This window comes from Nipponia nippon, unplaced genomic scaffold, assembly GCF_047370975.1.
Source record: "Nipponia nippon isolate SJK-2023a ecotype South Korea unplaced genomic scaffold, ASM4737097v1 scaffold_8, whole genome shotgun sequence".
Lineage (NCBI taxonomy): Eukaryota > Metazoa > Chordata > Aves > Pelecaniformes > Threskiornithidae > Nipponia > Nipponia nippon.
Genome location: NW_028262402.1, coordinates 6,958,913 through 7,080,808, shown reverse-complemented (window position 1 = coordinate 7,080,808; position 121,896 = coordinate 6,958,913). Strand labels below are relative to the sequence as shown.

Sequence of the window (121,896 nt, the reverse complement as noted above, 5' to 3'; positions counted from 1 at the left end):
CAGAGATAAGCAGGAGCTTGGGGTTGATACTTTGTGGAAGATTTGTTAAAATAGATTATGGGACAAATCCATGGGGCTTTACGGTGACTCAAAGGTGAGACAGGGGAAAGGAGATTTGGCAGCAACGTTATTAAAACTGTTGACACCGCGAGGTCGGAAGGCAGCTCTCTCGGCTGATGGCAGACTTGGAGCGGCTCTAGGAGGTGGCCCTCACTGGATGTATGGGGCAAACTGACAGGGAGTAAAATAAGACACGGAATTAGCAGGTGCATTGATGCAGATGGCATTTGCGGGGAAGCGGCTTTATGAAGTGCCCACGCTTGCAGCCACAGGGCCCCAGCAGCGCTGGTAGCGGGGCCATCCCCAGCCAGAGGCCAGGGCAGCCGTGACCTGGTCTGGCTGAGCCTTGAGACCCCCTGGCTCCCCCCGTCCCAGGGCCGCACCACCCCTCCCGGGGAAGCAGTTTTTCCAGCTGCAGCCTCAGGCTGCTTCGCAGTGGCCTGGGCGCCCATGCACCGAGCCGCGCACATCTTGCGGGGCTTTCCGAAAGGCGGTTTGCCCAGGCGCCCGGCTCGGCGCCCGGGAGGAGGTTGCCACGGGAGAAAAGGCAAGCTCCAGCGTGCCTGTATCCTTAAAAGCAGGAAAGACCCTTTAGAAGCAAATGCTGCCCTTGCTGCTCCGGGGCTGCCCCCCCTGCAGCCCTGCCGCCCCCGCGGCGCCCACCGCGCCCTGGGGATGGGCGGTGTGAGCTTGCCCTCCCGGCTGCGGGCGGAGGGGAAGGACAGACCAAACCCGGGACCCGGGGCGGGGGCACAGCTGTTCCCGGCCGGGAGGGACGACGGGGCCGCCCCCCGCTGAGTGACGGCCGGGCCGGGGCCGGGGCCGGGGCCGGGGCCGGGGCTGGGACCGGACCCCCGCCCCTCGCAGCGGCGGAGCCGGCGCGGGCAGGACGCGCCGCCCGGGCTCGGCTCGGCTCGGCTCGGCTCACGGTTGCGGTAAGCGGGTGGCGGGCCCGGCCCGGCCCTTATCTGGGCAGAATATTTGGCCGGCACCGGGCGGCACCGGCTCGACATAAATAGCGGCCGCCTCCGCGCTGCCTGCGCCCGGCAGCGCGCAGGGGCGACCGGCGGGGTGCTGGGGCGCCCTGCCTGCATCTCTGCCTGCCTGCCTGCCTACTTGCTTGCTTGCTTGCTTGCTTGCTTGCCTGCTTGCCTGCCTGCCTGCCTGCCGGGAGGCCGTGCCCGGGGGGTCGGAGCGCTGCGGCGGGAGGCGCGGGGCCGCCGGCGGTCGCAGCGGCAGCCGGTGTCCCCGGGCTCGGGCGGCCGTGCCCCGAGGCTCCCCGGGGCAGCGGCGGGGGAGAGGTCCCTGCGGGCCACGGGCGCTGGTGTGGTTCTTTTTTACTGCTGTTGCCGTTGTCATCCGGGGAGGTCTGCTAGGAAATGGTTCTCCAGGGGATGGATCAATCGAAAGCTGCGCTGCTTTTGTACGGGAAAAGTAGAAATTAGAGGGGGGAAAGATTCCTTGAGTCCTTGTCGTGTATTTTCCATGGCCGTCCTTCGTCCGGCTTGAATCAGTCACTGCCTGGCATGAGAGGTGCTGCCCATCTGAAAGAGAACTTTCCTTCACTCAGCTGGACACAGCTTCTGCCCCACTCACGTGCCTTCCTGATGTGCTCATCTGTCTGCTTCTGCCTTTGAAATGGTCCCGGGGGGTTTGTTGGGCAGAACCCGTTGCGCACTGCCCCCCTTCTGGGCCGGCTGCCCTAACCCTAGGCAGAGGCCCTCTCTCCAGTTGCTTTACATCTTTCCTTGGGTATTGGGCCTTGAGCCAGAAAGGTGCTCAGCCACGTGGCTGAGGTTATTTTTAAGTGTGTATAAAATCCCTTCCTCATGTGTGACCCGCCAGCTCACACGGGAGTCGAGAACGAATTCCTCATTTCTCATCAAAGAGACAAGATTCGTGCCAAGAGGTGGCACCTGCTCTCAGACTGGCTGATAGAGCAAACACTGGGCAAGCTTCTCAGCATGCAAGCCCTACTTCAGGTTATGGTAGTGAGCCCTTCATCTTTTGCCTTCTTGGAAGGAGAAGCTGGGCTACAACATTAAAGCCAAGCACTGTCTTGCTGGCACCGCGGTGCCCAGAGCCGAATGCCTTTTGCAGTGGTGTAGAAGAGCTGCACTGTTGTTTCTTGACAGCCTCTGTACCCGTTGCCCTAATGTATGTGCATTTGGGTATTCCAACGAGCACACTGCATCGTATGGTCACTGCTGCTCATTTCAAGGTCTCCGTTTCCCTCCTGTCAGGGCTCTTCCCCCCCCCCTCGGCATTGCTTTGTTTTCCAGCCAGACTTGTCCTGTTCTTTTCTCCACACATTTCTCGGCTGCGATGGTCTGCTGGCTTTTCTCCAGATACTATGTTTTTGCATAATACTGGGAATATGTTGCTGCCTCTCCTCCTGCTTGGTGTATTTGGGAGAGTCAAACAGATGTGGAGACAGCCTGGCCTGTCTCATTACTGATTTCCTTTTCCCATGTTTTACTTTCATTCACCCAAAGGACAGTTTGATTTATCTTTTCAAGAGATCCTGGATGATCCTTTTGTAAGAAGTGTCTGTCCCCTGTTGCTAGATGTGTAACTCCATCCCCCAGGGCGATGTGCTGCTGAATGTAACGTTTGCAGATGAATTGTTCTACTTTTCTGTTTGCTGCTTCACTGTTTTCCAGGCATGTGGAGTTTTTGTGAAAGCCCAGCTCAGTTCAAGGGGACGAGGCTGGGATCTGCTTTCCGAGTTTTGCCTCTGTAGTTGACAGCCATTTGCAAATCATGAGCTAGGAAGACTCTGTCTTCACTTCTCTATTCCAGGCAGGGACTTGTAGACAAAACATGTTTACTTTTTAAAATCACCAGACTCTTGGAAAAAATAGGAGATAAAAATTGTGTTCCATGGCGCTGCGTTGCTGAACAGCCACGTGTTTTTTGTCACAGGACCCCAGCACTGCTGGTGGCTCAGCGGTTCCCTAGTCCACCCCCAGCTCACAGCAGGTCTCTCCTCAGCCAGGGGGGTTGTGGCTTCATATGGCCTATGCCTAGAAACCCACGAAGATGGAGACCCCACCTCCCTGGTGCCCTGTCTCAGAGCTGCATCACCCTCCTGGGAGGCAGTTCTTCCTGCTCATTCATGGGGAATGAGATAAACACGTATCAGAGGCTATCCTGGGCCAGGCCAAAGTCTGTCCAGCCCAGGATACTCTGGCTGGCAGCAACCAGTAGCAGATGCCCTGGGAGAAGCATGGAAACAAGGCTACAGTGATGCTTCTGGAGAGCTCTGCCCCATTCTAGCACTCTCTGGTTCAGTATCTTTCCCAGCTGGAGGTGGTGTCCTTGTTTCTTCAGGCCTTGGAAGATTGTGTGAGGGTCCCACCTCTGTTAAATGTCTCCTTCAGATCTGGTGCACAGCGTAGACCATATGCTCATTGCTGCTGGGGCAGTACTCATTTTGCTTTGGTGTTTATTAAGCATCAACCTATCTAGGGCTTATGAGCTGCACCTTGATGGAGCATTTCACTTTCACTTCCTCTGCTTCAGCCTCACTAGCAGCGGGGTGGGATCAGGAACATGCAGGTGTAGGTGTGTTACTAACAGCTTGCTGTGCTTTGCTCCGGGCAGTCTGGCAGGGCCTCTCTTTTACAGGACATCGCCATCGCCTGTCAAAGGGTCCGAGACGCTGCTCCGTGCATGACAGGAGCCTTTCTGCTCCTGTGTTCACACAGCATCCATCAGGTTCAGCTGCTCCCTGCAACTAGAGTGTGCCAGAGCAGCAAGAGTCCATCCAAGGACTAACAGAACTTCAGGCAAGAAAGCCAGGATCCTGTTTCAGAGAAGATTGTGCTGGCCATGAAGTTTCCAAGTGCAAGGGTTCAAGTTACAGAGCAGGAACTGAGTGCACGGTGTCACTAATGGCTCAAGTGTGCCCACGCGCTTTTCATAGGGATTAGCAATTAAGCGATTAGGTACGTGCCAGGTGCATGAGAGAACCTCACCCCAAATAGGAGAACACATAGCTGTGTTTACAAGTGTATGCCTTAGAAATATGCAAAGGGGAGATACAGCTGGGATGGTTTGTATTTGGGCTTTGGCAGAGTTTGACCCCGTTACGTGTTGCTGGTCACCAAATGTCCAGGCTATTTGCTGGATGGCCCTGGTAAGAAAGACCGTTTGGCAAGAGCCAGTGTTGAGTTGTGTGGGTTGCAGGCTGCAGGGGTGTTGAGGAGAGGAGGGCCAGGAGATAGAGGCAGTTTCTGAGTATCGGGTTAGGAACTGGGTGGGCTGCACCTCCTGGCACGCAAGGAGAGAGGAAGGTCCAGGAGAGCACAACCAGCATAAGACTTCCCTCAGCACCAGTGGATGAAGGGAGAGGTCACTTTGGTCAAGCACAGGGAGCTTTCCCTAATGCATGCATGACCTCGGACAATAAGCCGTTTGCTGTGGAGCTGTCAGGTGCAAGGGTGGGAATGTCAGCTCTGGCGTGAGGGTCCCTATGGGAATGAAACATCATCATCAGTAAGTGTTGTCTACGGCGCATCGAACTTCATTGCTGTAGGGTTCTGGGTAGTGATGATAACTCCAGATAGCATTACATGTTTTACATGGCCGGCATTCATTTAGAAAGGCAGAAGTCACGGTGTGCTTTGGTAGATCCAAATGCCTCCTTCTAGATGTTTCTTTACAAATACAAATTTCAGTGTGTTTTAGGTTAACAGCTGCTGGTTGTGAGGTTTTTATCAAACCAGAGGAAATCCAGATCTTCCTTGGAGAAGTCTGAGTTTCCTGAAGGGACAGCAGATTCCCCGTTGGATTTCATTAGGCATGAGCCTCTTGCAGGGAGGCTGAGAGGGGCTCAGTCTTTCTAGTTGATGGCTGGCTTGCCTTGGAGCATTAAGAGTGTGTGCTGAGCTCTGCTTTTTGCATCTGACATGACAGAGCTTCTCACTGTCTGGATCATCACCTGTCTTTTCTCTGTCCACTTGTCTCATCCAGGGCATGAATGTGCTGGCTCTGCTGTGGAAAGGCTAAGGGATAAACATACGCCTGATGGGCACTGCTTGCTGAGCAGGGGCTGGGGACATCAACTACCCTGTATGCTCTATTTTATTGGGAATCATTCAAGATGATGCTTGGCTACTCTGCAAGCTGCACAAGGGCTTCTCAGCGTGAGAAAGCTGCAAAGCAAGATACTGTGATGGTCTCCTGGAGGCTGAGTGACGTGCTCTCGTGCTGCAGAAGCAAGGGACTTAGCCAAGGTGACCTTCAACCATGTCTGAGCTCATGATGGTTTGAACAGTTGGTTTCAGGGGAAGGCAGCTAAACCCCCTTGTGTTGAACCAGAATCAGAATTCAAACTTGAATCACAGCAATGAGGACTTTGCTTCAGCTGAATGAATTAAGTGAGTGCAGAAAACAAGTTTTTGTGAAATGTAGGGGTTCAGCTTGGAGCCCAGTTCCCATCCTGTGTAACCTCCTGGTGTTCAGAGGAGGAACCTGGACAGCTGGACAGACCTGCGCATTCTTCTGAGACCAAGTCACAGAAAGTTTAGATGGGAAGGGACCTCTGGAAGTTCCCAGTCCAGTGTCCTCCTCTGAGCAGGCCTAGCCCCAGAGCTAGATCAGGTTGCCCAGGGCCTTGTCCAGTTGAGTATTGAATATCCAAGGATAGAGGTCGCACCAGCTCTTTGGTCCCTGTCCGAGGGCTGCACCGCTCTTGCGGCAATCAGTTTTCCCCTGGTGTCCAGTTAGAATTTCTCTTGCCACAACTTGTTCCCATTGCCCCTTGACCTTCCCCTGTGCACCTCTGAGGAAAGCCTGGTTCTGTCTTCTCTAGGAATCCTTTCCCTTTAGGCAGTGGATGACTGATGGCAGTCAGATCCCACTGCAGCCTTCCCCTCTAAAGATTTTTGTCTTCCTTTCATTTCTCCAAGCCAAAGACTTGACGTTTAGCGAGAATGAAGTTTGTTCACTTGAAATGGGGTGAACATCTCACTGCCTGTACTGCAGGTATGGGGCACGTGGTCACCTGCAAGGCCACCGTTGGGCTCTGGTGGTGTCTGCCAGAGAAGGGACCGCTGGCTCCAGGTGTGATGTTTGTACCTGTGCCCTGGCAGGAGAGCATTCCCCTTCCAGCACACTTGGATTTGAGTCTCTCATGACCAGGGTAGCTAGTGTCAGGAGGCAGCTGGCGGTCAAGACTTTGGATGTGTAAGGCTGTGTGATGACACTGGGGATGGATCCAGCTCCTCCTGTGCTCTGCTCTGCTTTGCTACTGGGTTTTGCAAAATTCGCACAGACTCACGTTTTTAGATGTGGTCTCAGAAGGAGCTGATGTGCATCTTTCCCTGTGTTGTTACTGGATGTGGCCCTAATTTGTTGGTCCCTTCTTGAAACTCCTGGGAACTGGTGATGTTGGGGTGCTCAGTGACTCAAACAGCAGGGTGGCTGTGGAGTCAGGCTCTTGCACAGCAGCACCCAGGTATGCTGGGATGCAAGCCCAGGGTTCACAAGCTGTCCCATGAGCTGCAGGACCAGCAGAGACTCACTTTTTGTTGGATAGATGTCCTTCATCCCTATGGCCCCACTGTGTCTGCCCCAGCTCCACCACGTGTAACAGCTCCCCTTCTCCAAGTGCTGCTGGTACCTGCCCTCCCTCTAGACCTCCCTGCAAATGCCCCAGCTCTCTCCTTCATTCCCTGACTGTCAGCCGAAGGAGGTGCCTAGGCTTGCTCCACATTATACCTGCACTGACGGACCCTTTGCAAGCAGCTGCAGCTTGACAAGAAGTTAGAGTCCTCTATGAGATTTCATTAGAGTTAACTAATGGCTTTAAGGTCTATCAGAGGACTGAGAAGCCACATAAAACTACAGTCTTCATCTAGGAAACCAACTGGAGCTGATTTGCTCCTCTCATCTGCACAGCATGCGTCTTGGATTTACACCTGGGTGATTCACTGAGGTCTAAGTGTATGCACAGAAAGTGCTTAACTTTTCTGGAGTTTATAGGAAACGATCACTTGTGATATGTATAGTTTCTCAAAAAAAGCCCTGGCATTTATCTTTAAAGTTATGCTAAAAGTCAAAGAAAAGAAAAAAGAAATTGTGGCAACTACAGAAGGGTTAGTTGACATTGGTTTATTATTTTTATACTGTAAAAATAATAGCTCTGAACTTTTACTCAGGTTTATACTTAAGCTATGAAAAAATCTCATCAATCAAACCCCTGCATGAGTCAAACAGGAACTGATCTCAAGCCAGGCTATCCCTCACAAGGTTAACTCCTGCCTCCGGTGCTGCTTAAAACCAGCTTTAATCCTGAATAGCCTTCTGCCTTCAAACTTGGCAGTTTTTCCAAGAATCATCGATATCTATGCTGATGACGCTTGTTGGCCACCTCCTTACCTCAGAAACCAAGCCCTTGGTCTACTTTCTTATTTCAAAGCACTGAAAAAGTTTCCCGGTAGGTCTGAGGGTTGTTTGGGGGAGGGATGTTCATTTCTTCAGCTGTGGCTGTCGTTGGCCTCTGCCTTTTGCTGTCGATTTGGTGTGGCTGGTGACTTGGGATGCACCAAACGCTCCCTCATGCTGCAGTCCCTGCGGCCATGGAAATGACAGCCGCGTGCCGCAGCCTGCTGCAAAATGCTGAAATTGGGGTCGGATTGGACTGATAACAGAATTTATCACCTAAAAGCCCTGTATCTTCACTGAGATTAGTTGCTCTTTCTCCCCATGTATCTAAGAACACAAAAGGTCTTTCCGTAATGTCCTGCTGTTAGCATGCTAGTGTACATGGGAGGCTGTGCAATTAGAGGCTGGGCTTTGCAGCACGAGTACGTGCAAGACCGTTGTCACGCCGTGTTACACAGCACCCAGGGGAACTCAGTCTCTGTGTTTTCTCTATGACATTTTTGTGTTTTCTTGGAATTTGTCTTGCTCGCTGCTGTTTCTGTCGCTTTACCCAGTTCTGCTTTCTCGTTTGTTGTTTTTCCTGGGGTTGTCAGGGCATTGAGGGATGATCCTGCAGATCCTCTGACTCGGCGGTACCTGTGCTGCTCCGCAGCCTCCCTGAGCAGCCTCTTGCAGCCTGAGCCTATTGCTGCCCCGCTCCTGGCCTCCCTGCTCACCCGCCTGAGGAGCACGACCACGTCCCCGTGCCTGCTCTCCACCATGGACGGGACACAGTGGTCCTGCGTGGGCCACCTTCCCTGGGTCTCCACTGGTTTCCTGCGCGGAGGTCGGTGCTGCTCTCGGGTTTCGGTGCCCCAGAAAGGACACAGTGCTGCAGGGGGGCCGTATCGGTGTAGAGCAGTGAAAGGAGTATTTCCAGAGTCATATGAGATGCTTTTCATTTTCACTTGTTCTACAGCATCCATTTGTTTGTTCAGCAGTTTTCAGAATGAAGCTGTTCCATCCCCTGCATAATCACAAATGTTGCCTTTTTTTTTTGTTTTCCTATATTCATGATAGGAACAGTCTTCCCTGTAGATGACCTATGGTGAATGTTCATCTCCCATCTTATTTCATTTTTCTCCTTGAACCTTTTTATTGGTCTTCATGCATACCAACTTGTGTGCTCTTTTATTGAGTGCAAGTGTTTGGGCTGTCTTCTAATGTGTCTGATGAGTACTTTGGACAATGAGACCTAATATCTTGCTATCTTGGTAGTCAATATGAATTTCAATTTTTTGAGGACTTAAAATTGTAATATTGTTAGTCCTGTGCAGCTTCTGTATATTACATATATATTTTGTTGTGATGCTTCCTTTGTTGATTTAATGAAAAGTGTATTGGTAGGTTTAATGAAAAACAGCAAGAAATCAAAGCTGCCATCCTACGAAGGCACTGAGAATAGATTTGATGAAGGAGATGTGTGGTGAATTAGGGTTAACTCTTTCCTGAATGTCCAGAAGTGTGTGGATTTAAAATTTGAATATAATACTGCAGTTGCGTTGGAGTATCTTATTTTTTTTTTTGAAGTGCAGGTTAAGGGGGGGACCTGTGTTAGACCATGTTTGAACCCTAGCACAGGTCAGGGAGAGCTGTTTGTGGAGGTGGGTGTTTCAGCACATTGTATCAATGAAAACAATTCTGCGTAGGCAGAATTTACCTGCTTTCTTACTTCTGGCAGTACAAAGCCCTCTTGCCATTTACAGCAGACGGGCTATTTGCTTTTTCTCCCAGCACTCAGTTAGCAAGATAGGGTAGAAGAGGCCTGGGATGTGGAGATAAGGAAGAGCCAGTGAATGTATTGGTCCTGGAGGCTGTGCTGGAGGATGGGACACTAAACCCGCGTAGCTCGTTTGGTGGGCCAGGGAGCGGTACAAAACGTCCCGCCACCGCGGGCACGGTTAGCGCTCCCGACGCGCTCCCCGCGGGAGCTGCGTGAGTCGTCAATGCCGTCCGGCTGCACCAGCGAGGCTGTGAGGGCACTGTCCCCTCCCGGCAGCTCTGCTTGGGGTATGTAGCAAACGAAATTCTCCCCGCGGGGATTTCAGCTGTGTTTCAGCAGGCTCTGCACCTGTCCTCAACCCTCAAGGCCTTTGCTATATGCAGCTCCGGCTTCATATCTCTGCAAGATGCTTTGAAACGTGGAGCGCTTTCCAGAAGCGTTGCCCATGCACGCTGACACCCGACGTCTGTCCTGCCTTTCGCCTCTCGGTGCTGACAGTCTCCGTCCTTCTGGCGGGAGGCGACAAGGTCAGCCCTGCAAAGGCTGCGCTCTGGTCCCAGCCGAGCCGCCGCTTGCAGGCTGCCCCTGGCTGCTGGGAAGGGGCTGTGGCTGCCTCTGGGAGCAGTCGTCCCCACGTAGCCAAGACAGAGATTGCCGCGTGCACAGCAAGTGTGGGTATTTTAAGCCGTTACAGGGAATTTAGCACCATGGGGTGGGTTATTCTCTGCCTTCCTGCCTGCTCTTAGGTCCAGCTCCTTCCACAGCACAATAGTCAAAACTAAAAATATAATATAAAATACAGACTAGTCATGGTTCATGCACTTCAAGCTAAGGTCGCAGTGGCACAGCACATCTCCAGATCCAGGTCCAGGATGCTTTTCTAGGATCTCTCACATCAGAGTAATAATAATTGCTGTAATAAGTGTTTGTTTGTGGGTAATTGTGATAAAAACTCTGCTTTTTTCTACACCAACCAGAAGGGCAGCCTTGCTGGGGCTGAGCTGCTGGATGTGACTCTTAGCCTGACCGGTGCATGGTTGCGTGGCTGCTGTACATCAGCCTCGCAGCTCGAGGTGCCTTGCACTGGCTGCCACGGGGGACTGGTAAAGCGCAGGAGTGCTGGGGTCCTCACCACCTCGCTTAGCCAAACCCACTGAGCCCCATAGCCCATCCTTCCTCCTTCCCCCTCCCGCTGCCCTCCGCCCTGGTGCCTGCAGGTTGCCTGTCGCCGCGCGGAGCAAACCAGCCCAACGAAAAGCTGGTTTTCACCCTCTCAGCTCACGGCCGTGGGAGGCTGGGGGGATGTTCCTCCCGTCAAGGAGGCACTGTCTCCTGGTGCTCCACCTCCGACGTGGCGAGTGGCAGGAATGCGAGTGATGCAGGAATTGCCATCACACCAGTGGGAAACCGAACGTCCGACCAGGTGACGGCTCTAAATTTAAGGGCTTGCTGTCGAGCCATGTGTGCGTTAATGTGCCCTTTTGTGACCAAGCTAAAGATAATTTTCCTATCTGGAACAGCAGCTGCATTGTAAGTTGTAGAAAGAGACTTCTCCGCTAATGAAGAGTGATCATAAAAGCATGACCTGCCCTGAGAAGATGAACAAACTGGAGAGATGTGACTCAGGGTAGGGCACTGACGCTCCGCAGAAGCTGAGAAGAAGCCGTTTGTAGCTCAAAAGATGTTTGGCTCCTTGAAAAATGCACAGGCCTTGCTGTTACTTTAATGTAAATGCCACTTGAGAGAATAGCAAAACTTTTTTTAAACCGTAGGAAAAGTCACTTTAAATTATCTATGCTGGTTCAATATTCTCTGCAAAAATTGAGCCAAAAAAATGTAAATATACAGACAGTGCTATGGAACAGAAGGAAACTTTCAGCAAAAAAGCAGAGTTGGGTACAGTTTTGTGTGTTGTAGTGAGTGCATTTTTAACCCACCTGCTTATTTTAAACAAGTTGACCTTCGCAGAAGGTCTACTATAGTCTTTTAGAGCTGGCAGAGGTCCAGTTACGTGTGTGTGATTATGTATGGCATTTCATATTAGGAGACATGGAACAAACCCCTGGGTCAGCAGGGATTATCTGGATAGGTCATTTAGTACGTTACTCCCACTTCTCTTCTTGAAGGGTTGGTTTAGACATGCAGTAACACTCGGGGTCAGGTGCTTAGCTTGCAGCAGTGCAAACACGTGTTGTCTCGGGGAAGGTGGGTCACTAAACAGCATCTTTGACTGGCAGCCTCCTGAACACGAGTGGATAATACTTCCTGATCTCCTTGTGGCTTTAAAGCACGGCAAGGAGTGCCACGCACTGTAGCCTCGTGGAGGTCTGCAGGGCTCAGAGGTGGTCAGTGATGCTACAAATCTGTTTTCCCACCTGGTGCCAACGTTATCTGGAGTGTCATGTGCAGGAAGGTGTCACTGGGGGCTTGTAAGGGCATGAGACCTGCAGACTTCATGATTTGTGGTTTATTGTCCTTCAAGGAAATAAATGCATAGGAGGCTTCCTTAACATCTAGCATTGCTTGGAGAAAGACATCTCTAGCCAGGGTCCTGTACAAAGCACTTCCTCAGTGCTGCCCTGTGAGTCCGTGATGGGGCAATGTGCTGCTGAAGTTGTGCCACTCTCACGACCACAGGCTGTTACTTGCATGGAGAATGTGGACGGGGAGGGCCTGAGCAATCTGACCTGGCTTTGAAGTCAGCCACGCTTTAAGCATAAATCTTCTGCAACAACGTGGTATTCAGCATTCCCTGACCAGCCGGGCTGCAGTGTCACGTTTCATGTATTCAGCGTTACGCTTCTTGTTTTCATTTCAGGTCCTGTTTCGGCATAAAAGTGAGATTCACGAGACTCCTCTAAGATGTCTTACAGAAAGGAGCTAGAAAAATACCGAGACCTGGATGAAGACAAGATCCTTGGAGCTCTGACAGAGGAGGAGCTCAGGAAGTTAGAGAATGAACTGGAAGAGCTGGATCCTGATGTAAGTCATTTTTACATGAGATTTGCTAGGTGGTAAATCTCAGAAATTGTGGGGGAATTGGCTGCATTAATAATCTGTATTTAAGTGGGATCCTTTGCAGAGCCTGTACTCAGTGCAAGGATGGAAGACTGTCTGCAGATGAGCAGAAGCAGTTTTGCCATTGCAAGCACGGGCTATGTGTGGGATTTTGTTTCTGTGATATTCCCATGCCCTTGCCCTGGCGTGCGTGCTCCGGTGTGATGAGCACTGTGATTTGCAGCACCAATGTGAACCAGTGCTGGTGCAGGGCAGTAAAGCTGCAGAAACTGGATCTCTGCAAATGGTCTGTATTTTCCTCCATTTAGGCAGAAATCCCAATCCCAGAGTTTTGCAAAATGGGACAATTGCTTTTTAGCAACCTCCTAACATCAGTCGGAGCTGCGCGTATGCAAACGTTGGGCCTGCTGGTGCCCAGCAATGAAAGCTTTTTGGAGGCAACGTTGTCCTGTGGCCCTAGCAGGGGGTATGCAGAGCCAACTGGCAGGCCTCTGGGTTACGGCAACATTAGATGATGAGGCTGGGCACTGCCAAGTGAGAAATTGTTCCTGCAACATGCAGTTAGTGTTTCTGGGGGAAATGATGGGCAGTGTAGATTGCATCAGCAGTATTTTTAATTGTAACACAGGAAAATAATTAAGACATGGCAGGCTAGCTCCTGCGGATTAAGTGGATGGGCTGGTCACAGCTGCCTCAGAAGACAGAGTCAGGCAGCATTCTGTGAAAGGTGCAAAAAGGTAAAATAGTTGCAAACATCTGTCGGTACAGGTGTAGCCTGAGTACAGGAGTTAAAGCATGAAGATGTCATGGTCACCTCTCACAGCACGAAGCCTGAGGAAGCAAGCTGTTCCCTATGCCTCCCTGCTTGTGCATTAGCACAGTTCTCTGTTGCCCTCCAAGGCTGCCCAAGACTAATTGCTTCCTATTAGTCATTTTTCTTCCCAGGCTTTTCACCCATACAGATTTAAATTGTAATGAATTCTTTTTATTCGTTGGGCATGGAAAAATCAGCATGTTGTTCAAAATCACCTTGGATGTCTTGAAAAGTAAATGTTGACTTCTATCCAGCCAAGCTTTAAAGAACATGCTTAGTGTCAAATCTGGGAATAGTCTGTCTTACTGCATTAAGGCTGTTCTATATTTAAATATAAGCAGGTGCTTACGTGCCGTATGTGTCAGGCACAAAGCAACTTCCCATGGTGGCTAATGTGACTGAATAACAAGGAGGCTGTTTGAAAAAGGGCTGAGGTTCGCAGGGGTTTTGTTCTGCAACGGAGTGACCTTCTCTGCAAGACCTCGCCTGTTGTTTCGTGATGGATCACGAAAGGCAGAAGAGACCACCACGGCTCTCTGATCTGCCCTGTGAAAGACCATGGGATTTCCCTGAATTGATTCTTGTTGGGACATGTGGGGCGTGCGCGCACTCGGACGGACACATACAGGGAGGAGAAGACAGTTGAGTTTAGCAGCTTGGTTCTGGCACTGTGACTGTTGCGAAGAGGCAGCAGAAATGGTGAGGGTGTGGGAAGAGGCTAGGAGGAGCAGGAGGTCATGGCTGAGAGCCCCCAGAGAAAGGGCTGGAGCTGCTGTTGTAGAGAAATACCCCCTTGGCAGCATGGAGATCTTGTAATGGAGCCAGCTTTTGAAATTGGAGGGGGGAAGGAGCATCATGTGTCTTAGATGATGTGGGTATCAGTGGGGTTGGATGGAGACAACCTCTGGCACAAGGAGAAGCAAATTGTCCAGCAGTGTGGAAGAAAGACAGTGCAATGAGGAAAGTGGGGAGGGGAGAGCGTTTGATGGATGGGGACCATGGCCCGCACAAATAACCCATGTTTCTCCTCTCTGTGCCTAGAACGCATTGCTGCCAGCAGGGCTCAGGCAGCGGGATCAGACGCAAAAGCCACCAACCGGCCCGTTCAAAAGGGAGGAACTCATGGCCCACCTAGAAAAGCAGGCGAAGGACGTTAAAGACAGAGAAGACTTGGTTCCTTTCACGGGTGAAAAGAGAGGTATGGTCATCTTTTGCCATGCTGAGTATCTCATGACGAAGGCACAGTGAGAGCACAGCAGAAGGGTTGTGTCTGACCTGCATTACTGAGCATGGCTTCATTTTGACACCATTGAGGTGGTGGATCTGCTCTCTCTTCTGTCTAGCCCCAGCCCAGGCTGGCTGTTAAACTGGGGTGTGCCCGAGAGGTCCATGCGCTTGCTGATTTGTCCCACCCGGTATGTTGTTAAATGATGGACAGAGGCTGTACCACTGTGCAGCCTCATTCCCTCCTCATCCCACAGCAGCTGTATCAGGCTCTGGGGAGGACATCATCTTCTGTACTTTCCTGTTCCTCTTCTGCCATGTCCTCCTCTGAGCTCTGCAGGCTGTGCTCTGTCTTCCACTGTTGCCTTTCATGCTCCATCCCTACACTCTGAACTTCATCTTGGTATAGAGAAGCTCCACAGGTCCCCTCAGCTGTGATGATCCCAACAGTTCTTGTCTAGTCTTCATCCCTTCTTGACAACCCCAGCCTCATTGCGCAGTCTCCTGCAGCTTGCATGTTTCTGTCTTCCTGCACTGTGCCCTGCAACAGCTGCTGCACCCCTGCTCTGCGTGGCCCTGGGGCCTGTGAGCAAGGGGGTTGCTCTGCCTCTTCTCTTTCCTCTCCTTCTGGCATCTTTTGCTATTCTCCTGGGACATGTGCCATTATCCAAAGGACTTTTCTGCTCCCACCAGCACTCTGAATATCATCTGACGTGGAATATGGTCCGGTCAGTCCCTGCCTCTGTGTTCCAGGAGCTTCTCAGCAGCTTTTTTCTGTTGTTGTGTCTCCCTCTGTACCATGGTCCCCCTGTGGCAGAAGATCTGGTTGTATGCTGTTCACACTACTGGTTGCCCCATGTCAAAAAAGAAGTGCTTGAAAATGTGGGCATGTGAGCATGTTTCCCAATTGACGTCTTTCTCAAAGCTGCCTCCTTACTGATCCACGTGCCTCTCTGAGAAAGAGCTTGTGTTAAATCTGTCCATTTAATAAAACTTCAGGTGGTATTTTTAGCAAAAAAAAAAAAAAAAAAAAAAGAGTTCTTCTTGAAAGTAGTAAATGAAAAGAGTAAATTGAGTGCTATCGGGAAGAGCGATTTAGCAACTCAAATGTACCCCAGCCCAGCATTGGCTACCTGCCTGGCTGGCCCAGCAGGTAGTAGCCGTGCTCCGCAGGAGATGGAGGTATTTCAGGCATTTTAAGTCTTCAGCCTCTGGTCTGAGCTAATCATATTTCAATCTGATGTGATCTCAAACACATTAAACATATTTTAACTTGTAATATGCTGTTGAGTGAAGGCCCTACTTACATTGACTGTGAGCCAGAGATGGTAAATTATATATTCACAGTTGTGGCAGAGCTGGTAATAAATCACCACGTTTGCAGTTCAGAGGGTGATTTACTAGTTTGCCATGGGAGGTGCTCTCCCTGGCCATGCTGCTGGACAGGGTGGGAGTTGGTGTGTGCATACATGCTCTATTATGATATATAATGTGTTTGCATGCACCATTTAATTTAAAGTTCAAACTTGCAATAAAGCCAGACTGAGATATGAAACTTTCTAAAATCAGAACCCAGAAGTTTTGATGGCACTGAGGTGTCAAAAAGAGTTACTGTGTGACGGTGGAATTAAGTTCGCCCTGTTTTGCCTGTTCCCTGCTGAACTGACCAGATGGTGCGCACCGTTTGCCGAGCCGTGTGTCCGGTGGCACAAGGGTTTTGGGTCTCCGCACCAAGCCAGGGCTGAGGGGGCCAGCCCTCCCCAGACATTTTGCTGCAGAGTACCCAGAAGGTGCCTGGCCGTGCAGGCACACATGACGCTCTGCCTATTTTTGCGAGAGCAGCTGTGTCCCAGGAGGCAGATTCCTGCTGTTTTCGTCAGGATGGCAGCGCGCAGGCAGGAGATGGGCCGTTTTGCAAAACGCTGTTTATAGCAGCCTCCATTTCGTACCGGGGGAGCCCAAAGCGCAGTTGCTTCTTCCTTGAGGCTAAATTTAGCCCCTTCTGTTTCTGCACATCCCTGAGCAGCAGGATCTTTGTTTCTCCCTTTTGGTGCCGCTGACTCTGGTTTCAGAGGAGGGACAAAAATAGTCCTGGCTGGCATGCTCGGCCGAGAGCTTTGCACTCGCTATCTCTCTGCAGCGATCCTGGACTATTTCAGGGGAGGGGACTGCTCTGAAATGCTGTGGGATCCCTCCCCTCCTCCCGTCCTGCAGCAGTGCTGGGTTTACCCAACAGACTGCTCCCTGCTGTGGTGTGTTAAAACACCACGAGCCTCTCTCGTGCCCTGTTGTGAAATCTCAGCCCTGACCCGTTCAGCCTCTGTGCAAAGAGATCTGCCCACCCGTTGGCGGTGCGAGCAGCTAGGAGCTGGGAGCAGCCATGCAGTGCCATGCACCCCGTCTGCTGCCCCGTGCCTGCCTGGGACGCAGCCGGCTCCGGCAGAGGAAGGGTCGTGGCTTGCCTGGTGACCATCCTGAGCAATGGGATGGGGGAGTGCTGGGGAGCCCACAGCATTCGGAGCTGGGCTGGAGCTGCATCACTCGCTGCACAGCCCCTTGTCCACGTGGGCAGCCCCTGTTAGGAAAAGGCCACAAGGGAACAGCTGAGATGGCAGCTTTGCCTTACCACCTGTACCTGTTGCTTTGCACCTCTGACTTGTAAGGAAAAGGCATGCTCCTTGGCCTGTTGCTGTCCTGGGAGACAGAGCACAGAGGTCTCCATCTGGCATGCCCTCTGTGTCTCTCCCCACTGCCCTACTGTCCTCTGCAGCAACGTTGAGCCAGACCAGCTGCCCCAAGCCTGCTCCTCCTTCCATCCCGTGTGCTCACTGGATGACCGACTGCTGTCCCTGTCTGCTGCCAGACCCCCTCCACCACGTCCTTTCCACCCTCTTTTGACTAATGTGCCATCTGCCCTGCCACCATGCGTTTGAAGTTAGCAGCAGGAGCTGTCTCAGTGGCAGGACCAATCCTCCACAGTGCTGGGTCCGGGCCACTGGCCTCTCTTGGTCCATGTGAGCGCTGGCAAATCTCCATCCCTTTTATGCAGCCTTCAAAGACGTGAAGTCCTGCAGGGTCAGGCAGTGTGTGGCTTTCTGAGCGCTGTGCGTTGAACAGTCATCGTCCTGTACAAATGTACTATTGGGCTTTTGTAGATGCATCCCTCTGCGCTGGTGGAAGCATCCAGCTCTGCAGCTGGAGGTGCCTGGCAGGTGCCTGCTGGCTCACATCGTGGCAGGACTCAGACCGAGCTAATGGGAAGGGATGCGGTGTCTCCTCTGATTTTTCTCTAGGTCCTTGTGCCCTCGCTGTCCTTTCCACTGTGCAAATCTCACCCCATGGAAATGCATCTGCACGGCTAGTTGCGAAACAGGTGCTATAGCTGTACTGAGAGTGACCTCACTTTGCATTTATAGGAAAAGCTTGGATCCCCAAGCAGAAGCCGATGGATCCTGTTCTGGAAAGTGTGACTCTGGAGCCGGAACTGGAGGAAGCCCTTGCTAATGCCTCTGATGCAGAGCTCTGTGACATTGCTGGTAAAAGTTTCACATGAATCGGGGGTTCAAGTTGTTCAACTACTAGTTTCTTTTTGTTTGTTCTTTTGTGGGAAATGAGGTATTGAGCTTTTTGCTGTTTATCTGAATGCTATCAGTTTTGACAGGATTTATTTCTTTGTTAAAAAAGAAGTGTATATTTAAAGTTACTCTCGGCCCAAGTGATTTTAATTGGGAGCATGGACCAGAGCCGAGGAGGGAGAATAAGGATTTATCAAAGGAACAGAGTGTGCTGCTTGATCTCTTCTCCTGTCTCTTCCACTGAATCTTGCAAATTGCAGCCTGTCACCTTCAGGAGCACAGCTTTGTTCAAGCCAAACCTCTAGGAAACAATCAAGCAGACCCAGTGAGAATGTGGATTTCTTGTGCAACCTATTAAAGGAGCTGTCAGGTTAGAGCAGTCTTTCAATGAATGCTCAGAGCTGCTGTTTGTTAAAGAGCTTTTCCAACACATTTTAAAGCTACGGATTTCTTGCAATTTGTGTAGTTGGTCGTTTTTGTGAGTGTTAGCTCCGGGGTGGGGGAATCCAGCAAAAGGTTGGTGTACTTCACGATGACTGAGAAGCAGGTTGGAATGCATAGCAAGCTGGAGAGGGGGACAGAGCGATTGCAGGTGCTGATCAAGCCCCGACAGCATGCTCTTCACCAGGCTAAACAAGCCCCGTGCAAACCGAGGAGGACAGGCATGATCCCGATCTGAGGGGTTTACACCTCCACGCTAGGTAAGGTCAAGCAGCGTTCCCCTACTGCTTTTCAGTCAGTGTTGTCTGAGTGGAGGCGACCCCCTACAAGCCTCATTGCTCTGCCACTTTAGAGATGACAATATTGATGTCTTGCTGAAGCCAGTGGCGTGGGCTTAGCTTTGTGACTGGGATGGGATATGCCTTGGCCAAAGGAGCATATGAACACCCCGCTGGTGCTTTACCAAGCTCACATGCCTCCTGCTGGTCTAGCAGACGATGACGATTTCAGTGCTACTGGCTTCTTCTTCAGTTCTGTTTCCTTCAGACTTCCATACTCCCTAGCAGTATCTTCCTTGCCAGAAATACGTAAGGTAGCCTGTAGAATAACCACACCAACTAGACATCTTCTATGTAATATCATATTCTGGCTTAGAAATGTGTTTCTGCATTAAGGCTTCCAACATATGTACCCTGGCCAAGCATTGTATCTCTGGGTTTTGCTTTTTTACTGTACTCCTAGAGTCCTATAAAGCCCTGTCCTATAAAATCTGCCTTTCTAAGCTCCAGATCTGTGCAGGAATTATTTTCACAAAGAAATGCTGTTCAGGGCAGCTTGTTCGGCAGTTGTTGGGAGAATACACTTGAAGTGGCAGCAGGAGAACTGATGTGATACAAGCTGTGCTGAAATCTCAATATTGACAGTGACAGCGTTGCTTTTCCAAGTTTGCTAAGGCTATGAAACAGCTCCTGCCTGTTTAGCAGAGCTCGTTGTCAACCATGGTGTATTGGATCCCTTCCTTGGGGAGGCCAGTAGGATAGCTCTTGTGGGTGGCTCCCAGCAAGTCCTGGAAGGGCTCCTGCGCCTTTGGTCAGCTGGGGGAGGCAGAAATGGGATGCCTTCATTCTGCTTGAGTTCCTTTGGATAATAAACAGTAAGCACCAGACTTACAAACAGCGGGTCCTTGTCTACCAGCACAAACTCTAGCCCCCAAAAACCCCATGTGGTCATAACAGCAGATCATTCCCTCTATCTGGAGTCCAGATACTCACAGTCTTGGCTGGTGGAGAGATTTCATTGTCAGAGTAAGCTGTGTTTGGGGTGTATGTGTGTCCCCAAAATGCTGAGCCTGCAAATTACTTTTCTGAGCTGTGTTGCACTCCTGAAAATTTCAGCTCTGAGTACATGGCAGAGAAGAGGGCTGGCTAAAATACAAACAAGCAAACTCAAAGTGCCCAACCTCACTCAGACTTTGAGATGGAGACTGCTCGGCTCTGTGCAATCCAACCAGGGATGTGCTGGGGGGTGTGGGGAAGTGGATGGTGGTGTTTGTTGACCCCCTTTGCTGCAGGCTATCCTGCCTGTGCAACCCAGACCTGGAGTCGCGGTGAGCTGTCACCGTAATAGATGCCATTCATGTGATGGGCCTCAGGGGTAGCTTTCTCCTGCAACTCCCAGCCCTTCTTGGCCAAAGCACCGAGCAAATGGTGATGGACTGGTACCAGCCAAGCATAAGAGGAGCAGCTCATGGGAAAGCAAAGTGCCTTTGTGGTGGCATGCTTGAATTTTAGGGAGAGATTTGTCCTTTATTTATTTTAATCACTGTGCCCATCCGGAGGTCAAGATTTGTTCAAATATGTCTGTGTATAACAAGTATTCATGTGTCTGCATTTTTCTTTAGAAAGTCATATAGCTATTAAAAAAAAAAAATTGTTGATTAAAAAAGCAGTTTATTTTCAAACATGAACTTTCTGTGAGTAGCAGGGTTATTTTTATAAACTGAATCTTTGCCCAAATGTTTCTAAGCCATTGGCTTCCCACTGCTCATTTGCAGCTGGCAAGAACGTCAGCAGATCCCTCTGGGAACGTTTCTATGTGCATTTGCATATTGGTTTTGCAGTGATGAGCCTGAGATAGATACACAAATTGGCAGAAGTTTGGCTTTTGGGCTCTTACAGTCTTTGAATTTTGTTCATACCATCACTTTCTGCATTTCGACTGAGCCAGCAGAGCTTTAGCTTCTCACAGTGTTAACTTCCAAGCGTACAAAGATCGATTCAAAGCACACCACCACCACCACCACTTGTTGTTGAGTAAAAACATGATGTGCGTTGCCACGCTTTGGATGACAGCCACCTCGTAGGTTGCTGCCCGAGGGGTCGGTTTTGTTCTGCGTGGGGCACAGCTTATCTCAAAAACTGGACTGTCGCAGTGGTGGCACTTGCCCAGGTGAGCAAGGGTGATGAGGATGTGCAGGCTCCTGCCGGACTGGACCCCTTAGATTAAATCCTACCAATGGATTTTTTTTTTTCTTTTATTGTCTTCCCCTTGCTATTTTTGCGTGATGCTGAATCAAGTGAGCTACTAGGAAGCCTTGGCTGTTTGTCTGTTATCTGCAAAATGACGTTCCTCTTCTCCTATTAATCATGCTAGATTGGAATAAACAAGGGAGCACATTTGAGCCCTGTTGTATATTTATGACAGCTGAGGTGCTTGGTCCCACCTTTGTATGTTGTTCTGTGCTTGCACAGGGAAAGGTAATGCACTACGGAACCCCATCCCAGGCAGCACAGCATGTATGCATCTTTTCCTGGCTTTGGAGCCTGCAATAACTCAAATTGTGTTCTCCTTTTCTGTTTCTGTAGCCATCCTTGGCATGCACACCTTGATGAGTAACCAGCAGTACTATGAGGCACTGGGGAGCAGCACCATCGTGAACAAAGAAGGGCTCAACAGTAAGTGATTTAGAGTGTTAGCAGGCTGCAGTGTTTGGCTTTGAAGCTGCTAGCGGGGGCAAAGTGGGAATTATTTTTAGGCTGAAGGTGGGAGCTGTGACTGTCAGAGCACCCTGTGATTGCTGGGGCAGTCTCTGGTGCATCCTTGCCCTGTGTAAGCCAGCGTGGTCTCAGCCACTGCCCTGGCACTGTCCAGGAGCTAGCACAGCCCAGGGAACAGCCCCACACAGGCGGTGTGCCCTCTGTCACCCAGTTTTGGACCCTGAGAGCGTGTAGCAGCAGGCACTGGATGTCCTGTGCTGGTTGGCCCCACTGCCAGGCAGCATTTCTGGACACGCATGAGCACGGACGGAGCTGCCGAGTGCTTGATGGGTCTTTCATCTTGAGTCTATTTGTCAGGTCATGCTTCACTCTCCCAGCATTGCTTCTGGAAGAGGAGAAACACACCCAAAGAGAACATGCTGCTGCCCAGGGTGCTTTCAGTTTCACATGTCTTGCTTTTCACCTGCAGGTGTGATTAAGCCTACGCAGTACAAACCAGTTCCTGATGAGGAGCCAAACTCAACGGATGTGGAAGAAACTCTGAAACGAATACAAAGCAACGATCCTGACCTTGAGGAAGTTAACCTTAACAATATTATGGTATTTGCTCCTTTCTACTCTCCTAATAACAGGATCAAACATTTGAGGGACAGAAGGCAGAGACCAAGTCTGTTGTGCTGCACAGAGCAATACCATAATAACACTGCATGTAGCCAGATAAGAAACACCAGTGCTTCCCATCTCCGTTTTGGGCAATAGGCATTGTTACCTGCTGTGGGGCAGTGGTGTGGGGTTGGTAGCAGCAGGACTCCTGCAGATGCCTGGAAGAGTGAAGCTGTGTTGAGGGTAGTGTGGGAGACCCGTCTCCAGCCTGTCTGGTTAGAGGTGTTCTAGTTGCTTTAATGGCTTAGTCAGGCACATTTGGTGGAGGGGCTGTTCATGTAAGATAAAATGGTGGGAGGAAAAAGGCTTCATAATCCTGACATTTGCCATGAAAATATGAAGAAACCTCCGTTCTTGCAGGTAGCCCTGTGCATCTCCCACCCATCCCTTCTGTGGGACTCCTTTACTTCTTGTAGAAAGCAAATCAGGACACAGCACCGCTTCTTATGTTGCCTCTGGGACACATACGCACACTAAAAAATACAGTTTCCATCTGCCCTCCCTGACTCCAGAACCCCCATCCCATGGGGTCTGTTGAATGATGACAATATATTCAAATAGCAAGAACGTGATTAACTGCTCCTGCACGTTCAAAACACTTGTGCCATGCCACCTGCACCTTTCTATAACAAAAAGATTTTTACTTTCATGTATTTGATTCTGGATAGTGACCCTGAATGTCCCTTGAGGACACCAGGCTGAGGATCTGTTAGGCAGGCACTTTTTTTGTGTGTTGGACTCATGACTTTGGGACACGGTTTGGAGAACTGGGGAGTGGCAGTGGAGATGGTAAGCTGCTGGGCTCTGTGTTACGGCTCTGCAGATGGCTTTGACTGTAGATGATTCCACATGGTGGGATCCAAGTGGTGTGGCAAGAAGTCCAAGCTAAGGATACCACTTAAAATTTTAGACGGGTGAAAATCTCTGCATCTGAAAAGGGTATCTAAAAAGTGCTTGATAAGTGAAAAAATACTCATTTTGTAGGTACTCGGAATAAGCAGCATGGATTTATTTTCTGGGCTGAGACCTAGCAGGGCAAATGTTAGCCTGAAAGATGTTGTATAAAGCAGTCAGTGGTGTCTGTGGTTTGTACTGCAAGGAGATCATTCCAGGTCTTTCTGGATCAGGCCCCATAGGTGGAAATTTTCCTGAACATGACATGAATGCTGCTCAATGCTGTCATTCATATTAAAAACTGCAGTAGCAGTGCTTTGTAGGCTCATGGATCCTAGTTACTTACATCCCCACAGCGCCTGCGTTCATAAGTAGCTGAGTTTCTGGGCAATTAAATTAAACAGCAGAGACATTGTACCTTCAAATTAAGGCAGTGAGCTATCAGCAGAGTGGGAAATAGGATGAAGACATTGTCATGCTCCTTAGGCCATGCTGATTATAGCAAAAGAACTTGTAAAAACATTTGTCGACTGCTTCCTAAATTACTTCAGTGCATTTGGTGATTTGACCTTGATAAGACATTTAAAGTATCGTTTAAATGTATTGCATGTTCTTTTATACGGATGATGGCATAACACAGGTTTTCTGCATTTCTTTTCACAGAATATTCCCATACCAACTTTAAAAGCTTTTGCAGAAGCACTGAAAAATAACACCTATGTGAAGAAGTTCAGTATAGTTGGGACACGGAGCAATGATCCTGTTGCTTTCGTAAGTACTGTCGGCTCACTGTCATAAAGTTGTGGCAGGGGCCGTTCTTGGGCAAGGTATTTTCGGACTTACTGACTGACTGCTTTTGCACCTTACGTCACGTTTGGCACATTCTGCACCTCTGGCATTTGGTGCAGGTGCTTCAGTTTCAGGAGCACTAGTGAAAGCCAGCGTCAGACAGGCTTAGGTTCCTTTGCTTCCTTTTTCAGCTGCAGAGATTTCAGGACACAATCCTTTAGTCCCATTCGGGCTCACATTCATCCTCAAGGATCTCCTGGAAAAGGAGCGCGAGACAAGAACTGACGTCCTAGTGGCATTTTGTAAAAGCAGTTTGTCTCCCTCGATTTATCCTACATCAGGGCCACACTGTTTGTTTCCGTTGGTACAAAGCCACACGCTGCTCTGTGCATACCCGTCCCTCCCCTTGCACACATCTACTTTGGCTCTCTTTCATATATTCCTGTGCAGAAGGAGGACTCTGCATTTCTTATGCGTGGTCTCTGTGGGTGATATATGGTCTTCCTGGCTGCTCCAAGCGGTCTTAAATATCAGTGGGGATGCAGAGAGGTGCTGAGCTGTTCTGCCTGGCCCTCGTGCTGCCTTCCAGGCTGCATCCTTGCACACTCTTCCAGCACCACTGCAACCAATTTTTGCTCTTCGTCGCCCAGGCCACTCCTACCTACCTCCACACACACATGTGCACACCAGTTTCCTGTTAGGAAAAAAAGCTTCTTTTTTTGGAGAGTGAGTACAGCACTCACATTATTTCAGGCACTCTGGGCTGGGGAAGAAGCCTGTGCAGGCAGCACTGCTGCTGTTTGAGGGCCTGTGGGGCACTGTGCAGGGGAGCTGCGGAGCCAAGTTTTGTGTGAGCAGGTGAAGATCAAGCCTGCCGCTTGAGCATCACTTTCTGGTCCTTCTGTTTCATGATGTAAACAGGTCTTCCCATGCAGCTTATGAAATGAGATCATCAGATCAGGTCAGCGGGGTTGGGAGCGTGCCCGCCCACTTCTGGTCTTATGCACTGAGGGAAGCAAAAGTGATTAACATGGTTGAGGTGCTGCTTGGGAGGATGTCTTGGACGTGGAGAATCCCTTGTTGTTCAAGACAGATGCTTCTCTCTCTGCCTTTCATGGGGTCCTCCCGGTGTCCTCCGGAGGTGAGGGGAGTTGCTTGGGGGAGTTGCCCCGCTGCTCCGGGGTGCTCTGCCCCTGCCTGTCTGTCTGCCAGCTCTTCCCACCCGCCTCTGCCCGCAGGCACTGGCAGAAATGCTGAAGGTCAATAACACGCTGAAGAGCCTGAACGTGGAATCCAACTTCATTTCTGGGTCAGGGATCCTGGCTGTTGTCGAAGCGCTCCAGGGCAACACATCGCTCATAGAGCTGCGCATCGACAACCAGGTAAAGCGTGCGTGAGTGGGAGCTCTGCGCAAGTGAACGTGTCCTGGTTGCGGGAAATTGAGTAGCTGGTCAAGGTGGAGGGTGGCAGCCCGCCGCCACTGCCAGGTTGCTTGGGAGAGGTTTCAGCCCCGTGTTTCTGCTGCAGTTCCTGGGCAGTATCTGCTACTACCTACAGTAATTAACAAAGGCTGTGGCAGTGCAAGCAGCTTTCTGTGTTCCTGGTGCTGCCCTGGAGAGCGGTGATGCACCTGCCCAATATTACGCCTTGCTCCGAGCTCTTGCGGGGACTTAAATAATAGTGCCTATTTAGGAAAACTGAAATTTTTTGCTACAATGCAAGGGAAAGAGAAGGAGAGGTCCAGAGCGTGCAGTGGTACAGGTGCTGTGGCAAGTTTAGCTCCCCCAGAAACCCAGGGAGTAGTAGTGAAGCCACTGAGCTGAGGGGAGCTCAGGGACAGATGACTGGGAGTTCAAAATCATAGTTTCTCCAGACGTCTCTTAGCTGCAAATCTGTCCAAGAAATAAAGTCTTTGGGCAAGAGGACTTGTGGGAATGTCTGCTGCAGGAGTTGGAGCCGCTCGGTTGTACCAGGAACAGGCCAGCGGTTTGTTTCACCAACTGCAGTCAGAAATGCAAAACGGACCAACAGGTCCAAAGAAGGAGGGAAGGGGTGGCGATGGCAGATCTAAGTGCTGGCTCTGAATCACCCTCTGACCTGACCAGCTTGCTTTTCTGTTTTCTGTTTTCAAAAGAGCCAGCCTTTGGGCAACAAAGTAGAAATGGAAATCGCGAACATGTTGGAAAAAAACACCTCCCTGCTGAAGTTCGGGTACCATTTCACTCAGCAAGGTCCCCGGCTCCGCGCCTCCAATGCCATGATGAATAACAACGACCTAGGTGAGTCGGGCTGGCTGCAAGCCAGGGGGCACGGGAAGGTCCCTCCCTCTGCCTGTGGGCAATTCCTAGTGGCAGAAACACAGAACTAACTGCTCACTTGAAGGCTCCAGTGGATGTGCTTGAATTAGAAACCACCTCTTGAAGGGCCTGATGATGCCTTTCCCCTCAAGGAGGAAAGCAGCCTTCACTGAAGGGTTCCCTAATGCAGCTGCTGTCGGGCAGGCGATGGGTTGTGCTCCAAATCTGGAGACACCGGGCAGTTAAAACTCCCAGAAGAGGCAGCGTTTTTGGCAGTAACAGCGGGTCTTGTCGGGAAGGAGCGAGAGCTGCTAACGTGCTTTGGAACGGCGCGTGATACAGCATATGGCACATGGGTTGTGAGCTGCCAGCGCTTGTGATTCCTGCCAACTGCTTGTCTTCCTCCAGCTTCATTCCCACTTTAACAAGGAGATGAAAAGTAGTAGAGTTGAACGGCAATGGGACTTGGCCCATCCCCTTCAGCAAAACAAATTGGAAGTGTTTCTAGGGAGAGGTGGGGAGCCACATGGCTTTGAGTTATCTTTATACCTCAATGAAGTGATCAGAAGTGCTTGTGAAGCAAAATGTAGGCACGGCTGCATACTGCCATTTCAGCTCATGCATGCGGCAGAGGCTTTCTATTGCTTGGCTACAAGCTGCTGTAGAGCACTGGAAATCAGTCCCGCAGAGCAGTACTGAATGCAGCCAGCGCACCAGCCACGCTGTGCTCAATGGCTCCTAACTGCATAGTGGTGACAAACGTGACAGCCCCAAACGCCTGCTCCACAGTGGCAGACAATACACGCGGGAGGAATAAGCGAAAGTTTGCAGATTGTCCTTTTTCTACATTAGGGACAACTCCTTCCCCAGGAGAGTGGGGGTTTGCAAGACGCAGAGGGACAGAGCCAGCGGCTGCCCGGACCCAGTGCTAGGCAGAGCCCTGCTGCGAGGGGGAGGCTGGGCTGGAGGCTCCCAGGGACACCCCCACCACCGCTAGCACTGCTGGCTTCTGCCAGACACAGCTAGAAAGCAAGGGCTAACAGGCAGGGCCTGAGAAAAGGCCTAACTCACAAATGCCAGCCATGAAGAAATGGTGGAAAACTGGAACCACATATTTTAATCTGCATATGGTTCACCACAGACAGGGTCTTGTGTCCCTTCATGAATCACCTTCAGGTTTAAAAGCCACATAAAACCAGCTTTAAGTAGCTGCCTTATTTAGACAGATGATAAGTATGTTGTGTTTTAAAAAAAAAAAAAAAAAAAAAATCAGTCGTCTTGCTTCAGCCAGTACTGTGCTCCTAGGAAGCACGGCCAAGCATAGAGGTATGTGCCAGTTCTTCAGGGACCACACAGAATACTTAGTATTATGGTTCACTGCATATTTATTCTGCCTGCAGCTGCATTCCTGGTTACTAGAGAGCTGCACCAGGAAAGGGTTGCTATTTTCTGTCCTTTGGAACAGAGCAAGGTTTTTAATGACCATGCAGCAGCTGGCATTCAAAGTAATCAGCTGGAAGATTTGAATCTAGTGTTGTAATTGTTCCTGCTGTTAAGGAGAGGAATTCACAACTTGCCTTCCATGTAACAGTTGTGCATTTTGCCTCTTTGACCATTAAGATCTGCATTTTTTTGTCTGATTGGGTTCTTGTTTGCAGCTCGCATTCATCGGTCTGATGGTCTCTGGCAGTAGCGTCTCAGCTCCACACCTGGACAATGTATAAGTACGGAAAAACTTTATTTTCCTCCCTGTCAGCAATAGCTCTCTGCTTGTGCTCCACTTCAGTGCTCTTGCCTACCATCACCTGATGCTACCAGAACTTGGTTTTGGTCCTACAGCTTCTGTTCTCTAAGATGCTCTCTATGAACCAACTATGAAGGCTTTTACATTCATCCTCATGAGCTAACTTCTGCATCCTCTTTATACCTCTTTTTTTTTCTTTTGTCCTCGCACATATTTCTTCAAGTCATGACCGTAGCTGTCAGAGCTGTAAATCAACTTTAAGAGTAGATATGAGGTGGCTTTGACCACATTAACCACGATCAGAGGGCTGGAGGCTAAAGGCTTAAGATAAGAAATGAGATTAAAAAAAAAAAAAAAGTAAAATAGATTCTATTTGAAAGGGCAGTTGAGAAAAACTAGCAAAGGAAAAACTGTGGCATCCGTCTCCTGCTGTCTTTACATCAGTCAGCATCAGATGATGCTTTGGCCAAAGTCAGATTACAAAGACAAACTGTGTGAAATATAATTGACTGTAGAATAAGGGAGGTGAGGCCGAAAGTAGCTTCTGGCCTTAAAAATTCATAGGGAGAGAAACCTCAACTTACCTTCCTTGATTTTAAACTGTGTAAGGCTTAAAGCAGGAATTCAGAAGCTGATGCTGTCCTGTTTCTTTCCTGGCAGAAAGTACATCTCTCAGCTCCTTTCCACAGCGGGTAAGCCAAGCCTGCCATCCACACCTTCCTGTTGCTGTGACTGACTCCTCTTCCTCTTCTTTTTCAGTGAGGAAGAGAAGACTTGCAGAGTTGAACGGGCCTATTTTTCCCAAGTGCAGAACTGGAGTGTAGTTCCTGGCTACGGAGGTTGTTCCTGGTGATCTGTGCTGCACTGTGGAAATCTAAAGGCGAAAAGTGCCTTGACAGAGCATTTGTGGTGCCTGGGTTCTGTTTTATGCACTAACAGTTTAAATTACCTAGTGGCTGTAGTTGAAGATTTTATCCAGTAGGACTGTTGATGTTTTCTGTAGAGTTGGAAACTGTTCAAGCCAGTAATAACCTGCCAATTTTATGCAATCTCAGTTTAGAGTACATCCCAGTGTAAAAGTGACTCTTAATTAACCTGGGACCTAATTTTCTATAAACTTCCTGCACGGTGTTTCATACAGTTAGGATGTGGTATGCATGAGTGAAAGATACAACTGTTGCACACAAATTATAGAAGTATTAAAAAAATACTTTATTTTTTTTTCCAAATTGATCTCAAGTAACTACAGAGGAGCAACTAGTTTAACAAGCACTTCTACTACCTGGAGACATGGCTAATTTCAAGAATTGTGAATTACAGTTTTTTACCGACATTTGCTGAGTCAATTAGCTGGAGATGCTGTTTCAAATGCATCCCTGTGTTTCTTACAAAAAATTGATCTCCACCCCCTGATTAAATGGAACTTAAGGCCACCAATTATAAAACAGAGTCTCAAAAATTGAGCGGTTTAGGATGGGTTAATAGCCTTCTATCCTATGCATGTCTGAAGAAAACGGTCACTTTTAGAGATGTGATGCAAATCCTAACCCCACAGAGATGGCCAAACTAATCAGCAAACCAGAGCCCTCTCTGCTAATCCCCACTCCCTTCAGTTTCCTAATGTTAAAAGCGTGTGCCCAGATATTCACTGGAAACAAGTCAAATTCTCTCTCTTTGCTGTTTTGTCTCAACGACCATGTCCATTAATTAAATTTTGTTCTGCTAGGGATTGTTTCTTTCACTGCTGTCCCTCATGTCTGCATAAATGCAACAATAAATGTTGTGCCCTAGAAAAGCTGTTAAGTGAAATAGGCCAACTCTGAACTTACTCTGCATACAGTCTGATAGCTTTTTGTCAGACAGCCTACTACCCATCATCGAGCCTGGGAGGAATTCCCCACAGGCCTGCGTAGCTCCCAGACATGCAGTGGATCGGACCCAGCACTATCCCATCCAAAACTCCCGCTATTAACGTGGGTGGGATCCTGCTCAGTAGGAAGAGTCTCCTGGCAGAAGCACTGCCGTACTGAAGCCTTATCCTTGGCCGTACTGAAGCCTTATCCTTGGTCTGATGACAACTTGTCCTAGAAAACGTTCTCACTTGCTACAAATCTGTCTGTACGCATCTGTTAAGAGTGGAGTTTTGCAGCCGTTTACACATATTCCAGCAAAAGTCCCACAGATTTCTTCAGAGCTTGTGCGCAAATACTACCCATGATTTAGCTCTGACCAGCGAAGCAGAGAAACATTACACTTTCAGCAATGTGGGAAGCCTATTTGTTGCTCTTCAAATCTTAATAAATGCACCGGTGGTGTCAAATAAAATGCTTCACTATAGCTTCTTCCCCCCACCCTGCAAGTTCCATATCAGAAAATGAAAAGAATACAGAATACTTGAAAACACATTTAAAAAAAAAAAAAAAAAGAAACTGGCAGACAGCCTGTTTCTTCCATATGCACTGTGAAGACTTCAAAACAGTCAACTAAATCATCAAACCAGAGCCACAAAGCTTCAGCTGAGCCATCCACCCAGATTTCCATGGTACAGGCTCAGCTCTTCCACTGGCTTCAGAAGAACATAAATGAATCTTACCCTGGGAAATCCTGATGGTGCTAAGAAACCCAGACATGCAAGGAGATGCATCTGCAGAGCAGGGAGCACTACCATGGATACAACAACAGCACTTTTTCCTGAATGAAAAAAAATAGCCCTTAAAAGAAAAAAAAAAAAAAAAAAAAGAAGCAAGAACCTCGTCCTGTGTTTCACTGTAGCAGCATCCAAATTAACCATGCAGCCCAAATGTATATTAAGCAGGCAGGATCACTCCAGGTTCCTCAGCTGATCCCGATAGAGCCGCTTTGCTGCAAGATGCATGTGAAAGCTGAGAACTGTGCAGCAGAGAGAGGCTGTACGGAGAGGCATCAGGCTTTGTGGTGAAAGGCATCAAGCCGTGCAGTGATGGAGCTACAAAATGGTGATATTTAGGAGCAAACGGATCACTCTTCATCCCAGCGGCTCTCCTGGAAAAGGGAAGAAAGCCATCTGCTGGCTGCAGCATCTGGCAGTCACAGCCTATCCTGCTTAACTCACCTCACCTGGAGCTGATGTGCCTTCTTTCAGGAATCACCACTGAGGTGCCTGGATCTCAGCACACAGCATTTTCACATGGCAAGTCCTTATTTGTATTAATCTCACAAAACTAATCCAGAAGCCAGGATACAGAAGTGGCTCATGGGCTAACTTGCAAGATGAAGGCTAAGGATGCCTCCTACCCCGCCTCCCCTCTCTGCAGCAGAGGAAACCTGGCTTTATGGGCCTCCATCTGTACATCTCAAATCCTTCTCCTCCCTTGCTTAGTGCAGCAAGGACCAGAAGAGGCCCCATGGCTCCCCTCTGCCTTTGAGGTAGAATCTCCAGCTGCCAGGAGCTCTCAGGAGAATTGTACCTTGTAGCCAGGTCTACCATGTGGCAAATGGCTAGCTAGGTTTCAGCATTTACCTCTGCAGAATTAAGCACCTCCAACATACAGGTGAAGTGTATTTGTGCAGTACTTTAAAAATTACAATGGAAGCACTAAAGGTTATTTATCACCATAGGAGTTTCAGAAATTTACATATAAAATATAGTTGTTGCCATTTTGTACTGATAAGTGATATAGAAACAGCCTTCCAAATAGATGACACTGTTCCAGCTTTGCTGACAGACTGAGTTATAAAATTGTGTTCTTTTTAGCCTAATACACGAAGAAAAGAGAGAGCATAATATGCAAGTTGGGGCACTCCCATCAGTGCTCTAGACCAGGCCTGCAAGTAGAGCTTGCGTGTTTTTCCACAAATATTCCAGTCCTCAAAACCACAGAGGTTAACTGGCCAGCAAAGCTTGGGAGGCAAGATGCCCGGGGACCACGGGTACTGCCTAGACTTCTGCTGAAGATGTCTAATTGATGGGAGTTTTCCAGCTTCTTCTCCAGTATGGATTGTGCACAGATTTACTATTACATACCATCCTAGAAAGATTCCAAAAAGAGACATTCATAAATTTCAAAGTTTTGCTTCATGAAAAGAATGGCCATAAAGACAGTTGCTGAACCGTTGATTTCACGGTAGCAATACTGGAAGTAAGAAGAAATGCTTGCCATGGCTTTAATGGAACCGATGCCCATGTCTTTAAGTTGCTAGTCAAGCCAACGAGGCCTTGCTGAATTCATAGCACTGTAGGAAAAAGTTGCAATCTAGATGATAATAACATTGCCCTAACTGTCATTAAGCAACTGCAGAAACCTGAGTAAACTGTTTTCTTGCTTTTAAAAGCAGTTGCTAGTAAAAAAACCCAACAAACCAGTAAGTGATTTTGATTTCCTAATGACTAACTACTACTTAGTACCAAGAATGACAGTAAGTTTCAAAGACATTTTTCAGTCAAGACGCATCTTCTACACTATTAATAAAACCTTTCTGTACATTCTGCAGCATCAGGCACACAATGCAGCAGGCAGTGAAGTATTCTGAGCTCGTATGCTGTGGATCCCTTCAAATTCAAAGACAATTTCTCCACTAATAGGAGCTGGAAATCACATAAACATCTCACAGCTTTTGAAAAACTCAACCCATGTTTACAAAGCACAAATGCTCCCCAAATCTTGAATTATTTAACTTGGATAAAGGATCTTGCAATCTCCTTATAGCTGTTGCTCACATTTATGCACACGTCAGCATCACTTCCAGTGCCATACTGCTGGTATTTTGAGTGTCTCTGTGCTCCCCTCTCTTTGTGTTTCAGTTTCAACATGCTTCAAGCTGTCTTTTTTTTCCTAGTGCAAGCAGAACTGAGCCCTGGATATTTCATGTACTGACAAGCTGAGGGAAACAACAGTTCCCAGGGACACAGAGCGTTGGAATGAGGATTATTTTTGCTGTTCATCCTACAGGTCACACACAACAAGTATGGCTGGGCAGACAGTATCTGTGGGCCTTTGCTCCAGTTACAGGAGGGGTCCTTACACTGCTTTCAGCCAGTTTTACACAGGAGTCAAGTCAGTGACTTCAGGTAACTACCCCTTGCTTCTCACTGGTAGAAAGCAAGAGATGCAGGCAGATGGTGGGTACGTGGAAAATATCTTCAACTCTAATCCAGTCATGTACCCACACCCAACTGATAAATCTGCTGTTTTCATACCCTAGCACTAGCTATTGAAGCAAATCCATGATCAATGGAGCGGTTGGATGGATCCATCTCCATGCAGGAGGAAAAGAATGGAATTGTTTGTATGTCCCTTTAGTTTCTTTTGAATTGTGGGCAGCTGTGTCCCATCGCACATACTCTGCTCCAAAATCCCCATGGCAGAGGCCACGCTACAAGACTGTACCCAGGGAGAGAAATCCTGTAGTGCTGGTGATGGGTTGGGCACTCTGGTAATTTACGATCAAGTAATGGATTGTTTTCCGGGCATACTCTAGGCTTAAAGGCAGCATATGAACAAGACTTTCCAAGCCAACACATTTTCATGATTTCCAAACCTAACCGAATAACAGATTGGGATCTGGTTATAGAAGCCCTTCGCACTAGCACATGTGAGATTAGCTAATGCAACAGCTTAATCTTTTCCTGTGTCCAGCATCCTTTGTGAGGCATGTTCAATAGGTACCCTTGGCCGTCTCCTTGTACATTCACATTCCTCCTTAAGTGTTTGTCCCGAAGCCCTTGAAGTCACCTTGAGCTCTTTCTCTTGACAAACAGGACAGCAAGCTGTAAGACCTTTGTTACGACAACTTGGACACGTCAGGACAAGCTGCCGGCAGTGCTGGCTGGAACAAAGTTTATACTGGTCCCACAGTGTCCCACAGTATCTGCATGCTGGAAGGAGGAGGAAAAGAAAAAGTTAACACCCATATTGCCCCATCTGTCCCCCTTGCAGAGGGTTCTCAGTGGCACCAGGGGGCTGCAATCTCTCATTAAGTGGCTATCTATTGTATTTCAGGTTTTTAGTTCCTGCTTTAGCTTGATCTTCTAGAACCTAGTTCATTTTTAAACTTCTGATTTTGATGTAAAAAACTCAGGACAGCTGTCTCTCAGGAAAAGGAAAAAGTGCTCACTAGTGCTTGTTCTAGTTCCGATTATACAAATTTAAAGGTTCTTGCTGCCAAGAGGAGAAGAAGATATGCTGGTGGTAATTAAGCCAGTACGCAGGAGCGTTGCCTGCTGGGGAAGGGGGTGCCATCATACTTCCTTCCACCTAAAAGCAACGGCTTGTGCAGATGGGGTGTCATTTGCAGTCCTGGTAGAGTCGTTCCACATCAGATGGGTTTTAACCCTTTTAACCCTTTAACTGAAAGCTACAGCAGTTTAGCTGTACCATCAAGAACGTGCCTACTCCAACACCTCCCCTTGAAACCTCTGTAGGGATGGCTGTGATGTATCTAGAGTGTGTTGTTTCTACACCAAGTCAGGCACCTTCAATATGTATACGGTAATTGCAGAGGAAGAATGGGAAGTTATTCTCAAAAAGCTACCCACTCACAGAAAAACCAGCACTGCTTCCTAAAAAAGGCTAGAGCCAAATTCCATCTATTTGTACCTGGCAACTGAGAAGAAGAAAACAGGTACTTCATTTGCAATATCTGAAGAGCAACCCCAGCCAGAAGACCAGGAAGTGTTCTTAACAACTCCAACTAGAGATCACTGAAATTCTACAGGCTACTGAAACTTTCAAGGCATGAAAATAATAAAGTGCTGCAGAGCTTAGTGCCACCACTATCCCAGTGCCTGGCAGCCTGTGCTGATGTTCTGTCAGATTACTGGAGCAGAGAACAGCTGACAGAGAACAGCAGGAGAAGTACTGAACGCTTCAGTCACTTGGCCAACCATAGTCCAATCGGCACTGTGGGCAACAAGTAGGTAACGACACCAGTAGTGCCTGACATACATCTCCATAGCTGCAGATGCCTCGTAACTGCAGCTGTTCTGCAGGGGATGCTTCCTTTTCCTGCTCCAGTTTTAGTGACCCCCTTTTTTCTCGTTTCTGTTTTATGTGTGAAAGCCATAGAGTTGATGATCATCATGAAAAGTGACAGCACTAAAAGATCAAAGCGAGTATGAGGAAGAACTACACAGATCAGTTTGGCTGCCCCTGTGTTGCACATCTCTGTGGAAATGACTGCAATAGCTTCCCAGCCTTCTGCACTTACATCACGTAGTCCTACCTGAGACGATATCTTCATTGGAACAAATGGCGTAACGATCATCAAATACAAACAGCTTCCCCCTGTAGAATCCATCTGGAAACTCTTCCAGGTACTTGTGAATTCCGCCTTTTAGCTGGTAAACCTCTCTGCACACTGCCTGTTTAGAGCATATTAGCAGAAAAGCTGAAGGAGGCAGCAGCAGTGGTGGTGTGCCAGAGTACCCAAAGCAAATGTTGTAAATGCCAGGGGTCAACAAAAAGCAGCAGCTTCTCGGTGACCATCAGATGGCACCACGTGCACCCACAACTCTTGGCAGGGCCACCAGGGATTACTGGGCAGCTCCACAATGCTGGCTTGTTGACATGAACACAAATGGCATTTAATGTTACAGTCAAAAAAAGGTGGGTAACGTTCTCAGCTGAGGGAGGTTTGCTGCATCAGAGATCAAACACTTTTGAACCTCTGTGAACCGCTGCTTATTCTGTTTTTATGTAGAGAGATGTTAGCAGGAGCAGAATTTCTCAGGGTTCATATTGGTGCAGCAGAGAAAAAAAATCAAGGTTTAAATCTCTAGAGAACACGTATGTGTGCTGTTCCCTTGCTTGAGGGAAGGATCCAGGAGAAGAGTGGGATGGAAAGCACAATTAGAACAATGCAGTATGCTGGATTAAATTCCACAACAATGGGAAAGCACTGACTGGCTGATTTTCACCACTGAGATGCTCAGGCTGTGCAGTAATAACCACAGAGCATAACCTAGACAGAACTTGTGGAAACACTGCAGAATGCTCTCAAGCCCTCCTAAAACACCGCTACAGTGGGCAGGGCAGTCTTACAAATACCTCTTCTCAGCAAATGCGTTATATAATTATTTTCACAGAGCAATCACTGCTGTGACACTAGTCCATGCAGATCATCCTGGGCTGCATTAAACTACCCACGTCCTTGACAGACAGCATGAGGCAAGCGTGCGTCAGAGACATTCACCCCCCCAACTGCTCATTGAGCAGTTTGTGCTCAATAAGAATCTACCAGCAGAAGGAAAGACAGAAAATCCTGAGCTGCATTAAACTACCCACGTCCTTGACAGACAGCACGAGGCAAGTGTGCATCAGAGACATTCATCTCCCTAACTGCTCAATGAGCAGTTTGTGCTCAGTAAGAATCTACCAGCAAAAGAAAAGACAGCTGCCCTTAAAGCAGTCTCAACTCCCCGACACTTGTGCCCTCAGAATGACATCTCACCTTGCTCCGTAGGTAAGCAGAGCCTCTTTCACAACGAATCCCTCCTGTGCAGTACATCAGGACACGCTTGTCTTTAAAAAGCTCCAGGTTTTCATCTACGTAGCTGGGAAAATAGCTGAACTTCCTGATATCTGGAGCCAGACAGCCCTGGAAATGTCCCTGCAATAACAACAAATGGCCATGCGACTGGTTACAAGCAGTCTTAACATGGTAAGGTCTGTGCCTCGAACTAGAGGACGTAACAAACCTTTGGGTGATAACAGTCAGCTCACTGCAGCTGCTTTAGGCAATTCCTCAGCTGCATTCATGCATCAAAATACCTGTTAAAACCTCTAAGAGGATTCCAGACACAGCATGTCTCTTCATCCAAACATAAAAGAGGGAGCTAAGCAGAACATAACTGTCAGAGAAAGGATGGGGCCACAACAGTGCAGGAGGGCTGGTGGGTGTGACAGCAGGATGCCCCTATTCTTTTTGACATATGGGACAAGGCAAAAATGCTGGAAAACATCCTTACAAATTACGCTACTTTTACTTCAAACTATATGGTGTTCACTGCTAATGTTGTATGGACTACTTTGTCGTCTTCTTGCCCCAAGCTGTATAAGCACTTAGCTGGGCAGGCTCCATGCTGAGCTGCTCAGCAGGTCCTTGGCTGCTTGTGTCTAATGCTCATTACTAAACTGAACTTTGTACATATTACAGTCAATCTGGAACATGGAATCTCTTCTTCCAGTAAGGTTACACCCTCACAATGTGAAATGCTTCCCCCCAGCACCTGTAACACACTGCAAGAAGCAGGCGAACAACACTTACTATTTTACTTTCATAGAAGTTCCTACAGTCCAGCAAGATGGTATCGCTTTGTCCTTGACTGGCCTGAGACAAATACTGTTCTACTTCTCTATGAAATTCCTGAGGGGATAAATGGATTCCTTTAACAAAAAAAAAAAAAAGAAGAAAAAAAAAAGAAATAAGAAAAATAAGAGAAAGAAGTGAGAAGCAGAACTACAAAACAATGTTATGTATGATCTCGCTGATCCAGATTCTCCTCAGATTTCCAAACAAAAATTTTCTGTGACGGTTCACAGACTTTTCATCCCAACTCAACCAGCCAAGTTTATCCATGTCTGGCTTCCTATTGGCAAATGAAAGAAAATACAACACTGTTCCACATGACAGAAGAAGCAGCAGACAGGCGCCTGTCTCTATGATCTTTGCCATGTCCCCCGGCAACTCTTACAGTTGTAAAAGAAAGAGTGAAAGATGTTTACCTTCCCTTTGCTCATCTTTCAATTACATTTGGAGGCACAGAAGTGGAAAAAAAAAGCCCCAAACTGCTCTGTTAATTGCTGTTTGCTGTGCTCCTGCTTACCACCTACATATGTGTCCTCATAACAGATGCATAGCCAGGAACATCTTATCAGGCATAATCCATACTAAGCAGCTACAGGTAGGAGAAAACAAATGCAGCCTGAGTTAGGGGAGTGGCAGGAACCTGATGCAGAACTTGGCTCTGCTTTAGTGTAGAAGGCAGGAGCATGGCTGTTAACTTCAACACAAGTAAAGCCAAGTCAGCAGTCCCTAACATACGAACATGTATATACTCAACTGTAAGCTTCAGCGGGATTCTAGCATTTTCTAAAAAAAAAAAAAAAACCAAACCAAAAAAACAACCTCTCAGCATCCACAGCACCAGAATCCACTGGATCCACAAGAAGACACCACAGAAAGCTCTTCCTATACAGTTTGGTTCTTACTGCAAGCTAACCACAACGAGAGAGCATTGGAGCTCTCATATAAAATGGTATCATTTCTGAGCAGTCTCAACCACCTACAGAATATTTAGAACAAATATGGATATATGCATGCATTGAAATGTCTTTCCTAACCATCATACATCATTTCATCTGCCTTTAGCAGGTGTCCAATGACTTGGTCCCTGACTAAAGCACAAGGTATGTCCCTACCCCAAAACAAGGTAACTGCTTGATATCATTTGAAGTATTACTGTTTCCCACAAAACAGAAAGTTAATTCTAATGTTTTTCTGAAGCAGCTAAACACTTACCAAACCAAAACCTGGGCCAGCAAATTCCCTGCACCACTAACCTTTGACTACCAGTAAGAAATCAATTTCCATATCTACTTCTCCTGTGTCCTGGCCACTGTGCAGAAAGAAATGTTTTTGATGAAGGTGCTTTATTCTTCACTTACCTCTCACTTGGGCGAGAGGCTTTATTTTTCATTAAATCAACTTACCAGTTTCTTTATAAGACACTATCTTTGGATCAATGCCCATAGGTACAATTTCTTTGAATACTCCAACTCGAAGGTCTGGGAAACAGTGAGCTCCTCCTGCACTGCTCTAGGAAATGAAACACAAAAACAATCCACCAAAATTTGCCAGGTGTCAAGATTAAAATTACCCACTCAAATTTCTACAACGCACTAGAGTATGAAAGTGTCTCAGTGGCTGAGGGAAAGAAACGGCTCTCCTGCTGAAATCCACACTCTAAATCCTGAGGTTTAGGCAGCGGACCCCTGCCATGACCTGGCAGAGAGGTGTCTTAGGCCCAATGACTACTCTGCAGGCAAGAGAGGCACCATTTGGCATGAGGTGCGAAGTCGCCCAGCAATGGGAAGGAGAACAGATCTTAGTCAGAAACAATGTCGCTAGCACCTCTCATGAGAAAGTCAAGGCCCCTACAGAGCATGCCGACCCTGACAGGAATATTAAACAGCCTCCTCCAGCAACGGATCACGTTGACACATCTGGGCCCTGCAGTTCTCTTCAGTGCCTCTGACGCCCGACACAAGCACAGCTAGGCCTCCAGTCACGACACGTGCGATGGGAACTGCAGTGGTTCATGGGCGTGAGAGAGACATATGGGAGGTCAGCTAGGCTCAAGATTTGTTAACAGTGGAGTCTGACACCCCCCGCCCCCCTAAAACCAAGCGCAGGATTTCCCCTTTGGAGATCTCGGCAAGCCCTTCTTGGTAGGCACCCCCCTGCAGAAGACAGGGAACGAGAATTTCTGAGTGAGAATTTCTGCAGGGCTGCGCCTCAAACATGGCTTAGGCACTATCAAGCATATAATCACTCAAACAGAAGTGCAGAGCTGTGCGGCACTGTCCCAGCTATCACAGAAATCAGTCTGCAGCAACTACAGTGGCCACTGAGTATTTTCATAGCCCCAAGCGCAATTTCCACTCCTCTATGCCCATGTCTTCATGGCACGGGGACCTGAAACCCCCACTTACTTGCGTATACAGCATGTTGACATGAACATGCCGTATACATTGCGTATACAGCATGCAGAGGAATTGTGAGACAGAAAATACCATCATGTACTAACGCATGAATGTTGATGCCCAGAGAGATCATGCAGGGTTGGAGGTTTTGTCAAGGTCAAGGTAAAATTCCATCCCTGTTCAGTTTTTGAATCTACACATGACTGTAACTAACATGTCACATTTACTCTTGAAATTCAGCCAAGCACAACAGACAGTTAAAAAGCTAAGACTGAATCAGCACTGCAGCTCTACATGGGATTTGAGTTTCACAAGTTTCACTAACTCGTTCGATCTAGTTATTTATGGAAAAAAAAATAGTACTCCCTGCAAATAAAACTTGTGTGGAAAAGAAAAATGCTATAAAAGCAGCAGCTTTCCTTCCTCACAGAGAAACCAGTACCTACAGTACTGGGGCAGCAAAAGCCTACCAGAATGCCATACGGTGCCAGCCACAGCTGCCATCACCATCTGAAGGCAGCAATCAGCACATATGCTCAGGCTCAAGCAGAAGTTAGCACCTCACTCTCCCTCCAGGCAGGCACTAACTGGAGCAGGGAGAAACCTCTTGGCTCCGCCTGTGTATTTTCTCTAGAAGACATGCAATTCATAGAACTGAGAGTGCACCTGTAAGGACAACAAAGCCTGCATGAACCTAAACCAGTAGGTTTCTAGGCAAGGATCTCAAATCAGGGTGAAGAGGAGAGTGTGGGAATAGTTTGCCTGGGTAACTGTATGTTGTGATGTCTTGGTTTTGGCAGTCAAGTTGGAGCAAATGCATGTTGAAGAATGGCGAGGCTGAAGCACACTCCCTCATTCACCCGTATGGGGGGCTTTGCAGCTGCACCCATAGCTGCCAAAGCTTATAGCAGCTGCTGTCACGGCTCATGATAGCTGCTGCTGCTGGTGAAAACCAGCAGATACCTAAACAAAGTAAGGTTAGGAACCCTTGGTTAGATCAGTGCTGGGAGAGCAGAACTGCTAGAGCAGAAGTAATACTATCAAGAAGCAACATGCTTATTTCTCAAAAATTAAATGTCCTGCATTAACAATGTCTGTGTAGAAATTATTTTTTCATACCTTGAAATCCTCTTGACACAAAATGTCTTTGAACAGAGGCTGGGAAAGCATAACTTCAATGTAGAGATTGGTAGCTACTTTGCTTCCACCAACTGTCCCATTAATCCCTTCTGAAGCAACTCGTACCTAGAAGGCAAGAGGAGAAGCTGGGGCTAAAGCTTAGTAACAGCAAAAACAGATCGCAGTGAAATTAGCAAAATATGAGTGGGTGACAAAAGGCAGACACAGAAGTATGTCCAGAAAAGAGACTACTGAGCAAGGAAGGAAAAAATGGTTATACTGAAGTTGAACATAAAGAAGACAGTAAATAAAATAGCAATAAAATCACAGTAATCACTTTTGAGCCATTTCGAAAGAATGACTTCAAGACAGTCAGAAAAGTCTGTACAATAAACAGAGACATGCTAAGTGGTTAACAGGCAAATCCTGCAGTCACCATTAAAATTCCCACTGGAAGTCTGCCTCAGGAAGAACAATGGGATTGTGCCCAGTGACTCACTCAGCTAAAAAGAAAATGTGAATATGCAAATATTGCATGTAATATTAAATTTCAGTGTGAGTCATTTTATCTCCAGCACTGACAAATGAACAAAAACTCTGAAGTGGTGAAAAAAGAAAAGGTTGAATATTAAGAGGCAAGGAAAAAAACAACTGATTGAGAAGGCAAATGCTGTACCCATCTCGGAGATGAAAAAAAAAAAAATTGAGAAAAATACCAACCACCAGAAAAAATAGCTGAGCAAAAAAAGGAGTGAATGCATCAGGACATTTCACCCCCAGACCTGTGCTGATGTAGAACAGGGAAGGTGCCTACCATTGGCAGAGAAAAATAAGCTACTTAGGAAGACAAGTCAAAGATAAAAGTAGCCTCCTGCTCTGAGTTGCCCTCTTGAAAAATCCTTCTCCCCACAGATAGCCTAGGAACATCAGCTTCGCAAGGCTAAAATTCACCTTTGCCCACAGCCTCAAGAGGCCAGCTAGATGAGCCAACTCACCTCTTTGGTCTAGCCTGCCAGGAAAGAAAAGAACAAAGACTCTATGCAGGAATGAGCACTGCTGTCCCTGTGGTGTGATCTAAGGTGTCAGCTGCTCTCATCTCATTCCTGACAGTATGGATTACAGCTTGGTGTAGTGATTCTGACTGGAAGACCATTGCGCATTGAGGAGTCAGTGATACACATAACAGTTAACGGGAGCAAGCCCAGACCCATGCCGCACAGGGGTGCGCCTCCAGCCTGGCCTTCAGGCTGTGCTGTGCTGCACATATCCTTTAGCCAGCCCAATAATCCTAACAGAGACACATGCATGCAGCTCCCTGTCGATACCAGTGATTATGCCACCTGTGTGTCCTCGCCTTTATCTAAAAGTGCATCAAGAAGTTCTCATGTGAATACTCTTTCTGTTTGACAGTAGGAGTGATGAAAAGACTTGTTTTCCTGTAAACAAAAAAATCTGTAACAGTTTGAATGACGGGAATGGGGTAACCCTTGCAAGGACAGGGTCTGCACAGCATGCTGTGCATGGATCAGAGGCTCACTCAGTGCTGAACAACTCAGGATTCCCAGAATCGAAAGGGATATAAGATTATCTGTATTATTTTCTTTTTCTTTGTAGCATTAGCTCTTAAATAGCATTTTAAATGATACTTTACAGTGTCTGAGTGCCTTTCTTAATGGGATCATAACAGACTAGCAACACACTTGGTTCTCCACATGCCACATCATTCTGCACTAAACAAAGAGGATGTTTTTTTGTTAAGAATACAACCATTGCTTAAAACCTTACCTTGCCAGTGAGATGCAGATGCTGGCACAGAGCCTTTTGCCAAGCACAGAGTCTCTCTGGATCCTTCACCTCACAGTAACAGTAATACAGAAGTACTTCTCCCACCTTGCTGTCCATAGCATGGCAAAAATGAACAAACAGGAAAAGGATGTAAGTGTTGGAAGCACAAAACACACTATTAGCAGTAACCATTCAAAAAGCAGGCAATTTTCTTCTGGCAGATGCAGGGAGAAAAACAAAACAAAACAAACTTTGGAGGCATTAGCACTGCTGGGTTTGATTTATTTCAAAGAGAAAGAATACGAATTAAAAAAAGCTCCCACATTCCTAGTTCTCAGGACTGGTTACAAAACAAACTCATCTGTGCTGCACAGGACATGTCTGCCAGCGGCCTACAGCGCACTCAAGTTTCTCTCAACACACAGGGCACAAGAACTGCTGTTTTCTGTCCACGCAAGTGTCCCATTAAATGTTTAATTTGACAAACTTGCACACTGAAAATTCAAGTGCTTGAGCTATCCAAACTTAAAGAGCCTAAATTTTCAGTGAGATCATGTGTGCCTGCATTCTGAGCAGCACAAGTCAAACTCTCTCACAGTGAGAAACATTTTCATGAACCTATTTATTCATAACTAAGAAGCCCTTAAGGGACTCGAACGAGCAGAGAAAAGGGACCTGCTCAGAGCATACCCTGCCGTTCTGCTCTCTACTGTTACGGTCCCTCCTTACTAAGCCATCGAGTAACATCTGCACAGGTCAGCTTTAACAAGGCGGGATGATACAGCTCAATAGTTCAATCCTCCCAAGTTCCCACCTTTACCATCAAAAAAAATGCAGCATATCTACTTCTTTATCAGCACAGTGGTAACTGGCATGTTTTGTACAGGCGTGAGCAGTTGTAAAAGGAATTAAAATAAACCAAGTGACTCCTGGAGGGTACCTACACCTATTGATCTAAAGAAGTATCTCAGGAAGGTATCTGAAACATCTGAAGACCTACAGGAATATCAGGGAAGACTCTTTCTATATCTTAAAGTGTCACTTGACTGCACTTCATGAAAATAAAAAGCAGTGCTGGCAGAAGACCATCTAAAGTGTAAGCAGGCCAACACCCCGCTCCTGGCTAGTACTGGTCCTCCAAAGCCCTGAGGGACTTTCTTACCTTGTCAGATCCTCATAGCTAACGTGGCTGGTGTCTGGGAGCGCACAGGAGATCTCGGGAGTGCCACCGGGGCGCCCCTTGAGCCCGCCTGCCTTGCCCGCAGGAGCCGGGCCGCTCGAAGGGCTCCCTTCAGCAGCCGCCTGCTGCCCGGCCTCCGCCAGCCCGGCCTGCTGCCCGATGTCTCCGGCGTGCTGCAGGGCCACATGCCGGTGAATGCCGGCGAGCTCTCCGAAGGCCTGCCGGCAGCACCGCCACCGCACGCCCTCTCCGCCGGCGGGACCCCGGGCGGCGGCCGGCACCTCCTTTGCTTTGACGAAGAGGGAGAAGGCCTGAAACGCACCGCAAGCGCCACGCGTTACCGGCGCTCCCGCCGCTGCCCGGGACCCCCCTCCGCCCCCCGGCCGGCACACCGACCCACCCCCGGCGCCGCCGCGGCCCCGCAGCGAGCCCACGCAGGGGAACGCCGACCCCCTCCCCTCCCCTCCCCTCCCCTCCCCTCCACCCGAGGGCGGCTGCTCCCGCCGGCGGCGCCAGCCGCGGGCCTCAGACCCGGGCGGGCCGCAGACCCGGGCGCCCGGCACCGGCCCACCTTCCTCCGGGCGAAGGCGCGCTGCTTCCTGGCGGCGACCGCCTCGGCGGCGGCGGCGCTATCCCGCGGAGACCCCGGGCCGGGCGGCGGCGCCTCGCCCGGCACCATCTCCGCCTCGGGCGGCCCGGCGGGGCGGGGCCCCGCCGCCCGGGGAAGGCCCGGTTTCCTCTCGGCGCCGCTCTCCCCCCGCCTCCCGCAGTGCCCGCCCCCGCTGCCCCGGAAGTCCTCCGCGCATCATAGAGCGGCGTGCAGAGAGGCACCGCGCCTCCCGCCCTTTGTCCCGGAAGCAGAAGTGCGGCGGGCCGGAAGCGGGCGGTGGAAGGACCGCGCTCCTCTCTGGCCCGCGCGAGGCGGCCCGTCCCCGCCGCCGCTCCCGTCCCCGCCGTTCTCCTCCCCGCCGTTCTCCTCCCCGCCGCTCCCGTCCCCGCCGGTCCCCTCCCCGCCTCCCGCCATGTCGCGGCGGCGGCACAGCGACGACAGCGACGGTGAGCGCGGCGGCAGCCCTCCCGCCCGCCGCGCTCCCCGAGGTGGCGGGGGCGGTACGGGCCGGGCCGGGCCGGGTTGGGCCGGACCGTCCCGCCCTGGGAGGGTGGGGAGGGGGTTTGGGCGGGACGGGGGGCGGCCGGTGCGGGGTCGCTGCGGCGGTAACGGTGTGGTCGGTGTGTTGGAGCAGGGCAGCCCCACAAGAGGCGGAGGACGTCTGAGCCGTCGGAGATCGAGGAGAGACTCGAATCGCTCATCTGCAGGGTGGGAGAGAAGGTAGGCAGGCCGCCTCCCGGGCGGGGACGGGGACGGGGCCTGGGCGGCGGCTCCAGACGGTTAAAGTTGTTTTTTTCCTCCTCTTTCTGTGTATCGTGTGTTAGCGGTTCATCTGTAACAAACACCCGTAAAGAAAAGATTTTTTTTTTTATGAGATAGTAGGAAAGTTGTCAGGTGTTGCAAAACCTTATGCTAAAACGGGCTTGTGCTTCAATAGTAGTGTTGTGTTTTCCAAGCAACGATAAACGGCCAGCGAGTTGTTATCACTGTGCATCTGCGGACATTGTTGCTGGTTCCACTCTGCCAAGGATGTGGAGGAGTTAAGTGGGTCTGCCTGTGGCATGACCTTCAAGACCTGACAGGATCTGAGGCTGACCAAAAGGGGGGGGGGGGTAAGAGGAAAAGGATAAAAATGATAGTGCACTGATATTATGTAAGGTAAAACCAAGACGTTTTGTTTCATCCTGTATCATTAATGTACTGCTCAGTCGCCTCACTGAGGTGTCCCTGGGGCAGGGTTAGGCCTTGCATCTCAAGGGAGCACTGGAGCTCCTTGTGGGGGAGGTGGGTGATCGGGTGCAGCTCTTCCGAGCGGTAGTTGTTCCTTCTTTCAGGCAAGTGAAAGCGATTCTTTACTGCTAACAGAACTGAATTGTTGGGCTGAAAAAGGAGGTGACATAAAAGGATGCTCTTGCCCAACTTCCTAGTCTTCCACGTCAGAGTCTGGGGCTCGTTTGTTTTGCCTGGTTGATGATGAAACTTTTAAAATTTTTTGTATTTTAGAGTAATTCATCCTTGGAGAGCAACTTGGAAGGCCTAGCTGGTGTTTTGGAAGCTGATCTACCAAATTACAAAAGCAAGATACTAAGAATACTATGTACTGTGTACGTATGCAGGAGGTCTGGGAATCTGGGAGGCGCTTTCTTCTCTGTGCATAAGTTTAAGTGTTTAAGGTAGTTTCAATGCCAAGAGCGGCTTTAGATCCTGACTGCTGTTATAGCGTAGAGTTTGTTTTACTAGAAACAAAAGACATAGAGGAATAAGCTTACTACGTACTATGTATAATTCAAGAAAAATACCTCTTTACATTTCTTTGGCCTGAAAAGTGTACAAAGGCTTAAAGCAGATAGAAGAAACCGCAGAGCTGCTCTTCAGTAGCAATGAGAACACAGTGGTGCTGGGCAATATTCTGTTTCTCAATGAAATGCTTAAAAGCACTGAAGCTATTGGCTGCTAACACTTATTTAGTCTTGTTATCTGTGCTGTTTTCGTGTTGCCCATTCTTCTTCTCTGGCAACGAGATGCTCGTGTCTTTGTAAGCCCGTCCTCTGGAGGAGGGGAGCTGGGAACAGAAAGAGCTGAAAGCAAGCTCTCCAGTGGCTGCTGGCTCTGCTTCCTTTCCTCAGCAAAGCGTGGGAGCAGAGGTACCCTGTGTCAGGGTCACTGAGCGGTGCCTGAGGGAGGGGTTGTGCAGGGTCTGCCCTAGCAGGCAAGAGAAGTATGAAGGAGGGGTGTGGTGAAGGGGGAGAGTGTTCCAGCCCTACCTTGTGCTGTGGTTTTGCAGATACTTTGAATCTGTTTTGTAGCAATGTTTGTTAATAGAAGGCAAATAGTACATTTTTTTCCTACAGCAGTAAGGCAGTTCTGAAAGTACAGGGTTAGCTTACATGCATACAGAAATGGTTGAGGAAAATTAATTCCTTACAGCAGGACCTGGCCTTCTCCATGCTGTGCTTAAAATCAGTTACTTTGACTTGAGAAATTTGGAATAAAAATTAATAGCATAAAATGTGTACGCCTCTTGTGTAATCTTGCTGATGCTGCATAATAAAATTACTTCTAAATTGCAAACTTAAAACAACTTCTTACATCCTTGCATAGGTTCTGTCACTGATATTTTTTTGGCCAACCCTCTGGAATACTCAGCAATTAGATATAAATAAAAAGCAAATACCCTAAATGTTCTTGAAAGTGGCGCCTGCCTTTCTAAGTGACTGTAGTTAAAAGAAAGATTTTCTGTAAAATATCGACCACGGGATAGAACTGTAAGATCATTCTAGCACTTCTTTGCTGTTTCCTTCTGAGACAAGTTGAACTTAGAGTAAGCAGATTCTAAGATGCTATGCAGTTGCCCATTGGCACATGATGAATAAAAAACTAACTCCATGTTTCTTTTTCTGTGTCAGTGCACGTCTGTTACCAGAAAAGCTTACTGTTTACACAACACTAGTTGGGTTGCTGAATGCCAGGAACTACAATTTTGGTGGGGAATTTGTAGAAGCCATGATTCGTCAGCTTAAAGAATGTCTGAAAGTCAATATGTATAACGAAGCTGTGCATTTAGTAAGTGGTTTTTTTGTTTGTTTGCTTGTTTTACATTTTTCCTCATCCTTTTTCCCTCCTCCTTCTTCCACCTTTTTGTTCCAGAAGAGCTGGGCTTTTCAGTGTGTATTACAGTCTCTTCTGGCATCAACGTGCAGTGCACTGTAGATGCACCAAGAGGAAATGTGTGTTATGTGAGAAGTATTCCTTCCTCAGGGGAGAGAAATCGTATTACAGTTGCAAAATTGACTTCCAACTGTATATTTTCCCAGTGACAAATTAATTTGCAGTAAACAGAGGTGCTACCCCCCTCACCTGTTCTACAGTCAAATGTAACCGATGAAAGTCTTACACTTTTATTGTGTTCAGAGATGTATGATGTTCTTGTGGCTCCCATGGGAAAAAAAAAAAAACAACTGAAAAGAAAATCAACAGTCTGGTTCTTAGAAGCTATATTTGATGGCTGTTATCAGGCCTGTGTTGTCATTCTGCTAATGAGGGGTGAAGATCGAAGATCAAGCGGGCTGTCTGTCTTTGAAACCATTTGCTCAGCTCTGGCAGCTTATAGATTTTGTCTGCAAAAAGGTATTAGGGCTTCAGCGGTGTCTGATTTAGAAGTCCGGTGCCAAGCTCCCCAGCTTCTTTTGAAGCCCAGTGGTGAAAATTAAGTATTTCAATGTATTTTGTCAAGGGGTTGCTGTTTAGCTGTGGGACACTTTTGCTAATAAGATCCTCGTTAGAACTCTGAATGTTCTGTCCCTTGACTTCAGCTTCACTTTCTCTGGTCATGCTCATACACAAATGACTTGTGAGAGTAACAACTAAGGGAGTGGCAGTGGAAAACTTTCCTCAGCTTTGTCAAAGACTTTTCAAAGACCGTTGAGAGCAATGAATATCTGGAAAGTAAGACTTTGGTATTTTTCTCTATTGCAGTTGCTCTTTGAGTACTGAACTGTCTGCTTAGCCCAATTTGCTTTCCCAAGACTTCTTCTCAATGATCTGCCTTCAGATCAAAATACCTGTGTTGCTTTTTTTGGACTACTTTTTGTGAATGTGCCTTAAGAAAAAATGAGCCTTTAAGAAAAAATATGCGAGATTTTAATTGCTAGAATTTCAACCTATATTGTCTGTTAAGATTGTGGTGATACTGGGAGAGCTTGGGTCCTACTAGTGCCTTGTTTGAGTCTGAAGGCAGGGTACAAATCAAAAGAGAGAGGGGAAAAAAAAAAAAGGGTACTGCTCTGCCCCAGATGTTTTCTATTTGAATTCCCGTTTCTGTCAGTCTGGATTTTTTACTAGAGTGCAGCCAAATCAAGGATATACTCTTGCTGTGAAAATTTTTTTCTTCCCAGGCAAATAAGGCCATTTGATTCCCAGCACGTGATCAGTCTGTCACATTTCTGAAGCCTGAAAATGCCAGCAGTTTTTACATAGACTCTTTCTGTGTAACTATCTGTATTTATGAATAAATTATAGAAATTAATCGTGTATAATGGCATACAGATTCAGCACTGCTGTTTCCCAGTGCACATCTGGACTCATGAAGCAATGGATCAGTCCATCTTCAGCTTTTTAGAAGTTTTTTTTCCTTCTACTTCTGTAATTTTAGTGATCTGATACAATTTAGAGTAGATAGAAGCACAGGGTTTCTTTTCTGTAGTATTGGTTTGCATGTTTGTCTTTGAATGCATACTGGTGTTTCCCACCCTGCCTTAGATATAGTATCCTTGCAATGTTATTGCAGTGAAACAGACTACAGACATTATAATGAACAGTACATGAGGCAGTGTTTATGGTGCTTGTTTTCCAGGGTTGAAAGGTGGGTCTGTACAGTGTGCAGTATTTCTGCCTTGATAGTACTGGATTAATATTGTACTTTTATCGATGGTTTGGTTTAGTTGTTTAAGTAAAGCTTATTTGTACTTGTAAAGTCAGTTTAAAAAGTATTCATTTAAAACAATTTTTTTGGTCTTTTTTAGGTTCGTTTTCTGTCTGATCTTGTGAATTGTCATGTAATAGCTGCACCTTCCATGGTAGCTATGTTTGAGAACTTTGTGAGTGTGACACAGGAGGAAGACGTACCCCAAGTAAGCAAAAGATCTGTAGGCTCCTCTAGTGCTGTTTTCACAATTTTTTTGTGCTGTTGCTTCTCTACTTATGCTTAGAACAGGGAAGTTTTCGAGCTAGCACACTAAATGGACTGTCATGTGCAGTTTGCTTAGCTTGAGTAAAAGGAGCCTGTAGCAATTAGAAAATACAAGCATACGGTAAGAAAGTATGGTCCTTTATAGTGAGGTAGCTGAAGTGAGTTCATTTTACTTTGGCAAGTGCATGGTGTCTGGCTTGTTCTGCTATACTGATAATCTGCAGAAGGACTGTGAAAGTGATACCTTTTTTTAAGTCTGCTTGTCATGGTTCAAGTTAAAAATTACACATTTCAAGCAAGAATATATTTTTTTCATGGCTTGCCAATCCAGTCTTCAGCTGCTTGTCTTTACATCCTCCCAAAATAATAGTTTTGCTAATGTTTTAATTTAAATTAAAATGGGGTGTGTGTACGAAAGAGCTTACTTGTATACTTAAATTTCAGTATATTTCTTTCCTATAGGTACGATGTGACTGGTATATGTTTGCATTTCTGTCATCTTTGCCTTGGGTTGGAAAGGAGTTGTATGAGAAAAAGGACGCTGAAATGGATCGTCTCTTGTCTCAGACAGAAAGCTATTTGAAGTAAGTTATAGCACATTAAAATACTCTTTTCGGTGTCTATTCAAGTATGGATTAATAGCTTTGATTGTTGCTCACTTAGAAGTATTCTAAAGTCTTAGGTCTGGACCATTCAGTAGGGAGAAAAAAAACCCTGAAAATAGAATAGGTGGAGAGATTTGAAAAGTTTTATTGTCTTGTCTAGTTCTAGGGTATGTTGAAGGTCTTGTTCTGCTTATGCTGGAGCAGCTGCAGTTGTAAGTGTGCTGTGAATACTGATAGGTTGTTGCTTTAGTGCTCTGCAGTGTGACTGCTTTCTGTCTAGGTGCTTCAAGTTAACACTGTCGTCAAGATTAGATAACAGAGATATTTTAAGTAATCACAGACCTTTTTATATACTGTAGACTTCATCAGCTGAAGAGATCAAATAGTAGTACACTTGCAATAAGAAAAAATTCCTGCTCTAAGTTAGTCTTTTAAAGGTCAGATTTTCTTTCCTGTGTAAACAGACGCCGCCAGAAGATTCACGTACCCATGCTACAAGTTTGGACTGCTGATAAACCACATCCACAAGAAGAGGTGAGTGGACTTTACATTGCATTCTTTCAGAAAGTTTGAAAAACAATTTTTTACTAAGGTGTTCTTTTATCATGAAATTAAAAAAGCACCTCTGAAAGTATTAAAGCTTTGAATTGTCTCCTGTTTGTCATTAATTCTAACAAGTTCTACATGAGGAATTGTCTTCTAAGGCTTGGGCCTAAATATAAGGTTGTATGGGGTGAGCAGGAGACTGTTTTGTTGTTTGCTGACAGGCCCCTGAGAAAATACTACAAAGTGAGGAGTGGCTGTAAATTGTAGTATTTGTTTTGGAATTGCTGATACAGAGCTTTGTGTTAAAAGGGCCTTTGTGAGAAGCAGAATGTAATTCCTTACTTATCCCTTAATGTTTTCCTGTCGTGGTTTAAGCCCAGCCAGCAACTAATCTCCACACAGCCGCTCGCTCACTCCCCCACCTCCACTGGAGGGATGAGGGAGAGAATTGGAAGGGTAAAAGTGAGAAAACTCGTGGGTTGAGATAAGAACAGTTTAATAATTGAAATAAAATAAAGTAAAATAGTAGTAGTAGTAATAATATACAAAGCAAATGATGCATGATGCGATTCCTCACCACCCACGACCTGATGCCCAGCCCGTCCCTGAGCAGCGGTCATAGAATCATAGAATCGTTAAGGTTGGAAGGTCACTGCCTCCCAGCCAACTCCCCCCAGTTTATACACTGGGCATGACATCATATGGTGTGGAATAGCCCTTTGGTCCTAGCTGTGTTCCCTGCCAGCTTCTTGTGCACCTGGCAGAGCATGGGAAGCTGAAAAGTCCTTTAGTGTAAGCACTGCTTAGCAACAACTAAAACAGCAGTGTGTTATCGACATTGTTCTCATACTAAATCCAAAACACAGCACTATGCCAGCTGCTAGGAAGAAAATTAACTCTACCCCATCTGAAACCAGGGCAGTATCCACCCCTTATACTATACCATATATGTCATGCCCAGTCTTACAACTTTCCAGTACATTCCAATTAATCACCACCTCTTTCCCTGTCTTTTGATATATGCACACAGATATCATTCCCTTAGTCTATGGGCCGTCCCTCTGAAATGTCCGTTGAGTTCATTTAGTCCATAACTTTGGACTCCATCTGTCATAACAGCCTTTCGGGGCAGCAGAGATGGTGTGCGGTGCTGGATTGTTGCATGCTGAAGCCAGTTCTGGTTCCATCACTGCTGCACTTTGCTTGGTTTCATCAAAGTTTACTCTTCATTAATCTGGGCGATTTCTTACTGTAATACCGTTAATATGGCATATAGCCACCACATAGTGATGACATACAGTGTTATATAGCAGTTAACATTATACAGTTCAGTTCATTGTCTATTTTCACCCAGAATCAAATCCCCTTGAGGTACACATCGGACTTCCCCATCCTGCCGCATCACCCACCAAGTGCACGCAGGTTCTGGAGCAAAAGCAATCCCACAAATGGGGTTGTTAATCACAATTTGGAGAGACAGGCTGTCTGATGATGATTGATTTGTCAACATGAGTATTTTGCCTGCCCAATATTTGAATTTCCTTATTTAGTTCAATAGAGGAGAGATTAGCAGAGTGTGTCTGAGACCATGTGTTACCCAGTGTACCATAAACACGACTGTTCGCTTCAGGTGCTAGTTGTTACTAGTTTTATTCCCATTTTGTAGTGTGATAATAAGTAAACACAAAGCACTTCCATGTAAAGACATTTCTGGCACCAGTTATAACTTGAAACTTGTGTTCAGTAAGGCCACAGACCTCCAGAGTTCTTGGACTGCTTTTAGCAAGAGAGTAATTAAACAAAGCAAGCCTATTGCCAGTTGCACTGGTGTCTGTGCCATCTCTGGGAGAATGCTGGGACTTACAATTGTGTTGAAAACCATGGCAAAGGTATTTAATGTTTTATAGTATTCTATTTGTCTTGAATAAGCAGTAGCTGGTAGTTTTGATTTCTCTGGGAACAGCATGGCAGTCCTACAGAATGTCTTTCCAATTTTAATGTTGATATTACATCTCTTTTAATACCACCAATAAGCAGTGACTGAAGTAACGTTCACTGCTGTAGTTTCGCTGGCAGATTCAAATGATGGCCATCATGCTCCATCTCCTGGGCTGCCTGTTAGTTTTTGAAAACCTGCCAGCAGTTAAATTTTACTAACACAATGTTGTGTGGTATTAGGAGCAGCTCTGGTGCTTAGAGTTCTTAGATTACTTCTTGGTTTACTAAATCAGCAGTATAAGAAACTTTGTTTTTTCTGAATGGAATATGGAATTTAAGAAACACATTTCTGATAGTTCAGGGAGCTGCCAGCTTTGTTACAAGATTCAGCGCATCTGATGTTTTTCACCTTTTTCCTTCAGTATTTAGACTGCCTTTGGTCTCAGATTCAGAAGTTGAAAAAAGACCGTTGGCAAGAACGACACATTCTGAGGCCCTACTTGGCTTTTGACAGCATTCTTTGTGAAGCGCTGCAACACAATCTGCCTCCGTTCACTCCTCCGCCTCACACCGAAGATTCAGTGTACCCGATGCCAAGGGTTATTTTTAGGATGTTTGACTACACAGATGACCCTGAGGTATGTGATTGCTGTGGGGGATGGTGAGCGGGTTTCACAGTTAGGTTCCTGGGGCATTATTGGTCAAAATGTGATGTCCCCTGTGATGTGATAGTGAGTGGTTTGAAGACCAGCGCAGTTCTGCTTTGGTACTTCTGCAGAAATTAACTAGGTGACCAAGTTACCATACAAAGCAGATCTGTGAGGAGCAGAATTTAGGGAGTTAGATGTTGTGATGCTTTCATTTAGAATGACAACATTGATTGAATTCTCTAATGCCTCTAGTAAAACTACATTCACAGAGTTAGACTTCCCTTCTGTAAAGTTGGTGACTGGAGTCTTTTTCCAGGCTAGCTATTTATTGTAATATTTAAAGACTGTTGTTTACTCATCTGTTAAAATTTGTTGATGTATGTTGTGGAACAAAGGAGTGCTTAGTTGCGGTGGGTGAAAGATCCATCTGTCTCAACAGTCTGACTCCAGCATTGGTCAACAGCAAATATATAGACAAAACTGTATAGGAATAGGAAAAGAATATATACTGCTTTCCCCCAGTGCTTTTATACCTCCCTTTGCTTTCTTTGCTGCCTTTCACCTTCATTTATTGGCCCCTGGTTTTTGCAGTGAACAAGACCATGACTGCCTATACTTTCCACTCCATCCTGGCCATTCATGGCTTTATTTCTTTATCATATTTCAGCTCAACTGTGTTTTTTTTTTTCCAGGCTGCATGGTGGTAGCCTGCCTGATGGCTCCGTAGAGCAAAGGAAGAAGGGGATGCTCCATGAACTTAGAATCATGTTCTCTAATTTTGTTCCCATTTCTTTTTGTAATGATTCCTAGTATTCATTTTGTTTTAAACATCAGTCTGAGGTTTGTGTGGAACTGTGTCACACCAGCTTCTTAGTCCTGAAGGATGCGGGGCAGCTGAGACCTCACGGTGTTTATGTGGAAGTTGGACTATTTTTTCCACCTGTAAATGTATGTAGGATAGCTTGCTACCTGTGGCATTAACAGTGATCTTTCATGAGTCTTAATTCTTTCTTACCAGGGCCCTGTCATGCCTGGCAGCCACTCCGTTGAACGATTTGTAATAGAAGAGAACCTTCACTGCATCATCAAATCCCACTGGAAAGAGAGAAAAACTTGGTAGGAAGAGCTTAGCATTATGGGGCCCTGGCGCTTTTTATATGCTACCATGGTTTCGGTGCCATCAGGGATATGCAGAGTCTTGCACTGGTTAGGCAAGAGCTCAAGATTAAACGTTTCCTAGAGCATTTGATGAAACTTGATTTATTACATTTAACTGCATTAAAACTGTTGCTTGGAATACTGTGGGTCTGTAATGTCCAGATGATGGAGAATCTGTATGATCCAGGGGGACAGTGGCTCCTCGGGAAGGGAATTCCTTGATAATACAGGATGTGCTGCAAAAAATACGCAGACACACCTTATTCTTCGTGGGAGCACTGTGGAGTGTGTGGTTCTGTTATGCTTCCTGGAATTTTGAAGCAGGTAATTTGTTGGGGCACAGCGGGCCTTGGGCTGGCTCATCTGCAGCTGACCACGCACTGGTGTTTATGAACACGCTCCTGCTTCCTGCTCCTCCTTGTTGCATTCTTCTCTTTGGGATTACATGGCAGAGATAATTGAGCTTGCTTTCGGGAGTCATTGCAGGGCCAGCAGGTTCAATTAGTTTGAATTCAGCCATGCCAGGAAGCAGTCAGGGCACTTTTCTTCATTTCTGCCTGAGCAGTATCTAATGTGGGTAGTTGATAACCAAGATGGTTTGCCACAGGTGTCATGCTTCCAAATGAATACCACCAACTTTGTATAGTATACAAAAAATGGGCAGAAACAATGTTTTTTGTGATGGCACGTGATGCAGTTTTTTGGTTGCAGCTGCTTGATTCTGCAGAAGCTAGAAATTCAGGGTTGTTGCAGTTACTGGGATAGTCTTTCTTAATTCTCAGAGGAAAGCAAAAGACTAGAGGGAGGTACGAGATTTGCCAGAGAGGTAGAAATAAAATCAAGGAAGTAGCAGTTGTTTGCTTTGTAATAATGATAGGTGATAATAAGCTGATTAAAAGATGAAGCATTTGAAGCCTGAGAGTTCCTTATATAACCCATTAGCTTAATTGTGCTTTCAAGCCATTTTGAACATCTGTTGTTAAGTGGTTGTTTTTTTTTTCCTTTTAGTATATGCATGCCAGAACTACAGATCACCACGAGTATTTATGCAAAACTATTTTGCGTAGCAGTATAGTGTTCAAATGGTGTGACTACATAGATATAAAATACATCATTACAAATCGTGGTTTAGGCAATGCCGGTGTGTTCTTGTGCTGTTTCTAAGTGTTCTACGGATTTATGGACACTTTGGAAGGCTTGTTGATTTGTTTGTGCTGCTTTTGTGTGAACTCTTGCCCAGGATGAAGTATTTTCGGTAACTTTGTTACTTAATCTTTACATCACATTTGCTGTGTTATGTTCTGACCTAAATGTATCTATGGTTTTGCAGTGCTGCACAGCTGTTGAGCTATCCAGGAAATAACAAGATCCCCTTGAACTACCACATAGTAGAGGTATGGATTTTATAGATAACCTCTCTTGTAGCTCTGTTATTTCACAAGTAACATGTCCCAGTTAGTTCCATGATAGGTCCATTAAATTACAGTTTGGTTTGGGTGTCAAACAGAACCTTATTGAGTTCAACCAATGGCTTTTAAATGAGTGGGTTATATACAGTTGAGTGTTAGTTTTGTGCTTTTTGTTGTCATTTTAACTTGGTGCATAGGAGCTTTGGTCAAGTACTAAAATTTCTTACTGCACTAGCAATCCAGGTTCTGGCATTTTTAAAACTTTTAAAGTTTTACATATGATGCTTCTAATGTATCACACAGTCTAAGAGATGGTTACATTTGAGTCACTTTTACTGTAAAAAAAAAAAATTAAAATACAAGAGGAAACGGACACATTGAAATACAAGAAACTCCATTTAAACATATGACAAATCCTTTTTTACTGCAAAGGTGATTAAACTCTGAAACAGTTTGCCCAGAGAAGTTCTGGAGTCTTTATCTTTGGAGAAGTTCAAAACCTAACAGGACACAGCCCTGAGCAACCTGCTCTAGGTGACCCTGCCTTATGGCTTTTGTCTAGATGATCTCCAGCCAGACTCAGCCGTTCTGCATGACTTTATAGTGAAATAGCGATGTATAGCGATCTGGGGCATCCTCCATATTAGAGAATTTTAAATAACCGTAATATGCATCAGAAGAGCAGCGTAGGTTTTCTTTTGCTACCTCCTTTCAAAGGTCTGTTTTCAAGATGCAGAGCTGTATAAAACTTCATTAATTTCCATCAAAAGCTGAAAGGGATTAAGAGATTTCAGTTATAATGGCAACTTGTCATATAAAGGCTTTATGAAGAAGTAACTATAAGTAGGAATTTCAGAGCTAATTATAACAAGAAATAACCTTATGTAGAAGATTTATCTTAATAACAGTGGGATTGAGAATTCTTTGTGGCACCAAAATGACGGATATTCTGAATGCTGTAAAGTTACAGTACTTTTGGTCAGCTTGTTCTTCTTGTACTCTGAATTCGGAACAGAGGAATCTTAAAATTAGTAATAATTTTCTGCCTTAACATCAAAGTATCTTCAGTGGTCTTATCTTCAGTATCTTCAGGTGCTGTATATGGCTATATGGCTGCGTGCTTTATGCTCAGCTGTACGTTAATGCCAACAAATTGTTACTGCAATTCCTATGAAATCAGTTACCTAAAGGCCCTTGGAAGTTATTTGATTCAGAAACTTGCAGGATGTGAAAACAGCAAAGGTTTGTGTAGATGAAATTACTGGAAAGAAGTGCAAGATTGGTGTACAAATTCTTTGACTATTACTGTCATAATTTCTTTTTTCTTGCAATTTTGAGTTATTTTAGAATATTAACTTCATTACTTGTCTATGACTGCTTACTTTTAATGAAGCTACAGAGTTTTTAAGGCTCAGCATGCTTTTTTCAGGCTTCCATTCATTCTGCTTACTACAGCTCCCTTGTAAGGTCTGTCTTAATAGTCAAGTTGGTGATGTATTGCTTTCAACAACAGTTTAACAGGTTAATCTGTGAAATTTCACTAACTTTTTCAGTAAGTCACAGAACTGTAGAAATAATACAGTCTAACAAATAAAGGAAAGTGTTATTTAAGGTTCAGAATATAAGTCAGGCAGAAGTAAATGTAGCCTGAAAGTGGTTGCCAATACCTTCCCAAGCATGCCTACTTTGGAGGTCCCTGAGGCTCCATGTTGTAGTTTGTCAGGCAGAGCACAGAATGGTCTGTGCTACCTGGAATCTGTGCGAAACACTGAAATGTGGCACCTTTCTCTCAGTAGCTTCTTCACAGCAGATGCATATGTGGATATTTCTGGTAGCTGTGAACAGAGAGTGTCTGAACAGTGTCACTGGGTGGTTGGACTGCTGTGCCCTGTTGTGCTTCTACAGCTTTTGGTACAACTTAGCTTGACAGAGTTTGGACATTCAGAAACACTTAATCTGAACATTTGATAATGAGCCTGTGATGAGTATCACAAATACAGTTTTATGCAGTATCTCAAAGAGATAATGACTGATCATCCAGTTGTTGTTATTTCCTATCTTGAGAAAAGAAGCAGTTTTCCTTCTTTCCTTTCTTTCTAGGGGGAACAGGGTCCCCCCTACCTTTTTGCCATATTTGTCTTAACAGTATGTCCAAATTATACTGTCACGGAAAGGTTCTCCAGCTCCTTAGCCTCTTCATGCTTTCAAGTCCTTCCTTAGAATAAGGAATAAGTTCTAGTCAATGTGCTTTCATGTCCTGTTTGTGGATTCTATAAATGGGTGTTGATTTCTTACACTAGTAAGAAGACTTTCTAAAGCTTACTCTTTTAAGCTTCAATTCTTTCACGTTTATTCAGAAGTTTAAAGTGGAAAAGGAAATTGACCAACCATAATGAATCAAAGTTTCCTGATTCCTTTGATGTAATTTAAATCTAGTTGAGAATGGCATGCAAAATAAACAGAAACTCAGAAATGAATGTTGTACAATGATGATCTTTTCGTAGCCCTTAAAGATTGACATGCTGTTATTATAAGCAGCTTGAAAATAAAAACATGAATGTTGACTGCAGGATTGTTTTCAGTTTTCTTGGAAGGATCCTCTGCCAAGGGGTACTGAGCATACATTTTTGTTGTATGAAATGCTGGTTGTAATTTTCAGTTGAAAGTTGTGGCTTTATTTGTGTAAGTTTTTGTATAGGAGAAAGGAGGACACAATGGAAAAGATATAGATGTAATTTTAATGCAAATAGTCTTTCATACTAAAAGCTTAGGCCTCATTTACTTTGTTAAATATTTATGTTTATTATTTAACAGGACCGGTTGATTTCTGCTTTCCTCAGATCATGTGGTAGCATTGCAGTAGGTCATATTATAAATATGCCCATTTCTACAATTATGCGGTATATTTATTAGACGTAATAGATGGGTAACACTGGTGTTGTATTAGTATAAAATTATAAGGGTGGTTAGAGCGGACTGTATCAGTACAGTGTACGGTTACCACTATCTGTGCAAGTTTCTCTCTCTTTTTCCCGGAACATGCATTTGACAGAATAGTATGGGCCTTTTTGTGTATGTAATTGTTCAAGATTGATAGCCACTATTGCAAAGCTGAGGGTTGTGCAGGCCATGTTGGACTGCGCTCTGATTCTGTGCCTTCCTCTCCTACAGGTAATATTTGCAGAATTGTTTCAACTTCCATCTCCACCACACATTGAAGTCATGTACACAACGCTCCTGATTGAACTGTGCAAGCTTCAACCTGGCTCTTTACCACAAGTTGTATCCTTTCTGTGCTGCTGGAGAGCATTTATAAAATGCAGTCTTTGTTTTGTTTGTTCTGTAGATGATGGGATAGTAATAAATACTGGCAGTATTAATATTTTACAGCAGCGGCATGAAACTTTGTCTGTACCACTCACATGAAAGAACAGCACAGCCCACGTAACACAGGACTAGATTTGCCGAGTGGGCAAGACTCTTCAGCTTTCTGGATAATGTTCTGGTACTTCCTCTGGCCTTCCCAAGAAGGGCTGTCTGGGTGAGGAGATAAAAATACAATACTCCTGTTTGTCACTGCAGCCCGTTTAGGTCTGAGCAACATGTGGCCTGGTCACAGACACATTAAAGGCTGAGAAGGAAAGGAAGTGACAGACTCGATCTTTTGTTCTAACAACTGTGTGAGTGTTCCTACTTTTTTTTAGTAGGAAGTGTAGCAGATGATTTAAAGGAACTTGCCTGAGTTCCCACTCAGTGCTCCCACTGGGAGCATTCAAAAGGTCAATAATCATCTGTCAGCTAAGAGACAGTGGCTAAATGCTGAGGAAGGAGGCATGACTCCCAGCTAATTCTGGCTATTACATTGCCCCTACTTTGCTGCCATTTTAGATCATTGGTTTAGATCAAGCTACAGACTGTGAGAATGGAGGATGGTTAACAGATGTCTATCCACTGGTAATTTCATGCCCAAATTTTTGTTTTACTTTATGATACCTCTCACTGTTTGCAAATCACATAATCTCAATGATTAGAGCTAAGTCTATTTCTAGAATTGGGCGGACATCCGTGCAGAAAGTTTTTAATGTTAATAGGGACACTGTAAGAAGGATAAAGCCCTTGTTGGGTAAAGTCGGTGTAGAGATACTTTCTCAAGCCTTCAGTGGTGATCAAAGATCATGGATAAGCATCAACAGCAGCCCATGAAGATGGTGAGATTACAGAAGCACTCCGTAAGGAGGTTGGTGTCTGTTCATATCAGTGCAGTTTTGCTTGTCACATGATGTGAATTCTGGCTTTCTATGGAAGAACCCAACAGCCCCATTGCAATAATGGAAAAAAGACAGACTGGGATTAGAGGGTAGAACTCACTATATGCTTCATTTTTTCCACTGTGGATTTACTGTCATTTACCTGATTTTGGAGTAGACCCAGAGAGCATTCAGTACAAAAAGTTGATGACATTCTAGTCACAAACTGAAAGGAATAACTTCTGACTTATCTAGTGCTGTTCAGTTAACCTTAATAAAAAACTTTCAGCTTGCACAAGCTACAGAAATGCTCTACATGCGTTTGGATACAATGAATACAACATGTGTGGACAGGTAAATGTGTTTTGGAGACAATGGAAAATATTCCTCAATATCCAATGTACAGGAAAAATGAAGAGGCTATGGAAAGATTAGTCAGAAATCTTTGTTAGAGCTTCCTGGTGGTATTCAAAATGCTTTCTGGGCTCTGGCTTTGAGCAACCTAAAGAGAAGGTGGAGGACTGACTGCTTGTCTCTCCTTCCCAGAAACACTCCCCCAGAGGTTACAACTCTAGCTGTCTGTACAGGACAGTTAAGATTGGTGACAACTTTTCCATGTTCAAAGCTGTTCATAGTTGCATAGTACTCCATTATCTAGTACTATGCCTGCTCCCTAGTGGTCTGGGAGGCGAGCTGGAAGTGGAGTTAATGGCGTATGTGCTACCCGGAGGAGGGGAGTGGTGGCGATTTTGCCATTTGAGTGAAGTCTGCATTGTGTAGGATTGCTGTTAATTACTCATCAAAAATGGGAAAGTTGCATATTCACAGTAAGCTGACATTTTAATTGTTAATTTAATAGGTCATTTCTTTGTATGAAACAACAGAACGTGACAGGCTGTCTATTTGTCCATAAAAGCTTCTTTCTGACTCTCTGAACTCTGTCTTTTGTATCCGTCAATATGAACACCTGTTTAATGCTGTAACAGCTTTAGAGTTTAAGCTTGCCTTTGAAAAGTGGAATGCATTTATAAGAAAATCTGAACTGAAAGTTTTCCTGCACTTCTGGCATTTAATGGAGCTTTCTTTTCTTTTTAATAAAGATTTATTAACTGGTTTTCTCACCACTTGAGCAACTTCCAGTTCCGTTGGAGCTGGGAAGACTGGTAAGTTTCTCTCCTTTTGATTCGAACCTGATACTGCAAAACCTTAAAATTTCAAACTTACCCAGGAAGTACTGCGGCATAGTGGCCCTGTTAATTGCTTTCCTCCACCTCTCCAGAGATCTTTAATCTGTTTGCCACCACTGAGTGGTAGATTATCTTGATAATCTCTTTAGTTGCTGTATTGTCCCTGGTGAACTTTGTGATAAATCTCAAGCCAGTGTAAGCGTTCCCTACACAGGGGAAGTTGAAACGTGATTTCTTCAATTTGTCCTGCACCCTCAATCAGTTGCTAGCAAATTTTCTAAAATGGGTCCCCAATTTACTTTTAATGATTTGCCCTGACTCTTGGTATCCTGTATTCATTCTGTAATCTTGCTCTCTGTCCTACCCTAAACCTTTCATTATAACCTTTATCCTTGTGACCTGTTTCCCTCCTGCCAAATCCTAGCACCCAAAGTACCGTCAGAGCTGGCCCTGCCATCTGTTCTTACCGTGCCAAATCTTGAACTTGCATCTCTAGCAGGAGCTCCCTGGAGTCCATCAGTATCTAATCACAGGTTCCCCTGAGCTTTCCATTCCAGGCACCCATGTAGCAAGAGAAATCACCTCGGCGTTAAGTCCTCCCTATGGGAACTTCCACAGCCTGCTACCTTACATGCTTTCCATAGCTGATCTGCCGAAGTGGCCTTGTGGAAAGGGATGTAGCCCTTCTTGTGATGTGTTTTTGTGGCTTTACTTCAGTTTCTTGTGTTGTCATCATGTGGAGTTAAGTGCTTGCTGGCTATCCTAGTGTACATCCATGTTGACTGATCAGGCAGCAGTCTTCAAAGCGCTGATTTGTCTTTGCCTGGATGTTCCTTGATGGCAGTACCTCCGTGGGTTTCTCTCACAAGCTGCCATTTTTCACAAATCCCGCAAGTGACTGTATTTGAGACTTTTCTTTATCTGAAGTGCGTTTGAAATCAGCCAGAAGTTCAAAAATTCCTGTGAGGGAGGAACAGACTATGAAATCACATAAGGTTCCTTTCCTAAGGAAAGGGGAAGCCAGCTAACTGTAAGCACAAATTATTTTTAATCTGGTGGGGGAAGGGAAGATACTTGAAAATATATCACACAGAGATGAGATTCCAAGAATGCTAATGGCCAATAAGGAAATGGTGATAAACTTACCTCATTGTCTTAAAATTGCCTACACCGTAAAACTAAGTGTCAAGCACTCCAGTCGTCCTTAGATCGTGATTGTTTTGTACCTATTAGACCAAGCCAAAAAGAGACTAAAGCACAAATTCTTTTGCTAAAAGCTATTGCATTCTGTCCTTTGATAGGTCAGATTGTCTTACTCAGGACCTTGAAAAGCCCAAACCCAAATTTGTGAGAGAGGTTTTGGAAAAGTGCATGCGGTAAGTAAGATCTTTTGATAGTTGCATTCAAGGCAAAGTTTGATCTTTGCTTCTGGATACTGTCAAATTCGTTCTAACTTGACTCTTGTCTTAGGCACGTCTGTTCTTACAGTTCAGTTTCAGTTAAGAGATGAGTCTGTTGTTTGTATGATTTTAATCTGGTTTACCTGTTGTAGGACACTTAGGACACTATTTTAGAGAGAGGGAGAAACAGGTGGAGCAGATGGTAGTAAGCTGTCTATCCCAGGTATGCACACCTGTAGTTACAAAAAAAGACATGCGTCACCATAGGTATGGAAAGTAAAATAGAGCTTAGGCAATATTCCTGGAAAGTATTCGGCATTCACAGAAATGGAGGGAACTGATCATTAGTTACACTAAAAACTGAGAATCTAATCTTGATTCTTCTAGGTGTCTCTGATGTTCATTGACCTTAAAACAAACAAAAAAGAACCCTCCAAACAAAAACTCCAAACCCAACCACAGGAGTACACAATCAGGGCTGAACTTACAATTGTTGAGATAGAGCGATATAGGAGGGAGAAAGAGCAAGATGTTCAAAAAGCCTGTGTTATTCAGCATCCTACATGGACACATTCATCTGTTTTTGGGTGAATTCAGTATAGGAAGTGTGAAAGTATTATGCTGCAGAACGAATGTAATTTTTCTGTGGCACTGTTCCATTTCACTGAAAACTCTGGTAGCAAAATTAAGCCTTTGTGGGAGTGAAATAAGCTGGGAAGTAAAATGAAGACATCCAGTTTAATTTTTTTTTTTCTGCTTTGAATACCAACGTCTTACTAGTTTTCTGCAGCGCATCTTAGGCTTTTGCATAAAACATCCTACCAGGCAGCCTCTAAATCTTTTTACAAGCTAAATTAATTGTATGAGGATGAAACTCTACATCAAAGAGTTCAGATAGAAAGCATCTACTAGTAAGTTTGGTTTAATTAGCTCTTACTACCCAGCAGAAACTACCATTCTGTTGTATAAACACCCTGATTTTTGTTCTATGAAAGTTAAATACAGGAAAACCGTGATAAAGCAGTCACTTCAGAATTAGCCCTGATGTTATTTCCATTTTAACTCTACTGCTGTGAAACTTTTTATTTCCAGACTCTCCTACCATCAACGAATAATAGACATTGTTCCTGCAAGTTTTTCTGTCCTCAGTCCTGCTAATCCAGTGTGCATTTACAAATATGGAGATGAAAGTAATAGTAAGTATTAAAGTTACTGAGGGGTCAAGTTGAAAAAAATAACGTTTCAGAGCAAGGCAGCACACTAGATTGACTGTAATATCAGTTGTCTTCATAAAGAAGAATACAGCTGAAATATATATGCATGATTTTTTTATGGGTAAATATGCTTCACGTGAGCAAGTAATATATATTAAGCCTGGATCTCTGTAATATAATCGTTTTTGTTACATTATGAAGAAAAGAAAATCCAGATACATGAAGTTACTCTTGCTGAAGTGGTTGTAATGTTGTGCAGCATTGTTTGCCAGAAGTGTAAAATTGGAAAATTCATCTATTTCCCGTGTTTGGGCACAATACTATGCAAAAGTCAGCATACGAAGTCATAATGTGGGTTTATTTTTTGAACTTCATGAAACAGTAGAAGATTTTGCCAGTAAACTTTGTTTAATGAAGCACACAGAGGCAGCAGATAATGTGAAGACTGAGGTAGAGAGATACCTTGTTATTCCTTTTTTTACTCAGTATAAAGACAATCCTAAGCATAAAAGTGTCATCTTCAAAGATACAGTGAGGAAAAACAAGGAAGTATTGCATTTTTAGGAAATTGGTGGAAGCTGAAGTAGAGCTTTAGACAGGAGAATGATGACCTGACCTCAGCTCTAAAGGTTCTACTGTAAGTTTTGAATTTAATGTGAAAACCAGGAAACGTGTTGAGCAGTTTTATGGCATAGTGGTGTGGACAATGATGTTGGAAACAGCTGGTTTTAGGTGTAGCTGGGAAGTGTACTTGTTTCTCTGAGAGGCAAACTGATGTTAAATGTACTCACTTGCTTTCTACATATTTTTGACCTCTCTGCTTTTGTTTAGGGTCTCTTCCTGGATATACTGTGGCACTTTGTTTAACAATCGCAATTAAAAACAAAGCCAGTAATGATGAAATCTTCAGCATTTTAAAAGACGTGCCTAATCCAAACCAGGATGATGATGATGGTAAGATATATGCTGTTAGGCTTTGGCAGGCTGTAGTTTCTTTTGTGTGTAGACTGATCTGCCATCCTTTGGAGCTATGGGTGTGGTGGTTAATAGAACTGTATGCTTTTCCTTCTAATAGTTGGTTTCAATTTATCAGTATATGGAAATGATACACCATTGTTAGGGTTTGTTGTAAACATCTTGCATGCAGAGGCAGGCCTGTTTTTCTTAACAGAAGTAACCTGGTGCTTGAGATGTGTTTTCTTGTGATTATTGACAGAGGAAGCATGAAAGAATTTAACATTTCCTTTGCCTTCAGCAACAGAGTGCAGCTCATGCTGTTATCGTCATGCCTGAGATTCAGTGCTTGTGCCCTGTCTGAGAGCTTCCCTCCCCTCGGTGCAGTTCCACGACAGATAAGATAGCCAGCGTGCTGCCTGTAGTCTTCTACAGATACAAACTCACGATAGGACTCCACTCATGTTCTTTTTAGCTTTGCAGCCACGGACAGCATTGATTTCTAAAGCCTCTGTGTTTTACAGGGTGAGAAGGTGTGTGAGGCAGAGAATTAAGAAGTGGTCTTTACAATGGGGATGGTTTCAATATTTCTGTAATATTTGCAAGTGATCTATTATGCAAACAGAGAGCAGCAACAATCTGGTTTTTGCCCTGGGATCCACTGTCATGTTTCCTAATTTGCTTTAGGCATCACACACTAATGAGTGCTCTCCCTCCTGCCTGTCTTCAGCTGCAGGTACCTGCAGCTACAGGAGGTGACTTGGCACCGTGCGCCCCTAGTACCCATATCTGCTATGCACGCTTGCTGGACCCTTCTCCCATGTCATAAATAGCCAGCCACTGTACCCTAATCATCCTTACCTTCCCTTCTCCTCATCCACTCTCCCTTCTTTATGGTCTGCCAGGCCTTCAGCGTGGTGTGTAACTCTGCAGTTTCCTTTGCTGTCTTTCTCTGCTGCTGTCCGTCAGTGCTCTTACATGTTGGCAGGGTGGCTGTGTCTCTGATAGCTTCTTCACTGACCTGGAATTTTTTCTGCACGTTTTCCTCATGGCAAAATGGGAGCCTGAAGATCCGCGCATTTTAGAAAGTCTTTACTAGCTCCCTGCTCAGCCTTGCAAAACCCTGTTGATGAAACTCTTTTTTGTGAAATGAGTTAAAACCATAAGTTATCTCTACAGTTTTATGAGTAGCTTACGTGCTCTACTTGAAGTACTTATAGTTTCAACTTTAAATAACTTGCAGATGAAGGATTTACCTTCAACCCTCTGAAAATAGAAGTCTTTGTTCAGACTCTGCTCCATCTAGCTGCAAAGTCTTTCAGCCACTCCTTCAGTGCCCTGGCCAAGTAAGTGTAATGTGTGCATTATTTTGGGGCTTATAGAACTGTTTAGTTCTGACAGTGAAATGCATGATAAAAGAGCTGGACTGCAAGCTTCAGCAGTGCTTTAGGTGCTCCACAGTGCAATACGATTAGGAGAACTAATGACACTATTTACTGAAGGAATGGTAGTGTAAATGCTAGGTTATGTATGTGACTGGAATTAACAGAAATTTGTACATTACAGCCATGTGATGTAAATCAAACAAATAAGATGGGTTTGGAACATTACTCCATTTTAGAATTACTCATTTGCTGATTCTGGTGAGGAACAAGGGTTTCTTCTTACTTGAATGGCTGGGTCGCTCCCACCGCAATATCTTGTACTATGATTATGACTCTAGAACAGTTAGTCTGTATAAAAATGAAGAAAGAAAAAGAAAACATGAAACTTCAAAGCAGTCTCCTGTAAACTTCCTTTATCTACCAAAGCACAGTAAAATCCATTCTAAAATACTTCAGAGTGCATCCCTTAAAGGTGTGCTTTAACTTTTAGAGAATTTAGTGCACCTTTTTTAGTAAAATGTTATCTCATTTAAAAATAATTTTTAATCCTGTGTGTTTTGGAGTTGCTTTTAAGTAGTCTTGATACATGAAAGGTAGTCACATGCATCTTAATTAGTTGTTTTTCTGTTTGTTCTTAAAGATATATAAAGCCCTTCCAAAAACATGCACCTGGGAACTTTTATAGAGGCAATGTTGATAAGAACCTGTAGGTGGTAACCTGCAGTCAGTAGGACAAGAGGCAGGGTGATAGGAATACTTAGAGCCATGGTATTTTCACTGCTGCACACCAACACTGGCAGCCATGAGATCAAAAAGAGCCTCTTACGCTTTATCGTTATATTACAATAAGCGGGGTTGTGAATGCTGTGTAGCAGTCAGTGTAACTGCTAAAGTAGAGGCTTTTAGCAGCGTTTCCTTCAAAAAGAGGCAGATTGGATAAGTGTCTAAAGTTACGGAAACACATATCAGAGGAAGGTCTAAGGCTCAAAAGGCAGCAAATTTTGCTCCAGCTGTGTGTAGATAAGCACATGAAGCATAGAAGTGCCTCCTGCTTTTAAGAGTATAAGAAATGTAGCCCAGCTTCAGGGACTAGGTTCACCACTAAGATTTAAGTTGCTTTTAGGAGCTGTGATGTCTTTGTAGCCTATTTCGGTTCAGGATGGTTATATTTTCCAGGGAATAGTTGTTCAAGAATTGCTGCAGATAGTCACAAAATTTTCTTTTGGACAATCTAAACCACTTGCCTTGTATCTGCTGCTCTTTTGACCTGATTCCAGCCCCTCCACTGACTACTTACATCTATTAAAAGGTTTCATGAAGTCTTCAAAACGCTTGCTGAAAGTGATGAGGGGAAACTCCATGTTCTGAGGGTTGTATATGAGGTTTGGAAGAATCATCCACAGGTAAGAGGTTGCAGTGTCAAGCATCTTTGTGAGTTTCAACTCACAGAGGCTGTATTTAATAAAAAACATTACAGTTTGCTTTATATCCTTTAAAAATAATTTGTCTATTGCCATCTTATTTGAAGGAAAGTTCAAATTGTATTTACTGTTGTTACTAGTGCCTAAAATGAAGGCTGGGCATAAAATATATACCATCAGTGAGGCTACTTCTTCCTCAAAGTTCATTGTGGGAGGGGAAAGGCTGTCATTCTGACTCGGATTCATACTCTGCTGTTTGGCGTATGAGAGAATAACTTTTGCTAAAATCATGTTTCTGTTCAAAATTGGAAAACAGTGTGTAAATTTACACATCTGTGTAAATTGAAATAAGATGTAGACCTCCTATCAAAAGCAGGCCACATTCTTAGAAATGTGGAAACCTGGGGGTTTTTATGGCTTTTTTTTTTTTCCAGTTGCTAGTGAAAGCCATGCAGTTATTCCACAATGCTCATGTTGGAGTCACTGTTCTGCATGGGCAGAGTGAGTAGGGCTGCAGTCAGTGGCTGTTCAGAACAGATCAGTCTGAGAGTGCCATGATTATGTTCATTCTTGAGCCAGAGGAAATAACACCCCAAAAGACCTATGAAAAATGCCTCAGTTGTTTAAGCTGTCAGTTTCTTCACAGCAGTTGTTTTCTCCCTCAGCTGTCATTATTCTATAAATAGAAATCGATAAGGAACTCAAGCTGAATTTGCCTGCATTAATTATTTCACGTATTCCTTACTGGTGTGTCTGTGTTGCACTTTATTGTGCTTGAAAGTGGACCGTACCTCACAGCTGCGTAGCCCAGACTTTCAGAAGCAATGCCACTGAGAAGAAGGGGTAATCCCTGCATCTGCTACTGGACCTGTGGTCCATTCCCTAGGGGAAAAGCTGAGCACCTAGAAGATACCTATGCAAGATGTCACCTCTCACATCAAAAAAGCAGGATTTTTTAATATATTAAACTTCCTACCCAAATTATTGACCTTGAAAATGTGACAACTACAGTCTGACCTACTTTTTACTGCCATTTAACTGGATCAGGAGAAATTACATTACTGCAATCTAATATCCGTATCCTGTTCCTCTTCGTTCCTTTGTATTGCGGCATGACCAAACTGAGATGGAGGTTTCAAACCCAGACTAAACAGTCATGTTAGGTTTTTATGAATAAATCAAGATTGCTTTAGAAAATACCAAGTGCAAAAGTTATGAAGGTCTGCTGTTCTGCTTGATCATGGAACTTAAATTTTTGCCTCTTGCATTTATTGCAGTTCAGTCTTTTGCTTCTGGTCAAGCACTTTTTTTTTCTTTTTTCTTTGTTTTTTTCCTTCTGAGTCCACAGCCTCCCTGGCAGACAGAAGAAATGGTACCTGGACAGTAGGACACTTGTCAAGAGTCTGTTTTCACGCCGCTCGCCCTACTCCCATGTCTATGGGAACGTCCTTTGATTTGGTTCAGACTATCAGCAGTATTTGCAAGGCATATAGTGCTAATGAGCGATCTATGCTGCAAACAGTGATTTAGCAATAGGAGTCAGTAGTCACTGGACCTATAAGTAAGGTTGTGGTGGTGACTTCATAAAGAGAAACGGTAACATTGCAATGAAATGTTTTCCCAAAATCCTAGGTCTGTGTTTCTTGGAAGATCAGGCTCAGTAATCAGAAATTCTTCCTGGCAATACAGAAAGACAAATAGAGAATAGGATGCTATCCTGGGACTTGAAAGTTGAGTGCTGAGTCTTCTGTATGATTCATTCAGTTATTTTAATTTTCTTTCCTTAAAAGGAGCTTTGTTGCACTTCCTTATTTGACAATGGGTGGTTGTAAGGATAAATACAGTGCAGGCTGTGGTTCTTAGATACTGTGGCATTCAAGCACAGGGGTAACTAAGATAAGCCTTTTTTCTGAACAGCTTGCAACTGCTTTAGTCAGTAGCTCCTCTCTGCAGTTGCCTGGTCTAGCTTGCAACCCCCCCGGAATGATGGCAGTGCCTGTAGCAAGTAAGCACTTCCATTGACTACACAGCACTGTCTCTGTCCTGAAATGAATAGGTCCTGTGGAGAAGAGCTTACTATCACATTTGAAGACTGTTGCAGGACTATTTCTGTTGCAGCTCTAAGCAAAAAGGAGAGCAGGCTAACAGTAGCTCCTTCATTTTGGTGATCTGACAGGTATATGTGCTCTGGTTTGAGTACTTCGATGTCAAATACTAGGACTTGTGTCTCTAAGGCGTCACTTCCAGCTATGATGCTTGTATTTTTTGCTTTTGTATGGAAATACGTATGTTAACGAAGCGTGATACATTACTTTCACAAGAAGTAGAAAAGGTTGTTAAACAAAATGAGAATGCTTTATGTAAGTAATATAGATCCCCTAATTTGAGCAGTTTTAGGCTAGACTACCCAGCTTCCTAAAAGTATTTGAAATTACCCAGTAATATCACTAACGTAGAGCTGCACCAAACCACCTCTGGTTTTATCTGAGGCTGGAACACTTTACACAGATTGTGTGTGCAAGCCCTTTTCTTATTTTGAATGACTATCATGTCTTTCACAAAATATAGATGATTGCTGTGCTTGTGGACAAGATGATTCGGACACAAATTGTTGACTGTGCTGCAGTAGCAAACTGGATCTTCTCTTCAGAGCTTGCACATGATTTTACTAGGTAACAAGATTTTGTCTTGGGTTGTTATTTGTCTCTGAATTATTATTTTAAGTGGCCAGTAGAGTGTTTCATCTATGAAAACTGAGTGGTGGAAGAAAAAGGTACAATTAAGCTTTTGCTCCTTCTACAAAATATGTACTTTAGCATTTTTGTTTCTGAGTTGGGGTATGAATGTTTGTGTGACAGTGCAAGAATGTTGCTAGCATGTCATTTTGCAAATAGTCTGTAGGCCTTCCAAAGCAGAACAACACCGGAACTACTTCTAGACAAAGTCTGTTGCTGCATATTATATAGCTGCTAGCTTAGTGTGGTCCTGGTCTTTGGTTGAGGTATGTAACTTGTACCGCCATTGACACATTGCTCATTGAGAACGGGAGAAATGTTGGTCTGAGAAGTCAGTTTGATGTTGGTAGTCTTGCAGTACATGAATGAAATACAATGCCGGTTTGGAAGTATACTGCAAAAAATAGGGAAGAAATGATTGTTAAGCTTTCTTACATTACAGGTATGCTTTCCTATATGCCGAGTGTTTGCTCACTCTAGTAGGTGTCTTAAATGATACTAAGTTTTTTAAATTCCCCCAGACAGATTTTTCTGTAAGTAGTGTGTAATCTAGTGTTTTGAGCTTTGTGTCTTTCCTAGGTTTTATATCTGGGAGATCTTACATTCCACAATCCGTAAGATGAATAAGCATGTTCTGAAGATTCACAAAGAACTGGAGGAGACTAAGGCAAGATTGGCCAGGCAGCACAAAAGAGTGAGTAATTTGTTTGTAATTTTTAATGATTTTATGCTAAGTTATACAAACCTGCATGCTGTCAGACTGACGCACAGTTGGTTTTGGGAAGGACTGAATAAATATGTTTATCAGGAAGCATGTCTGCAGACATGTGGCCATCTGTAGCACTAAGACATAAAAAACTAGATGCATGTTCTCCGTCCACCTTTCTAATGGCAGCTATAACCTAAGAATTCAGTAAAATCTTTAAGGGAATTCATATGTATTTGCTCTGTTCAAGCTCTCTCTCACAATTCCTCTTCCAATACGAGCATGTCTTCCACTTGCCTTCTAATCTGGATTCCAGTTACCTTGTGAGATAACAATAAGAACAGTTACAAATTATTTACAGTAAGTTCTGTTAAAGAGTACTCTTGTGGCTTCCATGCAGAAGTGCACGGAAACAGCTATTTGCTATTGAAAAGTTGGCTGTTACTGTTCTTCTGATGGATGCTGCTAGATTCTGACACTGGCATCTGTCACTTCCTTCTTCCAGCTTATTTTTCGGAGTACCTTTGCATGCTCTGGGTTACTGTATACAACAAACTGATGAACAAGCAGCTGCTGTTGTGTTCTGTTGTCCCAAATGGGACAGGTGAGAGAGTGTCTTCTGTGGCAGCTGCAAAAGACAGGGCCCAAGGAAGCCTGGCTGAATGCAATACTTAGTCTTGATAGAATGAATTGAGTTTATAAACATGTTGAGAGTTGCAGAGAGCAAGAGAGAATTTCCATGTTTGTGTGTAGTCCGTGAGTATGATTACCTGCATAAAACCCTTAGCTAGCTCCAAAACTTTGGAAGAAGTTAATGTCAGAATTTGTCACATGGCACAGAGGCTGCTAATGGTTTTTGAAGAAATCTGCACAAGTCAGTCATTTTTCCAGAAGTTTCTGTTGAGAGATCACTAATACCTCGCAGTTTGCCAGTGTCGGTTCATCCCAGCCCCTTCATCTTGTTTCCTTCACTCCCAGCAACAGCCATCCTAGTTGCTTGCATCTTCAATCTACATTGATCAGCAGTTAATAAATGCCCATGATTATTGAAGAGCTAGATGCAGTCATTGATCTTACTGTGAGCCAAAGAGCTTCTCTGGCATCTCTAAACAAATATACCAGTGCTTTCATTTCTGTACTTGTCTCTTGCTGCAGCTGTTTGTTACTGAGTACTTTAAATGAGTATTGTGCCAGGAAGAGACATTTGTATGCAACAGTGAGTAGTTCTGCAGGCTGTTGCTGTGCTGCATGACGGTTCCTTTTAGAGGAAGTAAGCTGGCAAGTTTTGATGTCCCCAGCATGAGGTGGATTGCCTTACTACGGAACGAGGCCAAGACTTACACGCTTTCCCTTAGATCCTATTGGTCCTTTAGCATTTTGAGTTCAGGAAACCTCTGTAGGTGGGGGAAAAAGCAAGTTCCTATAGAGAGGATAAAATTAAATTCTCACTTGCTCTGGTAAGTTGTTTTTATTTTTTACGCTTATTCAGAGCTGTAACTATCTTCTGATTGTGAGTTATATTTGCTATGCAGTAGGTGAGTTAACACATGGCCTTGTAGTTGTCACAAGTTGCACATGCTCCTTTTACAAATATTTGAAGTTTTGAGCCCTTAATTTATGGGTATTTTTGCACAGAAACAATCCTATGAGACTGAAGCAATAGCTATATTTGGATGTACAGTAATGCATCAGATTCTGCCTTTCCTCCTGTATCCCTTGTAGTCTTATGTAAGACTTTGTTACCTGAGCTCCCAAGCCTGGTACTTATGGGTATTTTGTGGGTTTGGTTGTTATGTTAGTTTGGTTTTGAGGCAATGAGAACATGCCATGGTCCTAGTTAGCAGTTTGGTTTCCATGCTGACCCTTTCTAGTCTGAGAGCATGCCTTTTGATCATAAATATAGGGAGTCCCCGGTCCAACACCACGGGCTATAGTCTGTAGTCTTCCTTTTGTGCTAACCAGCCGGTTTCATCTGCGTTCTTGCACAAAAGTGCTTTATTTTTTGGAGCCATGAGATTTCTGAACTGTTCATTAAATGAATTACCTGCCCTGCTGCAGTGGACACAATTTAAAAAATCTACACTGTTTGGTTTGGTTTTTTTTTTTTTTTTTAAAAGCTGTTCATTATCTGGCAATGATAAAGTCAGCAGGGTTATTACCTTTTATTGTGTTTCCAATAAATAAAAGACTAGTAAATCTTGAAGCTTGCTCTGGTTTCTCTGAAACCTTTATTTTTTTCCAGGGCTTTCCCATATTGGCATTTGTCTTCCAAATTTCTTTCCTGAATTATATTCAAAGTAAATATCCTTCACAATACAATACTTACCAAACTACAGAGCAGCTTCAGTTGCTGCTCTGCAGTTGCTCTGCAGACCTTTTCACACATGGAACCAGAGGGCATTAATGGTAACCACAGGTAGGCAGGTTGCTAGTTAGTCTTGTGTTGTTGTCACTTATAGCGAGACAGCGATGATGATGATGACGACGATGACCGAAGCAGCGATCGGGAAGATGGGCCGCTAGAAGAGCAGATAGAGCGCTTGCAGGAGAAAGTAGAGTCAGCCCAGAGTGAGCAGAAGAATCTCTTCCTTGTTATATTCCAGGTAATGATGGGCAAAGTCTCTCCTCACTTTCAGGTTTTAGAGTTACTGGATTTATAAGCTTTCAGTCTCACTCGTATCTCAGGCATCTTCTTGGAATAAGAATATGGGAAGGGGTTGATGGGTTTACTATGGGTTAGAGTCAATCCAGATCATCCCCTGCAAAGACTGCTTCTGAGCAGGATCTGTTCAATTTCAAGCGCTCAGGAACAGAGGAGTTCCGCTAGCATACAGTATCCTGAAGGAGAAGGTAACTGAGTTTTATTTGCTTACTAAATTCAGTGTTTGCCAAACAAAATAATTATTCTCACATTGCTGTTCAAAGCTTCTGTCCTCTAGATCCTTTCACCTGAGGTTAGGATCCTGCTTTCCTTTGACGAGACTGAATAAGTGTTATTTTTTCTTCTGCAGCGTTTCATTATGTTGTTAACTGAGCACTTAGTGCGCTGTGAAACCGGTGGGATTGATGTATTTACACCTTGGTACAAGAGCTGTATAGAGAGGTTGCAGCAGATCTTCCTACAGGTAAGTTTAATTTCCCAGCTGGAAGGCCGTGGGCAAGCACATGCTGGATAGACAAGCTTTGTGGCTGGAGAACTGAGCGCTCCATGGGAGTAGCAGTAGGTGGCAGCAGCAGGTCTTCTCTGAGGGCTAGTGTGGGGCTAGGCCATAACTCTGGTTCTGGCCACATGTCTGCCACAGACTGGTGGAGTGACTCGTCCTTGATTAATTCCAACACTGTGAGCGTACTGCAAAAAGATACCGAGATGCGATTATTAATTTCGCTGAGCTCCTCTTAACTGTGTGTTCATATAAGGGCAAAGTTGTGAGTGAACAAGAATAGATGTCTTTTAAATAAGTGGATTACAATATTGTTTAATTCCTTTTAATAAGATGCATAAATATATTAAAAATAATTTTCAAATTCTTGGCTCTGTATTAAATCAAGTAACAAGCATAGGTGGCTGGATGAAAGTGATAGTAATAGAAAATTATACCTGTGTGAGTAGAAGATATGTTGAAGAATGGGAGTGGTGGTATAATTCTCCCCTGGGCTGAGCCCTTCCCTGGTAGTCAATGTGGCTTCCGAGGAAAGCAAACATCATGATTCTCCTAGGATACCTCTGCAGTTGCATGGTATCCCACACACAATTCGGGGTCCAGGAGTGAAGAGCTACAGGGAGCACAGTGCTTCTCAAGATGGGATTTCAGCACATGCTTTCTTCTTGCAATCAGTAGTGGCTCTGCGTTATGCTTTTCTTGTCACTGGCTACTGTGTTGTGGAAATGAGATGTGCTTAACGCTTTTGATGAAAACATTTGACCTGTGATTCTTACATGTCTTGGCTTCTCTCCCTGTTCTTATAGAAAGATAAATGAAAACATAAAGGTTTGTGGTTTTGTTTTTTTTTTATCTGCCAGCATCACCAGATAATCCAGCAGTACATGGTGACCCTAGAGAACCTCCTGTTTACAGCTGAACTGGACCACCACATACTGGCTGTGTTTCAGCAGTTCTGTGCTCTGCAGGCCTGAGGATTATTCACGGGCAGAGTCTTGTCTGCAGGACTTCAAGGAATTTAATTTTTTCTTTTTTAATGGGAAAACTTGACATGGGGATGAAAGAAATTTTTGACTAAAACTGGCTTTTATGTGCTCCTAGATAAAACAATACAGTACTCTAACCAACAGCAAACTGTGTAAGCATCATAAGCCTTACAAGAAATGACTGATAGGGGATAGACATGAAGTAAAGTATGGATTCTTTTTGTTGTCTTTTAATTTGGTTTGACTCTTGACTTCATGATAGTATTTTTGTTTCTGCCCTGTTGTTTATATAAAAATAAAAATCAGGCAAAAAACAAACAAAAAACACCCAAACAGTAGAATTTGTTACCTTTGCCTGGCCCTTAAATCAAAGGAATTGCAGAAATGCGTTCATAGTGTTTTGTGAGTATGAAAGGGAATGCACCTTCTCAGTGAGCTGTGTGGTAAGCTCTCTAGTACGGCACAGGAAAAGTGTCTTAACTTTGGGCATGTGAAACACTTGATTTAAGCTTTCAAAGTAGTATAGAGCATATGGATTTGTTTATTACCAAGCCAGCTAGATTTTCACCGTTCGAAAGAACATGGTTGTAATACAATTGAAATATGTTTTTTTTAAATGTATTGTCTAGTGTCTTATTACCGTAGCTATAAACAATCGGTAGAGGAACTTCATGGACAGCTTCTGAAAAACGCAGTCCTTTCTGCAGCATGGTCGAAGAGTCACGGGCTGCTCCTGGCAGCAGTCTTCACTGGTAAATAGAGACAGTAAGCAAGAGCCGGAGCGGAACAAACCGTCGACTTCTGTACTGCAAGCCGCCTTACCTGGGCGATGGGAACTCCAGCCCCAGATGCCAGGGGAGAGGGCAGGGGAGTGTTCAGCTTGTTCCTTTATTTCAGCCTGTAACTAGTTGGGCTGCTGAGCTTGCGCTGGGCTGGACCTGCAGGCCTGCAGTGGTGCCAGGAATCTCTTCTGGTAGTGACGGCGGATGAACCAAGTGCCCTCACCTTGCCTGGCTTAGTAACAACTGCTTTGCGGCGGCTACATCTGCTACCCTTCCCTTGCTTTAAAGTGTGACAGCAGCACGCGGCTCCCATGTCTTCAGAAAGCATTTTAATGCTCAATTAAGTGATATCTCACAGGAGACTTAGACTGGGAAAACACAACCTGAAAATAGAGTAGCCTTAGTTTTGAGTTATGCAAATAACGTTACGTACATAAACGCCAAACCAGAGTGGTCTGTATTACGGTAAGCAGTGATGAATGGCAAAGACACTGCCTTAGGTGCTCGGGTCCGTCAGTGCGCAGTGTATTTCCAAGCTGTTTATGGTCTCTTCATTTTGCAGATGAATGTTTAAAAGAATTTCATACCCAATGCTATTCAGTTTAAGCTTAGAAAGTGATGAGCTTTGAGTAATTTTGTTCCTGTGCAAATTATTTTTTCAAGTATTATACTTAGTAATGCATTTCATCCGTACGTTGACCAATTGACCTCCTGATCCAGAGAGGAGGGTGAAAAATGGAACTTTCTACTTTGAGTGTTGACATAAGTTTGTGTGTGGCCTGTAGCAATCCGATATATCCTCATAGACTTAGATCAGTTACTTCTGCTTTCTCTGCTTACCCTTTCTGGTTTGACTGATCCCTCCATTCTTTCAGGGTATATACTGTTAATTGTTGTAAATTTGCTTTACGCAAGGGTTTTGTCAGTTATGCACAGACTTCTGCTTCAAATCTCTCTCTGTTAATGTTCTTGAGTAATCAAATAGTTGTTGTTTTAGGGTTTTTTTTTAAAGAAACATTTAATACTGTAGAGGTTTTAATTGGGGTTTAATAGTTTTTTCACTGGCTCGGATCAATATCAGAGTTCTGATATTAACTAATGATGGGGATCTGACTATAAATGTGACTTCTGTAAAACTGATAATGTAGTTACAACTTGCAAACCTGTAACTTCCTCTGAGCCTTGACAAATACGGGTGCTGGGGATCCAGTTGCAAATGCCTGAGCATAATCCTATGATTTAAAACCAAATAGCAATGACTTTCAAAGTTGATTTGACTGCCATGGTGAGCATGGGCTTTGATTATGTTTCTCGTCTGTTGGAAACCTTCCCCTCTTTGTAGGCGGCGTACACCTGATGTGACTGGGAAACCGGTTGGGTCTGTAGGGAAGAGAATGAGATGCTTGCATAGTGATACCAGCAGCTCACCGGAGAAACTTGGAACTGCTGAAGCATGAGGTGGCGGATAGCGTAAAGATGCTGTAGAAATGTGATGTCGTTGGAAAAAATGCACAACTAAAGACAAAAATAAATGAAGGTGAAGCAGGTTACTCCTGGGAGTGTTTGTCCTACCTCTTTTGGGGGCCGTTGAAGCAAAGCAGTCATGGCGGGGTTGCGCTGGCGTTGAGCGCAGTCGGGTTTGGAGCAGTTTCGTTTCCCCCGCCCTGTGGCTGGTAGCCTGACTAACTCGCACGCCTGCACCTCCTTGCGCTATGGGCTGATCTAAGGCGCTTCCCCCACCCGTGCAGCCAAATGAGGCGAGCGTGCGTGCCGCCGGGTGCCAGGAGGCTGCTGGTGTGGAAATTCTCCCTCTCCCTTGCCACCCCCTGCCTTTGGGGCGGTGCTGCTGCAGGAGGCGAGGCAGGGGCGGCCGGCGGTGCTTGCCACGGCCTGCCCGTGGGTAAGTGATTCGGCAGGCAGCGCGCACCGCCCAGCTGCCCGGGAGAGGAGTTTTGGGATGACACCAGGTCGTGGAACCACCAGCCGGAGGGCTGCCTCCCTCAGCTCTGCCAGCGCCTGCCTCCAGCCAGCCCCAGCTGCCGTGTTCCCAGGCCTCGCAGGGCCCCAAGGCCGCTGTGCGTGGTGTACCAGGAACAGCGTGGCCAGCAGGACCAGGGAGGTGATCGTGCCCCTGTACTGGGCACTGGTGAGGCCGCACCTCGAGTACTGTGTTCAGTTTTGGGCCCCTCACTACAAGAAGGACATTGCGATGGCAGAGCGTGTCCAGAGAACGTCAATGAAGCTGGTGAAGGGTCTAGAGAACAGGTCATACGAGGAGCGGCTGAGGGAGCTGGGGTTGTTTAGCCTGGAGAAGAGGAGGCCGAGGGGAGACCTCATCCCTCTCTACAACTACCTGAAAGGAGGCTGTAGTGAGGTGGGGGTCGGTCTCTTCTCCCAAGTAACAAGCAATAGGACGAGAGGAAATGGCCTCAAGCTGCGCCAGGGAAGGTTTAGGTTGGATACTAGGAAAAATTTCTTCACCAAAAGGGTAGTTAGGCGTTGGAACAGACTGCCCAGGGCAGTGGTGTGATCACAGTCCCTCGAAGTGTTCAAAAAACCGTGTGGATGTGGTGCTTAGGGACATGGTTTAGAGGTGGACCTGGCAGTTAGGTTAACGATTGGACTCGATGATCTCGGAGGTCCCTTCCGACCTCAGTGACTCTATGATAAGGCAGGTCACCGTGGGCTGAGACCACGGGAGAGCGCTGGGGCAGTGACGGCCCATTAGCGGATCCATCGTCCGCCCTCCCAGGCCCCTCTCCTCCTGTACCACTGCCGTTCTGCACGGCCACAGTGGCCCGGGTTCCCCTAAGAAGCCTCCGGAGCCTTCGCCAAGATCTGCCCTATTTACCACGGCAAGCAAACATGGAGCTGCTGCCTCGAGCCCGCCCCTTCGCTTCAGCCATTTCCACCCGCATACCACAACAGGTCCGAGAACCGGAGACTCGACAGCAAATTCCCCCCTCCGCTGAGAGCAAAGGCCGTTGGGGTGCACGAAGAGATGGGCCTTGGAGTGCCACCCCCCTCCCCCGAGGACGGGTATTTGTCAGAAACGTGTAAATGAACAGGGTGAAGTTGTAACAGTCGCCTCAGTCTCTGGTCCGAAACTTGGAAAAAACGCAGCAGAGGATGCACTTAAGGACTCTCCCCTGTGAAACATGTCAGAACCCGCCCGGGAGCACGCAGCTTTCCTTTTGGGAGAGAATTCCCCTTTCCCAACCAGAATTCCCCTTCAATGGCGTTAAGTCTCCGGCTCCAAGCAGGGGGGACCCTGCCCGGCGACGGTGTCCGCAGCCCCCCCAGGAGGTGCTCTGTCAGCGTCACCCTCTGCCACCCAGCGCCAGCAGCAGCAGCTGGAACCCAGGCAGGACAGAAGATGGAGCCTTCCTCCTCCGAGGGAAGTTCACCTTCATTTCGTCGGCATATGAAGGAGAATGAATGATACCAACTTATCTTTTGGCCTACAAGGTACCAGTTTATTGCACTGTTAAAAATGTGTTCTATTCTACCCAAAAATCTAGCTTGAAAGCCAAAGCTTATGGTTTTGTACACAGCTTCCTACAACCGAGGAACATCATTCTTCACAGAATTTGGCAACAGCTTGTTCATAATGCGCATTTATTTGACTTTAATACAAAATACCATTAAAAAGATAATGAAATTAAAAAAAAAAAAAAAAAGACGATTAACACTACATCTTCTCATAAGTTAATTCATGGCCGCATACAGTACAAGTCTTTTTATATGTATCTTCATCAATGTTTTCTTCTGGTCCATACTCATGTTCATGGATACTAGCTCCTTTCTTCCACAGACTACTCCTCACAGCGCGGCGGAGTTCTGATGAGAAACAGGAGAAAATTTTAAGATTTTTAAAATTAAGAAAACTCAAGCTAACCACCTTTCTGAGGACTACAGATGACGATTTGCTTGTTGCCTGCCTTCCAGAATTTGGGCAAGAATCCGGTATTGCAAGAACAAGCTTTGACTTGCCTTGCAATCTTCACCTTGTTTGCATATTTTAAAGGATAAGAACTACACCGCCATCAGATCTCACAGGAGAAGACTTTCCGTCTGGACTAAGTACGTGCTGCCCACTGCCTTTTTACACAAAGCCATTCAAAGGTATCTAAAAGGGGCAGGTGGCACACGGAGGAAAAGTTTTTCTCAAACACCTCATTGTTTCACATGACCAAGGAGTACTTTTCATTCCGGTCACAGTAAGCCTCCCAAATGACTTGGCATGCCCTAAGCTTTGTGCCCAATACCGTGCGTTGCCTCAGCGGCAGCCGCAGTGAATTCAGCGGGTTTTCAAGAGCAGAGGCTGGCGCTTGAGCCCAAGGTATTATCCGGATGCTGAAAGGGGGTGGCAAGCATACTGAGCCGCGCAGCGTAGTCGCGTTCCGGGCCAAGCCGCTCAGGCTGCGAACTCTGTCACATTACGGCCCGTGCTCGCACTCAACTCTGGCATCTGGGCGTCAGGCTGCCGCCAGCCCCTCTGCGCGCCCAACACCAACGGGCAGGGCAGGGGCTCTTCGCTCAGGCTCGCCTCCTGCCTGCTCTGGACAACGCCGGCGCGGCCAGCCTGAGCTTTCTGCCTCCGTGAACGCCGACCCAAAGGGAAGCATGGGCGCGATGGGCAGCACAGGGGTCGCGGCAAGCCACAGCTCTTGCAAAGAAACAAACGTGCAGTCTTTTTTAAGATTACTAGCCTGTCTGTGCTCAAGTATTTTCCGGAAGTTATATCCACTGAATACTCTCCTAAATACCAGTTTATCAGGAAAAACCAAGGATAAATGAGCAGTAAAAACAGCAGCTGGGAATACTGTGAGCAGTGGGAAAAGGCATTTTCTACCTTCATTTACACTTACTCCACCTGAAGGCATATGTATGACAGAATTATAGCCCACTGCCACAAAAAATCCATGTCCTCTGCAAGTCAGGAAAAGTAACAGGAACAATCTACAGCACATTCTGGGTCATACCAAAAAAACTGAAAAACAGCATAATGAACCGTTGTAATTGATCTCTGTCACTTAGATCATGTCCGTGGCACAACAGGGTAATTCAGGTTGGAAGGGACCTCAGATCTCCATTCCAACCCTCTGCCCAAAATAGTCAGCTATGAGGTCAGACCAGACTGCTCTGAGCTTACCCACACAGCTCTTGAAAACCTCCATTTTGCCACACTGAAGATTTTCTAAATACTTTCATCAGATGCAGAAACAAATTCAAACAGAACTGTACTTCAGGTATTGCAGTATGTAAATTTAACCCTTTACCTTTAACTTTCTTATCAAATTTCTTCTGTTTCATCTTCTCTCTGCTGTCACGGCGGAGTTCCTTTGCTTCCTGCAATGATTCTTCACTACCCCAGACTTCAAGGGAACGCTTGATTACCTACAGGATGGACATAAATGTGTTTCTTTTTCCCCTGAAACGATAAAAATAAACTAACTCACAAATTTAATTTTTTCCCTACACGTACACAAGTCAACCCTACCTTGCCTCTGCCTCCCATCTGTCTCTCTGCTCCTGACTGGCAAACATGGGACTCCTTCCACAGTAAGAGTTAACATTGCCTTTCAGTATCAGCTAGATGTAGCTTACTCGGTAAAGTCAAACCCAGCTCTAATTTTGTGCATATTCCACTAAAGCAGCAGCATTCCTATAAAAGTAGCAAACAAGAAGCGACAAGAGCCCTGGAAGCTCTATTTGCCTTCCCTGCTGCCTTTGAGGGCAGAGCTGCGAACCCAAGGCCACAGCTACACAGGGCCACACGCAGCAGCAACTGCCGCACGCGTTGCAGAGGAGCGCTGGAGGGCCACGCGCTTCATGACCTGTAATTGTGCGAACCACTGAGGTTGTGGTCCATGAACATCTTTAAAATGCCCTCAGACGTGTTCATGAATTTGGACCACAGCTCTTTAACTACACAGAAAATCTACACAAGCTATGCATAATATACTTAGCTGTAACAAAATCATTCCAAAATCAGAACCCAAGTGACACCATTTGGGATACCAAAATTGTACAAAGGCAAAAAGAGGTCTGAAATACGCTAACAGTTTCTATACCTGTAGTTTTAAATAAAGTTTCATGTCACCCCACCGCGAATTATGAGGGTTTTTCTTCACAATGAATCTGAGCACTGGTTCCCTCTTGTCTAAGTCACAGTCTTTAAGAAGATACTCTTCTTTTGCTTCTGTCCTTGTTATAAGCTTATGTTTATCTTCAGCGTCTCTGGAAGATGTAAAATGATGATGAGAAAGCTACTCCTGAAAACCATATTATTAACATCTAAGTCCCCGTCCCTTCTAACATTCCTGAAAAACAGGCAGGCCTCACCCTCCCAGTTTTTATGTATGCAAGTAACTTTGGATTCCAACAATCTAGCTCAACTTCAGGACAGGTTTACTGAAATTAAGTTTAAAAATTCTCCCACTTGAGCAAGCGTAGGCTGAGAAGCCTGTTTTTCTAGAAAGGCTTTTCTTCTATTTTCTTACAAGAGGGAGTAACTGAAACTTAAAAGGAGTATGAGTAATTTTAGGTTTTCACCTAACCCAGATGCAATTCAAGAGGACAAAAGTACAAGCCTGACACGTGGTCAAGAGAGAAAGAATGTGTAATGTGAGACAGGTCAGATCACCTGAGAATACACACACTCCATATGCTTCTAGATCCCAGAAACAGATTAGCAACGCAGAGCGAGCACTTGTTTCTAAATGCAAGCCAGCAGGCAGAGGAACAGTAAAACAAAGACCTTGAAAGACTGTAACTTTGACCAGACAGATAATGAAAAACTGTGTAACCACAGCAGCACTTATGAGTTAATGAAAAAAAATTACGTTTACGCAATCCTGACTGAAGTGTAACTTGAATTGCTTGAGCCGGAACAATTTGCCTAACAGTAAGTGCTAGCAACGGTCATCCAGGAAGTACTGTTGTAAATGCAGCTCGACTCGAATTCAAAGTTCACGGCAAAAGCTAATGCACCACGGAACCTCTAAGCCTTCAGCTGCAAGAGCTACTTAGTCCGAAGGAAAACCACTCTTCAGGCTCGGAGCCCCCTCCTTAACGTCCTTTTTCCACCCATCTTGCCTCCAAGAGACAGCACTTTGCCTCTGATGCCTGCCAACTGCCTACACCACGGGCACACCCCGACCCTCCCTGCGGCGAGCAGGGAAGCGCTCAGAACAAACTCCTAGCTGTGAGCTTTTTTTTTTTTTTTTAATGCTTCACCCATTCATTCTTGCACTTATGGCTGGTTGGCCCCTTCAGAGGTGCTTTCATTGCCCCGGGTTATCTCGATGGCTTTTGGAGCGTTTTCTGTGTTACAGATAAGAGAGCGTAGAGACTGCCTTCTGCTCAAGGTCAAACTCCTGCTTACCCTGCAGGTCAAGCGGTCACCTCCCATGGGGGCCCTGCCCTTTGGCTGCCGTGCTCCCAGCCCGCTCCTGCTGACCAAAGTACCAGCTTCACCTGGGTGAATTCACCAGGCCAGCAAACACTCTCCTAATCCCCGCTCTACTTCAGAACACAGATGGTTCTGTCGTTTTTTCTAATAGCTCTCGTCTGCGACCAGACATTAATTTCCATGCTGACACACACACTAACTGCTCTCAAGACATCACGTTTCCCTAACATTATGTAAAAATCCACTGACGTCCCCTACCCTAAGACAGGCTCACGAGACAATGCTGCTGTTCTTCCCTTCCGTAATGGAAGATACAGAGATTGTCACTCAACTTCCACTTACTTTTTCAGTTACTATTAAGTTACTGAAAAATGTCTCTTTGCTGACAGCCTTTTTAATTAAACAGAATGATCGTAATTAACTAAATTATAGCCAGCAATCTTTACATAAAATAAAGCTTCCCTCGCCTGATTATTTGTAATACCTGCAATTATCACATGTTGCCCAATCAAAGTGCTGCATAAGGTAGGAATCCATGAATTCTTTGCCACAGTCTCCACAGATGAGATAGTCAAATTCTAGTACAGGTGCTAATGGAAAGAAATTTTTTTTTTTTTAGGAACTACCAAGTTAAAAACAAGCATCTGGAATTGGTATTACAAGCAATTTTACTAAAATTTACATTATAGTTCTCAACAGTATTCGTTACAGACTAGTTTCACTCCTCTATTCAAGTTTTCCAGAAAGATACAGTACAAATTCAAACCCGTGATCATGCAATCCCATCTCTGCCGGTATATTTCTGTTCTTGCTGGAAGGTTCACTGTATTAAGTGTTGGATTTCAACATTCAAATGCACACATTTGTTTCGACTTAGCCATTGTTTAAAAAAAAAAAAAATTCCTTGCATTTCCCCATAAAGTGCTTCATATCCCCTCCTACAGCTTCCTCTGTTCCGGCCCTCCAAAAAACGCCCTGATTTACAGAGGACGCGCAGGCAGGAACGGGAGGAAGCAGAGGAGGGGATGCAGTCCGAAGAGGGTGGCGAGAGCAGGAAGCCATACCGGAGCCGCACTGGCATCATAGTCCTCTCAGCTCTGCTCCAGTTTTTTTCCTAGCTCAGCCACACCTGCCTCTCCCTAAAAAAGCTCAACGCAGGCCCGGGGCGGTTGGCAAGGCTCTTGTCCATTCCAGCCGGCAGAAATGGAGGTGGATGGCCAGAGAGCTGCTAGGAGTGGAATGGGGATGGAGCTCCACTACAATCCTCTCCCCAAGCCCTCTCAGCACTGCTCCAAGCCCAGACTCATCCCAGTGCCGGCCATCACTTCTGGCCACATCCTCGCTGGGTAGATCACCGCCATCGCCATCTGCTTTATGTTCCACGTGACACCAAGAAACACTGATTCAGGTAACGCAGCTATAAGGAAGGGTCCTTTCACAGTAACATTGTAATTCTAACAGAAAATTAACATTTTTATACAGTTTCACGAGCCGAAAATGAGGTAATGCTGCAGAATATTAACAATACCTGAAAGAGAAGATTAATGCTTGACATGCAGCACCATACATTTTTAATTGCGTTTGCATTTATAGCAGATTCGATCTAGCAAAGACGACATTTTATGCCAATTCAGTCTCACTAGCGACAGAGGGATGCTCAGTACTTTGCACAGCCATACTCTTACATCACATTTCATCATTTAAGGCAGTCCTCCCGAACATAAAGACGTTTTATTAACACAATGACGTTATGAATTACACAGCAAAAATACCCCCAGCGCAAAGGCATCCCAGATCTACTCAATTTATTGTTAAACATCAGCCCCTCAAAAGAAGTGGGGCTGCTAGCTGTTTACACTCTTAATGAAATCTGGTGGCGATTTCTAACAAAGAGATACACTGCACCAACAGCCCTGCAGCTGATTGAGAGCTGAACAATGCAAGACAAAGACATTCCCGGAGAAGAAAGTGAATCTATTTTGGGATCCTTACTTCTCCATTTGCTTTTTGGAAGGAGAATATCGCAAGCCAATATGTCGAAATCCTCCCCCAAACGATCAGTAACTTGGCGTCAGCACGTTTTATAACGATAAAAGCTGGCACTGCTGCAGTGCTCCGGTCTTGGCATAAACGGTATCAACCTCAAAATTCCCAGAACCGACTAAGCCCCGCAGATTTACACTTATTTCGGTCTTAAAATTCAAATTCCCGAAAGAAAGAGTGGAAATAGCGTTTATCGGGGAAAGGAAAAAAACCGCGATACCCAAGGGCACTGACTGCGTCCCACTTCCGCGGCTAAAAATTATTCGGTTTTAATTACCGCGTATTTGATGGTCGCTCGAACGCTGGAAGAATCGAAGGCGCCAGAAACCGAGCACATCCAGAGAGCCGCGTGAGGAGGAGGAAGGGGAAAGGAAAAAAAAAAAAAGGGGCGGGGGGAGGGGGGAGGAAGAAAGGAGAAAAAAAAAAGCCCGGGAAAAAAAAAAAAAAAAAGGCGCCCAGCCCGCCCCGCTCGCTCGGCCCGCTGGCGGCTCACTGTCGCCCCCGCGCCTTCCTGCCCTCCCCCGCCAGCTCCACGCACACGGCGCCGCCTCCTCCCGGCGCCCCAGGCGCCGCTCCCCGCCCGCCGCTCCCTCCCCGCGCCTTTTCCTTTTTTTTTTTTTTTTTGGGGGGGGGGAGGGGTTGGGTGGTTTTTTTTTCCTTTTTACCGGGGGGATGCACGATTTTCTCGGCGGCGCCGGGCTCTTCCTCCTCCGCCTCCTCCTCCTCCAGGAAGAAGCCCCCTCCCGTGTCCACGACCTTGGGGGGGGCCCGCAGCCGCACGCCGCCTGCGGAAGACACGAACCAGACGACGCGTTAACGCCGCGGCGGGAGCCGCCGTCGGCAGGGGGCGCGCGCGCGCGCTCCCGCGCGCGCTCTCCCCCGCGGCGCGAGGCGGGGGGCCGCGGCGCGCGCGCGCGAGGGCCCCCCCTCCCCCCACGTGGGGGAGGGGGGCCCTCGCGCGCCGCGGCTTCCCCCCCCCCCCCGCGCCTTTTCCCGCTCCCCCCTCCCCCTCCCGCCGCCGCCTCGCGCCCAAGGGCGGCGCGGCGCTCACCCCCCCCCGCCCGCGTAAAGAAAAAAGGGCGCGGGGAGCCGCCCGGCGAGGCCGGGCCCGTCCGCCGCCGCCGCCATCCGACCTGCGGCAGGGTAGGGCCGGGCCGCCAGCCGCGCCTGCCGCAGTGCCAGCGCCCGCTGCCGGTTCCGCTCGATCTTCGCCCGCGCCGCCGCCGAGAGGGGCGGCCGCTCGCTCGCCGCAGCCGAAACCTCCTCTTCTTCCTTCTCCTTCTCCTTCTCCTCCGCCGGGGCCGGGGCCGGGGCCGGGGCCGCGCCCGCCATGGCGGCGGCGGAGCCCCGCGAATCCCCCCCGCTCCGGCAGCGGCGACTCGCCCTTCCCCTCGCCGAGCCGCCGCCGCACTGCGCCTGCGCAGAGCGGGAGGCGGGGGAGGGGGCGAAAGGGGCGAGGCCCCCGCGCAGGCGCGCAACTGCCGCCCCGCACCGCCACCGGCCGCCCCGCCCCGCCGGCGCGCGGGGGGTGACGGGAAGCGGGGGGAGGGGGTGCGCGAGGCCCGGCGGGGCGGGGGCTGCGGCCCGCGTGGCGGCGGCGGCGGCGGCAGGGTGGGGGTGGGGGGTGGAGGGGGGCGCTGCCCGGCCCGCGGCGGGGGGGCCGGGGGGGGTGTCCCGGTGTCGGCAGGGCCGGGGTTGGGGGGGGTGATGCCGGCGGGGCGGGGGAGGGGGGGCGATGACCCTGCGATTTCCGCGCTGGGCCGCGTGTGCCGTTTCGAGCGCTTTCTGCAGCGCCTCGGCGTTGAGCAACCCGCGGGGGGGGGGGGGGGCGGCGCGCCGCGCGCAGACATTCCTCCACAGCGTCCCCCGCCCCGCGCCCCTTTTGTCCGCCCAGGGCGGCCCGGGCCGCCCGCCCCTCCCCGACTGCAGGCGTGCGGCGGCCCGGCCCGGCCCCGCCGCGGGGTGGCCGCACAACATGGAGGCGGCAACGCCCGCCGAGCGGCCTGCGCCGGGCCCCGCTCCCTCAAGGCTGCCCGGGCCTCTCCTTCTCCTGAGGCGGGCAGGGCCCCGCTGCGGCCCCTGCCCCTGCCCGAGGCCGGCGCGGCCTGTGCCGCCCCACCTCGCCGGGGCCGGCAGAGCCGCTTCAGCCACCGGCTGGGGTTTTTTTTCCTGACAAAGATGCGCGGGTAGAGCCGCGGGCGCCCGCAGCCCTGGGCGATCCGGAGCGCGCCGGGCACGGCGGCCGGTGGCCTCCTCACCAAATCCCCCACCGCTGCCTCCACTGGTTGCGCGCAAGAGCGAGGGGAGAATAAATGGAGCCCGTAGCCTGCCGTACTGATGAGATACGCGTAAATGGCTTTGTCATGCAAATGTGGCGCTAAGCCACTTTGATACAAAGCCAGCTTAATGCCGAGCAGCCAGTCATGGTGGCTGCTCCGCGCGGCAGCGCCTGCCCTGTCCTTGACGCCGCGGAAATGGAGGCGCGGGTGCAGGCGGTCGCTCCCTGCCTCCGTCCCCAGCGGCTCTGACCTTACGACAGGGAAAGGAGCCTTCCTCCCGCAGAGGTCTCCCTCTCTTCCATGGGGCGCCCTGAATTTCCTGCCACCCCCTCCCTGCCGCCCGCAGAATACATCCAGCCTGCCTGCCCGCAGCGATTACCTGCGTAGACTTTCTTTCTGCTGTGTCGAGAAACGTTTTATTCCTTTTCAGCATGTCGGCCGTGCTGGGCATTAACTTTCAACAGCAGCCAGCAGAGTGTGCTGTAAACGCTGTGAAAAGAACATCCTGCTTCTGGGAAATTTTTTTTTATATATATATTTAAACGCGGATGAAGACATTTTAACTGGTTCAGATATTTGCATGAGTGGTAGGTAGTTCCTCCCGTCGATTAAATACTCCTCTCGTCACAGATCACAGAGCCTCGTCCTTAAAAATTCATAACGAAGTCGTGCTAAAGGGTCCGCTTTCAGCAGGCTTGCTTTTCACTGTTTGTGCAAAGTTGGAAAAGTGCCACCGCGAACATGTCCAACTAGCTTTTGCAGTCGGGGGGAGGGGTCTGTAATACAAGGTATTTAATAGCTGAAAATACAAATCGTGATCCTGGCCTACAGGAAGCAGCTTACGGAATGGTACCCCACGAGCATACATTTCTCCATCCTCGTTACTCTCTCCCTTGGACTGATGGACGGTGGGCTTACAAAGAGATGAATAAATATATTACAAGCAAGTAAAGTAAAAGTAGCTTGAAGCAAAGCGTTTACTAGATGACTTGGAAATGGAATTGTTTGCTTGAAAAGCAAACACATGTATGTTTGGATTCTTTATAAGGAATAAAATTCCTTATTTTATTCTGATGTCACTCTCTTCTGTAGGAGCAGAAATTTAGGGAAGAGTGAACTTTTGAGTTGTGCTTGCTGGTTAACAAATAGTTCTGTATCATTCACAAAACAAAACCGCGTTAAAGTGAAGTTTGGGACCCTGTGTAAGGGTTTTAAGGGCAGAAGGACATTGTTGTTATGCAACCAAACTGGAATTAGGATTAAAAGGAAATCAGAAGATATAAACAAAAGCAAATTCAGAGGCAAGGCACTCAAACAAAATTGGCTGTGGGCCGCAACTAGCCATGCAATGCAGCTAATGCTTTATTAAGTGAATCTGTTTTAGAGACATATAGTAGAGGTTTTTTTTTCCTTCTCTCAGGGTCAGTCTGACTGGGCAGGCACAGCAGAATATTCTCCCCAGCTCTGCTTCGGACCAGAATGAATCAAATACAGTGCTCCTAACTTTCACCATCATGAGAAGGTAATAAAACTAATAGTTATGCTTTAGCAAGGGGTGACAAACTATCTCATATGCACTTCTCTGGTCATGGGATAATACTTGTGTTTTATATTAAACGCACATGGCTTAATGAGTGCACATGAGTTAATAATCATAATGGTATCTGCGTTTTAGATAGTTCTTCAGGTGCTGTATGCCAAGTAATACTTGATATTACTTGGCTGCTGGTAGCCAAAAAATAGCTGTCGTTAATTGGCAAGTGTAGATGTGCATTATTTCATAGCCACCGAGAGCAGCATCAGTGAGTAGCCGAGTGCAGGGAGGCAGCTGAGCAGGGCTTGTCAACTCATCACTCCCTTGGAGAAAAGGGCGAGCAGCAAGACGAGAATGTATGCTGACTGTGCAAAACCTTTTGAAGTTAGCAAGGGTGAAGGTCGTTTGTAAAGAATTGTGGGTGACTAGGCAGGAAAAAAGTAGATTAAGTACAGGGTAGATAAATGCAAGATGACGTACGTGCGGAAAGCTAGTCCTGACTTTACATAAATGATAGCGATATCCGAACTGGTTGCTGCCACTCAAGAGTGAGGCTTTGAGTATGTGTGGCCTGCATAAACACCAGCTTGGTGTTTGGAAAAGCAAGGCACGTTTTAAGGAAGGGGATGGAGAACAAAACAGGGAACATATTTATGGCACCCCACAAATCTGTGGTGGGCTCGCACCATGACCAGCGTGCCTGGTTGCGTTTGCTGCTTCTTAGAGAGGAAATACGAGAACTGGAAAAGGATAACAAGGATGCTCGGCTGTCTGGCTTTGTGTCCCTCGAGAGGAACAATTGAGTAGGCTCAGAGTTTTCACTCAAAAGAAATTACTGAGGGAGGATATGCCTGAGGCCTGTCACATCCTAAGTAACTTGGAGAGGGTGGATGGCAATTGACTTTGTGAGTACAAACCATCAGATGTGCGGCAGTGGGAGGCAGGCTCTAAACAAACAGGAGGGGATGGTTCTTGGCGCAGTGACATGTGGGTGGACGTGTGCAGTGCCTTTCTGAATGGCACACTGGGTACAGGGTGTTTCTCTGGGGTGCAGGGGGAGATTGGCCAAGTATTTGGAAGAGGCCTGTGTTGAGAGCTGGTGAACAAACACCCGCTCAAGCTGAGGAAATCCCCAGAGCTGAAAGCAGTTGGAGGCTGTAGGAAAGTTGCAGAGGAGGTATGGTATATTTGCCCTGTTTTTCCTCTTCCCTTGATGTTCGCCTCTGGCCTGTGGTGGAAACAGGACGTTGGACTGAACGGATTCTTCATCCGAGGCAGTACACCCCTTCCTCTGTATTCACGGAGAATCATGCTGTAACTGACACTTAAACACCTGGAGCCACATAATAGCAAGTAGGCCTGTGTGACGGGGTCTTTCAAACCAGATTCAGTGTTCACCTATACCAGGAGTTACTTACAGAGCAGCTGCTGTGCTGTGTATTTCCATTTTCCCTCATGATGTACTTATTTCTGTGTGTCCACAAAGTCTTAATAGCAATCTGCATACAGTTGCATTGCAGTTGCATACCTACAACCAAACCATCTTTTCGTCTTCCCTCAGTAAAAATATTCGTTCCATGAGAAACAGATCTAACAAAGTCTTACTTTTCTACGGGTTTCTCTTCCGAAGGGAGTGGCTGTGGATAAAAATCTCTTTACCGCTTTCCCCCCTCTCCCTCTCTGTGACCGTTCAGGTGGTCGCATCAATTTTAGCCACATTTGAATTCTGCAGCCAGCAACTGACCAGTCAATGCACACAGGCTGTTGGCTGCTGCCTCTCAGCATGACTAAGGCATTGGATTTTGTCCAATGACTTCAAATGCTTTTATGGGAGAGAACAGTTCAATTGCATCCTTAGGGATGTAAAGCAAAAAATACCGTGCCCTTTGCGATGATATTTCCATCAGGTTTTTAGTTTGATACACCCATTTCTTATGTTACCTTAAGTAAATAAATGGTGAAGTATTGCTGGCTTCTTGGTGAAAAAGAAGCACGTGACCTGTGAAAAACGAAGGGAACTTGTTAAAACCGGAGAGTGCACCTGCTTGGATTTGTATGTTCTCTTTCTGAATTCACCTATGCCACAGCTCATGGATCAGAGATACGCAGTGAATCATCCTGTTGGACAGAATGGGACACGCAGAGTAAATTAAGTTTGTCATCTCTCTGTGAGATTTTCTCATTTGCTCGTTACTGTAGGAGGGGATTTTCATAGTAATGTGACCTGTCTTCACGCTCCATTTATCATCTCCCGATTGATGTATATAATCTTGGTTGAACAGATAGATAATGGAGGAAACACGTAAAGTGTTGAATGCTTGAGCAACAGATCTGAAAAGAACAGGTAGGCAAGAATTGAAGTGCAAATGTTTAAAGACAAAAATTGGCATTCTTCCCTGACAGGAGATCTTAATGCAAGTTTGTTATTATTTTCTTGTTACAGAAGATGACAGAATGTGAAATTACAATGTAAATCTCTTTTATTTGCTAGCGTTGTACATGACTTTTCTGTTTTATTACTTTTACTGAATAGGACTTTAATATGTTTGCTTTTAATATCAATAGAAAACACTGGTTTCACATCTGTGAACAGGAAAATGTCAAGGCATGATGAAAAAATGCTGCTTTTTACTGTTTCAGAGGTCGCCACAAAGCTGACTGCACACTTTTGTCGTTGATTGGCAATCCAGAAAGAGAAATCCTCTTTCACTCTTTTACCAGGAAAGTCATCTTTCTCTTCCGTGCACATCAAGAATGGGAAACCGTGGCAAAGCAACGCACGTGTTCTGTAACTGTGGCATAGCAGCCTTTGACGATTTGATATCTTCAATACAAAGAGTAAAAACGTTGCAAGAAAGTAGGAAACGATGTATTTTTTTCTGAAACTAAGGTACTGGGAGGTTTTTCTTGTCCCACCAATGGCTGCTAGAGGAGATGCTACAGAAATGGGTTTGAAGACCTGTCTCAACTGTCATGAAGTCGAACTCTTCAGGTTTCTTTTTTTTTTTTTTTCCAAATGTGCAAGGCTTATCACATGTAGGGTTATTCGCATATCACGTAAAAGGGATGTGTGTATTGGCAGATTTTTTCCCCCTCTCAGTGTTCCTATCTGTCCAGTTATTTAATCCATGCAAGAACCTTTCCCATAGCAACATTAAGAAACTTTGCCTAATGCTTTACTCACTTTTTCTTTCTATTAAGAGGATCTCAGGCATTTCTGAGACGGAAAATCAGTACATCATCTATTATACTAATCTGCAAGACATGAGATCGAGCTGTATTGATTGTGAAAGGCTGAGCATTCTGGAGAAAACTGTAAAATTCTGGTCTTCTTGAAGTATCTAAGGTGATTGAGAATGTAAGTATTTAAAAAGACATTCTTCAAATTTCTGCTTTATATCGTGCAATGTATTATACTGTTTTGGTTTTAAAGCCATACCATAAAGAGATTCTTTTTATGATCGCTTCCAAGTCAGCCTGACTTGCTCCTGTGTGCAGAGTAGCTGGAACAGAAAACCATAAAACAGCTGACAAAGTCTGCTGTAGCAAGAAAATCATGTCGCAGTTACCAGGATTTAAGCAAGATGTGTCTCTTCCGGTACTTGCAAATCTCTGCAAAACATTTTGGTGTCATTGTCCATAGGTTTGATCAGATCTCTCTCTAGAATCTGGTTTCCTAATGCCGCAAACATGATGAGGAGTTGATCTCACAGTGCTGGCCACGGGCACCTCCAGGCCCCTGCCCTGGGCTCTTCAGGACAGACGCCACCAGGAGCTGCGGCCACTTCAGTGCATTGAAGCAGGGAAGGAGGAGGAGGAGGAGGATGTGGACTTGATCTTAGTGACTGGACCATGCATTTTAGGTTCACAGCAACCTACCTGTGAGAGAAATATGGAGCCAACATATGCCTTAAGCCTCCTAGGAATGCAGGACCAGTGGGAGGTCCTTCTGAGGGACTATGCCATCCGCAGCATTTGAACCTTGAACATAACCTGAATGTATCCTCTCAGCATGACCAGAAAATAGTTTCTGATCAGGGTCTTCACTTGCTACCTGGATGCCTTCAGTTAGTTGATTTTGTTGTCTTTGTTTAGTTGTTTGTTTTTTTTTTCCCTAGGGGAAAACTTAGCTTTGCCTGGCCAGAAGGAGGAGCAGTGATCATAGCATTTTAATACGCAACATTAATTGATTTCTCTCTTGGAACAGGGAAAAATGAGTTCCAAAGGTTTTAATACCCCTGATTTAGCTGAAACCATTCGTGAGTGAAGGAAAATTAAAAGCGTTCCTGATGCCCCTAACTCCTTTCTTACAGGTTTGAGACATATACTACATTCCTGTGTTACTTCCTCTTCACCCAAATGTTCCTGGTTAATCTGTTCAAATCAAACTCTTGCATAGCAGCAGCAAGGTAAAGCCAGGTCCTCCTGTTTATTTTGAGATTGGTTTGCTCTCTTTCAGAATTGGTTTTCTTTGTGGTATAGCTACGCTGAGCTTTGCCATTTGCTGGAACCCTGTTTCTGAGGAACGTGGTATGTCCAGTTATTGCCTAGAGCTTGGGAAGTAATTTGTGAAGAAAAATAAAAAACGGGGAAAAAAAAAAGTTTTTTCTCTTCCTGACCGTATTTGGGATTTAGTGAGTGATCTACGGACACGGCACTTTTGTTGCAGGAGACTGCACTTCCTTGGGTTTTGCTCAGCCAGAGCTTTAATTACAACAGAGGTCAAAGGCTCCCGGTTTTCAGCATCCTCTTTGAATTTGGAGGCAATGAAATGGTTCACCGTTGAGTGAAAGCATCCCCACCTGTCTAGGAAAGCATCCTGCCTGGCATCTGGCTGTTCCCTGGTCGGACACCTGAGGCATGCAGCAGCCAGCCGTTGCAGCCGATGCACACCGGTGCAGTCCCATGCTGGCAGGGATGTCTTACTTTTTCATGGGTCTGGATGTGCTCTGTCTCTCTAGGGTGTGTCAGCATCGCTAGTGTTAAACTCAATCAGCTTGGATTTTGATCTGTCAAGGTTTGGATCTTCCTCAAGTCCCATTTTTTCACTTCTTGTTTTTCCACTTTTGGCATTTTTTGTGTTGTTTTTTTTTTTTCCCTGAGATTTGCAGGAAGTTCTGAATGTTGTGCATTTTCCTAGGTTATGTTTGAGGTAGTTTTGAGAGTTTCAATTCTTTTCTTTTTTTTTTTTTTTTTGGCTTTTCTGAGAAAGCAAGAAAAAACAGAGATGGTGAAGTCCCAGCAACATCTCATGGATTCATTAACTTCTACCTTGATGTGTAACAAAGTCTGAAAATGCCTGTACAAATCACCTCAAACATCCATGGACTCGGACCATTTATCTGCACTAGCACTCCATCTCTTCTATGAGCAATGCAATTTCTCATGGTACATTCAAAAGCACTGGATGTTTTATCCCAATTTCTTTATTTTCTGAGTCTGTCCCTCCTGTTGTCCATAGGAGTGGTCTTCTGCAACATTTTAGTGCTGTGATGTACAACCTCAGTTTCTGCCCTAGTACCCTGATAATTTAAATGCTTTCCTTTTTTTCTTTCATCATTTCATTAATTCATTCGATACTGTGAAACTTGCTTTCTTGCCACTTCTTACCTTTCCCAAAGGGATCGCTCAGAATTACACACTGCAGCAAACTTCTATACAATGTAAAATCATCTTAACTTAGGCAGAATCCTGGTTGCAAAGTTCCTCACACAGGACATCAGTTCTCTTGACTCATACGTTTACGTAGCAAATCCCAGAGGACCAACCCTGTAAGTAATATGGTTTCGTGGTAGCAGATAACAAGAACTTTACTTACTAACTTAATCATGCAATATAATGATTAAATGAAGACCAGTGTGATACTAATATGCTCTGGCAAATTCTTGTGCTGTGGGACATACCTAGGAGGTGTGTTTGGAAAGTAAATGCAGGCAAAGCAAGCTTGCTGGCTACTTGGCATTCAAGCTATTCTTCCTAATCTTTTGCTTCTGGAAAGACTCAATCCATCTGTCCCTTACCTTTGACAGTTTCTGATGCTGTAACTCCTGCTTAGTCTAACTAAAGCTAACTTGACTGAAGCTGCCGGCAAGTTACTCATACATTCCAACCTAGTACTTAGGTTCTGATTCTGTTTTCATGCTTAAGGATTATCAGATATTAATTTCTTATATTATCTTGCAGTAAATTCTCTACTTGGGCGTCTTTAAAAAGTTATGATTAAATGGAAAGCCTGCATGTTCCATGATTGCTTCAGAGAAATGCGACGGATCTGTAAAGATCAGTAAGTCATGACTCCCTTTTACAGTAGCCACATTGCTTTCTTCTCGACAGATCATCTTTATGCAGCTGTACATTAATTCCATTCTCTGTTATAGTTTCTGCTAAGGTCTCTGGTGTGGAGACCAAACTTACTTCTCTGTCATTTTCTTGTATCCTTCCTGCGGGTTTCCTTGGCAATTTTTAAAAATTGCAAATAAAAGACTTATTTTGCCCTAAGCTACAGAAAGTGTTAAACTATTTTTATTAAATGCATAGCGTTTTTTGGTGAATAAACAAAATAAAACCTTGCGGTTGTGTCTGTTGGACTGATGTAGCATGAGTAACATACAGTGTATTCACGTGCATATTTTAATAAACTTTTTGGGTACCCTGTTTGCCTGAGAAAGCAGATGATACACTAACGGCTTACTGAGGAAGGTTTAATTAATATCTGTGATAATGACCACTAGAGGGTGCTCGTATTACTGTTCCCTGCGTGCCGTTGGACTTCCGTCCGCAGAGCTAATGGGACAACTAATTTTAGCACTACAAAAATTTAAGTGAATTCGTAATAAGTGGAATCTTGCTAAGTTATCTGAAATCAGCCATAATGCATGGTTGTATAATCCCCACCCAAATACTCTTTCCTCTAACTCGACACTAAGACAGACAATATCTTCAGTTACGCAGCTTCACTTTAATGCATTGTAGTTTTTTACAGTAGCACAGCTGTAAGAATAGCACGAATTTTCGTTTACTGTAGTTACAAGACTCACACCTACAAAGTGCATATTAAAATGTTTCATATTTGATACAAAAGTCAAGAGGTCTTTTCCAAAAATTTCAGTGTTTGGTACTGCAAATCCTGCGGTCAAGTTTTTTCACTGGACGACCATCTGCAAAAGGAGTTGATTTTTCTTTCCATCTTGTTAGTGATTTATTCAGTGAAGCCGGACAAGCAATGCACTGCTCTCTTTTCAAAGACACCTCATTTTCCACGTCCCAGAATTTATCATTTTTGGTGAGTTTTATGCCTCCGTTTCCCCTGTGTGTAAAACGAGAGCGTATCCATCTTGGTTTGAAAACGCCACTTAACATTCCTAACGGTGGGTCGATGCAATGGTAGAGGGGCATTTCCCATTTGACTGCCGGTTGGTGAAGTACGTGTGTCAAACGTGACTCAGGACACGGGTAAGCCTCTTGGCTAACCTGGTTCCAGATGCCATGACCAGACTGCTGTATTTTTACGCACATCACTGATCTTTTGTGCCGGTTTGTGCTGACACCATAACAACTTCCAAGCGGACCACCCACCCTGCAGTGCAGGAATGCTTTTTACACAATTGACAGACCTTTGGGTTGTTTCCTTTTTTTCTTTTTTTTTTTTTTTTTTAAATCCTGTTCCTCTGAATCTGTCATTTGTAGAACAATAGATGCAAATAATGGTAGCAACGTTCAGTTTTCTGTGTGTTCGTGCTGCTGACAAAAGAGCATCGAGACTAGAGGAGGGAATTTCGCCTCTGTAGAAGCTGAAGCTGATGAGATTTACTCCCGCTGTAAGTCACACTGTGCAGTTTTGAATGAAGCAGCCAGCTTCTGGCTGATTCTTTTTTCTCTTTCTCTGAAACTGAAAGGAGGCAGCCCTGAGAGGCACAGCAACTGAGGCGACGGCGGCTGTACTGCTGAATTAACCCAAACCATAGCCCTGTCACTCTGGAGTCAGAAGTCCAGGGGCTGGTTTGCACGCTAGGACTGCCACCCAGCATGGCAGCGCAGTGAAGGCTCCGTCCCACCCTTACCAGGGGGCCTCCAGCAGCAGCGGGGTGCCTCTGCCGGGAACGGCCGTGTCTGCGCTAGGGCTAGCAGCACAGAGTTGCTCTGCTGTGTTAGAGATGTCCCTGCTGACCTGACGCTGCTCCAAAATGCCCATTCACTGAAATTGGTACATTTTGTCCGTTTCAGCTCTAGTTTGTCAAAGCGTATTTCTTAGACTTCCTTACTAATGATTTAAAATACAGGTCTTTAAGGCAAACATCTAAGAAAAGTGCATCCTTTCTGTGCACCCCCCAAGGCAAATAGTGGTGTGCTCCTCTGTGTTTAATCATAGAATCATTGAATGCTTCAGGATGGAAGGGACCTTTAAAGGTCATCTAGTCCACCCCCCCTGCAACTGGCAGGGACATCTACGACTAGATCAGGTTGCTCAGAGCCCCATCCGGCCTGGCCTTGAATGTTTCCAAGGATGGGGCATCTACCACCTCTCTGGGCAACCTGGTCCAGTGTTTCACTACCCTCATTGTAAAATATTTCTTCCTTACATCTAGTCTGATTCTACACTCTAATGTGACTTTTAGTCAGCATAAAAGTCACATGTAAGTCATGGGCACATGTTTCAGTGTCCGCAAGTCCTCGGTGATATCTCTTCAGTGTGCTCTCTATTGGGAGTGTCTAGCACCACCGGTGAAGACAGCTGCTAGAGACCATGCAAGATGGTACAAGATCACGTAAAGGATTAGGAGCACAGTTCTAGTAAAAATCTCTGGACACCTACCAGAAGCGAGGCACCAATTAATTAAACAGAGCCTGTTCCGGGTGTCCTCCTGCTGGCTTACAGGATCTTAAAGCACTTGGAATCCTTACATTAAAATTGTCTTCTATAGAAAATGGCTCCTGGGTGGATGGCCACGCATCATTTGTCTCTCTTCATGCACTAGCTGTGTTGATTAGCAGTGTGTAGTCCAGCTAGGGAGAAGGGGAGAACGACTCAGGACGAACTAAATAAGTGTAGCCTTTCTTAAACTTTGGAGGAATCTGGGGAATCACTCTAGAACCAGAATTCCTAAGCAAGTCCCCTTTTTTCCCATGCAGAAATTTTGTTCAGGCCAAACCCCAGAATTTGGGATGTTTTTTCCAGTATTTGTGAGTGTCTGATAGTCTATTCAAACAGTAGCACTGTGTGACGCAGCAACAAATACCTCCGAATGCACGGTCAATATCCACACATCCTGAATGGCAACCACGACGCGTGTGCAGACCTCTTTTTAATGTACACAACCAGCGAATCCAAAACAACCTGAAAGCTTCAAAACCTTCGTCTGTGATTTCTGTGGTCAACCTGCTTGTTCTCAACCAGTCCTGGGTGTTCTGGGCACACCCGTAAATCATCCTGTCTGTGCGCTCAGTAAATCCAGCGTGCGTACGTAGCGCTCACTGTGGAACTGCTGCGCCACATGTATGTGTTGAGTTGTCATCTGGCAGAAGTATGGGAGCCTTCTACAAACATGTTAGTGATTATTATGTCAGTACCCCTCGTGAGAGTCTGATTCAGGATGAAAAATCCTATGTCAAATTTCTCCTTGAGGCGTTTTGGCTCCAGCCACAACATGTAAAGAATCTTTCACAAGGTAACAACATTTGACCACCATTGTAAGACTGCGGTCTACACATTGCTGGGTCAGTTTGTATTACTTCTGGGCCCTCCAGCTGCACAGAAAGAGCAAGTGATTTGAGTTCCTTGGTTGCAAAAGGGGCAAGGCAAATGTACCTTAGAGTTTGTCTGCTTGAGTAGTTAGGTCTGGCCCATCTCAGTGCATTCAGTGCTAAACAATTGTGAATTTGCTTAATAAACACCCGAGATGTGCCAGAAACAAGAAATAATTGAGATAAAAAAGGGGGCATGCTTTGAACTGCTTTCATGCTTATCTTTTCAGTCAGTAAACGAGCACATGGATAGCATCTCCAGATTCTGCAAAGCCCTGTCAGATGTGGGTTCTGCTTCCTAAGGTTTGCTGTTAGTGACAGAAGATGCTATTCAGGTCTTGCCAGTCTTGCAAAGATGTACACTTCCTTTCCCTTCCACCAGGAAGAGCAACTTACAGACAGAAGGGAGAGAGAGAGAAAAAAAGCCATAATATTGTTTTCATTACTGAGAGGATAGAGGGGATTTTCATAAAGGAATTCAGCTAAGGCTGCAGATCTAAGCTCTCATGTGCATACTCTACTTCTTTTGTGAGCTCCAACAAGTGTCTCTCTGAGTAATAATTTTGCTCACCTCTTGCAGCCATGCAAAAATTCAGGCTTCTCATCTAAGCTGGTCCTTTAAACTGCCCGTGACATTAACTGGGGTCCATGGGAGACTGCTACTGATGATTCGGAGTTCGTGTCTTAGGAAGGGCTGAATCACAGGAGCTGCCTGTTTCTCCTCTTTAGGGGTAAAGTGAATCACATTCCAGTGTCCACCTGATCCCATGTGGGACAACACGTGTAGTAGTGTCATTGCCTGTTCTATCTATCAGATAGAAAAGGTGGGAACAGGCAATGACACTATGATCCTTTCCCTCAGGGCAATGGAGCTGGTGCTGTAGAGCCTGGCATACCTGGCTCAACCGGGCACTGAGCTTGGGTAGAGCTGGTAGGTGATACTCTTGTTTAAAGTGTAATTAGAAACAAAAGAGATGATTGCTTCTGTTTTCTTTAAAATCTTCAAGTATTCCCCAGAGGGCACCACGTGAAGGTGGCTACATGCAGGATCCTAAGGATGACTCTTGACAGCTTCCTATCCTTACCACAGACAAGGTGACACCTGTGAGATTTGTGGGAATCACTATTACAGTTAATCCTTCAATGAGAGAGTCAGAAAAGTGGCTGAAGGTGCTTCAGCATGTGTGCCAGGTACAGCTCCTCCCTCACATGAATCCTTTCCAGTACTGCAGGGCAGGCAGCAGTGCAGAGGTACTGTGTGAGTCAGAGAGCTGACGGCTAAGTGCTGAACCACCCAAGAAGTCTGTGGGTTCGTGTCTCAATCGCACATGGAGGATGTTGTTTCTCTGTCAAAAATACTTATGTATTTGATTAAACATGGAAGATCAGTCCTGGCTTGCAAGGCTGGTCACACCGGATGGGATACGGTTCCCGGAATCTGACAAAGATTTATGTCAGAAGGCATCTCTGGAAGTTTCCAACCCAACCCTGTGCGCCCAGCAGGGCTCACCACAACGCTAGGTCAGGTAGCTCAGGCCCTCATCCGGCTGAGTGCTCCATATCTGCAAGGACAGAGATCCCACCACCTCTCTGGTGCCTGTCCCAGGGCTGCGCTGCTCTCATGAGAGTTTTCTCCTCACATCTAACTCCCCTTGCAACTTGTGCCCCAGGGCCTTCTGCCCTGTCACTGGGCACCTCTGAGAAGAGCCTGGCTCTGTCTTCTCTGTAATGCCTTTCAGGCAGTGGGAGACTGTAGCTAGGATAGCCCTCAGCTGTCTCCTTTCCACACTAAGCAAACTTTCCTTCGTACACGTCATTAACTGTGTCTTGCAGAATGGCTTCAGCCGAGAATACCTCTTTAACGTGGTCAAGAACATGTTCATCTCCAGTCAGGAGCTGGCAACAGGCAGCGTGAAAGCAGGGCACATTTTCTTTAGATGGCACGAGGCAGCGTGCTGATTGGAAGCCACTGTGGCCAGTTTTTAATGATGATAGTAATGATTAAATGATGCATGGGGATGAGGCGGGGCAATGGGGAATGGTTCGCCATGGCTGGCTGCCCCAGGAGAGGGTCTCATGCTCCTCGTTACTCAGCATCGCAGTTTGGCCCTGTTTGCTGGGTCAGGGTATGTTCCCCCTGACCACAGCAATATTTGATTTGGTGGCTTTTCTCTTCTCCTGCTACTTTGTCCATCTGCTTCTGTGAGTTTGCCTTGTGGGTTTTTGAGCCAGGCAAAACTGCTGGATCTGCAATAACTGGCGGTAATGGGTCACACAGCTGGATTGTGTATGGTAAGAAGAAATACCTCCTCTGGCTGAATGTGAAGCTGCCATCTGCCAGTTTCATTTGTTGTGTCTTAGGTCTTATACTGAGAGACGCATAAGTGGTTATTGCCTCTTGACCTTCTCCTTGCCTCTCACCACTGATGGGAGCTACTTTCACTCTAGTCATCTCTTTTCTAGACCAATGTGTCTTGTTATAGTTGGCTGATGAAGAAACTCTTCCTTAATTCTCCTCATCCTCCCAATATCTTTCTGTCCTTTTCCAGTTCTTCCATTTCTGTTCTGAGCCAGGGAGATAAAGGTTAAATATTACTCCAGTGGCATTGTAAGAGGCATGTGAAAGAGGAGACTTAAAAGGAGGTGTTTGGATATGTTTAGCAAGGAGGAGAGAACCGGCCAGTTGCTGGTTATCTAATGTTTTCTCTGGTTGTCTGAAGGCTTCTCAGTGGTGTAGGCAAAAATTATGACCTGAACAAGATCTTACCAGCATCACTGTCACCTTCTCCTTTGTCCAGGCTCTGGTCCTCTAGGCATCTTCAGTAAAGGTCCCAGTGGTGTTGTAACCATTTTCATGTTGCCTAATTTGCTGGCTGCCAAGATGTGTTTGAAAAGAGAGACAGTCCCTTCCCCTGCCCCAAGGATGAGAACTGTATTCTTATGAGAGCACTTTTGAAGAAAAACTGCTCCTTTTTGTTTCATTTGCCTCTTTTCTTTCCTGTCTACAATGGTCAAAAGGTACCATTTGAAGGTGGCATCTGAAAACTCACTCTCACTCATTGGCCACTGGGAAGTTAACACAGATTGTACCATGACTGCCCCACAGATTTAATCTGGAGATGTTTTCCACATTTGTTGCTGGGGCCAGTTTCAGAATCCAGACCAATCCTGTGTGTGGAAATGGCTTTGTCAGGTCCAGGTGCCAAGACGAGGCAGGGCATTTCATTGATGGCCTCTAAGGCAGAGGCACCCACAAGACTTACTCCACAATGGGACTAGGAAGACTGGAAAGTAGAAGAGACCCCTCAGAGATGATGTGACCCATGAAGTGAGGCTGCTGGAGAAACATCTGGCGGGAGAAGACAGTTCTTGCAGTGACTTGCAATAGACCCTGGAGGACCCACAGCAGGTAACACTGGAGTCATTCCCCTTGCAAGCAGTTTCTTGTGTGAGGGTCACAGCAGAATCCTCAAGCCCTGAAAGCAATTCAGGTCAAGGTAATACCACAGTTATTAAAGCAGCTGAACCTGTTGGTTTTACTATTAGAAAACAGCTTCTCAGACATGCCTGGGAGAAATGGAGCTATTTTATTTTCTGAGTTGCCTTCTGCAGAGAAAATAGCTACGGGAGGGGTGTACGTGTGTGTGTTTGGGGAGAGGGGCATTAAAGCTTAGCTTAGGCTGGAAAGCACTCAGGATTGTAGACGGGGAAAGGCTGGCAGGATTTTCTATCTACTTTCAGCATTTATTAAATATTTCATAGAATCATAGAATGTCCTGAATTGGAAGGGACCCACAAGGAGCATCGAGTCCAACTCCTGTCCCTGCATAGGACAACCCCAAAATTCACACCATATGGCTGAGGGCGTTGTCCAAATGCTTCTTGAATATTGTCAGGGTTGGCGCAGTGACTACCTCCTGGGGTGGAGCCTGTTCCAGTGCTCCACCACCCTCTGGGTGAAGAACCTTTTCCTAATGTCCAAACCAAACCTCCCCTGGCGTATCTTCCTGCCGTTCCCTTGGGTTCTATCATTGGTTGCCAGGGAAAAGAGATCAGTGCCTGCCCCTCCTCCTTCCCTTGTGAGGAAGGTGTAGATCGCGATGAGGTCTCCCCTTACTCTCCTCTTCTCCGGGATGAACAGACCAAGTGACTTCAGCTGCTCCTCGTGCGGCTTCCCCTCTAAACCCTTCACCATCTTTGCGGCTCTCCTCTGGACACTCTCTAGTAGCTTTGTATCCTTTTTGTACTGTGGGGCCCAGAACTGCACACAGGACTCAAGATGAGGCCGCACCAGTGCAGAGTACAGTGGGACAATCACCTCCCTCGACCGGCTAGCAATACAGTGCTTGGTGCACCCCAGGACTCGGTTGGCCCTCTTGGCTGCCAGGGCACACTGTTGGCTCATGTTCAACTTGCTGTCGACCAGAACCCCCAGATCCCTCTCCACGGGGCTGCTCTCCAGCCTCTCATTGCCCAGTCTGTATGTACATCCAGGGGTTGCCATGTCCCAGGTGCAAAATCTGGCACTTGCCCTTGTTAAACTTCATACGATTGGTGATTGCCCAGCTCTCTAGTTTGTCCAGATCTCTCTGCAGGGCCTCTCTGCGCTCCAGAGTGTCAACAGCTCCTCCCAATTTTGTGTCATTGGCAAACTTAGATAGTAGTCCTTCAAGTCCTGCATCCAAGTCATTTATGAAGAGCACCAACCCTAAGATGGATCCCTGTGGAACCCCTCTGGTGACTGGTCGCCAGCCCAATGTAACCCCATTTACTATAACCCTTTGAGCCCTACCCATCAGCCAATTGCTCACGCATTGCATTATGTGTTTATCCAGCTGTATGCTGGACATCTTGTCCAGGAGGACACTGTGAGAGACAGTATTGAAAGCTTTACTGAAATCCAAAAAGGTCACATCGCCTGGCTTCCTTTGGTCAACTAGGTGGGTAACCTTGTCATAGAAAGAAATTAAGTTTGTTAAGCAGGACTTTCCCCCTGTGAACCCATGCTGGCTGGGACCCATGACTGCAGTGTCCTTCAGGTGTTTTTCAATAACTCCCAGAATAATCTTCTCCATAATTTTGCCAGGCACAGAGGTGAGACTGACAGGCCTGTAGTTACTGGGGTCATCCCTGTTGCCCTTCTTGAAGACTGGGACAACGTTTGCCAGCTTCCAGTCAACTGGGACCTCTCCAGATTCCCAAGGACATTGAAAAATCATTGAGAGAGGTCTCGCTATGACATCAGCCAGCTCTTTAAGTGCCCTCGGATGAATCCCGTCAGGAATACTCCATCAGGTATTTGTAAATACATGGGTCTGGATTTGGCCTAGGAGTCAGCCCCCATTTTTGCTGGCACAGCCCAGATCTCAGACGCTTATTGCACAGGGCTTGTGGCAGCCAGAGCAAAAGCTGCTCTTTGTGCAGATGTGTCTGTCCTCCAGTAGCAATGGGCACTCAGGGGGGCAGCAGAAGAATAGATGAAGCAGTAGTCTGTAATTTTCTGCTAGGAATGATACGCTAGGCGGATGTCCTGTGCTTTTTACAGAATTATCCTCTCTTGCTTTTGGAATATTTTCTCCTTCTAAGTCATAAAATACAGCTGAAAAGCAAAAATGCTGCTTTAAGAATAGCCTAGAGAGCAGCAAGGAGCAGATTTTTGCAAACTATTTTTTCAAACCATTGTTCCTGGTCTCCTTGCCCACGAGCCATCCCTACAGTTCAAGGCACAATGGTTATAGTGATGCTTTGGATACACATACAACAATGGGCAGCTCTGTAATGCCACGAGATCTGCATCACCTGTGATAAGAGAAGACATATGGTGCTTTGGCCTTAAATCCCATGGCATCTGTCCTTCCCCATACCTCAGTTCTGCTTTATGACCCAAATCTTCACCTAAATACCATCTCTGTGCTTTCCTTTAATCCACCAAATCCTGCAGGGGCTCTTGTATGTATGAGATCTTCTTCCTCTGGCTGCATACCCAAGAAAGCGTTTTAACAAACGTAGAAGATGGACTGAGGTTTTGTGCTCCCCTGTTATTCCTTGCAGCAAACGCATGCCCACTGAGGGAATCAGGTTGTTTTCTTGTTCAAGGAGTCATTGGAGATGAACCTCCTTTCAAAGTCCTGGCAGGATAAAGCTGCCTCTCCTGGCAGCAATTCCAACACATGCCACGAGAGGAAGCACCGGGGTAGGTGGCATGCAGACTCCCAGGGGTGGAGAAGAGCTGGCTGGTGTAGGGAGATACCATGCATACAACCTCTGCATCTGCGTGGATATCTATCTGACCATGTGTTGTAGCAGCTCTGCCAGCTTTTTTCAGTCTGTGGACATTGCTGGGGTGGAGGAAGGGAAAAGAAGCCCCAGTTTTTGGGGTACGCATGTTTTACATTGTGGCATAGAGCACTGCTGAGGAAAATGGATAGGAAGATGCACCGGCTGTGTCGAGACAGAACACCAAAGTATGTCTGCACTGGTCAGTGAAACAAGACTTGGACTTCTGTTCAGTGTCCCTCACTGTCCTTGCCACTGCTTTGGCTCAGATACTCCCAAACAATGCCCAGGCCTGGGAGCACTCCCCATCCGCAGCTTGGATGTGGCCATCTGGTGCAGTGGAGGGGAAAGGGGATGTAATCACACAGACATGGGTAGAGCTGCGCTGGTTGGCCTCCAAGACGTGGAATGGTCCTGGATCCTTTGGGAAGCTGCTGTAACTATCCTCACCTGCATCCCTTCAAAGTCAGGCCAAGTTCAAGCCTAAGGTCCCAATTGCAGAGGTGTCCCACCAGACTACCTGCATTCCTGGGCCTTGGGCACTGTTTTTTCTTTGCCCTTTGTCTCACTGACTGAAGCCAGCCCCAAGTTCCTGAGCAGCAACACTGGCTAAGCAAACGATATGACTGTCTGTACGTATTTAGGTGACACATCGCTTGGAGGGGTGCCCTGCAGTCAGCATCGCGCAGGAGCTAGGACGTGTTCCTGCCAGGGCTGTGGGGAACAGACCTGCACCAATGTGCGGTAACGCAGAAACGCATGGCCCACTCCGGTGCACCCGCCGGGGGTATCCCCTGGGGCTGGCTGAGTGCCTCTCTCCCTGCTGCCTCCCAACCTGCTGTGCATCACAGGGGTGCAGCTGCCAAAGGGAAAGGAGTCTGGAGACTCCATGCCTTTCCCCAGGTAAGGACAGCTTTGGTGCTTTCCGTAGACATAGGGGTTGCCACACAAATGATCCAGCTCCCAGACAGCTTTAGCTCTTCTGCCATGTGCCCCAGCTTTCAGGAATATGCGGGAAACTCAAGGATAAGTTAATGACAGTGAGAACAGTCTTGTCTGTATTGCCAGTCCTGCTGGGGGCCCCCAACAACCCTGTAAACAGCAGGAAGAGCACTGTGCAGCACTGGCCCAGGGCAGGTGCCATCTCGCTGCTCGGGCAGGCAGAGATGCTCTTCAGCTGTGCCCAACAAAGAGAATGGAGCTGGAAACCAAAGAGAGAGGTAGTTTGGGCCAGCAAGGGAGAAGAAGGGCCAAGGAAGATATTTATTTCTTTGATATTCTGCTCTTTGCTCCTGGTGAGAAAAACATTCATGAGAGTCCTTCTGCGGCGCTGGTGCAGCTGGGTCTTCGTCACAGCGTCCATGAAGGAGAAGCAGACAGTTCTGAACCTGTCTGATTGCTGCTGTGGGCATGGTTTGTACTTGCTTCATTTCTGCCTGTCTCATTGCTTCACGGTTCATTTGGCTGAACTCTTCATACAAAATAACGTGTTAGACAAGCTCTGTGCTGGGAATGTTGCAGGAAGGCACTAGCTGTCCGGGGAAGGGATGGGCAAAGGGACTCTGCTTTCAGCATCCATACCTACTGCCTACCAAGCAATTGTGCTTGTTTTCTTTGTCAACCTATCTAGAATAATAATCATGTTTCAAGTCAAAGAAACACACCTATGAAACCAAACCTTTCTGGCCAGTGGCTGTGCCCCCAAGCCTCCCGCAGCACGTCCTACTGACTTGTTCCAACTCTTTGCTTTGTGTTAAACAAGGAAGAGTGAGACTAGCACGTGCCTGATGTTTTAGTTGAAAAAACTTAGTTACAAACGAGTGGAAGAGGTATTTCCCTTCCAGACCTTCATTTTCGGTCCCTTTCAGTGGTGCCGTTCAGTGGGTTAACAAACTTAACAAGCCAAGGGATGGGTTGCCACTTCACTTTTTTGGAAAACAGCATAGGGGGGTGCCTCTGCTGCAGCAGGGCACAGAAATACATGAGTGGGGTTGAGGGAAGGGAAAGGGAAAGGCCTGGGTGAAGGCATGGACCACAAAGGCTAAGACAAATGCAGTTTCCCCAGCGCCACCTCCCCTTTTCTAGACACCGTCTCTCCCTAGGCAGCCCAAATCAGCTCCACAGCCCAGGTTCGTTAGCGGACACGCCACAGCAAGGGGGCTGGAGAGGGGTCTGGTAGGGATGGCACTGCCCTGCACTGCTGTGGTGCACCTCCATCCTGCCCCATCACTGAGCGTCTGGGATGGGGGGCACCGGGGTGAGAGGCAGCGTGAGGGTCTGTGCCCCTGCCCCAGCTGGCCCTGCTGCCAGGGTGGCTCACGACAGGCTCTGAGTACGGTGGCGGACTGAGATGTGGAGGGCCACCACAGAAGGTAGGGACCAGAGCTAAGGAAAGATTAGAGGAGGGTAAACAACTTAGTTTTTTTAGTGCTGTTAGTGGAAAGAGTGAGCTGAGGTCTTTTAAACTTGTATCTCATGTCCAGAACTGCTCCTTAAGTTCTGGCTCTGAAAGCCTCGTGGCAAACAGTGATGGTGGCTGAGTGAGAGGTGGCTCACGAGGGATGCTCAGACCCCGGCTGAGTTCACAGGCATGTGTAAAACAGGCCCTGTTTCAATTACTTTGAAGGCTATGAAGCTCAGAAAAGCTGAAAGCCTCCCTACATTCCTGAATCAAACAACTGTAAAATCCACATCCGAGGGTCATAAAAATCATGGAAAAATATAGATTAGAAGAGGAACACATGGAGGCCCCTGGTCCAACCCCATGCTCAAAGCAGGGCTCACCAAAGCTAGGCCAGGTTGGTCAGGGCCTTGCCCTGTCAAGTCTGGAATATCTCCCAGGACAGAGGTCCCACCACCTCTTATCTGGGCCTTGCCTGTGCCACTGATGGGAAGGAATTTTTTCCTTATATCCAACAAGAATTTCCCCTGTTGCAACCCATGCATGCCTGTTGTCTATCGCCATTTCCTTATGCACCTCAGAGAAGAGTCTACCTCTGCCTTTTGTCTTGCTCAAGTAGGCAATGGCTGCAAACCGATCCCACTGGAGCCTTGTTTTCTTCAGGCTGAACAGGCCCAGTTCCCTCTGCTTCTTCCCATAATGTCCTGCACTCCCACCCCCAGGACATCTCTGTGATCCTGTGTTTGAACTCTTCAGTTTATCAACATCCCTCCTGTCCTGGGAAACCCAAAACTTGTCTCAAAACTCCAGATGTGCTGAGCAGAGGGGCACAGTCGCTCTCCACAAGGTTTGGATATGCTTCATGCTAGCCAGTTTTCAAGAGGTGTGCTCATGTCATCTTCTGTTGCTGGGTCTAGAAGTTGTGCAGAAAGGAAAGTGACGGCATATCTTCACAGTGTATGCCTTCTGCTGCTGGAAACTGTCTAGATGACTTGGGGACAGTGGAGTATGCTCATGTACAGTAGGATGAGACTGGCTCAGAGCTCTCATTATTTGCTGTATGCATTTTGAGAGTCCTGTACAAACCTCTAGCTGCACAGGGCTATATTGCTTGCTCAATTCATGTATGCCATCCTACAAACTCATACATGAACTAATACTGTTTTTAGAAATCCTCTGTGGAAGTGCAATTTGCCTGACATACTTCCACTGTCCCCGTGTTTGGAAACATTCCTTAAAGGCTTTGTATTATTTGATATTTACATCGTTTCACTCTATGTTCTTGCAATTTCTAACTGGCATTTATTTACAGAACAGAGTGCAAGAAGTACTTTTGACAAGCACATGTAGTGACTGGTTTCAGAAAGATGGGGCAGGGCTCGCCTTACAGACATTTTTAGACTTAATTAGGAAAGGTTGTGGGGAAGAAATAGCTGCACCTACATTTTTCTGTTTCCCACTGGTTTTAGCTGCTGTAGTGTGGGATACACTTTTTTGTGTACGCAGTCAAGTTTGTCTGACTCTTTATGGGCACAATGGTACAGCACACTGGAGTCTGTTCCCAGCTTTCAGTTGGGCTGGTCTTCCTCCGAGGAACACAGCTTGAGGCTGCAGAGCACCCCAAGCAGCTGCGTGGTCCACCCTCTGTTAAAGCATCAGATGCTGTACCAGCATCAGGGATTTTGTTTACGACACAGGTTTTACATGGACATAGCTGCTTCTTTAACCTACGTCTAGGAAAGACGGTCTTTCTGCTTCACTACGTTGTGACAAACGGGTTGTTGGAAGAGGTTAAAACAGCCTTCGTACAGGGGTCTTGCCTTCTCACACAGCTTTCTGTTCATTTGCTGCTGTTCCTGCAGCAGTACAAGGCAAGGCAGAGACAAGGTTCCAGAAGATTCAGCTGTCTCTGAGAAGTGAGATGTTGTTACCATGAGCAGAAACAAACAAAAAAAAAACCCAAGAAGGATCAAGTCTGCTGTACAGCCTTCCTGCTCCCCTCCATCTACCAAAAAGATTTTTTTAGTGCAGAAAATTATTTATTTTCTAACAGAAATAGCTAAGAGATTTGACTCATCACTTGCAATCCTCCAAAACCAGAAGCTGCTCCTGTAAGCTGCTAGCTGACTAAATTCTGTACACTGCAAAGCAAGTTTGCATTTCCCCAGAGGTGATTGGAAGTGATCTTGCTGAGCTCTCCAGTATTAAACTTGATGTATATTTCCTTGCATCCAAGGTTTTTTCCAGGATTGCACAAAGCAGCCAGAGTTTCGGAGCAGTTTTATTTCACCTTTTGGAAATGAATGACTTCTGGGTTATTTTCAAGCTTTTTGGTAGTCAGAATAGCAGATTACTCATCAGTTCTCATTAAACAGATTTCAGGAATGGCTGAAATGCCAGGAGCTCATGTGTTAAGAATATATAACAAGTTGATTCTTTTGCTTCCTTGTGCTTTGACAGTGCATTGTATCTCCGAATGGCTTTAAAATGCCAGGAACATATCAGATGCCCAGAAGACAGTCATGTCAAGCTATGCTTGTGTGTTTTGGGTAGTTCATTTCTACATAGGCAGGCTTCAGAAATAAGCAGCAAAGGCATCCAGGGTGAACTCCAGATCTATGCATCTTCCCAGCAGAGTGGCCACTTATAAATAATGTAATCACTTGTAGTTAAATTGGATGTGTGTGTCTTCACTTTGTAATGTAATATATACACAGCCATATCTGATTGTGGCATTATGCCCAGTATTGCCTTCTATGAAGTATTAACACATTGAAAAGCAAGGTGTTGTCTTATAATAGCAAATTTTTAATTAATAATGGAAGTTAAATTCTTTTTTCCCCAAACCATTGGGTTCAAGTGTCACATATTTTCCCTACCACCTTTACTGCTATTGTTCTAGTTGAAAACTGAGATCCTCATATAATCCTACATCTATGGAAGCAATCGAAGACTGAGAAATCCAACAGAGCTTGTGGCAGCACAGTGTCCATGTGCTGGCTGCCACAACGCTGCAGCACATTTTGGTGGTTAGGTGCTAAAATGAACTGAGCCCCACTGAGAGTCACTCAACTCATGAGAGGCGCACCAGCACACAAGGAGACATGTGAGAAGACATCATTTGCAAGTGATCCTGCCTGCAGTCAGGCTCAGGCCATAACCATCAAGGTCATCCCTGTCCTTCCCCAGGCGCAGAAATCCCCTTGGGGAGGGAATGGAAACGCACTGCTGGTGACCCAGGGCACAAAGTTCTCAGGTGTTCTGCAGGAAAGGGGCTGACCTCCAACCCCGATCTCTTACTGAGAAAGGCAAAGGTGAAAGGGAGAGGGGAGTCACAAACTGTTCTTTGACGCTTCTTGCTCTGAGTTTTGCATTTCGGATTCTGCACGTTGAGGAAAACCTTGCTGCTGTTTGGATTGGACTTCCCAGATCACTGTCAGAAACCCATAAGGCTTTATCCCAAAGATCACGTTTGCTACGGGGGTCAAGAAATTTCTTTTCTTGTGCCTTTCTGCCATAGTGGTCTCGTGGTAATACTCTAATGATATTATTAGATGGACCTCAGTAGAGCCTTGTGGGCTCTTCAGGATCTGAAGATTACTTCTCAATCGAGGAACATGCCTCCGTCGCTGGGGTATGACACTTGTGTCTAGCAACGTTGCAGGCATGTCCTAAGAAAATACTCACTGCGATTTTTGTATTCAATTTTGCGTGGAGACAGAGAGGAAGGTAGTGCTTGGCTCATGCCTGTAACTATTCAATAATCGCTAGGTCTTTGTGACTTTTTTGTCTCAGCTTAATTTCATTGTTGAGAAAGTGCTTGCATCTACATACCTGAGGAGATACATAGGCAGGCAAAAGCTAAATTCCACCTGTTTGGTTGCAACCATTTAGCTCCTGGAGTTGCTCACCTGGCTCTTTTGTATTGTGGTTGCAAAATTCAGGAAGGGCTGAATCCACTGGTGCTTGAGATCCTCGGTGTGTGTGCACCCAAAACGGCCTTTCCAGAAGTGCTGAGCCTCAAAGCTATTGCTCATTTTAAGCAATGGCCCATGAAACACCAAAATAAAACACTTCTCTGGCAGAAAAAACATGGAGGATAAAACTTCTGGGCTCACAAACCGTATTAGCGTACTGTCCTGAAGACTGCTCAAGGGAAAACACCATTTCAGCTCAAACTTTGGAGTTTACATGAAGAATGGGTTTAGCTACTCCAAGGTGTTTTTTTAAAAAATACATATCTAACTTAAATATCTGTCATTTTACGCATCTCTAACTTAATAGGAGAAGTGGGTTATAGGTACACCAGAAAGGTACTAGCACTTTTTCCATCAGTGTTAATCCTATTAGAGAGTAAGAAGGGCTACTCGCTGTTCTGGACTCAGCAGGAGTGCAGAGCAAATTGTAAATGCCTGCCTAAGTAATCCTCTCTATGCTGATAATTTGATTGATATGTTCTGGGCTGTTTTGTCTATGAGAAATACACAGTATCACAAATACAAAAGACTGTCAGAGGGAGTGGTAAAATAGCCCTGAAATTACAGTCCTTCAGAATTCTAATAGTTAATGTGACTGCTCACTGCTTCGGAAATGGTTTGGGCGTGATAAGGCTTTATGTGCACATTTTAAGTGCATATAAAAGATAGAATCTGGATGAGGGGAAAAGGGTGCAGCTCCCTCATTTTTGGCTTAGGGTGTCCAGGACATGATAGGGCACGTCCTGCTATTTTCTGTTCTGATAGAAGTGAACTTGAAACCCAAGCCTTCAAAATGCAGGGGAGGCAGGGGAGAGGAATGCTTCCATAGATAAGCAAAAGAGATATTTCCACTACAACAATTAAACCTGTCGAATATGGTATGGTTAATGTACCCCCAAAAGTTATCACAGCCCAAGTGCAGAATCTGGCTGGGATCTGGACTCCTCTACAATCTCTTGCGACTTTTGCATGATCACTTCCCTGATAGCAGCTCACACACACAGGATCACTAAGGCCAGCAAGCTCTGCTCTTATATTTTCTGCTTTTGAATGCCTGAGATGGGATTCCTTGCTTCTAGTCACCAGGCATGTGGGAGAGCCCACATCTCAGCTGAAACCAGCAGAAGCTGCAGCCCACCAGTCTGCAAGGGGCCAATAATTGAAAAACTTGTCACGTCTCTTCTTGGGCAGAGGAGCTGATGGGATCCCTGTTAGGGGGAACTTGCTAGCGCTGGGAGTTACTGGGAAGCAGCCCTGGGCTGCCACCGCCTCTCTCCCCATACCACTTCACTTCTCTCTCTCCATGGTGTGTGCCATCTCCTGTCTACCAGCAGTGCCAAGCTCTACCACGGCTGACAAACACAGGCAAGGCAGTTCAGTGCTCTTCCATGCATAAGCTTGGGGCCTAGAAGAGAGAAACAAGTCAAAGCTTAATCCGGCTGCGATACAAGGGATGTTGTCTGGTTCCTGGAAGATGGGGATAAAGCGTATCTGCTTTGTAGCCGAGGGGTGTCTGCATTTGCAGCTTCAGCTCTCTCCAGGTGAAGGAGCTGGGTTCCTTGTTGTTCCTGGAGGACTAAGTAACAGTGAGCCCAGTGGAACTTTCTTCTCCCTCCTACTGGCCAGCAGACCGCAGCCACAGCTTTCAGATGCTGACACTGCTTTTCATCAGCAGTGCAGTTATCACCTGGAGATTCAACATCACAGTCACTCCAGACGTGCTCCACCTTAAATCAGCCTGAAAGTTGAAGTTAGGGCAGGATATGGCAGCTCCTTGCTAAGCTGGGTATTCTTCTGTGTGCACATGACACCATAGCGTGCTTCTGGTTTCAGGGTGGAGTTCGAAATGTGGCTTCTGACCAGTAAAGCCTTTGTACCCTGCTGTCTCTGATCTACTAAATAAGTATTCAGCAGAGAGGTCTTTTTCTTTAGTAGGGGTAAGCTGTTCAAGGTTTGTGCCCTGCAGCTGACCCTTAACTTCACACCTCTCACACCTCTGGGATGTGAACCAGCAGCACGCAAATCTGTGACCCCAAAAGCATGATACAACATCTTTGTACACCTGAGATGTGGGGTTGGCTGGGCAGGAAAGCAAGTCAGGGAGGCCCATCCTGACAGCAGGTGCAATGTTCCTGCCTCATCCTTTTCACCGAAATGTTTTGCACTGTGATAGCATATACACTTAACTGATTTGGTAGTATAAAGGACTCCATTTAAAATATATGCCTGAGCACGCCAGAAAGGCACCTTTTTTCTTCTGTCCTGTACATGACGGTAAGTAAATGATCCAAACAAATACAGGTCCTGCCATTCCAGGCAGTGGAAGAGGCAGAGATCCAGAGTTGACTCCACACTAAAATTACTTTTTTTCTGAGAGCAATTGCAGGAAAGCTCCCAGCAGCTGTCACTATCCAATGGATTTGAAATCTGTTGTACCCATGCAGTGACTGAGCCAATTGTTTCATTTTATCAGCCTGTGAGCACTTTTTCAGGATTAAAATGTGCTTCTTTTCTCAGCTGTGAGAATGGTACGACAGTATTGTATCTATAGTGACATAACTCAGAAAGTTCCCACAGGCAGGAGCTTGTATTTGTTGTTTAGTTGGCCGTGGAGTCATTCTGGGTATGATTAAATGTGTTTGTCTTTTAAAATAGGTGAAATCCACAGCCTTTAGCTACTAGCAGAGATACCTAGCTATTCACATAGCTCACACAGTGCTAACAGCTAGTTACGGGAATAAAGGTGACAGAAGTCAGAAACTGATAGAAAAAGCCCAGTTGAAGGACCCCTCCAGGAGGAAGGTGGTGCTGCGTCTTCTCAGGATCTTCTGTGAAGGATTCTCTGAAATGCTGACCGAGAGGATCCCCTGCCCAGTAAGCACCGGTATGAACTTGATGATGACCTACGGAAGGAACCAGGTACAGAGGTAACCTCTTCTCTTAACCTTTATTGTGGTGTGAGAACAATTCTAGATACATTTCCCGTAAAGTAGAATCAAACTTTTCATGTCTCTCACTTCGAAAAGGCATTTCTTGGTTCAGATCTAATAACTTATGGTGTTCACTAGTTATATGAGCTACTCATGGATTTGTCAGTATACTTTTCCCTAAGAAAACAGCAAAGCACTAAACCCTAGGCTTTTAGAGAAACATGCAGAGAAAGAATGTCTGAATTTCCCACCTAATACTTCATCATGGCAAAATGAACCTTGAAATGCATGGAAGTATGGGGTCATCCTGAGAAAGATGAGTCAGTTTTTGTTCTGAAACTCTACAGCGGGCCGTGAACTTTAAGTGCCCTGGGAGTTTGAGCACGTTAGTTTCCACACCAGATCTTTAGCTAACCCCAAGCAAAGAGCAACCACACATTTGTCTGCGTGTGTGAGCTCCACACCTGTAGTAATCCGAAAGGAAGCATCATCTGCTCCCTACTGCAGCAGCCAGATGCTGCGGGCTATGCAGTGCCCTAGGGCTTAGTGTCCTGCTATTCATTTGGGCCTTTTTGGAGTGACAGATAGAGTCGTGCTTTGGCTGCAGAGCTTTGGCAGGCGTACTCTAGGTATTACTTACCGTACAGCTTTGTCAGGACGTCAGATTAAAGCACGCCCAACCTACGGATAAAGCCAGGTTTCTTTGCTGCATGTAACTCATTCCAGTAGCTCATTTTTTTGTGATAATAAAAGCATCAATGCTCCTTTTTCCTAATTAGTGAAACTATGTTCACAAGGCACTATCAGTCCATTTCCTTCATGCTGTTTTATTGTCTGGGCAACAATACATGAACTTTCTAACTCTAGGGGTTTACAAAAGATGGATTTCCCTGTTAGTTTTCACATATGACAAACCCTTTTTGCTGGTGCCAGTATAAAATTACGAGTGGGTGTTCTTTGTTACAATAACAGGGTATTTAGAACAGAAGGCACAATACCAACATGCTGATTCCCAGGTTGGGACAACACCAAAGCATCAAATTGATGAGAAGTTTCTATCTGCAAATGATGATGTTTTAAGAAGGGAAATCTTCTTGCAAGAGTTATTTTTGAGTTTTCAAGCATTACTTTTGTGGCTAAACTGATAAAATTATGGATTTTGCAGGTGAACTGCAAAGTCAGTGGAAAACTGGATGGACCATCAGGTTCAAGGATAGTGGTCCATCAGTCGAAGTGTAGCTGGCAGACAGTTACAAGTGCCATTTCTCAGGGGTCAGTACTGGGCCAATATTTTTTAACATCTTTATCAACAACCTAGAAGAGGAGATATAGGGCCCTGGGGATGGCACCGCACTGGGGGAGCTGCTGGAGGGGAGCACAGCCCTTCAGAGGGGCCTCAGCAGGCTGCCGAAACGGGCTGCCAGGAACCTCCCAGAGCACAGCCTGGGCAAACGCTGTGTCCTGCCCCTGGCTGGGAGGAGCCCAGCAGTGGTGCAGGATGAGACCCACTGTCTGGAGAGCAGCTCTGTGGTCCTGGTGGACAGCAAGGGACACAGGCATCAGCTAGGGGCCCTGTGGCCTTGCTGGCTGACCTGGGTGGTCCTTGCAAGGCAGTGGAGGGAAGGGCTTCTCCACCACTACATGGCACTCATCAGGCAGCATTCAGAATTATGTCCAATTTGGGGACATCCAGTCCAAGAGAAGGTTTGAGAAAATAGAGACAAAACTTCCTCACAAGCATGGTGCAGCCCTGGGACAGGGCCCAAAGAGGTGGTGGGATCTCCATCTTCGGAGATAACCTGATCTGGCTTTGTGGTGAACCCTGCTTGGAGCAGGTGGTTGGACTAGGGACCTCCAGAGATGCTTTCCAATCTAAATTTTTCTGAGCTCCTTTAGTTACATTTCACAGGACTCTTATAGCAGGACTAAAGTTGAGATGGAGAATTTGTTTGACTGAATGAGCTTCCTATGCCATGCCCAGGAGGCCTGTGCTGAGATTAGGTGGTGACTTACCAACAGGAGACTGTATGCTGACAACAGGAGGATGGCCACAAGGTCCCAGAACACACTTGTGCCTTTCCTCTTTCTGCTGCCTCAAGAAACCAAACCAAGGAGAAATGATGCTGAAGTAAGCAGAGTTCTGCGGCAAAACTATCGCCCCATAGTAACCCCTGGATCCTAGAGAGTACACCAGACCCGCCCAAAACCCAGCTTACCATCACCAATGAAGAAGGGCCCAGGAGGCTCGATGAGAACTTGATACCTGGCGTCCCTCATCCTCTGTGTCACCCCAAGTGATCCTCGCCAGACTGCTTGGGTATACACCTCTCTGTGCCTGTGGACACATAGGTGTGAAGGGGTATGGGAAATCTGTAAGTAAGAGTGAGTGAAACCAGCTTTGCCTAAAATTAAAGTGGCTTTCCTGCTCCATAAGAGCTGAGGCAGACCAACCAGTTGCAGAGGTACTGAGAAGACCCACTCCCAAGAAATCACAAAGCACTGAGTCCTTGGTAAAGGTGAACTATGGATTCCTGTGGGTGCCTCCACACATTTTGATAATATAGAGGTCAACAGGACGTCAAGGATGTAAAACTTCATTTCTAGCAGTTCTCTAACCTGACAGAAGTGAAACAAACTGAAACACATGCTGCAAATAGACCTGAAGACACTCAAAAATGGCAGCTTTGGTTTGGCAAATGACCTTTCTTCCTACCAGGAACACATGGATAACTGCCTGCCTATTTGAATCATTCTCCTACATAGCTACAGAGTGTTGGAGAAAATGCTGTATCAGAGCAACATCTGAGAAGGAACGGATGGAAAGCATGCGTGCCCATCTGCCAGATACTGTTGCAGGCTGAATAATCATGCTGGGCTGCTGACTTATGTTTAGCTCTTCAATTAAGAGCAAGTCTTACACTTGGTACTCATGTGAGTAAGCCCCAGGGTCACATAAATAATCCTCAGGATTACTCAGAACTTAATTTTTAAGGCATGATTAACACATGACTGGGAGCTGCAGGCTTCGCACACAGGATCACGGAAACATTGAGGTAGGGAGGCACATCTGGAGGTCTTCACTCCAACCCTTGACACTCAACTGACTTCAGAGTGGGGTCACATTGGTCAGGGCCTTGTCCAGCTAAGTTTTGAACACATCCAACAGTGGAGATCCCACCACCACTCTTGCCCCTGTGCCAGGGCTGCACCACTCTCATGGGAAAGAGTTTTTCTCCTTATGTGCAACCAGAATTTGCCATGCTCCCATGTGTCCCTTTTGTCCCTTCTGACAAGGGACAAACCAAGACGTTTTAAGACAAGACACCCCTGTGCACTTCTGAGAGGAGCCTGGTGTGAGGCAGCTTGTGAGGCAGTGCACACCTGCAATTAGGTCTTCCCTGAGACGTCTCTTCTCCAGGCTGACAAAGCCTGCTTCCCTCTGTCTCTCTTCAGTACATCAGGTGCACCAGCCCCACCGACCATCTCCATGGCCTCACACTGATCTCTCTCCAGTCTGCCAGCAAGCGATGTTTGCCTCCCCACCCCTGACATATACACAGGAACTGCAGCTGCCCTGAGAAGACAAATGCTCTTCTGACGATATTTTAATGCTCATATGGGTGTACCACTCTGTCAGTACTGACTGGAGTTGCTCCCCGCAGTGGTGCTGCAGCATGTGCTGTCTCCCATGTGAGACTGAAAGAGGGAAGATCGTGAGCCGCACGGGAAGGAGGTGCTGTTTGCCATGCGTTAAGCAGTGGGAGCATGGGCACTGCAGGACCTTGCGGTCAGCTGGTGATGGCCTTCTGGACTCTGGCTAGGATGCTTAGAGGCAGGATTTCCTCCCAGGACTTGGGCACCAGCTTTGGCTGAGGGCCCAGGCTCTTTCCATGTCAGTACCGAACAAATGTGTAAATAAAGCATGCTACATTTCTGTTACACATGTCCTGCTCTCTGTTTTATTAGTTTGGCTTTTTTTCTTTTTTCTTTACTTTCTTTTTCCTGACAAAATGGTCTTGCATATATTGCCTACTGCCGTCATGAGGCTCTGGCTCCAAGTACTGCTCAGCCACAGAGAAACCTATCTGCCTCAGGAAAATGGCTACTTGTTTGCAGTATCGCCGTGTATGGCTCAGGAAAATGGCTGTTTGCTTTCAGTATCGCCATGTATCTGGGGCTTTCCAGTATAGGTACAAGCTCCAGACAATGACTATTGAGCAATGCTGCAAAATCTGTGGGCCAGAATGCCTCCCAAGGGCTACTCCAGCCGTGCCAACAGCACAGTTGTTGTATCAGGTATGAATCCGCGTTACCATTTGAGCAAAAGCACACGGGGGTTCTCTCTGTGACGCTGTGAAATACATTAATACCACTTAGTATCTGAGGGTTGAAATATACTGAATCGCTAAGAGAGTAAAACATTTGGTATCAGTCTGGAATGCCACTAACACTCTTGCCTATTCATGAAGCTCTTTATGCTCTTTGCAGCGCATTCATTGCTCACAGGTTCACTAGCTGGGGTAGGGATGGTTTTAACCTAATGCGCTGGTTTCAGCTCTCGCACTCAATATTAAGTTTAAATAAGCTCACCATACTGCAACTATGTGCTCCACCCAGCACACTGCAAAGTTATTTACTCCTGTTGAACGCTGCATCTTTCAGCCTATTTGTTATGCTCAGGGGATCACAATTGGAGCTCTGCAAAACACTGTGGGGTCTTGCTCCTCACCGTGAAGCTATGACAGGACCAGTCCAGGCTGCAGGGCAAATGTTTTGCACTTCACAGACACTTTTGCGACTTCCAGCTTAACCCAATGACCTCTCAGAGCAATGCAGCTCAAGTTTGAGGGCCTTAAATAGCCTGCTTCCATAGACAGGGCAGCCTGCAGTCTGATCTTGGGTTAAAAGTAGCTTTTTGCATATGTCAGCTGTGCTTCATGTAAAAGCACAAGCCTGAAGCAGGGTGTAAGAGTAAGGTGAAGTACGCTTAAAAAAAAAATGCCAGTATTTGTGATATCTATGTGCGGTGCTGAGGAGCATGCGGGTGTTGCTGGTTAACCTGGAGTTTACAGGAGTCCCGCAGAAATGCGTGCCAGAAACCCGGGGCTAGCACGGCTGAACCCCCTGGAATGCTCCAGCGTTTGTTCCGCAGCTGTACTTGTTTAGGCAAACCAGACAAAAAGTACCTGATTTAGTCTGAAGAGGGAAGCTAGAGTCCAAGGTAAACATGTATGGGCAGCACTTCTGAGTAGCTCGACTTTCAAGTTTCCTGAGAGCAGTCATGCCCACGGAGTTGGTAATGAGAAGGAATTTGTTTGCTGAAGGATCTCTGGGGCTCTGTGCTTCTTTTCCAGGTGGGGGCATGCAGACAATTGATGAATAAAGCATTTTCTGTCTGGGACAGCAAATATTTAACTGGAAAGTTTAGAAATATCCGTGCTTCTGAGTTTTCAATGTCTCCTCAAATAAAGCATCTTTCCTGCAGTCATGAAACGAAAAGCACAGAAAGGAGGACAGAGGCTAGGAAACACAGGGAAATCAGAAAAGCTGTGTCCCTTTGTAGTGCACTGTAGTCCTGCATCGCCTTCTCTGCAGCATGTGCAAGAAACTGCCCCTCTCAGACCTCTGCAACATGCTGCAGAGTATTTCTGTGTCCCTATTCAGTTTATTCAAGCACCTCCAAAATCCCATTCGTCACATTAGATATAATCACTGAATGTTCAGTATTTTTCTTTCCTTGGACAATCAAACAACACAAAATCTGACCTGCCTAGAAATCCCAAAGTGATGAGAAAGGGTAGGTTTTTACACATAAATGGCTTTCTCAGGTTTTTCCACTGTTGTGTCTGGGGGCTTTTGGACATGAGAATGGCACCAGCAAGTAACTGGAACTTTTTGACAGGCAACATTTAGTGGCCTGGTAGCCAAGCTTCCAGGATGTATCAGGATGGTTTGTTATAGCATCTTATCATGGAGGACCACGGGCTTTGGAGGCCTGATCCAGGTGACAGCAGGGGTTCCGATGATTTCAGCAGCAACTGGAGTTGCTGTCAAGCATCAAAACCAGCTAAATCCTCCTGTTCACTAACTAGGTTATATTTTGTGGTTTGTCCTGGAAAAGTAGTTCCAGACAACCAGTCTTTTGTTCTGTGACTGACTTTACTGGCTCAGAAAGAGCTGTGTCTCTCATTGCCTTCTAAGACGTCCCAGATGTGAGTTGTGCACGCTTGAGGCCACAGCACATTTTGTAGTCAAGCACAGTGGAAAAGAGAGATCCCTGAGGTCTGCACGCTCCGCCGCTGCAACCGACTCAAGGGCCTTCTCCTCTCTGGCAGGATGCACACGATGTCACCAGTGAAATGCCTGCCTAACAGAGCCTTGACAAGGAGGCTTCAGTCCACACTTAACCACTCAACAGCTCACCCAAGTGGAGACTGGAAAGAGGATCTGCCGGGGACGAAGTGTTCTTTGGGAGGTAACACAGCCTGCTGCCCTGAGAGCAGTGCCTCTCTTCAGAGCTAAGCACCGGCAACAGGAGTGCGGGAAGGACAGAAATAAAGGAGCAGAGAAGAGATCTAACAGGGAGATTAAATGGGCTTTCTCTTGGGATTAGCATTTCTCTGGAGCACATCTGCCCATCTTGATGGCGGCGTGTTGGCTGGTTCTCTGGGCTGCTTCCATAGGGTCATTCACTTTGTTCTTGAAGGTGGTCAGAAGTGGTCCTTCTGGGCTACCAAATCTTGAGTGGCCCATGATGGGAGAGACATTTACAAGAAAACTATACAAGGAAGAGGTGGCAGCAAAAAAAAGAAAATACTTTGATGTAGCAAAGGGTATGCACAACTTAGTAAAAAGTAAGGGGTGGAAGAGAAGGGTGCTGGGCTTGTTCAGCCTGAAGAAAAGAAGGTCAAGGGGGTACCTAGCTGCTGTCACCCGCTGCCTCACAGGGTTACAGAGGAGAGAGATTCTTCTCACAAGTCCTCAGAGAAAGGACAAGAGGCAATGGACACAGGTTGCAACAGGGAAAATTCCGGATGGGCACATGGAAAAAATGCCTTCCACAAGCATGGTGCAGGTCTGGAACAGGCACCAAAGAGGTGGTGAGATCTCTGTCCTTGGAGATTCTCCAGACTGACAGGACACGGCCTTGGGCAACGTGACCTAGCTTTGGTGAGCCCTGCTTGAGCAAAGGGTTGGGCTGAAGACCATCAGATGTAAACCTTTCTGTGATTCGTCAAGGCGTTCCACAGTGATCCTTCTGAAACCTCTCTTAGTCCCATGAGCTTCAACAGCAATACATTGCATGGGTACTTGTATGAGGATAGAGCCTGGGCTGTGGGGAAATGTAGGAATGTAGGTGTGCACATGCCTTGTACTGAGAAGAAATGTGCCCAACACTGTTTTGAAGGAAAAGCTGCTCCTTCGCTGTCCTTCCCAGCTATTGCCCCCCCTGGCGACTGTTACACAATTCTCAGAAGGCAAAGCTAAACCTTTCACCAGATGTGCCTGGTGGCCATGTGTAAAAAATTATGTCATGAATGCTCATGGTGTTTGATTTCTGTAGAGCAAAGCCTGTCATGTC

General features: G+C 46.2%; 4 protein-coding genes across 14 annotated transcripts; 2 read left to right on the top strand and 2 right to left on the bottom strand.

The window, feature by feature from the left end:
* Window positions 1–589: 589 nt before the first annotated feature.
* TMOD1 (tropomodulin 1) lies at window positions 590–29,464 on the top strand. 4 transcript variants are annotated; one of them, XM_087742727.1, is made up of 11 exons: window positions 836–995; window positions 12,033–12,196; window positions 14,088–14,244; window positions 17,687–17,806; window positions 21,151–21,240; window positions 21,752–21,882; window positions 23,503–23,610; window positions 24,867–25,010; window positions 25,763–25,907; window positions 27,584–27,649; window positions 28,429–29,464. In XM_087742727.1, the coding sequence occupies exons 2-10, from the start codon at window positions 12,077–12,079 to the stop codon at window positions 27,616–27,618; spliced, it is 1,050 nt and encodes a 349-aa protein (XP_087598853.1). In that variant the 5' UTR covers window positions 836–995; window positions 12,033–12,076; the 3' UTR covers window positions 27,619–27,649; window positions 28,429–29,464. The 4 variants fall into 4 exon arrangements, with proteins under 4 accessions (XP_087598852.1, XP_087598853.1, XP_087598851.1 ...); XM_087742725.1 differs by lacking the exon at window positions 27,584–27,649 and adding an exon at window positions 5,038–5,300 and having other exon boundaries at window positions 839–995; XM_087742726.1 differs by lacking the exons at window positions 836–995; window positions 27,584–27,649 and adding an exon at window positions 590–607.
* Window positions 28,563–44,206, bottom strand: TSTD2 (thiosulfate sulfurtransferase like domain containing 2). Of its 4 annotated transcripts, XR_015701128.1 has the most exons (11): window positions 44,006–44,203; window positions 43,417–43,745; window positions 42,255–42,363; window positions 40,470–40,595; window positions 38,358–38,463; window positions 36,913–37,031; window positions 36,097–36,255; window positions 34,870–35,008; window positions 33,381–33,523; window positions 30,263–30,360; window positions 28,563–28,701 (listed from the first exon to the last, which is right to left on the bottom strand). XR_015701128.1 is itself a non-coding variant. In XM_087742720.1 (10 exons), the coding sequence occupies exons 1-10, from the start codon at window positions 44,111–44,113 to the stop codon at window positions 30,331–30,333; spliced, it is 1,368 nt and encodes a 455-aa protein (XP_087598846.1). In that variant the 5' UTR covers window positions 44,114–44,203; the 3' UTR covers window positions 30,181–30,330. The 4 variants fall into 4 exon arrangements, 3 of the variants coding, with proteins under 3 accessions (XP_087598846.1, XP_087598847.1, XP_087598848.1); XM_087742720.1 differs by lacking the exon at window positions 28,563–28,701 and having other exon boundaries at window positions 30,181–30,360; XM_087742721.1 differs by lacking the exon at window positions 28,563–28,701 and having other exon boundaries at window positions 30,223–30,690.
* A 107-nt stretch (window positions 44,207–44,313) lies between these two features.
* On the top strand, window positions 44,314–77,266 carry NCBP1 (nuclear cap binding protein subunit 1). Of its 4 annotated transcripts, none has more exons than XM_087742716.1 (23): window positions 44,314–44,490; window positions 44,679–44,764; window positions 45,548–45,648; window positions 46,951–47,107; window positions 49,066–49,173; window positions 49,695–49,816; window positions 50,302–50,371; window positions 52,744–52,959; window positions 53,990–54,087; window positions 55,460–55,523; window positions 58,710–58,820; window positions 60,075–60,139; window positions 60,886–60,948; window positions 62,274–62,348; window positions 63,465–63,568; window positions 64,418–64,540; window positions 65,784–65,886; window positions 67,235–67,328; window positions 69,915–70,018; window positions 70,661–70,775; window positions 73,247–73,390; window positions 73,799–73,912; window positions 74,809–77,266. In XM_087742716.1, exons 1-23 carry the CDS (start codon window positions 44,457–44,459, stop codon window positions 74,920–74,922), a joined length of 2,385 nt encoding a protein of 794 aa, XP_087598842.1. In that variant the 5' UTR covers window positions 44,314–44,456; the 3' UTR covers window positions 74,923–77,266. The 4 variants fall into 4 exon arrangements, with proteins under 4 accessions (XP_087598842.1, XP_087598845.1, XP_087598843.1 ...); XM_087742719.1 differs by lacking the exon at window positions 74,809–77,266 and adding an exon at window positions 74,505–74,753; XM_087742717.1 differs by lacking the exons at window positions 45,548–45,648; window positions 46,951–47,107.
* A 2,051-nt stretch (window positions 77,267–79,317) lies between these two features.
* On the bottom strand, window positions 79,318–86,627 carry XPA (XPA, DNA damage recognition and repair factor). Of its 2 annotated transcripts, none has more exons than XM_087742438.1 (6): window positions 86,310–86,627; window positions 85,842–85,961; window positions 85,454–85,478; window positions 81,794–81,959; window positions 80,999–81,116; window positions 79,318–79,556 (listed from the first exon to the last, which is right to left on the bottom strand). In XM_087742438.1, exons 1-6 carry the CDS (start codon window positions 86,506–86,508, stop codon window positions 79,408–79,410), a joined length of 777 nt encoding a protein of 258 aa, XP_087598564.1. In that variant the 5' UTR covers window positions 86,509–86,627; the 3' UTR covers window positions 79,318–79,407. The 2 variants fall into 2 exon arrangements, with proteins under 2 accessions (XP_087598564.1, XP_087598562.1); XM_087742436.1 differs by lacking the exon at window positions 85,454–85,478 and adding an exon at window positions 83,618–83,723 and having other exon boundaries at window positions 86,310–86,617.
* Between the last annotated feature and the right edge of the window lie 35,269 nt (window positions 86,628–121,896).

Excerpts from the sequence above, each read along its gene's own strand:
- TMOD1 (XM_087742726.1), top strand. The coding sequence starts at position 12,077 with ATGTCTTACAGAAAGGAGCTAGAAAAATACCGAGACCTGGATGAAGAC. Across the intron at positions 23,611-24,866 it reads GCAATGATCCTGTTGCTTTC|GCACTGGCAGAAATGCTGAA; the intron begins GTAAGTACTGTC and ends CTCTGCCCGCAG. Across the intron at positions 25,908-28,428 it reads GATGAATAACAACGACCTAG|TGAGGAAGAGAAGACTTGCA; the intron begins GTGAGTCGGGCT and ends CTTCTTTTTCAG.
- TSTD2 (XM_087742722.1), bottom strand. The coding sequence starts at position 44,113 with ATGGTGCCGGGCGAGGCGCCGCCGCCCGGCCCGGGGTCTCCGCGGGAT. Across the intron at positions 43,746-44,005 it reads GCGCCTTCGCCCGGAGGAAG|GCCTTCTCCCTCTTCGTCAA; the intron begins GTGGGCCGGTGC and ends GGTGCGTTTCAG. Across the intron at positions 42,364-43,416 it reads AGCTATGAGGATCTGACAAG|CAAGGTGGGAGAAGTACTTC; the intron begins GTAAGAAAGTCC and ends TGCTATGGACAG.
- NCBP1 (XM_087742719.1), top strand. The coding sequence starts at position 44,457 with ATGTCGCGGCGGCGGCACAGCGACGACAGCGACG. Across the intron at positions 63,569-64,417 it reads ATATGGAGATGAAAGTAATA|GGTCTCTTCCTGGATATACT; the intron begins GTAAGTATTAAA and ends GCTTTTGTTTAG. Across the intron at positions 70,776-73,246 it reads TGGCCAGGCAGCACAAAAGA|CGAGACAGCGATGATGATGA; the intron begins GTGAGTAATTTG and ends TGTCACTTATAG.
- XPA (XM_087742436.1), bottom strand. The coding sequence starts at position 86,508 with ATGGCGGGCGCGGCCCCGGCCCCGGCCCCGGCCCCGGCGGAGGAGAAG. Across the intron at positions 81,960-83,617 it reads GCAACATGTGATAATTGCAG|AGACGCTGAAGATAAACATA; the intron begins GTATTACAAATA and ends TACATCTTCCAG. Across the intron at positions 81,117-81,793 it reads AACTTTATTTAAAACTACAG|GTAATCAAGCGTTCCCTTGA; the intron begins GTATAGAAACTG and ends TCCATCCTGTAG.